The 112,315-nt window shown below is 39.6% G+C and overlaps 11 protein-coding genes across 54 annotated transcripts; 6 read left to right on the forward strand and 5 right to left on the reverse strand.

Moving 5' to 3' along the window:
• The first annotated feature begins 1,325 nt into the window (after window positions 1-1,325).
• On the forward strand, window positions 1,326-8,267 carry LOC131328267 (pentatricopeptide repeat-containing protein At5g65560-like). Of its 4 annotated transcripts, none has more exons than XM_058361235.1 (3): window positions 1,326-4,735; window positions 6,083-6,158; window positions 7,835-8,267. In XM_058361235.1, exon 1 carries the CDS (start codon window positions 1,552-1,554, stop codon window positions 4,312-4,314), a length of 2,763 nt encoding a protein of 920 aa, XP_058217218.1. In that variant the 5' UTR covers window positions 1,326-1,551; the 3' UTR covers window positions 4,315-4,735; window positions 6,083-6,158; window positions 7,835-8,267. The 4 variants fall into 4 exon arrangements, with proteins under 4 accessions (XP_058217218.1, XP_058217217.1, XP_058217216.1 ...); XM_058361234.1 differs by having other exon boundaries at window positions 7,848-8,267; XM_058361233.1 differs by having other exon boundaries at window positions 7,862-8,267.
• Window positions 8,268-13,370: 5,103 nt separating this feature from the next.
• Window positions 13,371-20,947, forward strand: LOC131328269 (heat shock protein 90-6, mitochondrial). The gene is made up of 20 exons (XM_058361236.1): window positions 13,371-13,664; window positions 14,702-14,860; window positions 14,940-15,013; window positions 15,817-15,942; window positions 16,013-16,106; window positions 16,234-16,317; window positions 16,420-16,563; window positions 16,665-16,778; window positions 16,947-17,006; window positions 17,187-17,261; window positions 17,384-17,488; window positions 17,695-17,835; window positions 17,937-18,029; window positions 18,120-18,197; window positions 18,440-18,694; window positions 18,835-18,937; window positions 19,316-19,490; window positions 19,577-19,682; window positions 19,810-19,899; window positions 20,590-20,947. Exons 1-20 carry the CDS (start codon window positions 13,554-13,556, stop codon window positions 20,761-20,763), a joined length of 2,361 nt encoding a protein of 786 aa, XP_058217219.1. The 5' UTR covers window positions 13,371-13,553; the 3' UTR covers window positions 20,764-20,947.
• Window positions 20,948-22,743: 1,796 nt separating this feature from the next.
• Window positions 22,744-33,515, forward strand: LOC131330296 (pentatricopeptide repeat-containing protein At2g16880). 37 transcript variants are annotated; one of them, XR_009201069.1, is made up of 4 exons: window positions 22,744-26,166; window positions 26,362-26,416; window positions 26,504-26,549; window positions 33,100-33,515. XR_009201069.1 is itself a non-coding variant. In XM_058363836.1 (2 exons), the coding sequence occupies exon 1, from the start codon at window positions 22,812-22,814 to the stop codon at window positions 25,152-25,154; it is 2,343 nt and encodes a 780-aa protein (XP_058219819.1). In that variant the 5' UTR covers window positions 22,744-22,811; the 3' UTR covers window positions 25,155-25,186; window positions 25,463-28,738. The 37 variants fall into 37 exon arrangements, 1 of the variants encoding a protein (XP_058219819.1); XR_009201053.1 differs by lacking the exon at window positions 33,100-33,515 and adding an exon at window positions 27,840-28,738; XR_009201054.1 differs by lacking the exon at window positions 33,100-33,515 and adding an exon at window positions 27,840-28,738 and having other exon boundaries at window positions 26,362-26,402.
• A 1,054-nt stretch (window positions 33,516-34,569) lies between these two features.
• LOC131330297 (uncharacterized) lies at window positions 34,570-38,047 on the reverse strand. Of its 2 annotated transcripts, none has more exons than XM_058363838.1 (2): window positions 37,838-38,047; window positions 34,570-37,028 (listed from the first exon to the last, which is right to left on the reverse strand). In XM_058363838.1, exon 2 carries the CDS (start codon window positions 36,919-36,921, stop codon window positions 34,828-34,830), a length of 2,094 nt encoding a protein of 697 aa, XP_058219821.1. In that variant the 5' UTR covers window positions 36,922-37,028; window positions 37,838-38,047; the 3' UTR covers window positions 34,570-34,827. The 2 variants fall into 2 exon arrangements, with proteins under 2 accessions (XP_058219821.1, XP_058219820.1); XM_058363837.1 differs by having other exon boundaries at window positions 37,692-38,047.
• Window positions 38,048-49,011: 10,964 nt separating this feature from the next.
• Window positions 49,012-49,870, reverse strand: LOC131330301 (F-box protein SNE). The gene has a single exon (XM_058363845.1). The coding sequence runs from the start codon at window positions 49,834-49,836 to the stop codon at window positions 49,333-49,335; it is 504 nt and encodes a 167-aa protein (XP_058219828.1). The 5' UTR covers window positions 49,837-49,870; the 3' UTR covers window positions 49,012-49,332.
• Window positions 49,871-52,972: 3,102 nt separating this feature from the next.
• Window positions 52,973-55,334, reverse strand: LOC131330299 (protein FAR1-RELATED SEQUENCE 5-like). Its single transcript, XM_058363840.1, has 3 exons — window positions 54,046-55,334; window positions 53,864-53,940; window positions 52,973-53,790 (listed from the first exon to the last, which is right to left on the reverse strand). The coding sequence occupies exons 1-3, from the start codon at window positions 55,324-55,326 to the stop codon at window positions 53,574-53,576; spliced, it is 1,575 nt and encodes a 524-aa protein (XP_058219823.1). The 5' UTR covers window positions 55,327-55,334; the 3' UTR covers window positions 52,973-53,573.
• A 41-nt stretch (window positions 55,335-55,375) lies between these two features.
• On the reverse strand, window positions 55,376-56,195 carry LOC131328682 (protein FAR1-RELATED SEQUENCE 5-like). Its single transcript, XM_058361597.1, has 2 exons — window positions 55,496-56,195; window positions 55,376-55,410 (listed from the first exon to the last, which is right to left on the reverse strand). Exons 1-2 carry the CDS (start codon window positions 56,193-56,195, stop codon window positions 55,376-55,378), a joined length of 735 nt encoding a protein of 244 aa, XP_058217580.1.
• A 1,666-nt stretch (window positions 56,196-57,861) lies between these two features.
• Window positions 57,862-62,322, forward strand: LOC131330298 (pentatricopeptide repeat-containing protein At4g26680, mitochondrial-like). The gene is made up of 3 exons (XM_058363839.1): window positions 57,862-58,883; window positions 59,043-60,694; window positions 61,259-62,322. The coding sequence occupies exon 2, from the start codon at window positions 59,071-59,073 to the stop codon at window positions 60,658-60,660; it is 1,590 nt and encodes a 529-aa protein (XP_058219822.1). The 5' UTR covers window positions 57,862-58,883; window positions 59,043-59,070; the 3' UTR covers window positions 60,661-60,694; window positions 61,259-62,322.
• LOC131330300 (uncharacterized) lies at window positions 62,256-67,269 on the reverse strand. Of its 4 annotated transcripts, none has more exons than XM_058363841.1 (9): window positions 67,135-67,269; window positions 66,811-66,882; window positions 65,017-65,144; window positions 64,841-64,897; window positions 64,636-64,728; window positions 63,904-63,982; window positions 63,626-63,750; window positions 62,839-62,982; window positions 62,256-62,759 (listed from the first exon to the last, which is right to left on the reverse strand). In XM_058363841.1, exons 3-9 carry the CDS (start codon window positions 65,140-65,142, stop codon window positions 62,520-62,522), a joined length of 864 nt encoding a protein of 287 aa, XP_058219824.1. In that variant the 5' UTR covers window positions 65,143-65,144; window positions 66,811-66,882; window positions 67,135-67,269; the 3' UTR covers window positions 62,256-62,519. The 4 variants fall into 4 exon arrangements, with proteins under 4 accessions (XP_058219824.1, XP_058219826.1, XP_058219827.1 ...); XM_058363843.1 differs by having other exon boundaries at window positions 65,017-65,147; window positions 67,135-67,256; XM_058363844.1 differs by lacking the exon at window positions 66,811-66,882 and having other exon boundaries at window positions 67,135-67,153.
• Window positions 67,270-77,179: 9,910 nt separating this feature from the next.
• LOC131328683 (short-chain dehydrogenase reductase 3a-like) lies at window positions 77,180-78,003 on the forward strand. Its single transcript, XM_058361598.1, has 2 exons — window positions 77,180-77,266; window positions 77,382-78,003. Exons 1-2 carry the CDS (start codon window positions 77,250-77,252, stop codon window positions 78,001-78,003), a joined length of 639 nt encoding a protein of 212 aa, XP_058217581.1. The 5' UTR covers window positions 77,180-77,249.
• A 7,233-nt stretch (window positions 78,004-85,236) lies between these two features.
• LOC131330302 (short-chain dehydrogenase reductase 3b-like) lies at window positions 85,237-99,654 on the forward strand. The gene is made up of 3 exons (XM_058363846.1): window positions 85,237-85,431; window positions 87,106-87,339; window positions 98,850-99,654. The coding sequence occupies exons 1-3, from the start codon at window positions 85,322-85,324 to the stop codon at window positions 99,442-99,444; spliced, it is 939 nt and encodes a 312-aa protein (XP_058219829.1). The 5' UTR covers window positions 85,237-85,321; the 3' UTR covers window positions 99,445-99,654.
• Window positions 99,655-112,315: the final 12,661 nt, after the last annotated feature.

The following is a 112,315-nucleotide window of genomic DNA, read 5'->3' on the forward strand; positions in this document are numbered from 1 at the left end:
GGAGCCAGTCTCAACCCAACCACGGTCCAAGAAGGAGTGAATCAAATTCATCGGAGCACCACAAATTTTTTTTAGATTAATCATCCGTCTCGACGAAAGGAGTCTAAAAAGTAAAAAATTATGACCGAAAGACAAAAAAAAATCACTAAAAATGAAAAAAAGTATCAAATCTTATTTGTCTAAAATGTTGTTTTATTTGCTGATAAAAAAAGTGCTGCGTATTTGACTTTTTTCAATATCGGTTTATATTTTTATACTTTTTCGATTCGTCTCATCAAGATGAATAATTAATTCCAAAAATTACAACGAAAAGCTAAACAAAAGTTACGAAAAGTAGAAAAAAATACCGAAATAATCGTTCGTCTTGATGAGAAGAATCGAAAAAGCTAAACAAAAAGTTTATAGGAACGCAGCCTTAATAAAGGAATCGAGGAGCTGGACTCCTAAATGTTCATTCAGAATGATTTATCGTAGAGAGGTTTGCTACTAACACAACATCTTCACACACACAACATGGTCATGCTCATGTTGTGCATGCTCGACTTAGACAAAGCAAATTGATCTGTTCACGACCAGCTCAAGGCTCGGCTCGTTATGAGCTTGGCTCGCGTTGTTAGTAAACGAGTAGAATTTGAGTTAATTGTATCACGCCTCAGTTCAAAAAGCTCAACTCAGTTGTAGCAACTTTTTAGTTTGTTTACAGAGACCTCGAATCGAGTTCGAACATCTTGATGTTAAAACTTGCCAAGTTCGTGCTCGATTATTTGGGCTTGAGCTCGAACACTTTAAAATTCGGTTCAACTTGCTTACAGTCCGCACTTGTAAGATGGATTTTGAGTGATAACCAATCAGACCCTATTCCACTGAAAAAAAATTTCACTCTTTTTTTTTGGGTTTTGTCCTTACTACAGTTGAATTTTTTTTTTCCGTTTGTTAGTTTAGTTTTGCGATTCATTTTTTTGGTTTTTCGATTTGTCTTGTTAAGACAAATTTGAAATTTTTTAAAAAACTATTTTTATTTGAATATTTTGAAAAATAACCATTTTTTAGCCAAAAAAATTCTATTTTTTTGACTTTTAAAAAAATTAAAAGTGGTTATTTTACAAAATATTTGAATAAAAGTAAAAAAATATTACTTTTTTGATTCGTGTCGAATAAATAAGTTACAAAAAGTTTGAAACTTTTGTTTGGGGTCTCAAGCTTAAAACGCATTTATGGAACTTTTTAACTAATTATTTTCCAGTTTTTTTTGGTACGTTCGAAAATTCAATTATTTTCCAGTTTTAGCCGAAGAAATTTACACAAAAAAGGCGAGTAATAGTAGTAAATAGTAACCCCAGTTCTTGAACGAAAACCTAAGGAGCCCTAGCGTTCAAACCTGACAGCTGGGCCTCTCTCCTTCAACTGAGCTATGGTCCTTCGGCAACCACGTCTATCAATTCCCCAAACCCAGAAGAGCACCGATCTGTAGATGCCAAAAAGGGAAAGAGAAAAGCCCCCTCAATGTTCTTCGCCAACAACAACTACTCATGAGCTCTCTCGTCGCACGAAATGGTAAAACCTTTCAAAACCCATATTCTCATTCACCTCCCTAGGCACCTCCCCCAATTGGGTCCTCTCAAATTTTCATCAAAACCCCAAATTTCTCGAGAATTTGGTGAATCATCCTTTTGCAAACCTATCCCAAGCTTGGTCTCTAAGGTGTGTGAAATCCTGTGTGAGAATCAATGGTATAAAAGCTCTGAACTTAAGCGTTTAAGCCCCAACCTTGGACCCCAACACGTGGCAGAAATTATCAATACTTACAAGGGCAGCAGTGAGTTGGGTTTGCAGTTCTTTTATTGGGTTTCCAAGACATATTTTTATGAACACAACTTGGACTGTTTTAAGTCTATGTTGAATAGGCTCATCCGCGATCGCAACTTTGCGCCTGCGGATCAGGTTAGGATTTTGATGATCAAGGCTTGTAAAAACAGGGAGGAGATTACCCGAGTCATCGAGTATCTGAGTGAAGTCGGTACAAAAGGTTTGGGGTTTAGTTTGTATAGTTGTAACACGTTGTTAATTCAGTTAGGCAAGTTTGAGATGGTTGGTGCTGCTCAAGTTGTGTATAAGCAAATGTTGAGTTGTGGGATTAAACCCAGTTTATTAACTTTCAATACTATGATTAATATATTGTGCAAGAAGGGGGAGGTTCATGAGGCGAAGTTGATTCTAAGTTATATGTTTCAGTATGAACTGAAACCTGACGTGTTTACCTATACATCCTTCATTCTTGGGCACTGTAGAAACCTTAATTTAGATGCAGCGTTTGAGGTTTTCGATAGGATGGTGAAGGAAGGATGTGATCCAAACTCAGTAACGTATTCGACATTGATAAATGGGCTTTGCAAAGAGGGGAGGGTGGATGAGGCGCTGGGGATGCTCGAGGAAATGAAAAAGAAATGCATTGAACCTTCAGTTTATACGTACACCATCCCAATTTCCTCATTATGTGCAAATGGGCGAGTGAAGGAGGCTATTGCACTTCTGGCCAGCATGAGGGAAAGGGGGTGTCGCCCAAATGTGCAGACATACACAGCTCTAATTAGTGGGTTGTCTCAAGTGGGCAAACTTGAGGTGGCAATTGGTTTGTACCACAAGATGTTGAAGGATGGTTTGGTTCCAAACACTGTCACATATAATGCAATGATAAATGAGTTGTGTTCCAGAGGAAGATTTAATGCTGCTCTTGACATTTTCTATTGGATGGAAGGGCATGGTGGTCGCTTGCCAAATACTGAAACCTACAATGAGATGATAAAGGGGTTTTGCATGGTTAAATCAATGGAGAAGGCCATGGGTCTTTTCAACAAGATGCTGAAGATAGGCCCCTCTCTAACAATAGTAACATACAACATACTCATCAATGGGTTCCTCAAACAGCGGAATCTTAACAATGCTTTGAGGTTATTGGATTTGATGAAGGCAAATGGATGTGAACCTGATGAATGGTCTTACACAGAACTTGTTTCAGGGTCTTGCAAAGGAGGCAAGTTCGATTTGGCTACAACTCTTTTCAGCGAAATGGTGGAACGAGGTTTGACTCCAAATAAGTATAGTTATACTGCCTTGATTGACGGTCACTGTAAGGAAGGGAAAGTAGATGTCGCCTTGTCATTACTTGACAGGATGCAGGAAAATGGCTGCAATGCAAATGTTGAAACTTACAATGCTGTGATAAATGGTTTGGCCAAAGAGAATAAATTTGCTCAAGCTGAGAAACTATGTAACGAGATGGCGGAAAAAAATTTGCTCCCAAATATCATTACCTACACCACTTTGATTGATGGGCTCTGTAGGAATGGTGGAACACATCTTGCATTCAAGATTTTCCATGAAATGGAGAAAAAGGATTGTTTTCCAAATTTATACACGTATAGTTCTCTCATTTATGGGTTATGTCTAGAAGGCAAGGCTGATGATGCAGAGAGTTTACTCAAAGAGATGGATAAGAAAGGATTGGTTCCTGATCACGTGACATATACCTCACTGATTGATGGATTTGTGATTCTTGGTAGGCTAGATCATGCATTTTCGCTTCTAGGACGGATGATTGATGTGGGCTGCAAACCTAACTACCGAACTTTCACTGTATTAGTAAAGGGCTTGCAAAAAGAGTGCCATTTGCTTGCAGTCCAACATGAAGCAGCATATAGCTTCAGCTTGGAAGAGAAGGATCTCAGTATTGAAATGGTTTGTAATCTTTTAGTTAGGATGTCAGAATATGGTTGTGAACCTACTGTTGATACCTATACCACCTTAGTCACTGGCTTGTGTCGAGAGAACAGAAATCTTGAGGCAGACCATTTGTTTCGAAGTATGAAAGAGAAAGGCTTGTGTCCTAATGTGGAGATTTGCCACTCTATGTTGGGTGCCTATTGCAAGATTTTACAAGTCGAGCGTGCTCTAGAAACTTTTCATTTGATGATTGTTAAAGGTTTTGAGCCTTGTTTATCAAATTATAGAGCTCTCATTTGTGCTCTCTGTAGAGCAAGGAGGGTGAGAGAAGCCCAAGGTTTGTTTGAAAGCATGCTTGAGAAGAAATGGAGTTCCGATGAGATTGTCTGGACTATCCTGGTAGATGGGTTGCTCAAGGAAGGGGAATTCGACATATGCATGAAGTTTCTTCATGTTATGGAATCTAATAATTGCAATCTTAATCAGCAGACATATGTAATCTTGTCCAGAGAACTTTCAAAAGCGGACAAAGCTATTGATACAGATCAGTTTGCCAATAAATTGAGAGCCATGACCGTAAGTTCATCAAGTTGAAGTTTTCAGACTGGATTAGTGCCTCATGAAATGTTTTATTGTGAGGAAATTAGATGGGTATCTGGTTCTTGGGCCTCAGAAATCTGTTATCCATTTGACTGAGATGCATTTCCTTACCAGCAAAATCCATGTCTGAGCTATAACTACTTTGCCACTCTACATCAAATGAATGAGGAGGAGATTATACTTTTGGTAGTCTATGGTTGCGCAGGATATAGTACGGCATTTTTTGTTTTGCTTTGGGTGGGGGAAGAGGTTGGAAGAGTAATTTTTCTTTCCCGCTTCTTGACTGCTAATCTTTGTCACAGAATCCCTTCCCAAGGGTCACATCAAATAGTCAAAGCCTAACCCTTGAATCAGTCTACAATGACATGACAATAAAACTTGCAGCTGAATAGGAGAAAGAGTTGATCATTATCAGGTAATTTCTGAGCTTATCATTTTTGGTTCCCTTGCATTAGCTTATATTCGTTATTGAAGTTTGGTTATTCATAGATGTGAGAAGCTCAAGGGTTTAATTTTTAGGAGATGAAGCAACTGCATGTTTCTGTTCTCTTTCTGTTGGAAACGGTGGATATGACCAATGTTTGTAGGTTACTTTGTATACATCTCCTTTGCTAGTTATTTTGCCTTGTCTTCTAGTTTATATTGGTAAAAGTGTAAAACTGGCAATAGGCAAAAGGCTAAATGTTGATTAGGATCAATGTATTAAGGTATTAGGAACCGATGGACAGTGCATTGAGGATATGTTTCGTGAACACAGAAGAGGAGAGGAGGATTGAAGAAAGAAGACTTAATGAATTCCAGCTAAAATTTGTAGGAAGTTCTCCTAAATTAAGCTGCATGAGCATCACACAAAACTCCAAAGCTCACACAATTCTCGTAATCAACTTTTGAAGTGTTGGACTAGCAGCCACTAATTAATACAACCATGTAATATGACTCAATTTAGATTTTGACTTGATAATATGATTTTCAGGTCATGCTTTAGATGAAACGTGATTGCCCTTTTCCTTTTCTCATAAATTGGGCATAAGTTGCCGTCTCTCCTGAAAACTTGCCACTTATTTTGTAATTCATGAATTGGTTTGGGATAGATTTTAGGTGACTGCCTTAGAGAATGGTTAGGCATAACTTCACAGATCAGAATCTCAGCAATACTTGGGAAATTATCATATCCATCATATTACTTTAGTTTCCAAAGCACATGGGATCGTGCAATATATAATGCATTTCAAGAATGTGCATTTCATGTACAACAGCTTGATGTGATTATTATTACTGTAGCTTTGAAGAAAAAGAGAGTCGTTTGGGGTTCAAAATGACTGGCATCCCATCACTTACAACACCAATTGCTCTCGATTATAGATGTCAATCAGTTGAGATTATGATGTGCTTATATAGTTTTCCCACTTGGCATCATACCCATGAGAAAAGAGGATAGAAACAAAATTTGGAGTTTATGTGTCTTGCATTAGAACTATCCACTCATATTCTACTTCTTTCCTAACCTGGTATCTTATGAATTGGTGCAATTAAGTTGTCTTGCATGTATATTGACGTTATGGTAACCCAATGAGATCATCTTAGTCATCCAAATTTCTGTACTGCAAGAAGGATAAAGATAAAGGCCTTGCAGATGTGTATTTCACTATTTATTTAGGCAATCTTGTTAATGGTGTCTCATTGATTCACGTGCATGGGCTGTAATTGGTTGCCTAAGTATGTAAAGTAGAAGAAAATTGACAACTTCGGTTATTTTTGGCAGGGTCAAAATGGGGCAGCTTTGATGTTGCCAGCACATAGCTTTCAGCTGTCCTGTATCCACAAGAAGAAGATTTATGGTACACTTTTTTTTTTGCTCGGAGATTTATGGAACACAATTACACATTGTAGAATAGTAAACACCAAGCTTGGATTATTTTACTGGTATATACCTGATCAATTGTTCATTCCTTATTCTTTCTCTCACCTAATAATTATTTTTTCTTTGGTGAGGCTGAGAACAGTTAAATAAACTTACATATGTTACTGTTACCCTCTAAAAATGTAATTTGTGGTTGATCTGTGGACTTGAATTCACGTGGCGGTATAGCAATGTACAAGGCTTGTTAGAATATAGATTCACATTTTTGTTCAGAAATACATCTTGGCTGGAAAGCTTGTAGTTTGTGTTTCATTTCGCAGGGTTTTTGAATGAATAAGTATTGACAGCCCAATCTATATACCAGAATTACTCTTGGACATATGAATTATCTGTGCTTGTTACATTACAGAGAGAAATTGATTGTGATGCTGTATTATACAAGCGTCTGGTAGCCATTCTAGGCCTTTTCTGTAAGTGTTATGGGGCATGGGCACACCGGTGTGGTTCAGTCCGGTTCACACAGTCACTGTATTTTGAAGCGGTTTTAGTTTTCTAACCATTTTTTTGTGAATTTCAAACGCAGACTTGGGTAATATCCTATTCACAAGCCACTGTATTTTGATGCGGTTATAGTTGTCTACCCATTTTCTTGTGAATTTCAAACACGTACTTGGGTAATATCTTGGGAGAATGAATTGTAGTTTGAACTATACAAGGAAGAGAATGCGGAACTGAGATGTTCCAGAGGATCTTGCAAGTCATAAAGACATAAACCAAATGAGCTAGCCATCAAAGAAGAGGAAGAGAGAAAGCAAATTGTGAAGAGTTAGAGCTGTATGAGGATGAAATGTCTCATCTGTTGTGCAAATTAGACAATGCACTCACCAATGAGATAATGTCACGTAAGCACATTGCCTAGATAACTTGTTGTACAACATGGTTTGTTACTAGATTTATTCAAAGAAAATCAGGACATACTGCCCTTAATTCCATCCTAATTCCCAAGAACTATAGTCCAGGTACCAAACATGCCCTAAAAGTGTCCAATAAAATCAGTGGTCAAGCCTAATACATATCGTTCTAAATCTCTCATATATTCTCCCTCTGTATCTAATTTTGCATGTACTGGAATTCCGGTGCATTTTTTTGCCAGTGAAAAACTGTACCGGAAGGTATCGGTGTGCCAGTCCAGACAAAATTTGGTACAAAGTACTTGGACTCCTATATTCCTTCTACTCCTTGTCTTTTCTGCACAGCCTCATCTCTCTTGTCCAAATTCCAGTGAAAGATAACATGTTGATTCCCTTTCAGTATCCACCAAAAGTTGCATCATCATCTTCTTCAAAGCTTAGATGACTTCCAGAAACAAGCCAATGCAGCATCCATCACCTAACCCTGTTATTCCCTTGGAACATAAACTTCCAAATGCTGCTTTCCACAGATATTTTGGACTCTTTTTGCCTCTGTACCAACTCAAAGCCAACCTTTGAAACCATCAAGAAGTTTTCTTGTTGGACATTGTTACTTGGCTGCCGATTCTCCTCACCTGTTACATCATCACGGATCAATTTAAGAGTGCCCAAAAACCGTAACTTAGTACCATAACCTTTACATTCTTCTCCTATACGTACCGACATACATATGTGTATTTAGCAAAACATTGCAGCTCTTATATTACAGATGGGAAGGCAAAGTAGTGATCATGATCAGACCATGGTTGGATCCTCCATAGCTCGGATCCTCCATAGCTCTCCCACAAGAAAGATTCAGGCGACTGGAACGAGTGAGAGAGGGGAGAGAGGAACAGGACCTTTTGAAGCTGTTTGCGGAGACTCATCCCAAGATTATATTTCCTTTGTTCAAACCTAGTGAAGATGAACTCTCCCTCAAACTCAACTCACCCAGCAAGCTTTCTGATTTTGGAGACATCGAGACGGCCCAGACGGGAACGTTGGGGACTTTTCGGCCAACTGATGGGATAATTAGGCGTGGCTCACCAAATGTTGAGAATTGTGAAGTGGGTACTACTCTCCATCTGTAGACTGAGATATTATTCTTTTCGTTATCGGTAGACATCTATTGTTTCTTTGGGTTTTTACATGTTTCTTCTTGTTCTGCTTCCTTTGTACTAAAGGAGACGAATAACACACGACTGTTGTTCCTTGGAGCTGTAATTGTGAGTACAGTTTACTGGAGAGCTAATCTGGATTTATGGCAACAGAAAGAAAAAATTGCCAAAAGCAGAAGGAGAAATTAAGGGTGCGTTTGATAATCTTTTTAGTTTTTTGTGTTTAAGAAACTAGAAGTAGAAAAAGGTTTATGTTTTCATAAAAACAAAAACAAGAAACATGTTTGGTAATATTTGTGTTTCTCAAAAAAAAAAAAAAAACTGGGGAAAACACCTTTTTATGGTTTCCATAGTTTACAAAAATTCTAAAAAAGTTTATGAAAAACAAGAAAGTAGAAATTTGTTACCAAACAAGTTTTCTTCATTAGTTTTCAAAAAAGTAAAAACAAAAATCAAAAATTGAAAACAAAAAGGTTATCAAATGCCCCCAATTTGTGATCCATTTATATTTGGCTGCATGTGCCTGAGTTGGGGCTGTAGGCCAAGCCGGCCAATCACTCAATATATACTCCCAGCTCGGTCCATATAGTTGAATATGAATGGATCGGCAACACCATGTTAACACACCACGTGGTGTAACCATTACTTAAAGTACTTTCTCCAACAAAAGAACTTGACCAAAAAAAAACACTCGACCAGATGACGATGCTCTTATAAGTAGTCTGCAATGTACTTCCAGACAGGAAGTATGTTCTGATAAGTAGCCATTTGTCGAATGGAGTTTGCTCTCTGTCGATCCTCTGTTCTATGCTCAAACAAGATGGATATCAAACGCACGACACACGCACGACGTTTACTTGATTTCCCAAATCGGATATATCCACGAGGGCATATTCACTATATTAATTTAGGAGGATTAAAAATCATTTATACTCACAATCCTTTGTCTCTCACACTAGGTAATTAATTCCAATAACTCTCTGTCGTCTGTTTCTTAAGTGGGTGGCAGTTTGGAAGCTTGACATTAACATAGGTGATTGGTTGCTGGAGTTCAGTATTCGAGAGGAATGTGAAAGGTAAAACTAATGACCAATGTTTTAAAAAGCTTCATTAAAACAAAAAGCAGAAAATAAAAATAAAAAAATTATTTTCTGAGAACCCTACACAATTATGGCTGCGAAATCCCTCCCATTTTCTGAGAACCCCTCTCGTTTTTTTATGAAAAATCTCAAACCCTCTTTCCGTTCCACAAACCTTCTTATAAAATAAGCAGCTTATTTCATATTTTTTAAACTAAAAAATAATGCAAATAAAAAATAATTTTTCGATTTTTTTTTTGCACCGTTCAAAAGATCTCAAAGAGATCCAACAGTGCTAACTACACAGATAATAGTGCACAGATTGTGTACAAATTTTATTGTGGGGCCCACCATGGGTCTCACACAAATGATCCGAGCCGTTCATTAAATGTAAAATATTTTTTCAAGGGTTTCCGTGAAAGATCAGCTCAATATGATACCTATATATGCTCGATCTATTCATCTAACTTTTAATTCAGTTTTTTGGATCATAAAAGGTTAGATGATTGAATCAAGCACCTATAGATATCGGATTGAGATGATCTTTCGCAGAGACCCTTAAAAAAATATTTTATTTTATATTTAATGAATGACTCGAATCATTTGTGTGGGACCCGTGATGGGCCCCACAACAAAATCATTGCACTATTTATCTGTGTAGACAGACTTACTAAAAGAGATCTATCAAAAAAAATTCATATTTGCTAAAAAAATTATTTAAGTAAACACATTATTTTTTAGCTGCCTTCTTAAAAAATAGTACTAGTATTGAGTAGTTATTTTTTACCTCTGTCCCCAGATCCTTTCAAAACTACTCCTATGATAGTCGAATTGGAGCCAAATTGCGTACAATCAGTTCATAGTTACGACTAGCAAATCGGAAAACAATTAGGGCCCATTCCAGAACGTGAATAAGAACTTATTTTTTGTTCAATAATAAGGCCCCGTTTCAGAAACCTTCTTAAAAAATAAGCAGCTTATTTCACATTTTCAAATTCAAAAATAATGTAAATGAAAAAGAAATTTTTAATTTTTTTTGCATCGTATAAAAGATCTCAATGAGATATTTCAAAGAAGATTCATAGTGCATATTTTTATATTTCAATAAATCCCTTATTTTTGAGCTTGAAATTGTCTTCTTAAAAAATAATGATTTTTTTTGAGTTCTGGAACCCACCCTAAGGCTTGTTTCACAAAAATAAGAAGAATATACTTATTTTTTCAGAATTTATATAGGTATCAATGGGTGCTAGGGAGAGAAATCGTATCGATGGCCGCGTCGGGCCGTCTCCGGCCACCAGACGGCTGATCCGAGCAGTCCAAAAATTATATAAAAAAAAACTGAGGGGCCCTTCGTGGGAATCAATGACATCCGAGGTGTGTAGGATGCTTGATCTGAGCACCCCTTTTTCATGTATATGATTTCACACGAAAAAGGAGTGCTTGGATCAAGCACCCTACATACCTCGGATGCCATTGATTCCCGCGAAGGCCCCTTCAGTTTTTTTTTATAGAATTTTTGGACGGCTTGGATTGGGCGTCCAGTGGTCAGAGACGGCCCGGCGCGGCCGTCGGTACGATTTCCCTCCTCGGCGCCCATTACTCATAGCACAACTCCTTATTTTTTAAGAATGTAATTTCAAGCTCAAAAATCACGTACTTACGCAAATAATTTTCTTATCAATATGGATCTTATTTGATAGATCTCATTAAGATCTTTAATATGGTGCCAAAAAAATTGAATTTTTTTTTCATTTACATTATTTTTGAGTTTGAAAAATGTCCAATAAACTTTTTATTTGAATTTTGTGGAATGATCCTTCTTTTCTTTTTTTTGAGAAGTTCCAAAATAAGTATTTATTTTTTAAGAAAATTTTTAGAACGGGGCCTTAGAGCATGTACACAAGACTCTCCAAATGCCTCTTTTAGGTATTTTACCTAATAAATTAACTAAAAACAGGCATGCAGCAGTTAGCTAAAAGGTTAGCAAAAATACATTTCGTTTTGATTGCTCGGTATATACCCCGAGCAACTGTTCACGAGGAAACCCTTTTTATAATATTTTTGCTGACATAAATTTTCTCTCTTCTGATTTCTCTTCTTTTTCACGCCTGGTTCTTTCTTCCCCGACCCTGTTTTCGCCGTGCCGAGGATATCTCGGCCGCAAAGCTTCGTTTAGCCTGCCTTTCGTCTTCTGAGAAATAGGCAACTAATCGAACCTCTTGCTCCTGGCGTAGGCGGAGAACGTGGTGTCGTCGATTTGGCCGATCGGAGCGTCCTTTGACGGCTGCGGGAGAGGCAATAGGTTCAAACCAGACTCGCGCCGTCCGTTTTGGATCCATGATTCGAGCAGCTCGATTTCCTGGTCCTCCGTGAGTCGTTTTTGCTAGCATGATTCTATGGATTTGGGAGACTTGAGATTCAATTCGCAAGGGTTCATGCAAAGGTGGAGGAAGCAACAGTGGCTGTTATATTTTCCACGACCTCTGAAACTTCAATCCACGGCGAAATCAGACTCGAGGTCCGGGTTGGTGTTCCAATTGACGGCCATTGGAGATACCTATCGGCGGCGATCTCCTCCGATGTAAAGATAAAGAATAAAGGAAAAGAGGGGGAAATTGGTATATTTTAATTGATGTTAGATAAAATAGATAGTGTTGGTGTAGTTGTGAAAGAAAAAATTGATAGCTAAACAAAAAAAATGCACTGTTCATGGGCTAGTTTACCTAGCTATTGATATACATGCTCTTAGAACAAGTTTATTAATAATTTAGTAAAATTGCTAGTAAATAGTACATTTTTTTTATTTTACATACTCACATCTCTCTCAACACTACACCAATATTATCTATTTTACCTAACTTCAATTAAAAAATATATTTTTCACTCATTTTTTTTATTATCTTTATTGTTTAAAGAGAAGAGAAAGAGGAGAGAGAAAAAGAAATAAAAAAAAAGAAGAAGTATGAATAGTGCATAGGTAAAAATAAAGAACAACTATTCACAAATGCATTTTAGCTCCTCTTTTAGCTCATTTAGTGTAGACTATTTTTTATGTTTTTCTCAGGTAAAATAGCAAAAAATATATTTTTGCTCATCTAGTGTACTTGCTCTTAGTGGTAGAAAACAACAAAATGAGATTGCCTCGGAACTCCATTTTTTCTATGGAGAGATTTGAAAACTGTTTTTTTTGTGCTGCCTGTTTTTTTACTGGGAAAACCCACCAAACAGTATTCCTCATGGCGTACGTGTTTTAGCTTGGCACCTGTAGTGAGACATGTGCTCTTCTCTCTCTTCAATATTGTCTTCGTCAACCTTCGCCATTGAAGTTAGTAAACTCAAGAATAATAAATTACAGCACATGCCTGCAGAGAGAGAAAGGGAGAGAAGAGGGATTTTAGGGTTTCTGTGATTCAATTGACTTGGAATCAATACACAGATAATATTTGCTATCACAGAATTGCCGGTGTTTTAATCAGTTGCAATTTCGATCTTAGGGTTTTTTGTTCTGAAAACTGGATAGCGTGAGAGCATCTACATTTCTTACACAAATTTAAATTCAAACTCAAATTTAAGTAAAAATCACCCAATTTACAACTCCGTTCCTTATTCAAACCCGTAAAACTCAAATTTCTTCCAAAATTTGGTTTGCACCAAATCTTTACTCAAATTTTGAAAGTTATTTTCACCCTCTAAAATTTACAAAAATGCCACTAATGAAATCTTTACTCAAATTTATGCTTAATTTATGCTTAAATTTTCATTTGTCCATTGAATTGCTTAATACAAAATCAAAGCTTTTACTCAACTTTGAGTAAAATATTGAGCAAGGAACATAGATGCTCTGAGAGAAGTGATACAGAACAAAAGGGTCTGCTGTGCAGGGGTTAATATTGTCATTTGGCCCAAAAAATTCACAATAAATTTAATTGGTGATGTCATCATCGCATTGGAGCTCACAGAAAACAGCCCGCAAAATGGGCGCGTGCACCCCCACTATGCTATGCCTTTTGGGCTGACGGTAAATTTTCCCACCTTTATTTATCCATATCCAGAACCTTCCATAAACCCCAAAATCTGCAACAAAACCTACTAAAACCCTAGTACTCCCACCCTCACTTCATTTCTCCAATCCACTGCTCCAAAGCACAATCATCTCTCTCTCTCTCTCTCTCTCTCTCTCTCTATACCGAAGCGGTTTCTACGTCCTTGGGTACTCGCTATCATGCAGAGACTCTCCAGGCGCTCCGTCTCTGTTATCCTGCGCACCGGTGGCGCACGTTACAGAACCGCCGCTGCTTCAGTTACTTCTCCTGTTAATCTCCCCAACGAATTGGTAGGTTTTATGGGAATTAGGGTTCGGAGTTGATTTACTGTTATTATCATTAGTTTGGTAATGATCCTTTAGAGTGTGATTAATGAAAGATCGTATCTTTAGTTGCGTATGGATGTATTTAACAATCGTGTAGTAACTTGGATTTGAAACGATTTATTGGTTTTAATCGAGTTTCGTTCACAGGTATCTGCTTTTTGCTGATGTATTATTGTCTTATTGTGTTTGGATTGAAGCATCGAGTAATTGAACTGAACCGTAATATATTTCATTTGACTTGCGCCTGCACCCTTTCGGTATGAGTTTATATCCTGATTTCTGATATTGTACTCTGGGCGATATTTAATTGGTCGGATCAATATTAAATGGATATGCAATGTTTTACGGTGAGTAATTCCACCGGTCCAATAGGGAGTGAATCGCCAATATAGCCTTCCCGAGGGATTGCATAGCCCATGATGGCATGAATTGAGGATTGGTTATCCAACAGATGCATATCCCCTCCTCCTGTTGTTGCATTCAAACACTGAATATGCAATCCATATGGATTTTTAGTCCAATTGTTATGGCGAATCAAGCAGGTTCTGAGTCTGTAACATACTTATCCTTTAATTAGTTTGAAAGTCTGTAGTTTGTTAATGCTGTTCCATTTCTAGCTGCCTGGTGTCTGCTTGTAGCTTTGGAAAGGGTGTAACCGGTAGTGTACATTTTATTATATTTGGCACCATTTTGTTATTTTTGTGGGGTTCAGGATGGTATTAGTTAGTTTGGTTGTTTTTTACGAACTGATCTTTGGGATGGTTTGTCTCATTCTTGTTTCAATTGAAATTCGTACTCGTTTTGGTGCTTGATTATGTTCCCTGTTATCCTTGTTCAAGTTAATTTAACAAGAAGACAAATCATTATGCAGTAGGAATGAGGACTTCGCTTGATTAGAATTGGTGATAGTTCTCCTGTCTGATTTTTCTGATTTTGCTCTAATATAAGTGTTGACCTGCATCCTGCTTTTAATATGTTATTTTTACCTGCGAATTGGACAGAGTGATACTAAAGTCGGATGGTACTCTGTGCTCACCGGAAACACCAAAGTTTCTCTTGATTCATTGAACCTGAAAAATGGTATGTTCCTTGGCAACCGATACGAGTCAACTGCTGCAGCATCAGACCCTCCAGCTGAGAAAATTGAATATCAGGCAGAGGTACATTTCTTGGACAAAAGAGCTGATTTGGTTGTTATGATAAACTGCTATTTTTTAAGATATTCGGTTCTTTTGACAGGTTAGTCGTCTCATGGACCTTATTGTTAACAGCTTATATAGCAACAAGGAGGTTTTTCTTCGGGAGCTTATCAGGCATGTTATGCTATACTAGCACATTTTATGCCCATGTCTTTACTTTGTTACAATTGTTTTTGTTTATTGAGTATAGGAGATTAGGAATGCTTCTTTGACTGCATCTGTCTTGATCAACAATATTTGAAACCTGAGAAAAGAGCTGGCTGGCACATATTTGAGCAGTATATTGGGTTTGGAAGGCGATGGGTAGTGTATATGCCGCAAAAGCCTTGGGAAAGAACTGATCTCTTGTAATAGGGGAGGTGTTTATAAGATAAAAAGCAAACCCGTGGTAAATGGGGATAGTAATTTAATGAAAATGTAGAGGGTCTACTTTTTGCGAATTATGAAAATTATTACCTGAGAAAATAAATGTCTGGCCTGTGAGAATATTGATTTTGTCAGTGAATGGATGGTAAGCCATGCAAAAATACTCTCTATAAAGTGTGGTGAGTTGTCTACGATTATTAAAGCAAGCTTGGGTAGGTGAACATCACAATAAAACAAAAGCAAGAGGTTCTTCTTGTTTCAGTTGTAATATTTTAGAGAGAGGGTCTTCGTGTTTTGGTGGACATCTATCGTGCATTCAATTGTTTTGAAATCCCCTAGTTTAGCTGCATTACGTGCCCCGTGATTGCAGTGACGGTCTACAAGTTCCACGAATAACCAATTTGCTGCTGGTATTTGTTTTAAGCTGAGTTACATCAATGCGGATACAGAACTATTAGAAGTTTGTTTAATGCATTTGTTTAAATCGATTAACTCTGGTTCCAATTTTAATTGATGCTAATTAATTGTGATTGTGTACTATAAAACGATAGCAATGCAAGTGATGCTTTGGACAAGCTGCGGTTTCTCAGTGTTACCGAGCCTGAACTGTTGAAGGATGGTGTTGATCTTGATATACGTATCCAGACTGACAAAGATAATGGGATTGTTATACTCACGTAAGCATTTCGATTATAATTGTTAATTTCGTTCTCACTGTGGTATCACGAGTTTATGCACGTTATACAGGGATTCTGGCATTGGAATGAATCGTCAAGAACTTATTGACTGCCTGGGTACTATTGCACAAAGCGGAACTGCAAAGTTCTTGAAGGCATTAAAGGTGCACCTATTTATCCATTTTCTGCTTTTCCCCCATTCCAGACCTCCTTTCTAAGTGACATTTGCGTCTTGCAGTTGAGCCTTGAGTAGAGTTATATCATTTACTTAGCAAAGTTCTGTTATTTCAGGAGAGCAAGGGTTTTGGATCTGACAGCAATTTAATTGGTCAATTTGGTGTGGGATTTTATTCAGCTTTTTTAGTTGCTGACCGGGTATGATGCCTTGTTAAACTGAACAACATTACCATCTCTCTGTTGCCCATGAATGTGGACCTTTTGGTTTTAGCCATGTCTCACATCTTTTGTTATTTGAAGGTCGTTGTCTCAACAAAGAGTCCAAAATCTGAAAAGCAATATGTATGGGAAGGAGAGGCCAATTCTAGTACATACACCATTCGAGAGGAGACTGACCCTCAGAAGCTCATTCCAAGAGGGACCCGCCTCACACTGTATCTAAAGGTCCTTGCATTTTATTACTAAAGATTGGTAGTTTCTTAATCTCTTTTGCCAAATCTCGCAGCTAACCCTGGTTCCCCCCCCCCCTATATTTGTTCAATCAGCGGGATGACAAAGGTTTTGCACATCCAGAAAGAATTGAGAAGCTTGTGAAAAATTATTCCCAGTTTGTTTCATTCCCGATTTACATCTGGCAGGAAAAGGGCTATACTAAAGAGGTAAGAAAGCTGAGTACGTGTCTGTTTTTGCAATTTCTTTTCATATTCTGGGGCTCTGTTATTATCCTTGCTGGTTTGTAGGATACTACATACACAAGTAATTGTGCTTCTGTCCTTAGGGCGATATCTTTCTGCCCTTACCTCTACTAATATTTGGCTGTATAACAGGTTGAGGTTGAGGAGGATCCGGCTGAAGCGAAAAAGGACTCAGAAGATGATAAAACCGAGGTAAACCTCTACTTATGTTTTTTTTTTTTTTTTTTCCGCCAAAAAATTGCTTCCCCTATTCTAATAAGCATATTTTTTATCTTTTGTTTCTCATTTCTTATTTGCACTCTATGTGTATTGACTATTGACTCATGGGTTTATTCGATTATGATCTTTTGACGTGTGATTTTCTAATCATAGAAAAAGAAGAAAACCAAGAAAGTTGTTGAGAAGTACTGGGATTGGGAGCTCACTAATGAGACTCAGCCCATATGGGTGAGCATTCCTACACTGTTTCTTTCTATGCTTAATGCTATTGTTCTCAAGAATAATGTTACTGTACTTAATGGTACTGTCCTCGAGAATAATTGATTTTGTCCCCCTTCTTGTGCATTCAGCTTCGGAACCCTAAGGATGTCACTACAGAGGAATATAATGAGTTCTACAAGAAGACTTTCAATGAATACTTGGAGCCTTTAGCATCTTCACACTTCACAACAGAGGTATTAACATTCTGGTTTGAAAGGAACTGCAATGATAGATTGTTTTGCATCACAATTATGAAGCATCAGATCACTGGCTGGTTGATGTCTGCATCTGACTCAATATATATGAATAACAAGAGGAAGAATACATATCTTTCGCTACCCATCCGTTTTTGTGGTAACTGGTTTGCTTACCTGGGTAAAAAAATTTCTTTTGTTTGTAGGGTGAGGTGGAATTCAGGTCCATACTCTACGTGCCATCCATTGCTCCCATGGGAAAGGATGACATAGCCAACCCCAAGACAAAGAATATTAGGCTCTATGTTAAACGGGTTTTCATTTCAGATGACTTTGACGGAGAGTTGGTAAGAATGATGTGTTGTTGTTTTACATGAGAAGGTTTTATGCGATGAAGCCATGCTAACTAATGGTCTTTGCTTTGCTTTTGGGTGCAAATTTGAATTAGTTCCCACGATATTTAAGCTTCATTAGAGGTGTTGTCGACTCCAATGACCTTCCCCTCAACGTGTCGCGTGAAATTCTTCAAGAAAGTCGTATTGTAAGTGTATCTATTATGCTTTAGTGATGTATAATTTCCATGATTCTAGTAAGCTAAATGCTGCTGAACTCTTGTATGCCGTTCTGACAGGTACGGATTATGAGGAAGCGTTTGGTTCGAAAGGCTTTTGACATGATTCTGGGCATTTCTATGAGTGAGAACAGAGATGTATGCCACTTTATAAAAAAAAAAAATTCTGTTTGCATCTTTTTGTAGTTATGCCGTCTCTTAATACAACTCTGCGCCCTTTCCCTTAGCTTTTTCTGTATGGGCATACAACACAAAAATATATGCCCATACATTTACATTGGAGGGGAGAGGCTGCCCCCCCTCCCTCCCTTCCTTCCATCCTGCCTTTTCTTTTTCCTCCTATTTGGCTTAGTGATCGATTTGCCCTTGCTGTATTCCAGGATTATGAGAAATTCTGGGAGAACTTTGGCAAACACCTGAAACTGGGTTGCATTGAAGATCGTGAGAACCATAAGCGTCTTGCTCCTTTGCTTCGATTTTTCTCTTCACAGAGTGAGGATTACATGATCAGCTTGGATGAATACGTTGAGAACATGAAACCTGACCAGAAGGATATTTATTACATTGCTTCCGACAGCGTGACAAGTGCCAAGAACACGCCTTTCTTGGAGAGACTTCTTGAGAAGGATCTTGAAGTATGTGTTTATGTTTCCGAATAGAATAATATTAATTGAGTAGAAAAAGGAGCTGTGTGTCAATATGGATTCCTAATATAGTCATATGACTCATATGCTTTATCTGCACGTATTGATATCTTTTGTTGTCTTTGTTGCAGGCGCTGTTCTTGGTTGACCCTATTGATGAGGTGGCTGTCCAGAACCTGAAATCATACAAGGAGAAAAATTTTGTTGATATCAGCAAGGAAGACCTTGATCTAGGTGAGTGTACTGAGTCTCTCATTTTTGGAACTTCTAGTCCAGACTATGGCGCTGGATGATATACTTCTAACCCGAGCACACGGAATGGAACCGTTCCCATGAAATAATTTGCATCTTGCTTGTTTTCGACCACATGACTTGATATTACAAGCGTTTGTTACTTTAGAAGTTAGAATGTGCTTAGGTTGTAGTGACTCTAATCTGTGTTTCAAAGGTTTTGTAAATTGTTAGGTGGTGATTCGGTTACTCGAATTTGAGTGACAGAATTCTTGTAATGTGCATTGTGAGATCCATTTACCTAGAGGAAGTGGAAAATTCTTCAATTCACACCAGCATTTTGTTTAGCTTGTTACCTCTTGGCATGTTGAACTTTTTCAGGTGATAAGAACGAGGAGAAGGAAAAGGAGATGAAGCAAGAGTTTGGCCAGACATGTGACTGGATTAAGAACAGGCTAGGTGACAAAGTTGCCAGTGTTCAAATCTCAAATCGTCTGAGCGCGTCACCTTGTGTTCTTGTATCTGGGAGATTTGGTTGGTCTGCCAATATGGAGAGGTGAAGTGGCTTATTTGTGAATTAGTAGTTGATACAATTTTTAACCGTTTATTTGATATTGATGATGGTTGGTGAATCTCTTGCAGGCTGATGAAGGCCCAATCGGTTGGTGATACCTCTGGCATGGACTTCATGAGAGGCAGGAGGGTCTTTGAGATCAATCCTCAACACCCGATTATTAGGACCTTGAATGTATGATTGCTCTGTCCATAATTAAGATCATAAGATTCATAACCATTGACATTCTTTGCATATCCAGCCCCTTCTTACTGCAATCAATATTCTTTTTTCATTTCCTTTGTATTGTTTGTATGCTCAGGCTGCATGCAAGAGTAGCCGGAATGATGAAGAAGCTTTGAGAGCTATTGACCTCTTATATGATACTGCTTTGATTTCCAGTGGTTTCACAGTAAGTAACTTATTCTACACCTTCTACTTTGTATCGCTTTGTGACGTTTTGCTTGCGAACAAAATGATGGGGCCACTGGAGCTATCTCTTACCAAGTTTAAAGCTCCTTATACTTCCAATGATGCATCCGTGCTGCCAAATCCAACGTACTCGTTTCCAAGGGCAATCCCTTTGGAATGACACCCTGCGTGGAATTTTAGTTTAATTCAATTGGCAACACATTCCTTGGCACAGTACCAGGTGGACTGTATGGCTGGTTACAGCTTTTTACTTGATAATGCTTGCTGTGGGTGGCTTGGATTATGAAGCGCTCGCCCTTGTTGGTGTGGATTGTGAGACTACTCTGTGTTTTGAATAATAGGATGCCCACAATTTGTCTGCGAGTTTGAATGAATGGCAGGTGATTGCCAATGTGCTTGCTAATGTTGTTTATCTTGAAAGTAAGTAACTCGCACATCACCACCACACCTGGGCTATAGAAGTGCAGCACACTACCTCCTAGAGGGACTAGCACTTGGATGAGGTTACAGGGACTTGGAAGACTCAAGCCTAGTCTCCTAATTAGAAAATACGACGATGGAAAACTTAACCGCTTTTGCAGAATGAATATGAGATGGACTAGAAACAGATTCCATTAACTTGTTTCAAGAAAATTATGCTTCGTAACAATTGGATACTCTATTCTTGCAGCCTGATAACCCAGCACAACTTGGTGGGAAGATCTACGAGATGATGGGGATGGCTATATCAGACAAGTGGGCAACACCTGCTGCCGAGTATCATCAATCATTTGTGAAACCAAACAACGCGGAGGCAATAGAAGCTGAGGTTGTTGAGCCAGTTGAAGCTGGTGGCCAGAAATGAGAAGAAGATATTTCTTTTTTGTAGTTTCATGCGTCGGTATATAGTAATAGATGAGAGATTCAGAAGAGGTATTGGTTGAGGACTTGAGGGGAAATTGAGCTGAGAAAACTTGGGTATTTGTTGCTATGCCTGATGAATTCAAATGAATTTTAATGGTTGAAATGCATTTGGATCTGTTCTGGAGGTAGTGTGGTCTTTTATGTATGTTGCGTCCTCATTTGATTATGGGTTCTTTTTCCCCAGAAACGCACTTGGATTTGTTCTATGGGACTTTTTATCCTGTCTGATTTCAACTATACTGGTAAGATACATATGGCATCTTTTCATTTCTTCCAAGCACAAAACCTATTAACAGGGCACAGTGATAGAGGAGGAAGGCTAGTAGGGTTTTCACCAAATTTTTTGGGAATTATCTATTTCTTTTAATTGGCAAAAAAAGTATCTTTGTTATCTCTAATACAATCTTTATTTCGACATGACGAGGAATGGTTTCTCCTAAATGAAGGCACCACAATCCCTTTCCATTTTGGTTCTCGAAAATTAGCGTCCCGTTTTCTTTTTAAACTTTATTTTTCAAATAGAAAGTAATTTCAAGTTCAAATATAATGAAAATAAAAAATAATTTTTTAATTTTTTTTGCACCGTTTAAAAGATCTCAATGAGATTTATCAAATAAAATTTATATTCGTAGGAAAATTATTTGCATAAATACGTGATTTTTTAGCTTGAAATTATCTTTATTTTCGAAAACTTCTTTTTTTACAAAACTGGAACGGCACTCAGGCCATGGGACGTTGGAGACTCAATTCTCGAAGATGGAGGTTGCATTTTGTTTGGTTCTCTTCTCAGGAATATTCTTTTAAATTTTTTCTATTGTTTGGTTATTCGTGTTTTTTTGTCTTTAGTGGTTTTTTTAATCAATTTTCTTACTTTTGGGATGTATATAGTGTACGTCTATTCAAAAAGTAAAAAAATTTGTTAAAATGTTAAAAAAATTAACTAAAAACGAAAAAATTATGCAAATCTAAAGAACTTTTATCTCAAAACTGACAACTGATATATCTTTTACACTTTTTGATTTACTTTTTTAAGATAGGTATAATTTTAAATAATTTTATTAAATGAATTTAATGTTTATTTAAGTCTACACCATTACCAACTTGAAAATATTCTCGTGATGGGACAGATATGGATTAGGTTACTTTAAAGCTCTCTTTGTTTGAGCGTAAAATATTTTTTATTAAAATGTTTCATTTTATTTGTAAAATATTTTTTATTAATCGAATGAAAATGATTTATTCTTAAATCTTCTGTAAGTTATTTTTCGAATAAATCCGCTACCTTCTACTTCAATGGACACCGCTTAGATTCCTCGACCATCAGTTTTAACTCACGTTCTAATATTCTCAGATTTCTCCACCGTTTAAGCCCTCCTCTCATTCTACATTATTTTATCGATTTTTAAAAATATTTTTCAAGTGCCAACCAAATACTAAAAAATAAAAGCTTGAACTTTATTTTTTGAAAAAATATTTTACATAAAAACATTTTACATCTAAATAAACGGAACGTAAATTTCAAATTTAGACATTACTAAATAAACGGTGGTGTTTGTTTGGGTGGTGCAACAGTTTCGACAAGAAGAAATCTGGTATTCGGTCGCCGTGGTTCGGTGGTGTTCGATTCTCATCCTGTTCAGGTCGGTGACCATTGTGGTTTTGTCCATGAGACCCGTTAGGTTTTAGTTGTTTTGCCCTCTGATTTCGGCGAATCTTAATTGTTTAGGGTTTGAGCTGTGGATCTCTTCAGATCCTCTGTTACCTAGACCGAGATTGGTTCTTATGTACTGGCGTTATCGCGAGACTTACTTCGACAGTAGGTCCCTGAAATCGACGTTTAGGTTTCTTTAGTTCTTTCCTGTATCTGTTTGCCCAATGACTTGTTATAAATGAATTGACGATTAAAAAAAAAAAAAAAGACGTTACCAAATACAAATTTCAAATTAATATTTTACAGTGGAGTTGGGTAGTAGATAATCGAGAGGAGAAATGGACTCGCCGCCGTCTCCGCCGCCGCACCCAATACCACTCTCCCCAAAACCTCCATTGACGCCGCCGCAGATCGTCCAAACAGTCATCTCCGTGCTCACCTCCGACAAACCCTCCCTCGCCTCACTCTCCCCACTCATCCCCCACCTCACCCCTCCCCTCCTCCACTCCATCCTCTCCTCCGAAACCCTAGCCTCTCGCCCCCTTACCCTCCTTTCCTTCTTCACCTGGGCCCGCTCCCACCTCAACCCCACCCAAACCCTAATCCCTTCCCTCCTCGCCCTCCTCTCCTCTCTCTTCTCCCACAACAAATTCCCCGACGCCAAATCCCTCCTCCTCAACTTCATCTCCTCCGACCGCGGCCACCACCTCCACCGCACCCTCCTCCTCCCCGCCCGCCCCCACCCCTCCAAGGCCCTTCTAGACACCGCCGTCGGAGCTTACTGTCAATTCGGAAACCCTCAACTCGCCGTGCTAATCTTCAAGAAGATGAAGCGGCTCCGGCTCCAGCCAAAGCTCCTCACTTGCATCACACTCCTTAACTCCTTGGTAAAGTACCCTTCATCAAACAGAGTCTTGCTTTGTAAAGATGTTTTTAATGATGCGGTTATGCTCGGGGTTACCCCGAATACAAACATGTTTAACATATTGATAAATGGGTATTGCTTGGAGAATAGGTTTAAGGATGCTTTGGAGTTGTTGAGTAAAATGGGTGAGTATGAATGTTTGCCTGATCGTGTGACTTATAATACGATACTGGATGCGCTTTCTAAGAAGGGTCAGTTAAGTGAGGTTCGGGATTTGTTGGCGGATATGAAAGATAGAGGCTTGTTGCCGAACAGGAACACGTATAATATTTTGGTTTGTGGGTATTGTAGGATGGGATGGTTGAGGGAAGCGGCTCAGGTGATTGAGTTGATGACCCAGAACAATTTGTTGCCAGATGTTTGGACTTATAACATGTTGATCAATGGTTTCTGTCATGACGGGAGGATTGAAGAGGCTCTTAAGCTTCGCGATGAGATGGAGAACTTGAAGTTGTTGCCTGATGTGGTTACCTTTAATACATTGATAAATGGGTGTTACAAGTCAAAAAATAGTTCCAATGCATTCAAGTTGATTGCGGAAATGAAAGAGAAAGGAGTGGAACCTAATGTTGTCACACATAATATTATCATCAAGTCATACTGTAAAGAAGCGAAGATGGATGAAGCGAGTATTTCTGTTAGGAAGATGGTAGAAAGAGGGTTTTCTCCAGATTCCGTTACGTACAATACTTTGATTGATGGGTATTGTAAGATAGGGAATTTTGGGGAAGCCTTCAAAATTATGAATGAAATGGGTGGGAGAGGTTTGAAGATGGATATCGTCACCCTTAATTCTTTTCTTCATACTCTATGTCGAGAGAGGAAGATTGAAGAGGCTTATGAGCTACTTTCTAGTGTGAGTAAGCGAGGTTATATAGTTGATGAAGTAAGCTATGGCACTTTGATTATGGGATACTTCGAGGATGGAAATGTGGATAGAGCCATGAAACTTTGGGACGAGATGAAGGCCAAAGCGATCATACCTAGTGTGGTCACATATAACTCTCTTATCGGAGGCCTCTGCAAATCGGGAAAAATGGAGCAAGCAATAACTAAGCTGAATGAACTTCTAGAGAATGGATTGGTTCCTGATGAAACCACATACAACACAATTATTCGTGGTTACTGCTGGGGGGGATATGTTGAGAAAGCATTCCAGTTTCACAATAAAATGGTTGAAAATTCATTTAAGCCCGGCATCTTTACGTGTAACATTCTTCTTCATGGGCTTTGCAAAGAAGGGATGCTAGAAAAAGCCCTTACGCTCTTCAACACATGGATCTCGAAAGGGAGAGTGCTTGATGCAGTGACTTACAACACGTTGATAACAGCCCAATGCAGAGAAGGGAGACTTGAGGATGCTTTAGGCCTTGTTGTAGAAATGGAAGTGAAGAAACTAGGGCCTGATGGTTATACATATAACGTGATTATTGGTGCGCTTATTGAAGCGGGGAGGAACAAGGAAGCAGAGGAGTTAATGGAAAAAAGGGCTGAGATGGGGAAGTCATCTGACCCCTCCTTACCATTGGATAAGGGCCGAGATATGGTTACTTGTGAAATTCTGGAAAAGTCAGATTCAAGCTCTCTAGCTTATTCAGAACAAATATGTAAGCTGTGTTCGGAAGGGAAATACAGGGGTGCAATGCGTATTTTTGGTGAATTGACACAGAAGGGTGTTGCTATAGACAAATCCACATATATTACTTTGATGAAAGGACTCGTCAAGAGGCGAAAACCGATTACGAAGGCTGTCTAATTATAGCAACTCCATCCTTTGGTAACCTCTTGGTAAGTATCTGGTTGGAAGCTGTAATTTGGGTTGCAGTCTCATCTCCTTTCCTTGCATAAAAGGCTATGCCTAATGTCCAAAATAGTAGCTCATTTTTTATATCTTTTGAGAGAAAATAATCAAAACAGTGAATGTAAAAGTAATATCACTTTTCTAAATGATTGCTCATGGCTGTGTTGGAACTGTAGGCTCTAGCATTGGTCTGTCTTGAATGGTTATGTGTTAGGTTTATGTAGAACCAGCTTGAATTCCTAACTTGTGAATCTGTTCTTTAGATAATGCTCAATACAATGGGATTGGAGTTGGAGTTGAATGCTGAAGCCAAAATCTTCCCCGCTTCAACCTTCCCTCTTATCCGCTGTGCTCTCAGGTCAAGATAGGAGCAGGCCAACTCGGCAGGAACAGTCATGGGCCTGATGCTGCCAAACTTAGCTTTGCGAGCTATGGTGCAACGTGTTTTCGTCAGCCAAGTGCAGGGCATCCAGTTTGATTTCTAGGTCTGTCAGCAGCATGTGTTTTTTACATCTTTAAATTTGACCGATCAGTAGTTAAAGACAAGTTATTCAGGATACAGAAGCTGGATGTACTGAGTCTTTGTTAGATTTGACAAGAGGTTAGGAAGCTCAAAATTGGGACGGTTAAGTTTGGTTCCTGCTTTCTTATCCGCCTTGGAGAGCTGGCAAAATGATTATTTCTGGAATTTAGAGATGGTCCTATTTCTTAAAGTGGAAATTTCTGGTGGTTAGACATAAAGGGAAAGAGACTTTTAGACAAGGTGCGGCATTCTCTCTACGGTTTGAGGTTAAGCACGAAACTATACTATCAGAGTATGGTAAAATTTCCCATCTTTGGTACTTCTTCAATGATTAAAGTAGAGCCTCTAAGCGGCTGGAAGAGTTAGAGAGGAAGTTATATTACCAGTTACGGTTACATTGCATGCTGTTAAAGAATGAAGAAAGGGAAGATTAAATTGACTTGGGTAATCTCTAGTTACGGTTACAAAAATGTGTTTTTTTTTAATGTTTTCTAGGCCAAACAAAACATACATATGATCTAAAAGGAGTATTGTACTTCGTGATCAACTTGTTTCTTTTTCGGCCCTTCAATGTAATTGTGGTGTTCAGAATTCATTTCTGTGACAGACTGGTGACTGAATTTTCTTATTCTGCTGAAGGGCTCAAATAATGTGATGGGATGTTGCTAGTTTTCCTGCGGGTCCGAGTTTTAAGGTCATAATTTTGCTACATAACGTCTTCTCAAAAGGTGATTGTGCCTAGAAATTGTTTTGAAGTGGTTTATGGTGTACCGTATTTCAGCTTGTTGATTGTTCAAGCCAAGTCAATTGGAGTTGTCATCTAAAGGGTACATTATCTGACTCCTTTGTTAGTTAAGTCAATTGCTGCTACTGATCCTTGAGTTGGGTAATTTCTGAGGACATCATATTGCAGTATGCACCTGTTCTTGTCTTACACTTAACACCCCACCCTTTCCTCATATACCTTTAGAACTTGTAACTGTTGTTAGTAGAAAGCCTTCCAACCACACCTTAAAATCATCTCGATTCTATTCGACAAATTTGTGTTCAATTGGAATGGCAGCTTTTAACTGGAGAAAAATTTCACTTCTGATGAAGATTAGAAAGGGGGAAAAATAGACCTGTTGATTAATAAACTCCCCTCTAGACTAATCAAGACACTGGGTTTTATTTAGGTCTTTATGAGTCTCTGCAAGTAAAGGAAGTCTACACCAAGTGCATATATGTGATGACTTCTTAAGGTATATAATCAATGACGAGATGGTGAGAAATAGTCATAAATTAGGGAAAACATGCACCGGAATGAGGTCCACATGATGCTCTATGCATGTGCTCATCTCTTCCTTCAGCTGTCAATACAATAGAATCATGTGAATCTGAAGTCTTTAGAATTTGTCATCACCTTAATTTTTCTTGATCCATGGCCACTTCAAGAGGTGACTGTCTGATTATTTGTATGCCTTGCACTCGTAATCTTCTCTGAATTCCTATGCCCCCATGAGTACTCTTGATAATATGATCAAGTTGCCTATTTTTTTTTTAAAAACTTCTGGGTTATGATTGCTTGAATGACCATCTTTTATACTCGTAAAAAACAGAGATTTTGGTATCAGTCAGCTCCTTACTGTTTCTGAAACGTTCATGCAGTTAAGCAGCATCTAGTGTGAAAAAGCATCAAGATAATTAGGGACCTCGCTGTAGGAATTAGAAAGTCAACCCTCAAGTTGGTGAGTCTTGACCCTTGAGTTTTAGCATTCACATCTTAAAGCAAAGGCTTGTAAGATTGTAGACATATCATGCACACATGCATAGACTCAAGAACGTATCCAGGAACGGGGACAAGTGGTTACTCCTACCTTTTAAGGTGATGTTTTCATCACTTTTGTTTGTGCATTTCTACTTGCATGGTATCGGTCTATGTTGCATGTAAGTGAAAGAATCGTTTTAATTTATATATCAAGGGCATGGGAAACACCAAAATATTCATGTTTTATAAGCATATTTAGTTCATATTATTGGATAACTGATGTTGGCAAGGTTTTTGAGGGGGTTGTATATCATGCCTATGTGTTAATGCAGATTTCATGGTTAATTTGGTTACAAACTATGCTTGTTAGGTGAATGCTCAACTAAATACATTGGACGTGTGTACATACCCTCCTCCAATTGTCAAGTCCGAGTATCTGGAACTTCATTCAAACTGAACTAGAAGAGTCCTCAATGGTGTTGCCTACACTATTGAGCTGAATCTGACTAGCGGTAAATAAAATCACACTCAAGTTAACAAGTTCTGGAGATCTGACTATTTCCCTCATTGTGCTCAGGTGCTCTAGGTCAGGTTATAACTCGGCCCATGCATATGGAGGTATCCTCCAGCTGTGTGAGCCTCTTCAATTCACTGCCTCCTATTTTTTGAATGCCACTTCTCTACCTGGATTTGGCAACATCTGACTGATAAATGTGGTTGTAATGGAACTCTGGGGAGGCTTCTTGGATCATCACACGGGCTGCAGCCTGCAAGTATGTGTAAGCCAAAAAGAATTGAGAGCTGAAACTCAATTTTGCTGCTGCTGACAGCTAGATCTAGGGGAGAGGAACTGCAGAGTATTTCAAAGGAAGGTTTTGACCATGGATAGGGTTGCTAGTAATATTGACAGAGATGTTAGAGCTTGTTTCGTGCCATGGAAGAAGCTGCCTCAAACAGATGTTAGAGCTTGTTTTTTCGCTGCTTTGAAAACGTCGGGTCTGAGTGTTGGTTTTCTTTTGTTTCTGTTATTTTGTTAGACCAGTTACTTCGTGTCATAAATACTTTCACGTGGTTTACTGCTTTTTCAAGTAATGGCCGGAAGGAGCACCCGAAAATGATGGTAGGAAAACAAAGCTGACAGCAGAGTAGAATTAGTTTTATCAGATTACAATTTTACTGTATCCCGGGCCTGTAAGACGGAAACTTAAGCTATCTTCACAAGAAACATCAAAAGGGAATACGTTTTCTGTAGAGAATTTTAGCTGCGCCCTTCAAGTCTTGTTTGGTCCTGGAAGTTTATGAAAGGAAGATGATGCATGCATCGTTCAGATCTGTAGATATCACGGAGTCTCGATCGGGACAGGGCAGAATTGGCTTTCAAAAGCTCAAACTGTAGGCTATTCCTCTAATTGTTGTGTTCTGGACGGTAACTGATTTGTTACTTTCCTCTCACCATATAAAAAATCCGATTGGAATCTCTAACCAAATACAGACTCTCTTATCAAGTATCACAAAACCCTTACTATTTTTAACCAAGAGACAGACAGACGAAACAGAGTTCCTCAAACGTGACCGGATGTTATACAAAAATAGATGATTCTTGCGAAACCCTACGATTTCAACCAGAAAGAATGGCCGAAACATATGAATAACATTCCCGATGTGATTTGACTAATTTTAATCCAATTTGGACTTCGGGAATGCTAATGGTTATGGTTTGATTTAAAAACAAATTTGGTTTTATTCACTTATGTAATTGAATTTTCATAATTGACCCATTTAACTCAAATTTTGTTTGGCTTGATTTTACAGTTAGTTTGATTGACGAGGTTGATTTGGTGTCTATTTCTTGGTTTGATTTTGGTGGGCGTGAAAACCGATAATATTATCGATATCATCAAGTATTTGTATATACATCTACGGGTATAAATAGATGTGTTTTTTTTTTCTTGTAAAAGAGAGAGATGGGTTATGACTTTGGGGTTTGTTTTTTGTTCTGTTTGAAAAAATCTACATGTAGAGAAAATGATTCCGGTGATAATAAAAAGAAAAAAAGGCGCAGAAAATGAGGGAAAAGTTGGTATTTTGGAAAATTGTTTCGTTGACAATTTTGGGTCCAACTCTTACCCAATTTCACAAAAATAAGGAGGTGCAGTGTGAATTTAGAGAATAAAGGGGCATGCACTATGATTCGAGTGAAATCTAGGGGTGCTAGTGAAGTTTACCGACGTCTCCGCTTAAAAAGGCTGAGTTAGCTTTGGATTTGATTCAATGTAGCCAAGCTCATTATTATGAAAGCAAAATTTCATTTCACTTCTTGATGAGATATCGATTCGCGTTTGATTAGATTGAATTTTCTAGGGTTAGCATTCTTGATGATTTATACTATATGAATGATTTCGATCTGTGAAATTAAGCTGATGTAAGTTCATATTTGATTAGTAATGCAGCATGGCCGTGTTAAGAAGACTTCGCAGGTTGAAACTGGATAGACCAAAACTCGCGCTTTAGAAACGCGACTGTACTTTGGCATAACCAGAACTCGCGTCTTAGAAACGCGACTATTCTTTGGCATATGGAACCTTCCCCTTCGACGAGCTTCGAATCAGAAGGATTGGCATTTCCAAACATTTCCCCAACAAAACCCATTGCAAATCGTACAAGCTCCACCACTCGTATAATACCCAATCACTTCAAAGCCCGACGCCTCTCTTCTTGGGCTTCTAATTGAACCAAGCTACTCGAGTTTGAGTTCGTGATCATTTGTTTAAAAAAACTTGTTTAAGATCGGTCACAAACAAACCACAATATTTTTTGAAGCTTGTTAAAGTTTCAAATCAAGTTTGAACAAATTACTGTTCGGCTTGTATAAAAAAAATTTCGTAAACAAACGAGCATATTTTTTAAGCTTGTTATGTTTTCAAAGTTTGAGCTTTATCCCGACAAAACCCTTTTTGTCCTTTTCTTCTAAGGCTTTCTCTTCTCAGATATCTCTGCTTCTGCACCCAAACGTAAATCTCTCTCTGTCTTGTTTGTTTTTCAATTGGGCGTTTCAGGATTTAGCTTTGGTGAATTTCCCATTTGGGTAGTAGTCATTTTGTTGGAATTTCCATAGAGCATTTCGATTTTTCAAGCAATTCAACTCTACACATTCATTTGCTTTTCAAATATTTGTTACCCTTTACATTCAAAATGTAGTTTGTCATTGCAGCAGATGAAATGCCTGCACGCATTGGCTATTAAGGTCTTGGAATTATGGTCATGGCTCAAGATCTCATAAATGCTGGGTATGAAATTAAATTTCTTTACTTGGTTTCAGCTGATATACTGTGTCACTGACTTCAATATTATTTGCAAAGTTCAAAGTTGCTTTCTTTTGCCAATGCCTTATTGTGTGTTTCAGGACTTGCGATTAGTTGTCCGCATTTTAGTTTTATCATGATTGAACTGATAATGGAAAGGTAATGCTTACGAGCGATATGTACATACTGGCTATTGCAAAGTACTTTGGTGTATTTCTGGAGATATATTGATATGTACTACACATTTCCTTTTGTCGAATCCTATTAACCAAGAGAAAGTATTGATTTCCTTGGACTTTTAACCGATACAAGTAACTTATCAGCTAGTATCCAGGACACAACAATAAGAGGAATAGCCTACAGTTTTGAGCTTTTGACTGCAATTCTGCCTTGTCTCGATCGAGAGTCCATGATATCTTTTTCCAACAAATCTGAACGATGTACGTGACATAGTTTGAAAAAGAATCAAGATAATTAGGGACCTCACTGTAGGAATTAGGAAGTTATCCCTCAAGTTGGTGAGTCTTCACCCTTAAAAGCATTCACATTTTCAAGCAAAGGCTTTGGAAGACTGTAGATATATCCTGCACACGTGAATACACTCAAGAATATATCCAGGAGAACTGAAAATATTGAAGCACATGGCTGATGTAAGATTATGGGATGAGAAGCTCTGAATTTTTTTCTTTCGTTTTCTTTTTCGAATTTGCAACTAGATGTACATGTGCCATAGCTCAAGGTTACTGAATGGATTTCCAGGATTAATTTTGTTTCCCTTTATCATTTAGTAATTCTCAGCCTGAACTACGAAGTATTAGCTCAAGTACCTTTTGCACGTTGTTTTCATGTCTTTTGTAAAAATTCCTCACTTTTAAGGACAAGTGGAATTGGTGTCAACTTTCTCCAAAGACATTCCAAGCTTAGGTAGAAGTCCTGTACACGGATAGAAAATGGAGGACGATGAAAAAGAAAGAAGAACGTAAGAAACCAAGTGAGAATTAATCCTGGAAATGATATCCAACTAATAAGCGATGAAACATCAACCCAAGAATCTAAAGTAATGACCTGTGGAGTGTGGACCAGAGAGAGAGAGAGAGAGAGAGAGGAGGCCAGCCAGTTAACCGAGGCCAGCCATGTGAATGGGGACAAGTGGGTACGTTTTATTGGGATGTTTTCATCACTTTTGTTGGTGCATATATTTCTACTTGCATGGTCTCGGCCTCTGTTACATGGACTTGGGTATAGATGTCAGTGCAAGGAATTTTTTAATTTCCATATCAAAGGCAAGGGAAACACGAAAATATTCATGTTTCATTAGCATATTTAGTTCATATTATTGGATAAATGATGTTGACAAGGTTTTTTTGGGGGTCATATTTCATGCCTAACATAGGTGTAAATGCAGAGTTCATGGTTAAATTGTGCTAGGAACTATGCTGCTTAGGTAAATGCTCAACTAAATACATCGGACAGGTGTACCTTCTCTTCTCCGATTGTCGAGTCGGAGTACGTGACTGCAGTACTTCATTCAAACTGAATTAGAAGAGTCCTCAATGGTGTCGCCTACACTATTGAGCCGAATCTGACTTGAATCTGACCAGTGGTGGCTCTTGATGGATGTCTTGAGTGTTTTTGAGTCTCAAGGGTGCACTAAACACATGATTCGACCTTGAAGGTAAGTAGTCCACGAGATGCTACTGAAGTATGGATGACTAGAATCGGACTCCAGTTAACAAGTTCACGAAATCTGACTATTTTCCCCACTGCACCCACTGCGTTAGGTGGGCTAGGTCAGGTTATAACTCGTCCCATGTAAATGGAGGGATCCTCCACCTGAGTGAGCCTCTTCAATTTACTCCCACATGTTTTTTGAATTCCACTTCTCTAGCTGGATTTGGCTTTATCTGACTGATAAATGTGGTTGTAATGGAGCTCCTAGGGGGCTTCCTTGGATCATCACATTGGCTGCAAAGATGTGTAAGCCTAAAAGAGTTGAGAGCAGTCCTGAAACTTGATTATGCTGCTGCTGACTACTATGTCCGGGGGAGATGAACTTCAGAGTATTTCAAAGGAAGGTTTTGACCATGGATAGGGTTGCTAGTAATATTAATAGAGACGTTAGAGCTTGTTTCGTTCCATGGAAGAAGCTGCCTCAAACAGATGAACTTAAAAGGTCTTTTAGTCAAGTTGTTTTGTTTTCTGAGGTCTGATTTTTTTGCTGCTTTGAGAATGTCAGGTCTGAGTGTTGGTTTTCTCTTGTTTCTGTTATTTTGTTAGACCAGTTACTTTGTGTCATAAATACTCTCCCATGGTTTACTGCCTTTTCAGGTAATGTCCAGAAGGAGCACCAGAAAATGATGGTAGGAAAACAAAGCTGACAGCAGAGCAGAACTAGTTTAATCAGATTACAATTTTGCTGTATCACGGGCATCTCGGATGGAAACTTAATAAGCTATCTTCATATTTTTCTTTTTTCCATAGAGAAGGAAAGCTTTTTCTTTTCTTTTCTTTTTTTTCGGATCAAGGTTGATGAGCACACATTTTGATCATCTTCACTTGATCTTATAAATTTCTTTTTGGTGTAATTTTCTCACCGAGCCTTGCTATTCTGACCATGTTTCTACTTTCTTGAATTTTCTTGCTTAGATTTCCGTCCTCTGTGGTTCTAAGCAACATTTTTTGTTCAGACCTCGATTCATGACATGATTTTCAAAAGAATAAGATAAGGAAATGGATTCTCGTTATGTTTTGAATTGGAGTTTCTACATCTGGCATTGGCTCTAGAGCTGCCTCCTATATTCATGGTTGTTATTGACTGTAATTCTGCTAATGCTAAATTTTGATATTGATGCTTGTGGTGCTCTCAGTCTTCTAATTTAATCCATCCTGCTTCGACCACGAAAAGGCTCTATATGTGCATGATGTATGTGAATTTGGCGTTCAAAAAAATCAGACTTTAGCTTCTTTATAATGTGCAAGTGAAGTAGAAGTTAATTTAGAATGATATTTTTTGTTTGTTGGAGGAAGTTTATGAGAGGAAGATGACGAGTAAATCGTTCAGATTGGTTGGGAAAGATATCATGGAGTCGGGGTTGGGATTCGGGACTAGGCAAAATCGGCATTCAATAGCTCAGAACTGTAGGCTATCCCTCTAATTGTTGTCTTCTGGAAACTAACTGAGTTGCTACATTTTCTGGGTTAAAAATCCAAGGAAATCAATACTTTCTCTTGGTTAATCTCTTCTATGGGAGTCGTTAGCCTCTCATTGTCGAGAGCATTTAACTCAAAAGTTTGGCTGCCCTAATCTCCAATATCGCGGAATTGTATTGGGGACTTCAAAAAAGTTTCCCAACTTCAAATTACAAATCTTGTTGGATTTATCAATTGAGGTTGGTTGGTCGTGATTCAAAGCTCACGACAATCGGTTCGCTCATACTGGTATTCAAGAATCAGTACCTCCAACGGTTGAAATTGAAATGAATTGCACTGAAAAGTAATCGACATGAAACTTGATAAAAACTAGTAACAATGTTTACATGAAATGTTCTCTGTGGTACATTGTTCGACCTAGAAACAAAAGCAATACAGTAAAAAGTACGAAAAGTTGCTGACTCCAGGTTCTTGACGTGCAAATAAGATGAAATTGACTCTTCATATCAGAACACGACACTTGACCCGAGTCTATGTAACATCGATACTTTCTTGAATCTGAGTCGTCTATAAGACTACTACATTCATGCAGTCACTCAAATCACTACACTACAAATAGTTGACCTGATGCCTGCCCAGCACAGTAAGTAAAGAAGGAAGCCAAATATCAATTTCAGTAAATAAGCAGTCAATACAGCTGGGAATCCAGGTTCAAGAGGCTGAATAAATATAGAAAGCTCTAAAACAATCCAGGGTCTACGCCGCGGTGATCAGCTTGTGATCCTCCAATCTATAGCTAATTCTATGAGAAATTGACCCTTGACAGTTGACTCTGTGTTTAAATCTGTACATTTCCAATCTTAAAGACTGTCAGAAACAATTCTAAATTCAACTTCCCCCACTACTTCAGTTTTCTGCTTCGCACATCTCGACTTCAGTCTTCACTTCACTTGCAGCCGAAAGAAGCTCATCTGGAGTTGCAGCTGGGTCCAAATCCCAGCACCCTTCAGGCAAGTTGATGCCTTCGCCTTTGAGTAACTTATATGGCACCTGGTGTGAAAATCGCAACATCTCTCTCCTTGGAATCCACCTTATCACATCCTTGTTCTTGTTCCTCTGATAAACCGTCTTGAATTCATCTACTTTAACCAGTGGAGTGACACAGACTCCAAGCTCTTCAGAGTAATCGTCAAGAACTTCCACCATCTCATACTGGTGCCTCACCTCATCTGGGGTTGTTCTGTCCCAATCCCGTGTCCAATTTTGATATACGGCCCAAATGTCCCCACTTTTAGGGTAGATTCTAATGCATCCGCCGCGACCAACCTTCTCCCTGCTCATATGATGAGAGAAGACATTGACTTGTTCAACAACTTCGGAATTAACCGCCCTGAAGTTCCCACACGATTTGGTAAACCCAGAATCCACCCAGTTCACATACCCGAATTCACTATCAGTTTTTGAGTTCAGGTAACTAATATGAATTTTGAAAGGATTGACTGAAATGACCTCGCGAATCAGGCAGTACAATCTTGGCATACCATCTTCTTCATCGTATAGAGCCCATATTTGTTTGGGCTTGAAGCACTCCTCTGACCTATCCTTGTCAAAATCGTGGAAGTCCGAGTCTGGGACTGTTATTGACATTAACCCACTTTTCTTCAGCTCTCTGTTAGATTTCTCTCCAATTTTACCAATTACGTCACATGCCTTCGCATTTTTCTCACTAGCAGCAGCGGCAGCAGCTGCAGCCGCAGCAGCTGCAGCCGCAGCAGCTGCAGCCACCTTCAATTCTTCCAGTTTTTGGCGAATTTCTGTTCTTGCTCTGTCCATCAATAACTTCCTTGCATCAAATGCAGGGGCAGCAGAGCAACGTCTGGTTGGGATATCAGCTGGGCTGGTTACCTTAGAGTTAAGTCTGGTACTTCCATTCCCGTCTACCATTCTCACTTCTGCATTAGCTTTTGAAGCCAATTCTTGATTCTCATAACTAGAAGCACTTCCCATGTCAAGCTTCCTTTTCTTATAGGGTCCTCTCACCTTGCGAACCTTACGGACTGAAGGTTCATCATAGCTGACAACCACGTTGGAACCCACGTCAGCTGCAGCATAATTTATCTGATGCTTCCCGACAGATCTTCCTCCACTACTGTTTCCATTTCCATGATATATACCACTGGCAGATTGAGTATTTCGCTTATGAGGATCAACAACTCCAGCAGAAGCTCCAGGAAACGAGCTCAACTGAAATGACACATTAGAAACATACTCAGACCCATGCCCAGAATGAAATCCCGCATCCCCGTTTGCTGTATAATATACAGGAGTAGTTGGGACATAAGCAACCCCACTGTATGCATGGCTACCATACCCATTATCAGGCATGTACGACCACTGAGAATAAGGGAAAGAGCCATTCATGGGGGCAGTTCCAGTTTCCACGGCAATGAAAATACCACGACAGTTCTTACATGAAAGTCTCTTATTCAAGTATTTCCGCAGATACTCGTACTGAACCTGACAGGAGGTGCACACTGTCCAGAAAGTGTCTAGTCCATGAGAAACTGAAGGTGAATTTGTCTGGACAACCCCAGAGGGTACTTGCCCATTTCTCTTGAAATCATAATTGCTACGTTTATAACTATCAGACAACAGAGTCCATGCATCTGACACGAGCTTGAATGCCCCATCAGCTCCCACAGTTTTGTTCTTATCAGGGTGGAGCAACACAGCCATCTTCTTATACTGCTTTTTCAACTTAGCAGTCCCTGCTGACGGTGCCAACCCAAGAATTGAATAGAAATCAGTTTCTCCATTAACCTTAACCTCAGAAGCAATATACACTTCAAATGTAGCCACCATTTGAGATATACCCTCCAGTTCTGGGAAAAGCATTTGAGCCTTTAAAGCATAATTCCTTGCACCCGTGAAGTCTTTCTCGGCAAATAGCTTCTCAGCATTTATTTTAGCTCTAAGAGCCTCCTCTCTGTTTGGTTCCATGAAGAAATTCGAAACTCCAAAAAATTCAAAGCCCAACTCTCAGAAGGAAATCCATCACAAGCTCAAAGTCTTACTCGTTGAAATTAAGCCGCAATGCATAACCAAACCTGCAAAAATTTTGTTCTGCACATTTTAGTTGGTTGGAATTTCAACTTTCTGACAAGCTTAGTATCATGACAATAAAACAATCAACTGTTTCTCAACAAGATCAAACCAACCACAGACTGGTGAATGCAGAACCTACACTTAATGAAGTCACTCAAACCTATAGAATTCCAATCTTAGGTTCAAATACAGTCAACAATCATAAAAACAGTTCCCAACAGTATTAGTACTACCAATATTCACCTCAGCACTTATCAAAAAAAAAAAAAATTCACCTCAGCAAGACCAAAAAAAAAAAAAAAAAACACAGTTAATTGGCAAATCATCAAAAATGAATCTAAACCTAAAAAGATTCATAATTCACTTCGTACCCATATCAGACATGACAACAATTCAACTAAAAAAACATATACAAAGCACCAAGTGAAACTTTAAAGTTCTTAAATCCAGATCAAAGAGTTAAAAGTTACAACACAAAAAAAATAAAATAAATTCAACAACCCAGTTGACTGAATTCCCCGAACAGTCAAATTTCAACTACCCAGAAGCAATTAGTAAGATCTGAAGCTCAAACGAATGTAGCTCACAATTCAACAGTACAAAACCCTAAAATTCAATAATTTCATCCATTTTCAAGAAAATGAAGAATTCAAACCGAAACTCACAAAGATTTGAGCTTTATGGTGAATAAATCATGAGCAAACATCCAAAAGCTACTCCGATCGTGGAATTAGCTCCAGATCTCGCGAGAATCAACAGAGACAGTGTGGTACGCACATAATAAAGTGAAAGTACAGAGAGACAGAGATACCTCCAGTGTCTTTATATGTATGGAGGTAACAGAGAGTACAAAAAAGGGTTAGGCTATTATGTGGGGATTAGTGAAGTGGTGGTGGGGAGGGGCGGCGTACGGCGGCCGGGAGGGGAAGGTTCCGTCGGAGGGCGATGAGAGAGAGAAGGAGAGAGGGGTTATGGTTAAAAAAAAAAAAAATACTATTGTGATAATGAAATGATTAACCAGTGAAAGTAAGCGCAGTTAATTGGTATTCAATACGGGGGAAGCCAATGGTGCGCCGCTGTGCGTGATGCGCATACGTACCTTTTCTTTTTTCTTTTCTTTTTTTTAATTTTTTGGTTTTTACTTTTTTTTTTCTTCCCCCTAACTTTTATTAATGGTTGTGTTTGGTTGTGGAGAAATGGGGACCTTGTTAAATTATGTCTAAAATTCACGCCATTGTTGTATTCTTTCCCTCCCAAAAATTTAGTTAGTTTTTACATATTGTGTTATACTATTTAAATAAAAAAAATAAATCACATTTGCGTATAATTTTCTAAACGTTTCCGTAACGACATTAATGCACAAAAGTACTTTAAGAGATTTTTATAAGTGAATGTTGATTAAAAATGTCAAAAAAGAAAAAAAAATGAAAATCAGGTGAGAGTAAAGCTTATTAATCCTTGTTTGGCACCAATAACCTTAACATACATAGCCCCGGAAAAAATGAGTCCAAAGACACTCATTTTGTTTTGTTTACCGTGTTGGTAATTTGAATCTGCAACGAATTCTAATCTTTTGGTAATAAATTGCCTACCCTTTTGTGACAATATTAACAAGGGATTTTCGGGCTCGAACTCAAATACATGCATGAGTGGAATATCGCAGCCCATTGCTATATTGCTTACTCTACTAGGACTAATGATGTTCAAGTCCAAGTTTTAACCAAAGTCAGTATATGAAAAGGAAGGCACAAATTGCACATGCCCAGTTATAATCTTTTGATCAACATTGCACAGAAGTCATTGCTTTTGCAAGTACTTGGGAATGTAGCTTATTACTTCCAATTTGTATTTTTTTTTTTTCGATAATACCTCAAGATATCATGAGCTCATTTCAAGATTCGGCGCCAAAATAATTAATTTAGTTAAAAACCAATAAAGAGTATTGTATCGTGAACTCTATGCGAGCGAGCAGTTAAAAAAAAAGACACTTTATAAGAACTGCTTTGCGATAGAGAACAGTCAAATTTGCGAGCTCCAATTTATAAGAGTCTTACAAGAGACCTTTCTTCCACTTGACAAAATCCCCCAATGGGCCGGTTCATATTATTTGTTTCTGTATGCATCAAAATCTAAATGAACGTAGAATCAACTGTAGCCAGTATTTGGCCATTTGTTTCCAAAATACTAGCCACACAACTGAACAAGGAAATTCCTGAAAATTGTCCTTTATCTCTTCGAATTTTGGCTTACGCAAAAATCAGTTTTTCAGGTTGCAATTACTTAAGGAATTTTGGAAATATTACGGTTTTAATCCCTGGACTTTGAGTTCGTGGGCAAGCTAGTGTGATTGATAAAAAAAAAAGAAGTATAATTATGTGAGCATCGAGATTAACATAAAAGAAAGGGCAAAGTCCACATCGACCCTATGTGGTTTGGGTCATGTGCGGATACACTCCTTATAGTTTAAAAGGGAGCACATAACCACCATGTGGTATGTTAAAATATGTAGATGCACCACATTCCATCTATGTTAACTGAAGTGTATCTCACACGTCTCTTAAATCCAACCAAAATTCAATCTGAGCCGTTCATAATATATTAATAAAATAATAGAGCATCTTTGTAAAAAAAATCATGTCGATCAAAAATGAATAAACATGTTCTTGTTGAAATGAAAGGTAAATTTTAATTTGAATATTTATTTCATAATGAATTCTATTCGATCATGAGATTTTCATTTTCCAGTATGGATGTAGTACTCGTCGAACTCTACAATATCAATTGTTCGGATCCGATTTTTGATAGATGGGATAGATTGGTTAGATTCAAGGAAGTAGAAGGATGAAGGAGAAATTTCATGAGGGCATACTGTACTTTTCATCGTTTACGTTAGTGGATTTGTGTTTTTTCTGTTAACATGGGCGGAATGGGGTGCATCTGCATATTTTAACAAATCCCAGGGTGGTTACGTGCTCACTTTTGAACCGTAGGGAATGTATCCGCACATGGCTCAAACACAGGGGGTCAAAATGGACTTTGCCATGAAAGAAATCCCAATAAATCAGTACTGTTTGGTAACAAAAAAACAAAATCCTAAACTGCCAACGTTACAGATTCCCTTTCTAAAAAAATCCTTTAATGGAGGTGACAGAAATAATTCATTTCTCATCTAAATCCATTACTGTCATCTTTTGCATTTACAGCTTAAATTCAAGTCAAACTTCAATTTAACCTGCATGCCCATAGATCACTCTCTAGTCTCTAGCTAGCTACTTCTCATTTCTCAAATTTTATTTTTTTATCCGAAGTGTGTTTCATTAAAAAATCAAACGGCACTTACAGTGATTTCATCTGAACACAATGAAAAGGAAATTACAATCAGCTCATCACAGAAACATAGTACTATATTGGTCAAATCTTTTAACTAAGGGACATCATTTGGCCCGAAGGCCCGCCCGGCCCATCGGGATTTTACCCGGCCTGGCCCATAGTTTGTAATGGGTGGGCTCGGACCTATAAATTTTTACTCGGCCCTCCCATAGGCCCGTCCCGTGAGCCCGCCCGTGGTACCCACCCACGGGCCCGCCCATTAGCCCCAAATCCCACAAAAATCCTTTCTTTTTTCCCTTGCCTCCCTCGCCCAAGGAAATTTAAGCCCGCCCGATGGGCTGCCCGGTTTTTGGCCCGCTAGCCCGTCAATTGGGCTAGTTTGTGGGCCAGGCTTGGGCTTCAATTTATAGTAGGTAGCCCGGCCCGCCCGGCCCGCAAAAAGAAAAAGCCCGATCGGCCCGGCCCGTGGGCGGACTTGGGTAGTGCCTTGGCGGGCTGGGCCAGTGCGGTCCGGCCCGATGATGACCCTTACTTTTAACCACAAAGAAGAAACGTAATACTGTATTATAATTGGGCAATAATTCTCTCATTAAACATGAAGTTGCAATTCTCCCATTAGAGATAATCTAATGGAAGAATTGCAGTTATTCAAGCAACATTTGAGAAGTCATTTTATCCAGATTTCAAATTCAAAGGAAGGCTGGTCTATGGAATTCTGTAGTTAGTTGGGCAATTCATTTTGTAGGGGTAATTCTTTCCAATCTCTCATTTTCAATTTAGTCTTGGCTGCAGTAGTTTATCACATTTGGATGGAGAGAAATTCCCTTATCTTTGGTGGGAGATCTAGATGTGCACCTAAAGTGTTGGATGGTATAAATGAGTACAATAGATCTCGTGTTTATTCTTGGAAAGTGATTCCTAGTTCAGTGGAGAACCAAAGCATGTGTGAGCCTTGGAAACTTCCGCGTAGGGCCTGGTATTCCCAGAGTTTTTGTAGAGTGATGTAGTGTGTAGCTAGGTTGCTTGTACAGTTTGTTTGGAAGGGTATTTTCCCTATTGTTTTGGTGCTATAAAATGATCTATTTCCCAAAAAAAAAAAAAAATAGCAAAATAAAAAGCAAATTAACCTAAATGATAATTCGCCCAACAAAATTTGATTCTGCCTTAAACTCTATTTTGGTTTCGAATTAGCTTGACCTACCTTCTTCTTCTTTTTTTTAATCGAGCTTGACCTTAATTCTTCTACCATAATTTGTTTCTAGTCATAAAGCTTCAAGTACAGCTCAACCCTAAGTGAAGCTAAGAGAGAGAGAGAGAGAGAGAGAGAGAGAGAGAGTAACAATGCTGAATGTATTACTACCTTTTTTGTGTTTTCTCTTGGTTGGGGGTTTAAAATAACAACCAAGGGCCTGTTTGTTCCTGGATATAATTACCAGGGGACTAATAATTAATGAGATGTGGTCGAGATTAGAGATTAATATTGGAAGTGTATTATTGAATTCTGCGCTAGACTTAGGACGGAGCCACGCACATTGGGACGAGTGTGGTCATTTTACGTCATTGATCACTTGCAAAAAAAATTCAAATAATGGTATTAAAAAAATTCAAACTCACAAAAACTATCACATGTGTCATTTCTCTAAATATTGTTTAGGTAATTGATTCTAGGGACATTTTTAGGCTAGCCCCAAAAAGTAAATTTGGACTTAATTTAATTTTGACAAAAATATTTTTTCTTTATTTCAGTCATTTTTTTTTTACTTTTTATGCATTTTTACTATTTTGCCCATTCTTCTTAACTTTTTGTGTACATGTTCATTTTTAGTAAAATTTATATTTTTCGAAACAACTCTTGACCCATATTATTTCGGACAAAAATGTCCTTGGCTATGTGAACTGGTTATGAGAACTGCCAATTCTCATAGCCAGTTAGCATAATATTTCGGACAAAAATATCCCCGTCAGTTCACATAAGCTGAGTTAACATATTATTTTGGACAAAAATACCCTTGAACTATGGCTATGAGAACTAAGGCTATGAGAGTTATATTTTTAGAACCAACACCTGAATCATATTATTTCAGATAAAAATACTCTTGGCTATATGAACTGGCTATGAGAATTGCCAAGTCTCGTAGTCAGTTCTATGAGAACTGCTCAGTTCTCATAGAGAATTGGCTATGAGAACTGACTATATGAACTGTCAATTCTCATAGTCAGTTCTATGAGAACTGCCTGTTTTCATAGTTAGTTCTATGAGAATTGACTATAAGAAGTGACTGTTCTCATAGAGAATTAACTTTCTAAACTAGTTATGAGAACTGGACTATGTGAACTGAAAAATATACAGTTCACATAATCTTATCACACACTAAAATACACAGTTCTCATAAAAAATATACAGTTCTCATAGAAAATACACGGTTCTAATAGACAGTTCTTATGGACAATACACAGTTCTCATAGAAAAATATACAGTTCTCATAAAAAAATACACAGTTCTCATAGACAGTTCTCATGAACAACACATAGTTCTAATAAAAAATACACACGGGAACAAAAATTGAATAAAAATAAAAGATAATCAAAATCAAATATAGTTATAAATGTTATCACCGCCATGTCTTAAAAAAGTAATTAAAGTAAAAAAGTACTCTAGTTCACATAGAAAATAAATTGATTTAGAATTGAATTTTTAACTGCCAAGTCTCATAATCAGTTCTATGAGAATTGCTCAATTCTCATAGAGAACTGGTTATGTGAATTGAGCTATGTGAATTGGCTATGTGAACTGCCAATTTTCATAGTCAATTCTCATAGAGAACTAACTTTGTGAATTGGTTATGGAAACTGGACTATGTGAACTGAAAAATATACAGTTCATATAATCTTACCACACACTAAAATACACAGTTCTCATAGAAAATACACGGTTCTAATAGACAGTTTTCATGGACAATATACAATTCTCATAAAAAAATACACAGTTCTCATAAAAAAAATACACAGTTCTTATAGAAAATACATAATTTTCCTCGACAGTTCTTATGAACAATACACAAATCTCATAGAAAAATATACAATTCTCATAGAAAATACACACACGAACAAAAATTAAACAAAAACAAAAAAGGTAGAGGTCATGTTCGTGTGTGTATTTCCTATGAGAAGTGTGTATTTTTCTCTGAGAACCGTGTATGAGAATTAGCTATGTGAATTGCGTTATGTGAATTGGACTATGTGAACTCAAACTAGTTCACATAGCCAAACTGAAATTAATTATTACAACAAATGCAAGTTCGACGCGGATCAAAAAAAATATGTAAGTTCGACAAAATGCAAATTTCAGGGGCGACAAAAAAAAATGTTCAGAAATTAAATGTTTCCTACTACTCCTCAACAAATGCATTGACACAGCGGTGACCGCTTGTTCATGAATGGAAGAATGAGCGTTCATATCTAGCAAATGAATCAAGTAAGAGACGTTGCCTTCCTTGGAAACCACGGCTGTGGCTTTCTCCTCGTTTTCCAGAAGCTGGAGGAGAGATTCCATATTTCCATGGCTTTCTTTTCAAACTCGACACCGCCGATCTGTAACATGGTTCGGCAACGGAGGGTGGGGCTCGGAGTGGACTGAGAGTGTAATCGAGGTGTAGATGGATTTGAAAAGAATCTGAATCTGGAACCGAATCGAGGTGTGGAGGTTTGGTCTTGCTTCTCTTTGTTTGGATCCTTTGAATCCCAGTCGTCTTATTTAGAGCTTGGATTTCCATTGAGGATCACTGTATTCAATCGCTTTGGCGGCTGTGCTTGTGAATCCTGTTGCGAGTTCAGCCTTGAGATTGGGAGAACCGAGATAATTGTACAGACCAGAGAAATGTGGGATTCTCACCAGAACGATGGAGGTGATCGCCAGTGAGAGCAATTCCATCAAACAGGTGATCGCCAGTGAGAGCAATTCCATCAAACAAGTGCTGGTGTTTTGTTTGGCGGCGTGGTCGCAATTTTGGTAACGCCGGGGATAGGGATGGCAATTGGGGCGGATATGAAAAATTCCGTACCCGATCCCCGAAACCAAACCCCTACACATATTCGCCCCGATACCCGAACGGGGAGAGCAACAAGAAACCATAGCCGAACCATTCGGGGTTCGGGTAATCCCCGAACCAATTGGGTACTCGAACCAAACGACAACTGCTATGGGCAAATCTGAAAATTTTGAACGATTTCAAATTTTTTGGGTGGGTTCTGATCGATTAGAGAAGAGAGAGGAAGTAACAGAGAGAGAGAGAGAGAGAGAGAGAGTATGTTTGGACGTCGCCGGAGTGGCCGATCTCCGGAGCCTTCGATCTGTGTTTGACTGAATATTTTGCTTGAAGACTTTAGAGAAGGTGGGTGGGGGTGTCTCATGTCTGTGAGAGAGAGAGAGAGAGAGAGGGGGACAACAAGCAGCGGTGACTGGTGAGGCCGCGAGGGGGGTTCTCTACAACGCAGAGGCCAGAGGAGAGGATGGGCCAGACGAGAGGATGGGAGGGTTTGAGGTGTGAATGTGTGCTGTCGTAACCCTAATTAATTATAAATAAAAGGTTATCACACTTCAGGCCCTTAAACCTTAAAACATGCAACAATTTGGTCCCTAAATTTATGGACATATGCACTTCGACCATTGGACTCCTATATATATATTGGTTCGGTTCGGTTCGGGGATCGATTCGGGGATCTATTAAACCATACCAGAACCGATACCCGTTCGGTTATCCAAGGCCTCAACCATATCCATACCCATGGGGAATTTTTCGGTTATGGTTCGGAGAAAAACTTCGATTACGGTTCGGGTACCCATCGGTTCGGTTCACTTTGCCATCCCTAGCCGGGGATGAGAGAGAGAGAGAGAGAGGAGAGGTTTATCGTCTTCTTCTGAGAGAGAGAGGAGAAATGGTGAGATGAAGTTCACAATGCGGAATAAAAAGGGCAAAAAAGTCATGAGATAACATATTCAAATCTGTGCAGGTTTGGGAATAATATTCAGGGTTGGGATCAAACCGAGCCTAAAAACCAGGACCGGCCTCTAATTTTCTATTGATTCTATCATCTAATAATTTTGGCTCCACCCCTTACAATTGAACGATAGGATTGATGTCTTTCACAAATAATATTAGATGATTCATATGTTGCACTCTCTCTCTCTCTCTCTCTCTCTCTCTCTCTCTCTCTCTCTCTCTCTCTCTCTCTCTCTCTCTCTCTCTCTCTCTCTCAGGGATGGAAGAGAAGGGGCCGACATTCTTGCCGTTTCGACACCACTCTTGAATGGGACGGACTGAGTTGGCAGGACCAAACCACAGTGGGCTTGCTATAACTCCATTTTGGAGCTTTCGGAGCTAGTCGGAACGTATTAAAGTCCGGTTCATTTCTTTTTTCCCAAATCAACCTTTTGAACTTACCATAAAAGCATATCCATGTAGAGCGGTGCAGAGCGGCCGAATCGATCGCTTATCTCGGCAATCGACGGCTCGAAATTTAACCGAGCAATGAATGGTTCAGATTTATATGCGATCACATTCGATCTGAGCTATCCATGACGAGATTAACGACCAAATCAGCTGCTCTGCTTCCGCTCGATAGAGAGCTGCCAAGTAGCATCCTCGGGTCCCAAGTCCTGCAGTACTGTCGTAGTGAAAGATTGGTAAACATAGATGCTTGGCATGTAAAAAAGTGGTGTATACTTCAAACAAGTCCTCCATCTTAGATTCTTAAGACACATCACCCAAGCAGATTCTTGCGAGTGGTGTAACCATATTAAAGAGGAAGCGTGCCATGTGCTACGTGATTTGCCTCGTGCCCAGGTTTTAAATGGCGTTAGCGGTGCAAAGGCCGACATATCAAATACTCCCTCCGTCCCTTTTTAAATTTCCTGCTTCGTAACTCCAACTTATTAAAAAGACATCATCATTATACTTTTCACATCAACTTTTTCCTCCACTTTCCCTACTTACCCATCATCATTACACTTTTACTCATTAACTTTTCAAAATAAAATCTACTTTTAGGGACAAAATAGACAATACACCAACTTTTACCCCCCTAACTTTACAAAATGGACACTTATTAAGGGACAGCCCAAAATGAAATACTGGACACAAAAAAAAGGACGGAGAGAGTAACACGTAGCGGGAATTGAGTGTAGTTTTCATGTACTTTTTTAAAATTAATTTTGGTGCCCGATTTACTAGAGTGGCTGTATCGTTACGTAGTGGCCTTACAAAGCGGACAAAAAATCAGATACAAAGCAATAAGTAGAAGGAATCAGCCATTACGGATGTGAGTTTTTAGTATTGCCTGTATAACAAGGTGGCATAGTACCGCAGGTTCGAAAAACCGCTAAGTAGCGACGGATATTTAAATCCATGTCGTGCCATTGATATGTGGAATTAATGCTTTGCATTGTTTCCGACTTCCAATGCTCATGTAGATGGTACTTGTGGATAAGCATATATGATCTCTAACCATCCTCTTAGTAATCTAGTTGACGATTGCAGGTTCTTCGTGAAGGATTTAAACTTCGACGATCAAGCACACATATACACACCCCACGCGACGTCAAAAGCTGTGTGGATGCTTTAATTGGTCTTTGACATGCCCATTTCATTGGGGGATCTCGCGCGATCCATATCTTTCGTTACGTACATTGCATTATTTATTTTTAACTTACTTTACGAAGGACTCTAGCTAGCTAGAGGGTAACATAAATAGTCCAGAGATGTTTTTGGTTAGTTATTTTCGAATGTTATTGCACTTTCGTTAATCACAGAGAGAGAGAGAGAGAGAGAGAGAGAGAGAGAGAGAGAGAGAGAGCTATGAAACTTCACTATCACAGCCAGCTATAAGTCGCAAAGTTCCATTTTAGCCTCAGAATCTCCGGTTGACACTACTCTATTTGTCCTGTTTCCACTTCAATAGCGTTGCTTCGATCCTTTCACACACTTATATGGACTATAGGGAATGCACACGTATTTTATAACTAATTATCAATAATCACCTATTCGATCGTCAGAGTAGAACCCTTTCACATTAGAACTTATGCTTTTTGTGATCAAAATGTTAATAATGACGGGTCCTGTCATAAATTAGCATCTCCAACCCATGGCTTCAAATCCTACGTAACACACAAATGATAACTTTTTAGCATCCTCTTTTGATCCAACCCTAAGGTTAAATGGAGCGCAAACTCAACGTGAATTTGACTCCATACCATTGGCTTCAAATTCGTCTCATCATATCCTATCTACTTTTGGCTTTTTTGGATTCAAAAAGTAGATGCTTTATACTTTAATAGGAGTACTAAGAATTCGGCATCATATTAGAGATTGATGAAGGTTTATTTATGTCAAATTTAGAAAAAGGCAAAATGCCAAATAAAGCCTTCAAAAAATTTAGCATCCCCAATTTGAAGCTATATATGGGTTGGAGATCAATTTTCCTAACTACATCAATAAGGTAATGAATAAGATGGTATCCAAACATTTTTTGTGGATAACTCTAGTTAGCTTGCACGCATTTCGATTAATTCTGAAAGACCACTTCCATTGCCACCACTGTGAGGGTTCAATTAAATCTGGTATGAACTAGCCTTGAAGAAGTTGGTAACACAAAAGGGGTCTCAAATTCTAAATTTTAGGGGAGAGCAAACTCCTACATCTCAAATCTTTACCACTGGGCACTGGCAGCTCCACATGGAGCCACGAGTGGTCAATTGAACACCTTTGAAAAAAAATTCTTAGAATTAATGCACGTAATAATTTTGGTTTAGCCATTTTTTGAACACACGATCGTAATAATCTTGAACAAACAGCTCAAAAATAGTTGAACACACAATCCAAAAATAATTCAACACTTAGCCCACAACCCAATTAGGCCCACCAATCCAGGTAATTCATATTTGAACACTTATTACACTAGTTCAAACAAAACTCACAATCATAATGAAAGAAAGGGACAAGAAGAATATATTAGATAAGTATTGTGCTCTGCATTGTCTCTCCATGTTCAGAATCGATAGTTTTAATATAATTTCGTATTCATGACACTACATAACTTTCTTGTTTGATTAGCTTATAGAATTATGGATAACCTTAAAAAAAAATTCAACTATGTTGCAATATTCTGTTAACTTGAACAATATTCTTTGGAATTTTAGTCTATCGTAAAAATTCTCATCATATCATTCTATAAAAGTGTTTATCTTAGAAAAAGTCCGCTCCAACCTATTTATCCCTCCATTCTCAAAACGTTGTCTACTACGCAGTTGGAGAACTTTAAAAATTTGAATTTTTTGTTGACAAATATATATATAGGAGTATATTTTTAAGTTTCTCATTTTGCGTGGTAGATATGTTGTTTTTGTTGAATAGAAATTTTTTTACTGCATTATTTATGCTAATATACGAGGTTTTGTACATATGTTGTTAGTTAATAGATCAATTAGTAGAGTTAAAAGTATTTTCTGAACACCCTACAACATGTTTCTGGAGCCGTCACTGCCACCGGGCCAACCCTTTTTGGCTCGATCGTATCCAACTATGGCGCACGATAAATGAAATGTAAGATGTATTTTTTCATGAACATTATTATGGCAAATGAAAAACAACCAATCTCATAGATTTATATATAATTAAGAAGGAAATGTGAAAAACTCAATAAAAGAAAAAAAGAAACTAATGACAGAATAAATAACAATAAGAAAGACCTGCAACACCTTGTGCAGTTATTTTACCTCATAAATGAATAAAATTAACAGAATTACTTAACCAAATAATAATAATAATAATAATAATAATAATAATAATATGCTGCTACAATTCTAAGTATCGACTGTAGAGTTGGCCACCAGCAGAAGTTATTTTGTACCATCACCAAACTTTGGACGCAAACGGGCCATCCAGAGCCCCACGATCAGTCAAAGTATCAAAAGTCAATCAATCAAACGTTCACAGGCTCACACAGGAACATGAGAGACGATGCGGACGCGCCACCGGCCCTACCACCACCACCGCTGCCGCCCAACCTCTCGTAATAGTCAACGCAAAACAGCGAAATCGAGAGCTCCACCTCGTGCCGCCTCCACACCCTCCTCGCCGCCTCCGCATCACCACCGGCGCCGCTGCCCGACCGGAGCCTCTTCCTCCGCGAGAGCCGGGTCAGCACCGGCCGCAGGCACGCGGTGTAGAGCTTGCGGTACCCGCCCAAGGCCTCCACCACCGGCCTCACGCCGGGGGGCGGCGGCGGAGACACGTGGCGGAAGCAGAGGTTCTCCCAGAGCCAGTTGCTCCGGGCTACGGATAGCCACATGCGGCAGACGCATGCCGCCGCGGCTATCGACCGGCTGTCAAGCCGCTTGAGTATCTCTATGAGGATGTCCATGTTGTCGTTGATGCAGAACTCGGACCTCTTGTTCCCTTTTCTAAGTTCTACTAGTTGCACCATCTTTAATTAGTTTCTTTAGAGAGAGAGAGAGTTGAGAGAGAGAAAGGGGGTAATGGGTATTTGTAGGGAGTGAGGGATGTTGACTTAGAGGGGGAGATAGAGAGGGGGGGGAGGGGGTATCGAGGAGGAGAGAGAATGAGGCCAAAGGAAAAGTTACAAGGTGAAAGGGAGGACTGGAAACGATGCTGAGTATATCAGATGTATTATTAGGGTCATTTATATGGAGTACTTTGTATTGGGTGGAGGGAAATGTTTGTTTTGTTGTTTTTGACGTTTGTTTGAATACTTCAATGACGCCCGTTGGTTGAAGTAAATGTGAACGTTGGAAACCTAGCTATTAGTTCAGCTTTGCATTTGCATGGATGTTAGCTTCTCTCTCTCTCTCTCTCTCTCTCTCTCTCTCTTTTATAATGTGCTTGTGAGCTTGTTTGTATTTGCATGAGGTGGGGGACCTCTTCCGCTTGACCATATAACCTACTGTAGAGGGGTTAAAGCTCACATGTATGTGTGGTGTGGGAAAGAAAGTAATTAATTTACAATGCAGAGGGAGGACAGCATTAAGGTCTAAATACTTACCAAAAATGGCATTAAGGTCTAAATAAGTAAAGTAAATTTGAAGAAATAGGAAACGTCATATCACGGCATCTAATTATATGCCTTTCCAAACATATCCTAAGCATCCTATGTACCTATCCAACCAAATTTTATGGGGTTGGTCGTACGAGAGCATGACAACAAGTAACAAATTTACTCTTTCAAGTTCTAAATTTTTTTAGCCTCAACCGTAGCAAAAAAAAATCCTTGGAATCCTTCTGGAGTTTTGTTCGAGCATTAACTTCAAGACTTTGAGATTAATTGAAAATGCACGTAAACCAGCTCGAACACCCATTTATCCGAACAATAATGCAAAATGGGGACCAACCTAGGCAAAGTGTAGACCTTTTGGATGAGGGTCAGAGAGTAGCCATTTTGGTTGTCTCATGGGTTGGACTTTGGTCTAAGATGGAAAACCCCAAATTCCTATGAGACAAAAAGCACATATTTAAATAGACTTAAAAACAGGGCTTTGAATTGACGTATGATCTTTATGATACCCCACATACCTAGGGGAGAGAGAGAGAGAGAGAGAGAGAGAGAGAGAGAGAGAGAACAGTTGTATGGATGGTTGTTTTGTATTGTGTTGGGGACTTGTTTCTTGGAAATATTTAGAGATAGTCATAGTACATATATGCACTGATTCGGTGAATCCTGTTGGGGGGAAGTTGATAATTGCAAGATTACAAAAAGAACCCCGTAAAATCTGCAAAGAAATCTTTACTCTTTTTATTTTTCTCTCTCTTCAAACTCACTAGCTCCCTCAACCTCTACCATATGTATTTTGTTGTTGTAGAATATGCGCCCCATACTAACAGCTCATTAATACACTTCTAAATCAATGAATCTAAACAATGGATTGAAATTTCAATATGTGCATATATATTAGTTTGATTTTTGGGACACCTTATTAGGTGGATTATTGGTCATAATTAACCAAGATATATATAGTTAACAACAGGTGGATCCCACATCGGAAAATGAATTAAAGGAAAATGAATTGGTATGTAATTAAGGATTCGTGAACATATATTGTATAACCTGAGATTAAATTTTTGAGCCACATGGTTGGGCTATGGATTAGCAGCTCAGCTGGCACGGGTCGTTACACCAACTCTCTAGGTTGGGCTTGGAATATCAGCGTAGAATTACTAAAGAGTTTCTTGAAACGGAATAAAAATATCGATAAAAGATTATCATTCGAGAGTAAATTGATTATCTAAATTTATTGTCCGTTTTTCGACAACTTTATTTGTTCCCAAGTAAATCTCTCAGTAATTCATGATCCACAACACATGAGTGGTACATATGGTGCAACCCCGTTTTGAAAATGCATTAGAACTGGTACATATGGTAGCTAAAACATAGTCGATGCGCACGTAAGCTCACTCATCTGCTTTAATGTTGAGAAACTGCCAATATGGTTAACATAGATTATCCTTTAACCCATGTGACAAGGTGACATTAGACAGCCTGCAATTTCTGGATCCAAAATATTATAGTATAGATTTTCATGATTAGAAGTCAATGACTCGATCGAGATTAGAGGGAACCATTGGAGCTTTCTTTCCACAGCTTCCCCTGAGAGTATTATTATAAGTACTACTAATTTGGAAACAATTATGTGAACAAAAATAAAGAAACAAGCAATAAAAGGGTAAGCAGAAGAAGGCCAAGCAATAAATCTCACAGAGCTAGCCAGCCAGCGTACGTTTTGGACATGATCACAAATCTAACTGCTCTCTTTAGCTCCAAGTGAGCCATTGGGGAATCTGAAGTTTGGAAATTAATTAAAAAGCTTTTGCCCCCAAATGTTTGTATGTATTCTGTATGTTCTTGTTCTTCAAGCGAGAGAATTTGGTTAATTTGGGTATTTCCCTTTTGTATGGGGCACTTTTAGTTTGATTGGAGAGAAGAAATTTCCTAATTACTTACAGAATGTGAATATTTTCACATGAGAGAAACTTATTCACGGAGGGGCCGTGAATAAGTTGTTCATGAAAAACACACGATTTTACTTGTCCGTTTCGGCAATCAACAGTTGAGATATATTTTTAATTTTTGAACGGTAATAATTATCTATTATCGTTAATAGTTTGACTTTAATTTGAATCATCCAAAGCACTTTTAAATGGCCGAGATTGGCCTCTGTAAACTTTATTTATGGAACCTCCGTAAATAAAGATTTTTCCTTTTCACATACATGCACCCAAAATTTACTGCTTCGCGACTTTTATCATTCAAGGGATATGGAGAGACACAAATCTGTCCGGAACCATCCGATGCTCTCATCTGGGAGTCCGGCTCCTCTCCAATCTATAGAGAATTGGAGGATCCTCCAATTCCACCTTATATTGTGACAAGTGGCATCTAATGCATTCAATGGTCAGGATTAAACCATTAACTCCCTTCCCAATTTCAGCTCATCTCGTACTCTACGGACACCCAATTACTCCCTAAATTTCTTAACACCGTCTTCCTCCCGTTAACCCTATTCCCTCCCTCAATTTTCACGAGGCTCTGTTTCCTTCCATCGTCAAAAATAGATTTTCCCACCAAAAAGAGAAACATAGTCGTCTTCCTCACATTAACCCTTAAGGTTTTCATCTCTCCATTACCCATCAACGTGTTCTTTTTAAAACAGAGCATCTCATTTTTGCAAGAAGTTTCTTTCCAACTCTCTTTTGATGTCTGATTTTGTGGAGTTGTAATTCAATTTGTAAGTATTTTTATTTGGATTCATGGATCAGAGAGTGAATGCCTTGGGTGAAATTTATAACTCCTACCAATAGTAGTGCTATGAATTGAATTGACGTTCTTGGATCTGTGCTTGTTTTGCTAGAAAAAAAAAAAAAAAACTCACGAGCTATATAATTTCAGTGAAAGAAACCATGATGAAATTTTTAATAAAACATCAGTGGAAAAAAATCCTCAAGACCTACATAATATCAGTGAAAGAAACCATGCCGAAAGAAACAAAATTACAGATATAATATCATTCAAAGAAATTCTCATGAGGTGATCAGGAGTAAGCCATCACATGAAATTGCTGTAGCTAGAATTCCTCATAAATTCAACTTCTTCAGGATTCATCCATGCTGGTGCCTCATATTTTTCAACATCCTGGTTGTAATTAGTTCCAATTAGCAACACCGAAATAAAGACATGCATTTAATCATAAATGTAGAAGTTTGAGTTAGAAAAGTACCTGAGATAGAATAAAATGGTGGATTAGAAATTTGAGTGGTAGTGACTAGAGAGGAAATACTTCCAATATGCCCATGTCCATGCATTTTTGGAGGTATGGAGTCATTGATAGTTGCATTGGATGGGCAAGAAGTTGACTTGTAACTTGTAACCCTTCAAATTCAGATCAATGGTCATAAGTCATAACTTCATTTGCAGCAGAAAAATCATAACGATACAGAATTACCTTGTATGCATCGACGATAGATTTTGATTGGAGCATCCGACCAGCTTTTGCGTATGGATAGCTGTTATATCATGGCCCTAATTGATGAGCAGCACAAGTTGTAAACCTTTCAAATTTAATCAACAGGTAGATACCAATCTTAAGAAAGATTAAGGACAAAATAACATCCGTTAAAAGTATACCTGAACCACCTCTCTTGCCATTGCAGGACCAAGAAATGACTCCTCATTTGGAACAACTTCTGCTGATCCACCCTTTTTTTTCTTCCCTTGTTTCTCAGTCCAACTTTTTGGTCTTTTGTTTCCCCTGCGAGGAGCCTGTTTTTTCTTAAGTCCTTTTGGCTGAACGGCAACAAAATTTTCCAAAGGAGCTTCATGTGGAGAGTCTTGTCCTTCATTAGTAGACTCATCCATATCTCGTTTGTTCTTTAAGATATCTTCAACATTTTCAAACATCTCATTCATATAGCTAGCTACCAAGGCAGATGCCTCTTCACATTCTGCCGCTCGGGATTCAAGTTTTACCAATTCAGGGCATAACATTCTATATCTATTGGTATCCTTCAATTTATTGTCACCTTCAACCTCACGTCCTTTAAAGTCCTTCATGATTCCAGCCTTCGCATCTCGTGTCCATCTCTTTAGAATATATCTTTCCGGTATGAGCTTAATATCCATCACATCCAAAACCTTTAGAGCATGGCTGCACAATATTCCAACTGCCTCAAATTTACAACAACTGTAGGAAACAATTTGTTCTAAACGGTTGCCTAAGACTTTGTAAGTTTTAGGTTGACCAAGTATCGCAACGGTGTATTCACTTGTTGGCAAACCTTCATTGATACGGTCCTCCATATAAGCTGCTTGGTACACTTCATACTCAGCCTGAAATTTCTCAAATACTTTTGATGTGTACACTTCCCCAGCCTGTGTTAACATCGGTGTGTTCATCTTTTTGCGAGGTAGCTTTTGCCTTAAGTTATACTCAGCTTTCAATTCATTGTACCGCTTGTTGTCGACCTCTCTTTCAAAATGTTTGAAAAATTGAGCTAAGTCGAGGTCTGATTTCAAGTAATGCCTTATGTCAGCATTCAAACTTTCACTTAGCTGTGTAGTTTTACTACCATCACAAAAAGTACTTTTGACATAAGCTTTGGCCCATTTCTCTCTTACTTGAAAAGTAAGTTGTATCCAATTATTACCTTCAAGATCATACTTAGAGACCATGGCATCCCAAGCAGATAGGAATTCATCCTCTTCCAATATATCATTGATGAATGCATGAAGATATTCTGCAAACTCAGAGTCTTCTTCTTTATACAAATATCCAAGATGTTTCATTGCATTCTGCCTCATATGCCACGTGCAAATTTGATGATATGTTTCTGGCATTACCAATGGGATGGCTTTTGCCATAGCGGCATCTTGATCAGTAAAAATGGTCTTCGGCCTTTTACCGGACATGGCAGTAAAAAAAGTGCTAAACAACCATTCAAATGAAGCAGCAGTCTCATCATATAGAAGAGCAGCACCAAATATAATGTCTCTCTGTGATGATTAAATCCAGTAAAAACTGCAAGTGGGCGGTACTCTTTATTCGTTCTATAGGTTGTATCAAAACTTAGAACATCACCGAAATGGCTGTAATCAATAATCATCTTTGCATATGCCCAAAATATGTTGGTGATTTTCTCTTCTACATCTAATTGCACTGCAGAGTAAAAGGAGGGATTTTTCAGTGTTTGCTTCTCAAAATAGTCTAATATAGCTCCAGCTTCCCCGTATTCCAAGTTGGTTTGCCGTTTACTTCGGAGATAATTTTTATGGTCCTGTTGAGTGTAACCGAGATTACCCATTCCACCGGCTTGTTTCCCCATAAACTCATGAGCAGATTTCAACCTAATACCAGAGTCATCAGCAAGATCAACTTCATAAGCCTGGGCTGCAGAAATGTTACGGTGCGACGGCAACATGTGCGCAGTTTCTTCATTTTGAAGGTCATGATTATCTGTTGCATTAAAACTGTAAACCACATACTTTGCCTTTTCTCTATCAAGTCTAATGCTCATGTGCGCGTTACAACCTGTCCTCGTTTCTGCTCGAGGTATTTTAGTTTTATAATCTCTTTGGTCCGGTGCACGAAAACCTTCTTTGCAGCAAACATATTTTCTCGAGGTTACTTCACCAGTTTTTTTGCTCCTATTGCAAAATTCTTTCCGGACACTAAAACCCATAGTGAAAGCATAGTTGTTGTAAAAAGAAAAGGCGTCATCGTCTGAATTGAATTCCAAACCTAGATGTGGTATCCGATCCTCAGAGTCATTGTGCTCCATTGAAGTTTGATTCTACTCCAGGTGTTTGTTCATCCATCATCTAGAGAAAAGATTAGACAATTAGTCATACAAAAATAGAGTGGTCTTGATTATTTACAGTCAATAATATAATGGAAAAACAAAACTTTTTACCTCTTTCTCCCCAACTGACGATCAATCTATTGTAGACGAAGAAATTAGAACAAAGTGATAGTATTAGTATACGATGATTGAAAAACCAGGTAGTGTTTTGGTCTCCATATGTTTCTCTTTTTGGTGGGAAAATCTATTTTTCACGATGGAGGGAAACAGAGGCTCCTGAAATTTGAGGGAGGGAAATAGGGTTACGGGAGGAAGACGGTGTTAAGAAATTTGGAGAGTAATTGGGTGTCCGTAGAGTACGAGATGAGCTGAAATTGGGAAGTGAGTTAATAGGTTAATCCTGATCATTGAATGCATTAAATGCCACTTGTAACAATATAAGGTGGAATTGGAAGATCCTCCAATTCTCTATAGATTGGAGAGGAGCCGAACTCCTCGTCTGGATAGTACTCCCTCCATTTTACATTAAGAGTCTCATACTCTCTCTCTTGCTATTTTTTAAATCAAAAAATCAACTACTTTCGTGTATAATGTTTCAAATTTTTTCACACCGTATTAAAAATCTCGACTTGTATTTTAATTTGGTGGGAAAAAATTCAAAAAATTATATACGAAAGTAATTGATTTTTTGATTTGAAAAATGACACGACTTTTCGTAGTGAACTCTCAATACGAACCAGAGGGAGTATGAAAGATTGGGTACGGAGATGGGCCAATCCCAGTTTCAATGGCCTTAAAATCTTGGGAAAGAGACAGTGAATGATTCCTATTCCGTTTCAGAGTCCGGTGATAACAAAAATGTTGCTCACACAGAACGCAGTTAGGGGCGAGAATTTTGGTCCGGACCTCTTAACATGATTCAGCCCCATTTCCGCTAAAAATTTTACACTATAATTTATTGGCTTTTGTGAAGTTGTTCATACCCAATTAAAACTTGTTATCAAAAGTTAGGTTGTTTCTACTATATAAACTAAAACATCTAACACATTTTCTACAACTTATAGTTCAATGGAAACAAATTTGACGTACGTTTGTAGTCCATAACTTAATACTTAGCGGAAACGCGCCCTCAAATTTAACATAAAGGCTAAGTTTCCCAAAAGTAACACATGCTACATTAATTTTTGGGCAAAATCCAATTCGTTTCTCTAAAAAAAAAAAAGCCTAACATTTGAGAAACAACTTAGCACTTTTACCCAATTCATTTCTCTTTAGTACCTTGGCACTTTTAATTCCCCTTGTAGCACTTTTGGAAAACAACCCCGAAATTGGAGAGGGTTTGGATCTATTATTTTTTTAACACAAACACAAATAGGACACGAACCGACAACAAAAAAATTAAACGGAACTAATCTGGGTTGGACTTTTCCTTAATTCGAGATAAAAACTGATACCTGTTTAATTTTTTTACTTTGTCATTAATTATGTTGAGAAATATATGTCAGTCATTGGTACCTTTATTATTATTGTAGATAAAAAACGCCACAAAAAAAGTAATTGGTTTTTGAGACTTTTGTCTAGCTGTGGTTTTAAGACATTTTGTAATGTCATGATTTGGCTATTGTTGGTTACCTTTGAAATTTATGTGATTGTTATAGGATTGAAAATGTATTCAATGAGCAACGCTACGCTGCCTATGTTTTGGATTCCATGTCGGTTGACGTCATTGATAAAAAAAACATGACAGGCGGGATCTATTTATAAATGCATTAATATGATACTCAAAATATGGTGACAATAGTAGTAGTGTGAAAGATTTTTAGCTAAAGGGTTTAACAGGAAAAGCTTGAACAAGATGATTTTAAGTAGGTCAAGTTAGTGTCAATATATGTAGGATGTTCAAGTTGAAAATGTGTTTTGACGTGAATCCAGATGCTAACCCCTAGATAGAGTGACAAAAATGTATTCGGAACGCTGTGTAAACTGGGTTTCGCTCATCTCCATACCCCATCCTTTCATACTATCCCAAATTGTCATTTTGTGAATCCATTCCATGCTCAGTACCCCATCCTTTCATACCATCCCAAATTGTCATTTTGTGAATCCATCCCATGTTCAGTATAATAGTGATTCGACACGCCTCTAAACCATCATCACAACTCTTTTGTTTTGACCAGCGGGAAGTGTCACTTCCATCGTTGGTCTTATAAAATTTACAACACAAAGAACATATTTGCAAAAAGTTGGCAAGTTGCATTTGATTTTGTTAATGAACTGTTCAAGTGTAAAAAATACTCCTATATTCGCATCGAAATTAAATTCCAAAACCGAGTAATTCTGCATTAACTTATGTATTCTTTCCCTCAACCCAAGCACATACAAGCCCAAAGCTTCCCATCAACCAAACAGGGCTTTAACTAAGGGTAAGACCGTAATTCTATTGAACCACTGTCCCACCCTTCCTCTAGTCTAGCCCCCAAAGCTGCTGCAAATCCTCCCACTCTCCCGCCTATTACCGCCAGCCACGGCGGCGTACCCACCCTTATCGGCAAACCCTATTACATACCAACAATACGCTCCAATGTAGTAATCTATACGTACGTATATATTTTCATATTATCAATTCTGTCACAAAGCTCGTGCCTTTCAAAGAACTATTCAGCCTAGGTCAGTTCTTGCCTCTCTCTCTCTCTCTCTCTCTCTCTCTCTCTCTCTCTCTCTCTCTACATATATAGGTGCATGTATATGGGTGTAGCTATATGTTTGATTAGAGCGAAAGACTTGTAATTTTTGGAATTTGAGATCAGCTTATAACTGACTTGATAGGTCATCAAATAACCCAGTTGATTGCTAAATGTTGAACTCCCACCGATTATGTCGTCCATTTTCAAGTCTGATTGATCAGCAGAAGAAAGACTCCAACTTGGTAAAATTCAAAATTCCAGGGAAATTAGGAGGTAGGAATCTGAATCCAATTCCTTTACCCCATAGAACAATTCTTGACCCCAGAGGCCAAGATCTTGATTATGTGAATGTAGCTCACAGCCACCTTGTCCACTCTGATTGGGCTAAGCTTGATAAATTAGCCCCCAATCTGACACAATTCAGAGTGAAGCACATTCTGTTGAAGATTCAAAAGGACTATGTTCTTTCCCTTGAATTCTTCAACTGGGTGGAAACCCAGAACCCTAATTTGCACACCCTCGATACCCGTTCCATAATCCTTCATATCCTCACCAAGAGCAGTAAATTCAAATCCGCGGAATCCATTTTGAAGAAAATCCTAGACTTGGGTTCGATACATCTTCCCTCTAAGCTTTTTGAGTCCATACTTAACTCGTATAGATTATGTGATTCCTCACCTCATGTGTTTGACTCGCTTTTTAAGACGTATGCACATATGAGGAAGTTGAGGAATGCCACCGACACCTTCTGTCAGATGAAGGACTATGGGTTTCTCCCGACTGTAGAGTCTTGCAACGCGTACTTGAGTGCGTTGATGAATCTGAATCGAGCAGATATTGTGTTGGCATTTTACAAGGAGATGCAGAGGTCTCGGATTTCACCAAATGTTTATACTTTGAATATGTTTGTCAATGCTCTTTGTAAATTGGGGAAACTTGAAAAGGCTGTCGAGGTGTTTGGAGAGATGGAAAATATGGGATGTGCCCCCACGGTTGCGTCTTATAATACATTGATTTCTGGACACTGTAATCAAGGCCTTTTGAGTGCAGCTATGAAGCTCAAAAATTCGATGGAGAAGAATGGGTTAATCCCAAATAACATTACTTTTAACACACTCATCCATGGTTTCTGCAAGGAAGGGAAATTACATGAAGCGAACAAACTTTTTAGTGAAATGTGTGGTATGGGTGTTTCTCCTAATACTGTAACTTACAACACATTGATACAGGGTTATAGTCAAATAGGTAATGTTGAAATGGGTAGAAGTCTTTTTGAGGAGATGTCAAGGAATGCAGTGAAGACTGATATCTTGACTTATAATGCATTGATATTGGGACTATGCAAGGAAGGGAAGACAAAGAAGGCTGCATATCTTGTTAAAGAACTTGATAGCAAGAAGTTAATCCCTAACTCCTCAACTTTTTCTGCCCTCATTAGTGGGCAGTGCACAAGGAAGAACTCGGAGCGAGCTTTTCAATTGTACAAAAGCATGATAAGGTGTGGTTGTCATCCAAATGAAGATACTTTTAAGATGTTGATATCCACCTTTTGCATGAATGAGGATTTTGATGGAGCAGTCCAAGTCGTGCGAGAGATGCTGGAAAGATCAATGTCTCCCGATTCTGCTATTTTATCTGAGCTTTGCCATAGACTTCGACAATGTGGTAGAGAAAAACTTGTAATGGAGTTATGCAAAGATATCGAAGCTAGACGACTTATGCCAGAGGGTTTTGGGGAAAGTAGAGGCATCCTAGCCTGACCAGAAATTGTGGCAAACAAAATGGAGACTACTTGTAAGGGCTCTTTTTATTAATTTTGCTACAGTTTTTATTTTCTTTTCACCCTTTACTTGGTAGAGAAAAGGCCAACGGTTTTGCTTTATGAGATAAACTTCCAAATTGATAAATTCCTTGCCTCGTTTTCTTTCACTTCTCTAGCATATTCAGTGCACTTTATTCTTTACGAGTGTCCACCCACTAGGTGATTCTTTCTATTTTATTATGCAGACAAACTATGATAACCCCATTTCTGGCCCACCAAGCGAAACCTATGGTTCCTACACTCGCGAGGACCTCCTAGAAATAGAATTTCTGTCTCAAGCTCTACAAGTATACCTTCATTTTGCACAAGTCTCCTTTATTTTGTCATGAAGAAGAGGCTCAGTTTAGGAACCATTGCTTTGTTTTGTAATTGAGCGACCCTTGCCACACTTGCTCCGACCAAATCACCCTTGACCGGAGGCCTTTGAAGAGGACAAAGTTCAATTCTTCTGCCTTTTAACTTCCTTAGAAGCATTTGAATGCTCAGTATTACATGGAAGATGATGCTTGATCTTTTCCTTTCCTTTTCTTTTGCAGAGTCCTATTTATGAAGTCATAAATGGGATGTGGAGACTATTTGGCGAGGTTCTAGAACTTCTATAAAGCGTGGAGATTGATTGATGGGGAGGATGCCATGAAAAGTAAAGATGCCAGTGAAAGATTTGCAGTTGAATATTTCTGTTGTTTTCTTGGAAAAGTAAAATCATGTTGGATCGAGCCATGCCTTTCTTTGGAAATTCTTTGAAAGATGGGTGCTGATATAGCAGCAACTATTTTGACAACTTTGGAGGAAGTGATTTTTGCTTCCTGATTGTTGCTGCAAGTTCAAAGCTGAGTCATCAGGAGGCCACCAATTTTTATACCATTGTGAAGCAGGGACTTGATGGAGTCTAATTTCCTCCATTTTTAGCATTTAGTTTAATGGGCTCATGCTGCATCAAAGCAATGGAATAATTTACTTGCTTAGGTCACTCTTGTACTCTCTCAGCTAAAAGGTTCAAAAAAACAGATTTTGCCTCATACAAGAATGGATTGTTCTGTCTCTTTTATCAGAGTCGTCTTTCTTTGTTAGTTTATTTTTTCCCTGAATGGGCTATAAAGTTTGGTTGTATTAGTTGGATTGTTGTCTATTAGCTTAATCTAGTTTTTTTTTTTTTGATAGGCAGCTTAATCTAGTTATTACAAACTCTCACACAATTGATGTTATGTCCTATTGTGATTCTCATTGTACGCATAAACAATGTTTTCCTACCGGTTTACATAAAAACAAAAAGGTCCCTTTCTTCTTTACCTCGCATCTTCAGAGATGACATAACAGGGTGCCTTTGTCTTGAAATTCATTTTCGAAGTTTCTGGATTGTGCGGTTGACAGTGTATTAAATTTAGGGTTCACATTTCTATAGACAAAGTTTGCAAGCCTGTCAAAGCCAAGAACTGTAGCATCACAACCACAAATATGGGTAAAAGAGGTTGTAATGCCCTTTACTGCTTCTGGTGGCAATCCCGAAAAATCTGGGACAATTATACTTCAAAGTTCCCATAAACCCCTCTCAATAGGTACTAGTGCCATTCAAAATGTAGTTAACTCAATAGCTTCCAAGCGAACCAAGTATAAAAAATACGTTGTTCAAATCTAGTTCAACAGGGAAAGTTGCTAATACAAAACAATTGGTTCTATCCAGTTTGCATTCTGCCTATTGAGTAAGAAGACTTCGAGTAAGACTATAGTTGCATACTACACAATCAGGTTTGGACAAACTAATTCACCGACCAGAATGACACTTTTAGCTTAGCAATGTCATGATTCCTCTTCACAAGCTTCGGCAGCAGATATCTCAGAATCCAATTTGTTCATCAGCTGCTCACTTACATGTTTAGCCACAGATATCATGTCAAGAATAATGCTTGGATCCAGGCCTGCACCGCCTCGTTTAGTCAGCCCACATATGCGCCCTTGCCTGTTTATAGAAACAGAGATAGCAGAGCTCATCTGGGATTCCTCTTCTGATGTCGCATCCACAATATAATGTCTTCCCACCTGCAAAATCGACGTGCACTACGTAAAGACGCCATAAATATTTGCCATGACCCATTTGTGAAAGAATAGAAAGTGTTACCTTGGTTAATGTAACTACGACAGGGACCCCAGATGTGTCGAATTGTAAAAATTCCTCATCGCTAACATCAACCTCTGGTTGTCCATCAGAAGAGGCACTGGCAGCAACATGGACTTTAGGGATTCCAGTATTGCTCAAAGCAGCCTTGAGGGTAAAATAGCATTATCTCAAAATCTACTTTTACTGCTCAGGGAAAGAACTAACAAACAAAAAGCACCCAAGGAAGATGGCCTAGCATAGCGCCTTACAACCAATGCAAGTACAGGTGATAAAAGATTATTTCTATAAACATCTTGACAATCCTTCAACACCGATACAAAGAAAATTAAGAAAAGTAACCATTTTGGGATGTGGCACGTGTATTGATCTTTTACTGAAATATGTGCCACAGAGGAAATGGTGCTAGGGATGGGTTGAAATGACCCATCCAGACAATGAGACAAAGCATGTACTCAAGCTTACATGACCTTAAGATATGGCTCTAAATGAGCCATTCAAAGCAAAATCACAAACTTCCTCTCATATATCTGTCAAGCTAATCTCGATCCAAGCTCCAAAAGATTGTTTTTTCACTCCGCTATGGGATGTTTTTTCACTCCGCTATGAGATGCTTGTTATCTTATTAAGCCAAGCACAATAGGAATACCGTGCATAGAATTAACAAAATCCAGCTTAACAAAACAATGAAGCTCAGATCACTAACCAACGCAGGCCTCTTCAACCCAATGTTAAATCCAATAGACAAAATTCGATATAAGGGTGACCGCAGACTGGGTGAGGAAAGTACCTTGATGGCAGCACCCAAGGCATCTAGAAGGTTTCCATCTGAGCTAACCACGAGACCATCAATATAGAGATCCCAACAAACCTTTCCTTCCACAATTGAGAGAGATGAGAGATCAATTCCACCTCCTGCAACATTGTTCATTGAGACCGCTGCTATTAACTTTAGTCAAGCCAACAATGATAATCAATTGTTGACAAATTGCAGTTTTTAATTGCCTAATGTACTAGCATGCCAGAAAGGAGTAACTGCAACTATTCTTGCTTTGTTGATAGCTTTACCTGCTCCACTTTTTCCACCCAAGAGACATCGCTGAAGAGCTGCCGAGAGTTCTGCTGACAACTCATCACCTCCCCTGCCCTGCTCAGAATGAGTCACATAGACTAGTTACTACCACAAAAAAAGTAAAATCAATGTAAAAATTCTAGAGAAGTCTCATATTCGCCTAGAGGACAAATATCTTGATGCTCATATTCGCCTAGAGGGAAACTATAGTGATGCTCATATTCGCCTAGAGGACAAATATCTTGATGCTCATATTCGCCTAGAGGGAAACTATCGTGATGCTCATATTCGCCTAGAGGGAAACTATCGTGATGCTTTTGTTTGCAACAAAGAATCAAAGAAAGGCATAAAGAACGAAGTCTAAGGGCTTAGAACCCTTCTAGTAATATCACCCAACAAACATGCAGCTTGAGAGGGTGATCAGAAATATATGAAATGTGTACTTGTCTACTTGCTTCCTGCCTATGTACTGGTCCAGAATCTAGGAAATTATGCTATCTGACTATAGCAAGCCACATCGACTCGCAAAAGTTAATTGATTTAAGTGTTCCTTGAGATAAAAATGCTCAAACCCACCGGTGCACAAGCTTTCAACTGGACACTTATGGCAAGTGTTTTTAAAGACAATTCCCAGTGCAATTTTAATAACACAGGAACACCAAGCCTACAAATACTGATGAGTCGATGACACCATGAAAACCAGATTGATCTCAATGTTAAAAAGTAACCTCAAACATTGGTGCCGCCGTGGGACTGCAGTCCACAAATATAGAAACCTTGCCTTTGTCAGGTTGAAACGGGCTTGGTTTTCCAAGTTCAGCCTGCATTTTAATGAATTGTTATGCAGTTCACATTATCAGAAAAAAGCAAGGCCGCAGATAAATAGTGAAAGCATAGGAGACATAAGCAACTTATGTAAATAACATGAAATACCTTCACACTAGCAATAACATCTGTCGCACCCATCTTTACTCTTGCCGAACCATTGGCCTGCAGGGAAGCCATAACAAGCTAAAATAGTGCATTGAAAAGGAAAAAAAACTAACTAAAATTCTACTACTTGCCAACCAGGAAAGAATAGGTAGAACTAATGCAAAGGAATGCTTGACCTGTGGTATATTTCCAGTTTCCACGGATATGGGACGGTAAGTTAGTCGTTTACGACCATCGGAACGAAGATCTTGAGCGATTCCACCCTGTATAAAATGCTTTTCTCCAATAGATAGTCCCACCATTCCTGCTAATGCGTGAACGTGTCAGAACCATGCATGGGGTAGATAGGAAGCGTTGACAAAATAAATGGGGCAACACATGTCAGGAAAGAGAAAACAACTATGAGAAAAGACTATGGGGAATGGTGAATAAATGTTGATGACAGCTGAGTACATTACAATGAAACCGGGGAGAACTGAATGGTAAGAAGAAAAAGATGTATTGAAAGCAGAAAACTACGAACACATAATGTAAAACCCCTAGAATATGGCAAACTTTTGGTTAAGTAAGCATGGAACTGCAAGTGCAGCTCATCCTCGGCAGAATAAACTTCTGTAAAATGAGATGCATTATGATGTCTATTTTGGGATAGAAGACAACCAAGTTATTTTATATTCTAAATATAGGATTCCACTTTTGCAGATAATAAGATTAAGGATGTGTTTGGCAAAAGTGGAAGGAAAGAGAAAAGAAGGGAGAAATTATAAGGAAAAATGTTGAGAGAAGAGATCAAGTAAAGAGAAGGGATAATTTTCCTTTCCTCTTCTCAAATAAGGAATCAAACAAGAAGAGGAAATTTCTTCCTTTCCTTTTCTTTCCCTATTAAAGTTCTGGCATGTAACCCAATATCAAGTGAAGTGATTTTTTCTCAAAATAACGTAATAGAAAGAAGGTAAAGCAATAACTCAATGATCATAGACTACAACTTCAAGCTGTAAAAGCCAAACACAACACACTTACACGAAAACTTGGTGATGTCAAATTCACGTAATGACACTGAAGATTTCCGGAACACTAACAAGAACTCAGTAATCCAGTATAAAAACAGCTAATAAAGGCCAAATGCTACCAAAGCTCCTAGTGCGCCTATGACCCTTTGGACACTTTGTACTAGCAGAACCGAATTCCTCTTCATAATGTGATCAGGGCGAAGTGTACGTTTAGTAGTCAGGGACGTACTTACCAATAAATGATTGTCATGCCCCAAAGAAAGGAACAACATATTCAATCATTCTCAAGAGAATGAGGAATAGTTGTATGGTGAAGATAGTTGCTACCCATCAAAATCTTCACCTGAGAGTGGCAAGCCTCCTAAAGCACAAGCCAACTCAGCAAAGCCTTAACCATTGATGTGAAACCTGTACCATTGAGTGAACCCGAAAAAGGGACTAGGTCACAGGTTTAACTCTCGGGTCATCCAGATTTAAAACAGCATAGCTAATTCATACGTATACTTCAAGAAATACCAACATATGGAATATCTGAATATCATAATTAATGTTACGAAATCTACACAAAATCCCTAAAAATTACCAAAAAAGAAAAACACTTGGTTGATTCCCTGCACCACTACAACAGCTCGACGACACCATTACAGCAGCAAAAAACACTGGACCCCAAACATAAATTAACTCCATAGCCTCCAACCGCAGCACAAAAATTGCGTTTTCACTACTATCAACTGGTATATTCCCACCAAAAGAGATCAACAACAACAATTACGGTCGCAAAAGACTTGACCAAATAACAATTTAAGCCCATAGACTCCAAGCTCAGCAAAAAGAATGATTCTTTCAATACTAGCATTTGGTATCTTCAATTGACTAATTACAGCACATCAATTCATGCAGCATAGCAGTATAACAGCAGTAGAAGGAACCCAAAACGATACATGGAAGAGAAAATAGTACCTCAATGACTTTCCAAGTAATAGAGAACTCTGGTGCTGGAATCTACGCTTTTGTAGATTTTTTAATTTAAATCTGGAGTCCAAAAAAGTATCAAAGAGAGCAATTTAGTTTGAACTCAAAGAGGGTAAGGAGGCCATAAGTCTAGAATATTCAATTTGAAACTAACACTGTGTTTTGGAACTAGATAATGGAACGGAAAAGAAAGGAAAATTAGAAAAAAATTCTTCTTGGTTATTGGAGAAAGAGAGAAGAAAACAGCAAAACATGAAGTACCGAAGGTGGGTTTGAATGACGAGAGGAGGAGGAGGAGGAGAGTGGTGGTACCTGGTTCGCCGGCGGGGTGTGGGCGCCGCCGTGTTCTGCCTTCGGAATAGGGTAGGGCCGGCTGGCTGGAGACAGACAGAGACAGAACCCGCAAGAAGGCTGCGGATCCAATGATTTCTTCATTCAAATTGGCCCATCCCAATGTCAAATCTTGGGTTTCCTCTTAACCCAGCTGGAATTGGGCCTCCAGCTCCAGGCCTCAAAAAAGTATTCTCACCGGTTCGTTCGTTTTTGTTCGGTACTGTAGCGATATGATTGCCATTTCATTAACTACTTCCTTCTCCCTAATTTCTTTGAAGAATTGATTTTAACACTTCTTTTTTTTATTTTTTATTTATAACAACACTCTATTTTTTGAATTTTAGAGTTGAAAGTGTATGTATTTTTTTTTGCTAAAAGACCAAAAAGAGAGTGTGAGATATTAAAAAAAGGGAGTGTAGAAATCAATTCCCATTTATTTCTTTTGTCTTTTTCATTTTGGTATTTTTCGTTTGATTTTTCTAATTTTTTTTATTCTTGTTATATATTTTTTGGATTAATGATCTTGACAATAGAAATTTAAAAAGTTAGCAAAACTTGTGACTAGAAGCAAAAAAATTCACCAAAGACAGAAAAATACCAAATTATTGTTTTCTTTTTTGTTTAAGGTGTCGTCTTGTATGATTTTTTTTCAACATTGGTTCACATTTTTATACTTTCATGATTTCTCTCATCGAAGCGAATGATTAATCTCAAAAATTACAACGAGAAGCTAAACGAAAAGTAAAAAATACCAAAAAAATACTTGACAAAAAACCTAGAATACATTACCAAACTTTAAATTGAAGCGGATTTATTTCACCACTTTCAATAGGCAGCTGCTAATGCCACGAGAGATATTTCTAATGCCACGAGCATTATAACATTTTACCATTTTTACCCTTGCAAAAAAAGCAAGACTCCTTCTCTCTCTCTCCAGAGATCCACGCCTCATCTTCTCTCTTCTGGTTATTTTTCAAATTCAACCACAATAGTCCTTCGCATCAACGACCACTCGTCGAAGCCGATTGGAAAGCTTAGGAAACATGACAATTGGAGTTCTTACTTGGGGCTTCTTACTTCTAGGGAGATTTTGATATCATTGCCTGGGTTAGAGGGGAGGCGGCGGGGTTCGGTCTCGTTATGGCAGTCCGTGGTCAGATTTTAGCAACTGTATGAAGCAAGAAGATTGGGTTTTGCTTAGCAATTTGGGGGTTTAGGGACGGCCGAATGGAAGTGGGCAAGGTGAGATGTTTCTAGTTGCCCGTCCAAAATTGGGGGTATAGGGATTGCCGAACGGAAGTGACTGTGATGACGAAGTTTCTTGACACCAGTCAAATTTTGACATTGGTGTTTTGTTATTTGTATTGTATTGAATTATTGATGCTTGGGCCTTGGTTGCACATCTTGATTCATGTGTGGACATGGGTGCAGCGAGGGAGTGAGGTGGTAAATTCCACGGCTTGTTTCGGTTCTTCATTACGATTTCAGTTGTGAAGAAAAGTATTATATTGGCCTGGTGGGATTTGAATTGAACGCGGAGCGTCCTAGCTAGGAAAGGGCGTTAGGGCCATGGATGAGAAAGAGAGAGAGAGAGAGAGAGAGAGAGAGAGAGAGAGCAGGGAGAGAGTCTTTTATTTGAGGGTAAAAAGGGTAACTGGAACAAATGTGTCGTGGCACTAAATAATTGTGTCGTGGCATTAGGGCCCTCCCTTTCAATATGGCAACTGCACAAGAAGAAATACATACAAAAATAATCAGCAACAACGTACTCCTATCTACATTAATAACAAAAATAAGGGTTTCAATGCGAAATGTGATGGCTCCATCCCAAGATATAAGAAACCAAAATTGAGTTCGAAAGGTGGGAAACACAACTCTTTTTTCCCTTGCTACAAAAGTTTATTAACGTGTATTTTGAATTAAATGAGGTAAAAATAAGCACAAAATTTCAAACAAAAATTTTAAAATATGCATTAAATGAACATCAACAAGTTTTAGAATGATTGAGAAAGTTTTGTTAATGATTTTATTTCAAAATATGTCTCCCATATGGTTAAAAATAAAGAGAATCAAGAAAGAATAGCTCAAAATAGACAAACAACTCGTAAAACAACTAATATAAATGCACATATAATGAAATTCAGGCATGAAACAAATTCTATATGTGTATTTTTGAGATATATATGCAAGCGTAAATGTTTATATATTAGCACACTTTCATAATTATACTAATTTATGTAAAAAAAAAATATAAATTATTTTAATTTCGAGTGGGGGCATACATTCGAGTGGAGGCACGTGCCCCTTTAGAAGTATTGGCACAAGTAGAAATACACATCGGTGGAATCACTATGAAACACAAACTTCGGCGACAATCAAGCTTTGATGACAACTCATCGACGTTCCGCAACTCGATCGATGATTGTTGGCGATGTGACAGTGGTTAATTTGCATGCTGTGTCAGAGAAACGGAGGGGAATTTCAAGTTTGTATTGGTTAATTTACATGCTGTGTCAGAGAAACAGAGGGGAATTTCAAGTTTGTGCGGGGGAGCGCACGCGCTATTTTGTTCACCCGCTTAAAGCATGGATGAACATTACTCACTTTGCGTAGAGTCCATCCCAAGTTTTACTTTAACGATCATAAACAATCCACGCAGTATGTTATAAACATATATGTGTGGTGGTGGGCAGTCTAAGTTGGTGGCGTGGTGGCGGAAGGCTTGTTGCAAAAATGCACTGTGTTAGGGATAGGGTTAGGGTTTTGGGTTTTCTTTGGACTAGGCTTCATCGCTTTATTTGGGTTTATTTGCCATTTTTCTAGGGCTTTGTCCCTTATGGGGTGTTAATTTTTTGGGCTTCATTGTTGTATTAATTTGGACTCTTAGGCCTTTGGGTGTTATAAGCTTTGTTTACACTTGGCTGTATTTCAACTTTTGGTTTGAGTCATATTCTCTTTTTTCTTAATAAAATGTTACTATTGCCTATATATATATATATATTTCCGGCTCAAATGGACTTCCTACCAAATCTCCTTTGAAAATATTCACCAATTTGCTTACTCTGAACAAAAAACTGTACCTATTTCGATTTGTGCAAATAGGGGTGTGTCAATCTAGCTAATGGCCGGAGTACAATATAAAGTACTACATGAGTGTTACGTACCTATCAGAAAGATATCTAGCTAGCTAGCTAGGGAATTGAATTGAATTAAGCTGCGCCTGCGATCTATCGTGGTCCCAAACCTCGATCGGGGAACTTAGGCCATGTGAGTGAAGCATCCTAGCTTTCTTTCTTTTCTTTACGTAGGCAAGAAGAAGTAACCGGCCGTATTATGCGGCGTATTAATTAATTAGGCCATTTTCCATGGCCTTGTCAATCTGAAACAACCATTAAGAAAGCAATGGGACGTACAGGATCCATTTCCTCTCCGGATCATCTCGCCGTGATCAATATCAAGTCGAGAATTGTCGACAATGTCACCCGAGTTTGGAGCCCCGGCCATTATAGACACTATTAGTGGAAACAATATAAGTGAGGTGACAAACACTATTATTATTAGTGAAAAAAATATATATTTGATATCTAATGTTTGCCACTAAAGTATAAAATCATTAGTGACATATACAGAAATACGCCACTAACATATTTGGCCAACTTTTTGTAAAATTAACACAATATAATTTTGCTAGCATAGTGATTAAGACTTGGGTGGTGCTCTGCTCCTTGAGGTTGAGGGTTCCAAACTCACCAAGAACCATTTAACACGAATCATGTGGGTGATGTGTTGGTGCCGCGTGGCAATGACTTGGCGGCCACGTGGATGATGATGTGGCGATCACGCGGACGATGATGTGGCGATCACATGGATGATGATGTGGGTGAGTGATGACGTGGTAGCCAAGTGGATGATGATGTGGTGATCCACGTGGATGATGAGGTGACGGTGATGATGTGTTGGACATGTGGACAATGATGTGGCAGCCACGTGTAGGAGTATGAGGCAGTCCAAGCGGGCGGTGATGTGGTGGTCACTAGCTTGGGCGATGATGTGGTGTTGACATAGACTATGACGTGTAGCCACATGTCGCATAAAATATATTTATTCTTCTAAGGAAAGAAAAACTTTTAGTGACAACATTTTTTAGTTTCTGCACCGAAATAATATAGTTTTTTGGTGGCAATTATAGTTGTCACAAGAATAACTTATGACAACTCTATGACAATAATAACTCTATGATTAATTTATGGGGAAATTACATATCAGTGGAGAAAGGGGTAAATAATGCCCAAGTGATGGAGAGGTTTTTTCAAAATTCCATAAATATGGAACGGAGGAAAAATAATTCCCCAAACATGAAACAGAGGAAAAATAATTCCCCATACATGGAGTCCGAATCTGGATCTCCTAAGTTGCCCTTTCCATGAATTTAAGTTGCCCCTTTTATGTACCTAAGTTGCCCCTTCTATGAATCTAAGTTGTTCCTTCTATAAATTTCCTGGGTATTCAATTTCTTGAGTATTTCTTCCATTTCCTTACCATTTCTATTATTTTTTGAGAAATTTGGAATCTGGGTTACTTGTAGTGTAACGACCCTGAATTTTGGTGAATAAAAATTTCGTTAAATATTTGAATTTTATTTAAATTACTTATTTTCTCTTGAGTGTTATATGATTTCTTGTTAATATTCGTCGTAGTTAGATTTTGGTCCTTGGTTAAACTCTCGACTAGAAAAACCTACGTAGTTAGTTTCCAACCGACTACTTGGAGGAACCAAGCAACCGACTTACCTAGTTACTAGATGAACCTTTTGGACCTTTTGAAACTTTTGAACCTTTGCCTTTACCCATTGGTCCATAATAATTAGGGTAATCTTTGTCCATTGGACAATAGGCTTTCCTTTAAAATATTTTGATAAGTACAAAGATATAATATTTTAATGGGTTTATAAACTCATGAGCAAAGTACATTTATTCTTTGTTTATTGGGGATTCTCCCACCCCTCCATTATCCATTGGTTGATAACCACAAGGGTAATTTTTGTCCATTGGATAATAAACTTTTTATTATAAAAGTACATGTAGTCTTTTTCAAAGACTTAGTTTAATATTTAAAGTACTCTTACCTTATTATCATTTGGTTATTAACCGTTAGGGATTTTATTATCCATTGGGTAATAGCCTTATTCTTTCAACCAAGTACATGAATCTATTAAACTAGTCTTTTTCTTAAAACCCATGTGATGAAGTATTTTTATTTTATTATAAAAGTACTTAGTAGCCTTTAAAGCCTAAGATTTTCTTAAGTACCCTTTTATTATTTTATTGGAGTTTTGTACCCAATTGAATTTGTTTAATGGGAGGTGTGATCTACCTAGATTACAAAATACCATAGTTTATTTATTTAAAGGGGCATGTGCCTAATTGGATTTCTCTAATAGGTATTTGATTTTAGAAATCTTGTACTTTGTACCTTTCTTATTCTTTCTTGCATTTGTATATATATATATGTGTGTGTGTGTGTGTACTTGAAAGAGAGAGAGAGAGAGAGAGAGAGAGAGAGAGAGAGAGAGAGAGAATGCCGAGAGAGAGAGAGAGAGAGACCCGAGAGAGAGAGAGAGAGAGAGAGAGAGAGAGAGAGAGAGAGAGGAGGAAGGAGAAAGGAAGGTTGGTTGTACCATATTTGATCTTTCCTTGATCTTTGTTCATCCTTGGAGAATCTTTCTCCTAACCAAACATAACTCTCCATTGTACTTATGATTTGTTTAGTACCCAAATCTTGTACCATTGTCTCCTATCCTTCCAACAAATCTCCCATAGTCCAATCCAAGGACTAAACCTAGCCTTGCAAGCTACCTTATTAGGCCTTAGTCTTTTTATGCCTAATGACAACCTATGATGAACTATTATGACACAATCCTAGCCTTTATTAGCCTTAGACCTTGACTACAAGCTAAACCTAGATTATAATTACCTAGATTCACCTAAAAAAGCCTAAGATCTTAGTTGATTACATAGCCTTACTCCTAAGATTTGGATTGGACAAGCTATGACTTGGTTGAAAGGTTGATTTGATGACTTAATGGAGCAAATCCATGGAGGATTTAGAGAGAGAGAGGGCCGGCCTTGTGAGAGGGGAGAGAGCCAAGAATTTTGCCTATAAATAGCACCCCATGTTTGCCATTCAACTCACACCTTCACCTAGCAACTTCTCTCTCTAGAAAAATCTTGTTCTTTCTTTGTTCTTGTTAGTTCTTTCTTTGTTCTTGAGTTGTTCTTGAGTTCTTCAAGAAACTCAACCTAAGCCGCCACTAGACCGCCACTCGACCACCCTCTCGATCCAAAAGTAGTAGTAGTAATAGTCAAGTAGAAGTTTCGAGAGAAACCTTTCTCTTTCGAAGCTACCGGAGACCACCGTAGGAAGTTACTCCGCCCTACCACCGACGTACTTTCCGTAGCCGACCTACCGCCAAGAAGTAAGGTAGAATACCTCTACTCACTTTCCTAAGTATATGTAGTTCATCCTTACGTACTTATCGTTTGTTTATAAGTATTCGTATTTTGATCTTTAAGATGATTAATGCATATATGAATTGCTTGTATTACTTGTGGTGTGATTAAGCATAAGTGATTTCACTCCAAAGACGTCCGTACATGTGGCGTTGTGCTTTGAATAAAGCATAAGTGATACACTCCAAAGGCGTCCGTACATGTGGCGTTATGCTATAAGTAGTAATTGAGTGTGATGAGTAATATAGAATTGGATGATCTTGCTAGGATGATTCTTGCTTACGTTTGTCCTACCGCGGAGTCTTTACATGTAAACGAGACACGAAAATCGAGAAAGTAGAAACATGACACCTAGAGTGTGGTTAATGGAAGGAAATGTTTTTCGAGGAGAAAATATTTTGAAACAACATAATGACCGATTTTGAGTGGCACTATGTGAGTTGTGTGTGTGCGTGTATAAAAGAAATATTTGAAAAGAGTGAAAAGTTTTGAAATCCGCAATGTGGCCGGACTTGCCCATTGTGTGAGGTGTGTGTGTGTTCCAATGGGAATTCGGGAAAAGCGGAACCATTGTGAGGTTGTGTGTGTTCCAATGGGAATCCGGGAAAAGCGGAACCATTGTGAGGTTGTGTGTGTTCCAATGGAGATCCGGAATAGCGGAACCATTGTGAGGTTGTGTGTGTTCCAATGGGAATCCGGGAAAAGCGAAACCATTGTGAGGTTGTGTGTGTTCCAATGGAGATCCGGAATAGCGGAACCATTGTGAGGTTGTGTGTGTTCCAATGGGAATCCGGGAATAGCGGAACCATTGTGAGGTTGTGTGTGTTCCAATGGAGATCCGGAATAGCGGAACCATTGTGAGGTTGTGTGTGTTCCAATGGGAATCCGGAAATAGCGGAACCATTGTGAGGTTGTGTGCGTTCCCTTGGGAACCCGGACCGGCGGAACCATGGTGAGGTATGGCTTGGTTATCCGCGGAGAGGAGCCAATGCAATTGTGTGCCAATGGGAACCCGGCGCGGCGGAACCATTGTGAGGATACTCGGGAGACCGGCGCGGCGGAACCGAGGTTGGGTGTGTTAAAAACAAATTTTGGTTTGAAAGGAAATGTTTTGGAAACCGCAATGTGGCCGGACGTGGTAGCCCATTGTGTGGAGTGTGTTTTGTGTGTGTTCCAATGGGATCCGGGAAAAACGGAACCATTGTGAGGTTGGGTGTGTAGCTTGGTTATCCACGGTACGGAGCCAATGCAATATTGTGTGAGTTAAACAAATGATTTTTGAAAGATTGTTTTGTAAGTGAAAATGTTGACACGGTCTACGATGAGTCGCGTAGGAGAAAACTCTGAAATCTTGGACACCAACGATAGTTGATTAACGAATGTGGATGTGCCATTGTTAAGCTGCGTATATATGTATCATGTGAAAATCGATGTGTTATTATTTTCTGTTGTTTTAAGTTATGGGTTAGCGGGTATGGGATTACTCTGCTGAGCTTTGTAGCTCACGGTGTTGCCTTTTGGTGACCCTGACATATTATATCGGTGGTGACGCTGGTATAATGTGTCAGACTTTGTAGATGATCAGGGTAAGCAGATCACCGTGGAGGCTTTGGAGCTGAGGAGCTGGCAAGAATGGAGGAGCTGAGGAGCTGTAGTTAGGAACCCTAGAATCCCCCTCCGTTTATGTAAATATTGAACTCTTGAGAGAGTTTTGTTGTAATAACGAGCCAGACTCCATTTGATTTTATGAATAAAATGTCCTTTTAACGTACCTAAAATTCAGGATGTTACAGATTTTATCAATAAATTGTCTTCTTAACGTACCCAAAATTCGGAGCGTTACATGTAGATTTGCATGAAACGGACCAACTGAAATTCTCTATGCATGAAACGGAGGAAAAAAATTCCCAAAACAAGAAGTCGGTTTGTAGTCAAATCTGAGTTTGAACCTAAGTTGCCCCTTCTATGAATTTAAATTGCCCCTTCTATACACCTAAGTTGCCCTTTCTATGAACTTAAGTTGCCCCTTAATTAGCTAGTAGCATAACTTCTTCACATTTTCAAGTAAAACCAAATGAGAAATTTTAAGTGGCAATTCCTAAAATCTAAAAGCAAAAGTATAAAGTGGATGCTAGAAAACATATATCTTATTTTCTCTATCATTTCTCTTTCTAAAAAATTAGCCAAAATACACTAATCTCAAAATACTTTAAAAACTCAAATCTACAAATAACCCAGATCTCAAATTTCTCAGAAAATAATAGAAATGGTAAGGAGATTGAAGAAATACTCAAAAAATTGAATATTTACGAAGTTCATAGAAGGGACAACTTAGGTTCATAGAAGGGACAACTTAGGTCCATATAAGGAGCAACTTAAATTCATAGAAGGGGCAACTTAGGTTCAAACTCAGATTTCACTACAAACCTAGTTCATGTTTTGGGAATTTTTTTTCCTCTGTTTCATGTATGGAGAATTTCAATTGGTCCGTTTCATGCAAATCTGCAAGTAACCCAGATCCCAAATTTCTCAAAAAATAATAGAAATGGTAAGAAAATGGAAGAAATACTCAAGAAATTGAATACCCAGGAAATTCATAGAAGGAGCAACTTAGGTTCATAAAAGCGGCAATTTAAATTCATGGAAAGGGCAACTTAGGAGATCCAGATTCGGACTCCATGTATGGGGAATTATTTTTCCTCCGTTTCATGTATGGAGAATTATTTTTCCTCCGTTCCATATTTATGAAATTTTGAAAAAACCTCTCCATCACTTGGGCATTATTTACCCCTTTCTCCACTGATATGTAATTTCCCCTTAATTTATGTTACTACTATTTACTGTTATCAACATAGTGACAACTCTATGACAATAATTTTCATTGCTACTAAAACCCTTTGGTGACGGCTTTTTATTATTTAATGACAATTTTTTATCGCCGTTGAAAATTACTACTAATGTTCTTGTCGGACAAAGAATGTGGAAAAGAGAAACTTTCTACAAATAATTTATCGCTCCAATCAAGATAAAATGATGCGTCGTCCAGCTTGAATGACATAACTAGATTGACACATACCCCTAACCAATTACATGATGCTCTCCAATCCGAAAGGTGCATTGTTGGCAAGCAGCCAAGACGTATCAAGCACCCCAAACGAAAAAATTATGCCAAAAAAACAAAACCCCTAATTGCAATGCATCCTCAAACCAAAATCTGAATGAAAAATAAGAAGATAAGCACCTACTCAAATTTTTTTTAAAAATTATTGAACGGCTCAAATTTTCCTTGTGAAACCCAGACTCCACAAGACCGTCAGTGCAAAATCCGGACAAATCCAATCGGTGGACGTAGGTTTCTCGAAAAGGAATACACAAATAGTTGGGGCCCATTATCCACGGGCCAGTACTTATAGCCAGAAAGACCTTTTATTGGAATGTGAGCAACCAATCAGGCAATAATGTGCCACAACCACCCACAAGGCCTCCAGCATACCCTATAAATACAGCACGTTCAGCACAAGACTGCTTCATCGTATCCTGCTGCATTGCGCAAGCGATTCCTTGCAGATCAGTCACCCGATCAAAATGTCTAAGCAGAGGAGGTCATCTCTCTCTCTCTCTCTCTCTCTCTCTCTCTCTCTCTCTCTCTCTCTCTCTCTCTCTCTCTCTCTCTCTGTTTTAAGCTTTGTATGCTCGTTTATTAATGTTTGGTTTCAGATTAGAAGGGAAGGTTGCAATAATAACAGGAGCAGCCAGTGGGATTGGGGAGGCAGCTGCAAAACTATTCGTGGAGAATGGAGCGTTCGTGGTGGTGGCTGACATTCAAGAGGAATTGGGTCTCAAAGTGGTGGCTTCCATAGCAGGCCCTGATGTCAACAGAGCTATTTACAAGAACTGCGATGTTACGGTGGAGAAGCAGGTGGAAGAAACCGTGGCTTTCGCTATCGAAAAATACGGCACCCTCGATATCATGTACAGCAATGCTGGGATCCTGGGTCCAATGGACAGCATCCTAGACATGGACATGGAGGAGGGCTTCGACCGAACCATGGCTGTAAATCTAAGAGGACCGGCATTGTGCATAAAGCATGCTGCCCGAGCCATGGTTAAAAGACAAGTAAGGGGATCCATCATTTGCACGGCCAGCACAGCGTCCGTTCTGGGAGGGATGGGTCCCATATCTTACAGCAGTTCGAAGCACGGCCAGCACAGCGTCCGTTCTGATGAATCATCCATTTATGTCAGTGGTCATAATTTAGCCGTTGATGGGGGTTTCACTGTTGTTGATAATTCCATTGCTATGATCGCTTCGCAGATGCTAATGAAGCAAAAGCAGTGATCGGCATGCATATATATATATATATATATATATATATATATATATATATATATATATATATATCCCAGTTGCTTGGATTACATTTTTACCAAGTTTAAGCTCTTGATCTATTACTAGATCATGCAGTTTTATTATCACAAGAAGAAAATAATATATGGGTTATAGACCATTTCTAGTTTCCTTGTGGGTTCTTGGCTTTCCATGTACTTTCAATTAAACTTGTGTGAGAGTTTTATTGATGAAACAGGGTGTACAATTTAATCACTGAAAACACGAATTCTCTTTCCTTTGATCGATTTTGATTCTTTTTGGAATAATTATTGATCTATAATAAATATGGGAAGAAAAAATTCAGTGGGAGAAAATGCTGTCGAATATTTTGAATAGTAATGTTAAGAGATATGTAAAAAAAGAAGAGATTGATGAAGCCATTTTCCCTGAAGCGATACTTAATTTGTTTCACTCCTTTCATTTATACTTTAAGCACGATTTCTATAATAAATACTTCCTTGACTACTAGAGAGGGCTTAGTTCGGACTCAGGGGTGCTGTATATGGAAACTTTATATCAATTTCAAAATCAATTGATAATGAGTGGAGAGGTCCCAGATGTTATTAAGTGATTACTCATTCCACTCCCAAGCAATGTGTGATTCAATTCCTTAACATCCCCCCTCACGTGCAGCCGCGTTTGAGGTCTGTCTCGTGTGGCCACTATTTGGGTTCTATCATCGTGTAGCCTTTGTGCTGGTCTGTCATCATAAGGTGTGGATTGTTAATTTTTAAAATGTGAGGTGGAACGGATCCCGCTCTGATACCATGTAGAAACTTTATATCCATCTCAAAATCAATTGGCAATGAGTGGAGAGGTCCCAGATGTTATTAAGTGATCACCCATTCCACTCCCAAGCAATGTGGAATTCTATTTCCTTAACATCCCCCTCACGTGCACCCGCATTTGATAGGACCCAAGCAATGTGGCTGCACGATGATAGGACCCAAAAGTGGCCACACGTGATAGACCTCAAATGCGGCTGCACGTGAGGGGGATGTTAAGGAAATAGAATCTCACATTGCTTGGGGGGATGTTAATGAAATAGAATCTCACATTGCTTGGGAGTGAAATATGTGATCACTTAATAACATCTGGGACCTCTCCACTCATTGCCAATTGATTTTGAGATGGATATAAAGTTTCTACATGATATCAAAGCGGGGCCCGTTACATCCCACATTTTAAAAATTAACAATCCACACTCCACGATGACAGACCAGCAAAAAGGCTGCACGATGATAGGACCCAAAAGTGGTCACACGTGACAGACCTCAAACGCTGCTACACGTGAGGGGGGATGTTGAGGAAATGAATCCCACATTGCTTGAGAGTGGAATGGGTGATCACTTAATAACATATGGGACCTCTTCACTCATTGCCAATTGGTTTTGAGATGGATATAAAGTTTCTACATGGTATCAAAGCGGGGCCCGTTCCACCCCCACATTTTATAAAATTCACAATCCACACCCCACGATGACAGACCAGCAAAAAGGCTGCACGATGATAGGACCCAAAAGTGGCCACACGTGACAGACCTCAAATGCGACTGCACGTGAGGGGGGATGTTAAGGAAATAGAATCCCACATTGCTTGGGAGTGGAATGGGTGATCACTTAATAACATATGGGACCTCTTCACTCATTGCCAATTGATTTTGAAATGGATATAAAGTTTCTACACTGTAGTGATGGGTAGGATTTGTAAAAGCTCAGATTATATCCAACCGTTCATTGTCGAATCAATGACCCTTGTGCGGAGTGCAATTTTATTCACCCTCCTTAAAAGAGGGTGAACATTATCCTATTTCTTATTGGTTGAAATGGTATGGATATTAGCACAAAGTGATGTCATGTTTACCATACAATACATTTTTTGATAAGCATGACATCACTTTGTGGTGGGATCCGTATCATTTCAACCAATAGAAAGGAATGTAATATTCACTCTCTTAAGTAGAGAGTGAACAAAACTCAACTCTTTTCGTGTGTGCCCTACAGGGTGTCTTGTAGGACCTTGCACCACATAATTTCCCAATCCGACTTAGTTCATCCATGATTTCTCTTTCATCTTTTGTTTCCTTTTAGTTTTGCATTTGGATAGGATTCTTGTAGGAAAAAGGGGAAATTATACTTTGCCCCCTTAAACTATCACCCGGCCACACTTTGCCCCCTCCAACTACTCAATCGAACACTTAACCCCCTTCAACTATTATTTTGCTGCCACCCTAACCCTTCCGTTTGTTGTCTGTTAGGGTTTTGAATGGAAAAATTTTTCAGGCCATTATTTTTGAAACCCAAGGACAAAATTACCCTCTCCTTCTCTTTCTAGCATACACAACCATCTCAAAGATGAAATTTTTCAGACTTTACACAAACTCATCTCTCTCTCTCTCTCTCTCTCTCTCTCTCTCCATTGACCAGTTCATTTTCTTCTTCCCTTAGCGGAATACAATTCCGGTCCATACCAATTTTTTTTTTTTTTATAAAATTCGATTTTTGGTTAAAAAATTAAGTGTTCCAAATTTCAATCCGTTTGAACAGGTGAAATTTTTTTAGTTTTCTGATCATTTTATCCTAAATGGTCATAATTAAATTTTGACTATAGGGCTCTCGTTGATTAGCCCTAAGAGATATTTGATTCTACGGCTTTCTTAGGGTTAATCAATGAGAGCTCTATAGTCAAAATTTAATTATGACCATTTAGGATAAAATGATCAGAAAACTAAAATCTTTTCACCGATTCAAACAGATTGAAATTTGGAATACTTAATTTTTTAACCTCTTTAGACAGTTTATATATTAAAAAATATGGTTAAAAAATTAAGTATTCCAAATCTCAATCCGTTTGAACCGGTGGAAATATTTTAGTTTTCTGATCATTTTATCCTAAATGGTCATAATTAAATTTTGATTCTAGGACTCTCGTTGATTAACCCTAAGAAAGTCATAGAATCAAATATCTCTTAGGGTTAATCAATGAGAGCTCTAAAGTCAAAATTTAACTATAATCATTTAGGATAAAATGATCAGAAAACTAAAATCTTTCCACCGGTGCAAACAGATTGAAATTTGGAACACTTAATTTTTTTTCCTTTTTAGACAGTTTATATATTAAAAAATATGGTTAAAAAATTAAGTATTCCAAATTTCAATCCGTTTGAACCGGTGAAAAGATTTTAGTTTTTTGATCATTTTATCGTAAATGGTCATAATTAAATTTTGACTCTAAGACTCTCGTTGATTAACCCTAAGAAAGTCGTAGAATCAAATATCTCTTAGGGTTAATCAATGAGAGCCCTAGAGTCAAAATTTAATTATGACCATTTAGAATAAAATGATTAGAAAACGAAAATCTTTCCACCGGTTCAAACGGATTAAAATTTGGAACACTTAATTTTTTAACAAAAACTGAATTTTATAAATAAAAAAATTGGTATGGACCGGAATATTAGCTTTTAGGGTTGGGGAAATCGTATTGTGCATTGGGGAAATCTGTAGGAGTATCGTGTATGTATATCTACCTGTATTGTGTAAGGGTATTTATGTAATTTAGCTCAAAACGTTAACAGAGTTAAAGGGGTGGGCTGGGTGGCAGTGAAATCATAGTTAAAGGGGGTTAAGTGTTAGATTGAGTAGTTGGAGGGGGCAAAGTGTGGCCGGGTGATAGTTTAAGGGGGCAAAGTATAATTTCCCCTAGGAAAAATTCTTGTAGAGGACCTGACTCTATTTCTTCTGTTCGCACCAGACCACTTCCTTTTTCTCTGTTGAGGAAACAAAATTTATTAATGTAGACCGAAAAAAAAAAGAAATGGGTGGAGGCCTATATATAGGTTGGAAAGCGACTAGTTAAAGTACAAACGAATGAAATGGGAGATGCTGTCAAGCACACGGAGCGCAGCTGAGCTCTTGGCATGACCGATTTGGATCTAATCCGGATGGACAAAGATTTGAGCCGTTTGTTACTCAAATTAAGATTCAAACCGTAGTTTTTTGTTTTAGAAACAATCGCTCCAATCAAGATAAAATGGTGTGTTGTCCAGCTATAGCCGTATTTTAAAATTTTTTTTTTTTTATGATCGACAAAAGAAAATATTTGCTAGTTCGAAAACACAAAGAACATCGAGATAAAGGGATCGGAAAGGATACAAGTGATAAAGAAGGAAATTTTTTTATTTACGGAGGTTCCGTAGTAAAGTTAACCGAGGTGAATTTCGGCCGTCGAAAAGTGTTTTGAACGATTCAGATTAAGAACAAATTACTAGCAAAAATAGATATTTATTACCGGACAAAGATTAAAAACATATCTCAATTATTGATTACCGAAATAGACGGATGAAATTGCGCATTTTTTGAGATCAACTTATTCACGGCCCCTTCGTAAATAAGTTTCTCTCGATAAAGAAGACGTACGGTATAACCCAACTAGAATGACATAACTAAGTTGACACATACCCCTAACCAATCACATGATGCTCTCCAATCCGAAAGGGGCATGGTTGGCAAGCAGCCAAGACATATCAAACACCCCAAACAAAAAATTACGACAAAGAAAGAAGACGTACGGTTTATCTCAACTAGAATGCCATATATGGACTCGGCTTCTCTGCAGTCCAATTGCAGAGAGTTCATGCATTTGTATCACAGTCGTTCATCTTTGTATTTAACGGTCTAAATTTTAAAAAACTTTTGCGGGAAAAAGCTTTTTTTAATCTCGACCGTTAAAAATAGCATCCGACGGTTGTAAACATTCCAACTGCACCTCTGCAACCAAACGTGGACTGCAGACAAACCTTGTGCACCATATAGCTCTCCAACTAGATTGATAGATACCCCTAACCAATCACATGATGCTCTCCAATTTAGAAATTAGTTCAATTTGATATGTGAAGGTGGTCGATCCAATCTTTTTTTTTCCATTCAAATTACAGGATCTAAATGAAAAAAAATGAAAGATTGGATTGATCACCTACACATATCGAATTGAACTAATTTTTCGCGGACTCACTTGGTGTTTTTTTAAACTTTTGAACGGCTCGAATCATCCGTGCGGGATCCAGAGTGGGCCTCGTGCGCCGGTCGGTTCATGGTCGGTGCAGCCACCATCGCTCCTCATAATTTTACGCATAAATGATAAAGTCGCCCCGCTCTCTAATAGCTTAAAGATAAATAAGCGGTTATTCGGTTAACAATAATAACCTCTGACCAAATTATCTCCCAATATGAACCCCACCAAATTAACCAAGCTGCCGGAGATCTCTCTTGCATCATCGACAGTTTCTCAATGGAAACAAAACCATCACCGAGAAGAAACAACCCGCTAATAACTAATAAGAGCATCCGCAACAGGATTGTTACTACACCCTTTTAAATTATAATAACGAGCAAAACATCATAAATATATAGGGTTGCATCAGACTCAGCTCTTGACTCTTTATTATGAAAAATTTATAACTTTGCTACAGTCACTAGTTTAATTAAACTAGTCACTATTTACTCACTTTCCCTTTTTTAATTCTCTCTCTCTCTCTCTCTCTCTCTCTCTCCCCTCTCTCTCTCTGTCTCTCTCTCTCTCTCTCTCTCTCTCTCTCTCCTCTTTTGGGATGGATATGAATATTTAATGGAGTGAGTTTGAATATTTAATTGGACCTGAGAGTGATAGCAAAGAGTCTGATTTTGGGTAATTATGTAAAAATGACTAGTTAAAGTAAAAAAGTGGATTTTGAGGATTAATTTGATTCAAAATTTGGTAAGGCTGATACGAATACTGTAAGATGGTTAGTGTGTCTACTGAGCATGTACACCAACACTTGGTAAAATACCTACTAAAAAAGGTATGATTTCTATTTTACCTATCCATTTCCCCCTTCCACACACAACAGTCTCTTTATAATTTTCCCTCTATCAATTAAATATTAGAAAATAATACAAACAGTATATATACGTGTGTGTATATATATATATATATATATATATTATACGTTCATATATATTATATACTGTAAGGCTCTGTTTGGAACCTAGGGAAAGGAAACGAAAAGAAAAGAAAATAAAAGGGAAGGGAAATAGGAGGGAAAGTTTAATATTCACTACACTTGAAATTCTTATTTTCTTCCCTATTTCTCTTCAAATCAAACAATGGATTTCCTTTCCTTTCCCTAGGTTCCAAACAGAGCCTAAACCTCCTTCGAGATCGAAGTCGCCGGAACCGGACCCAAGCCTTTCTTCGTTGAATGCTTGATTCCGGGGAACAGTAGAGAGAGAAATCCAGCCTTTCTTCATTTCTTCTTTGGAGAGAAACCCAGATCGCCGGACCCAGCCTTTCTTCGTTTCTTCGCCGGACCCAAATCGATTCCGGCGAATAGTAGAGAGAAAAACCCAGATTGTCGGACCTCCATTAATTAATGCAGTCGATTGATTTCAACAACGCCAAACCCAGCCTTTCTTTGTTGGAGAGAGAGAGGAAAAAAGAATAAAAAATTGGAAACCGAATGAATAGTTCCTTGGTATAGGTAGCGAGGTTTTTTGGCGGATGTGTTTTACATTGGAGTTTACCGAGACTGCTGCAGAGCAGTTGTCCCTTTTCCTAGTCAAAGTAGCTAAAATTGCATGTTTTCCTATCCTGATGTACATTTAGTCTCCGTTTTCACTAGTAAAATTCTTGCACTAGCTACAACTTTCTGACTTTTGTGAAGTAGTACTTGTTTTCACTAAACTAAAATGCATCGAACGCATTTTTCTTCCACTAACCCAAAAACTTTCTACAACTTTTAATTTAGTTGAAATAATTTGACCATAAATAACTACAACAAATAGTTCATAATTTTTAGCTTAGCGGAAGCAACCCTATACACAAATAGTTGGGGGCCCTGGGCTAGAACTTAACTATAGCAGCCAAAGTTTCCGCAAAAGTGGAATTTATGGAGTTTAATGTTTCGAAAGTCAAAAGATATGAGCTACTCAAATCAAGGCAAAAATGTGCCCACAAGGCCAACGGCATACCCTATAAATATGGGGAATTTTTGGGTGACGAGCGGGCACCATGTGGTGCCCGAGCAGCGCATCCGGACCGTTTATTTCGGTTTTAGATGACTCAGATTTCAAGAGAGAAAAAAGGAGATAGAGTGGTGGGGTGAGAGGAAAGAGAGGGTTTCAATTTCGGTTGTCCAACACAATTTTGAATGGCCTGGATGCTCGGATACCATGTGAGCACGGCCACGTAGTACCCACCCGGCACTCAAAAATTTCTCCTATAAATACAGTACATGCAGCACAAGACTGCAACTCTATATAGTTTTATTCATCGTGTCCTGCTGCATTGCACAAGCGATTCCTTGCAGATCAGTCACCCGATCATAATGTCTAAGCCAAGTAGGTTCTCTCTCTCTCTCTCTCTCTCTCTCTCTCTCTCTCTCTCTCTCTCTCTCTACTAATTAATTAGCCACTTACCCCAAAAAAACCCAAGAAAAATCCCACTAACAATTTGGGTTGTCAACGAGCCCAATCAAGCGGAATCATGTTAGACTGAACTCAGCTCGGTAAAATATTAGTGCTCGGGTTCAATTTGAGCTTGAACAATTGATTCGGCTCATTACGACTTTTCGAAGCTTGGACTCGGCTCGCTTCGACTCATTTAACGAACCAAATGAGCTGAATTCAAGCTCAAATTTGGCTCGTTTAAAACTTTGGAGGGTCAGCTCAACCTCGTCAAAGCTCATTAAATTCAAAACAAGACGAACTCAAGCTCAAATTTGATAATTATTATGTTATCCCAACATATCAATATTGCCTAGTACTGAATAAGGCTAATAACTAAAAACCAAAGTCCATAAAAAATATGATCAACATATGATATCTCTATAATAATACGTGCTCAATTATTTGAAACTAGTGGATGATTGTATTTCCAAATGGGTGAATTGCTTATAGAATACTGTTGACAATTTTGGTTACTAGTTACTATTGCTTTGGAAAGAAAAAAAAAAGGATTTTAAGTTAAAGTTGAATAAATCTTATCTTTTGTCAATTGCGTCGCAAGAAAGTTGAATGGATTAGGAATTTTATCATTTAAATTGAATGGCAGATAAGCGTGATTATGAGAGCTTAATTACTGTTTTGTTGCTACAAATGCGAGAGGATTGATGTTTAAGTAATATCTTTCGAACTGATTATCCAGTTTTTTATAATCACATATTCCCAATACATGTAGTGTCATTCTTTAATTAATTAATTTATTTTTTTTACAAAGGGCTTCATTTAAAATGTTAGCATCAAGAATGCAAAAACTCAGAGCCGACCCTGCAATTGGCTTGATTTCTTTGCAACCCTAATAGTAATAATGAGGTAGATCTTTGGTTGGCGTCTTGCCGTCCTTTTTCGGTAGTCTTGGGTGGCTTTTGCCCAGGGCCGGCTCATAAGTTTTAGAGGCCGGAAGCGAACCTCTTGAATGAGACCTCAAGAAATTTCATATGCAAGTATATATTTGCCGTCCATGGTCGTCGATCATTGTCTTCCCTTCCCTTGGATTCCTCAAGCTTGAAGTATGAAGCGTTTGCAGCTTGCTGCGTTTCTTTCTTCTTCTTTTTTTATCGGCCGCACAATATATCTTTCTACCGTCCCTTAATTTTTTTTTTTTAACGCATTAGTGTATCTAATGAGTAATTCCACCACTTGGGGCTATTTTGTGGCTCCTAAATTTCAATTGGACCTATTTTGTGTAAAGAAGGCAAGTGCAATTTTTTTTTGGGCCATATATATATATATAGGGATCCTAAAATTTTGAAAGCCCTCGTTTTTAACTTTTTTGGGGGGCCGGAAGCATAGGCTTCCCCTGCCTTGGCCATAAGCCGGCCTTGCTTTTGCCGGTGTGCCTTTGTTCCGTTTAATCTTTGTAATCGTTTATATAGATTAATAAAAAAAAAATTTCTGAGAAAAAAAATTTAAAAAAAAATAATGAGGCAGATCCTAGTATTAGGCATGCAGATCATGGGAGGCTTCTAGTTGTGGAGTTTTTTTTTTTCTTAATAATTATGTTTACGTTTGGTTTCAGATTAGAAGGGAAGGTTGCAATAATAACAGGAGCAGCCAGTGGGATTGGGGAGGCAGCTGCAAAACTATTCGTGGAGAATGGAGCTTTTGTGGTAGTGGCTGACATTCAAGAGGAATTGGGTCTCAAAGTGGTGGCTTCCATAGCAGGCCCTGATGTCGACAGAGCTATTTACAAGAACTGCGATGTTACGGTGGAGAAGCAGGTGGAAGAAACTGTGGCTTTCGCTATCGAAAAGTACGGTGTGGGGCTCCATGTTAGGTGGTTCGTCCTTTTTGAATGGTGGTTCGAGGTTAGCTCTCGTCTCCTTCTCCCAGTCCTGCAAAACGAAGCACGACTAAGAGACCACACCGGAGGTTCTCCGGGATGGCCCTCCGGTGCAAGAGTCAGTTTTCTTGCAAGGAAGAGTTAAAGATTGGGAGCTAGGGTTTTTCTTTGTGCGTACCTCTTCCAAGAAGGCATAATGGGATATTTATAGGAAACCCTTCGCTTGGTCCCCAAGATTGCACCAACGCTCGACACGCGTCGGCTGATGTCATTGTTGCATCACGTTTAGGGTTTTGCAACCGTTTTCATGATGAGCTGGCACCTTCACGTGCCACCATCATTGTTCTCATAACCGTTCAGATGACGTCACGACCATCATCATAGCCATGGATGCTGTTCTGACGCGGATGAGCTGGACCGTCGGCCAAGCCATGCTCGGCACCGAGCATGTTCTGGGACCTTCGGCGGCTATCGAAACGATCGTATCCTCCTTCCCGAGCAGGTAGAGGGAATGGAGTATAAAAGAAGACGTAATTAGAGGAACCCTCGGCCACGGTAGCCGACCTTCGGCCACGGTTACTAGATCACGTTCGGAATGGAACGAGCCATTCTGCTCGGCCTGCTACAATAGCCCCTCAACCCGTGCCGAAGCTTTTCACTCGGTATGGGTTGATTCAAAACTTGGCCGAGCTTTAGCCTTCGGCAGAAGAATCCGAGCCCCACATTGGGTAACAGCTGTCGAGTATTCGAACGGGTGTGTCAGTTGAAAAGACATCTAGGCAGACGAGGAGACGGCTGGCATGGGTTAGGGCTTCAGTCGCCACGTGTCACATAGAGGTTGGCGAAGGGTTCGGCGGTGAAATGATGGGCGGGAAATTCGAAAAGGCCTGCTTTGTCTATAAATACCGGTGAGGGAGGAGAGAGAAAGTTCTTCTGCACTTTCTCTCTCTAGCGCTTGGACCTTCTCTCTCTTCGTTTCCGTTCCAGAGCTCAGCTTGAATCCAAATCCTCAACTTCAAGCCCCAAATCAACTGAAATCTCCAGGTATGTCATCGATTCTTATCGTTTTACTCTTTCTCTTGCTTTCCATGCTTATTTTCTGGGTTTTTGGGATGACTCTGGGGTTTTTTGTACTTAGTGAATAGTGGATTTCTGGGGAGAACGATGATGTTCATCCCTGAACTCATCCTGTTCTTCCGAGCCCCCATAGGACATCTGGGGCTCAGCCGAACGATTTATTTGTTGGGGTAAATTACCGAACGTTCCCCAACACTCTTATTTTGCCGAACGTAGGGAGTCTTTGTAGGAGTACCGAGCCCAGTATAGATCAGAATATGACTCGTGAGCCGATAAGATGAACCGAACTTCCAAACGGCTTCATTTGCCGACGAATATTTCAATAGCTTAACTCCCCTTTGTTCTTTTCCTAGGTCTGGCTCACGAGGTCATCGACGTGTCTTCAGACTCGGGTTGCTCGGAAACCGAATCCGATCGTCAGTTCCTCAGCGAACTCATCGAGTGGCGTAGGTTGAGGAATAGCCGAGCGGTAGTATCTTCTTCAACAAGGATGTCGGCAACTTCTCCTGTGTCCGACGATTCCAACGCCGAGCGAAATTATGAGTACGCTGCCGACGACTTCCTTACGGAGCCTGAGATAAGCTTCTCTCCAGAAACCCAATCCGAAACCGACCCACAAGTGGGTCAAGAAGCCAAGTCAAGGCTTATGTCAGGAGCCGAGGCTTCGACATCGGTTGTAAGCGATGCCGACCTTTTCGACAAGGGCTTGTTATGTCCCTATGCTCATTATTTCAGCGGCAGCCCTGGAGAGTATGCAGCTTTCCGAACGAAATACAACATTCCCGAGGATGTTCTGATTCATAGAGTCAGAAGCACAGACATAAAAGACCATAGGGATCACCGTCCCGAACATATAACCGTGCCTTTAATGGCCATTTGTGAGGCCGGGCTTCGGTTCCCCATTCACCCCTTCCTTAGGGAAATTCTTTGGAAATTTAGTTTAGCACCCCACCAGCTTGCAATCAACAGTTACCGAATCATTATGTCGGTGATTGCCTTGATCGAGAGTCACAATTTAGACTTTACCCCGACGGACCTCTTTTTCACATATACCATGTCCAGACACGGGAAATCTGGCCGTCGGTATTTGTCGACGCGTCCCAAAAAGCAGCCTCTGATAGACGGTCTCTCGGACACCGACAAATGGGCTGACTTTTACCTTGAAGTGCATGGAAACTTTGAGTTCGGCGACGGACTTCGTCGGTTCGCCGTTCCAAAAGTGGCTGATACAAGAGGTAACTTGACCGAACGTGCTTAAGTTATCTATTACGCTTTATTTTCTCTTCTCTTCTGCTTTGGGTATTTCTTGAATTGCTACGTTTTTTTGCAGAGCTCGGCCCTATTTCCAAGGTACTCAACACCAACTCTCGGGAGAAGGAAAACGAGACGCTGCTTGCCCAGGTTTGTCGACACGCTCCGACCCTTCTTGATTACCGACCCTCCTACAAAGGTGTGCTGAGGAGGAAGGAGAAAGGAAAGGAGGTAGCTCAGAGCAAGAAGAAGACATCCAGTGCTCCCGCTGCCGAGGCTGTTCAAAAGAAGAGAGGAGATTCCTTTTCTGTCGGACTCCGAAAGAAGAGGCAACAAGGAGGGGTGAGATTGCCGAAGATCGGATTTACAGCAGAGGAGTGGCTTACTCCGTTTGATTCTGCCGAACTTCCCCAGCCCGCTTTCGAAGATATGTCAAGAAGGAACATTCCAAGGCCTGCGATTCCAACGAAGACGGCTAATCCTGGCCGAAGCCGAAGCTCTTCCGAGCAGCAAAGCCAGAGGGAGAAGAGACAGAAGACGTCAGAGGACGTTGTTCTGCCGACCATCTCACAACCCGTGCCTCTTGACACTCTTCAAGCCCCTTCAACAAAGGATCAGGGGAATTTGGTTGAACCCCACATTGATCTTACTGATCCAGCCACCGAGGCCGCTGTCCTTCGCCAATTCAGCCCTTCATACACTATGCCTGATGGCAGGGTTCTGCTTCACAATGACTCGGTTAAGGAGGAGCCGAACCTTACTATCACACTTCTGAGAGGGCTGGCTTTGCCGAGGGATTACGATCAAGTTCCAACCGACCTTCTTCCGGGTCTTGGTGAGATGTGTTCTCATCTGGTGCAGGTATCATTTGCATTCTGCTTTGTTTATTGTCAACTAACAGTGGAACCTCTTAGTGAAAGTCTTTTCTTCTGTATTATTGCCAGGCTGGGCAAGCTGCCTTGAAAGCATATGACAAGGCCACCAAAGTTACTGCCGAGCGAGAGCGATACAGGTCTGATCGAGATTCCTACCGAACCAAGTGGAGGATCTCTGATCAGCAATCAAAGGATGCTGAAGCAGAGGTGGAAAAGCTGAAGAAGGAGCTTGCCGACATTAAGGCAGCTGCCGAGGCCAATGTTGCTCGGATGAGGACAGAAGAAAAAGAGAAGCTCAAGGCTGCCGACGCCAAAGGCTATGAGGCCGGAATAAACCGAGCCGCGCTGGAGTACACCCAGATTGCTCACAAGATGGTGAATGACGAGCTCGAGGCTCGGCTTCCTGACTTCTTCAAGCTGGGTTATGTTGCAGGAGCCGAGGCGATGGCTGCTGTAATGGCCATTCAGGCCGATTCTGGCTTTCTAAAGCAACTTCCGGAGCCGACCGTGCCTGATTTGGAGCTTCCGTATACCGAGGATGAGTGCCTACCGTTGCCTCCTGAAGATGACGATGAAGATGAAGAGATGGCTGAAGCGGCTGTGGCAAATTCTCAGGAGAAGGCTGGAGGAGATGAGAGCCATGCCGAGGTTCAAAACAAGGCTGCTCAAGATACCCCAGTTTAGGATTTCCCCTAGGTTTTTATTTTGTTTTCAAAGTATTTTGAACTATGCTTTTGGACTGGATGGTACCGAACATTTGGGATTTTGCCATGCCAGATGTAATAGTTTAAAGGGGGTCGGCATCGAACGTTTTACTAAGCCGAGCCCTCTTGGTAGGAGATTCTGAATTTCAAGTTCAAGTTTGTGTTTTAATGACTTAGAAAAATTTTCAACTTTGTTATTGCACTGAATATTTCTTCATGCCTTAGAAATATTTTCTGATTTTGGCTGCCGAAGGTTAAGCAACCTTGGCTTGCTTTGAAAGTTTTGATAGTTACTCATGATAGCCCCTACTTTGGTTTAAGGCTCGGCTCAAAATGCCAGTCTTATGCCAAGGTAATAGGTAGAGTAATTGTTTGATGTGGCCATTTAGTTCAAGTCAAATTATGAACATAGCCGTACTAAGGATAAACTTTCGAGTTCATCTATTGCTTTCTGTTTGGACTTTAAGTTGTCCGAGTTGTTTATGATTTACTTGAAACAGCCCCAATGCTGGTATAAGGCTCGGCTCAAAATGCCAGCCTTGTACCAAGGCAATATGTTAAGTAAATGTTCTAAGGGTGGTCATCGCCGAACCAATTTGTTTAATCGAGTTGTGGCTGGAAATCGAATTATCCGAGCCATAATCGTGTTTGCAGTAAAGAAATCCGAACGTAGCTGTAGCTGTTTAGAATACCGAGCTTGTACTGATTGAAATTTTGAATCATTGTAATCAAATATGAAGAACACTGATACTCCAGAAGTAGGAGATACTTTTCATTAAAAAGACTGCCAAGACAAGTACAGCACTTTGGTAAGGGAAAAGTAATAGACTTGATAGGTGGTGTGATAGAGTGCGACCGACGAGAGTGTTCAGAGGTAGGCCTTCCTGAGGTTCAGAGCATTCCAAGGATTTTCAATTTCCCTTCCATCTTTGTCTTCTAACTTGTACGAGCCATTGCCGACCTCTTTAATCACCCTGTAGGGTCCTTCCCAATTTGGTTTGAATTTTGTCTTTTGATTGGCTCGGACAACCTTCCTCCAGACCCAGTCATCGGTTCTGAACTTCTTAAGCCTTACTCTTCGATTGTAGCCCCGAGCGACTTCTTGCTGATAGTTGGCTAACTTGAGCTGAGCATCGTCTCGTTTTTCTTCGGCTAAGATTAGCTCGGTTGCCACTGCATCATTGTTAGATTCTAGATCAAAGGTTTCGGTGCGCAGGGTCGGGAACTTCGATTCCAGTGGTATGACAGCCTCCATGCCGAAAGCCATTGCAAAGGGAGTTTGGCCGGTAGAGCGTCTGGGGGTGGAGCGGTAGGCCCAGAGGACCCTAGGAAGTTCTTCGGCCCATTTTCCTCGTTTAGAGTCCAGCCGACGTTTGATGCCAGCGCAAACAGTCTTGTTAGTGGCTTCGGCCTGGCCGTTGCCCTGGGGGTAGGATGGGGTTGAATTGAAGAATCTAATTCCAAATTCAGCACAGAGTCCAGTTAATTCCTTACCGACGAATTGTGAGCCGTTATCCGATACAATAGCATAAGGCACGCCGAACCTTGTGACAATGTTCTTCCAAACGAATCGCCGAACGTCAGTTTCGGTAGTTGTGACTAACGGTTCGGCTTCCACCCATTTGGAGAAGTAATCCGTTGCAGTGATCAAGAACTTGAAGCCCCCAGGGGCAGTTGGAAGTTTGCCTACTATATCCAAGCCCCACTGAGCAAAGGGCCATGGACTAGTGATAGGTTGGAGTGACTGAGCGGGCTGCCTTGGTATGGGGGAGAAAAGTTGGCAAGGCTTGCACCTTCTGACCACTTCTTCACAATCCTTCTTCATTCCTTTCCAAAAGTATCCTTGACTTAGAGCTCTTTGACATAGGGAACGGCCGCCAGAGTGACAACCGCAGCTGCCAGAGTGGAGCTCGGTTAAAATAATCGGGACCTCGGTTGGGTGAACTACCCGAAGGTATGGCCCAGTGAAGCTTTTCCTGTATAGTTGGCCGAGCTCAGAGATCCAGTAGTAGGCTGCTTTGCTGCGTACACGGTGGGCCTCCTTTTTGTCAGAGGGAAGAGTATCATCTTTGAGAAATGAGATGATTTCATCCATCCAACTTGGGCCGAGGGAAATGTTGTATACTTCTTCCGATACTTCAAAGCTCGGCTCAAGGATCTCGCCGAGGCTGATATGTCGGTATTCAGATGCTTTGCTTGCCGAGGCAAGACTAGCAAGAGCATCGGCATGAGCGTTGTTCTCTCTGTTGATCTGTTCGATTCGGAATCCTTTGAACCCTCGGATTAGCTCTAGAGCGGTAGCCTGATACTTAATCATTCTTGGGTCCCGAGCTTCATAATCACCTGTTATTTGATTGACGATCAGCTGAGAGTCGCAGAATACTTGTAGATCTTCAACTTGTAAACTAGCCGCGGCTCGGAGACCAGCAAGCAGAGCTTCATATTCGGCTTCGTTGTTTGTAGCTTGGAAGTTGATTGTGATAGCACTTTCATGAAGGACGCCACAAGGGTTTACAAGAACGACCCCTGCGCCCGAGCCGTTGCTGTTGGATGCCCCGTCCACGTGCAACTTCCAAACGTCTCCGCTAAATAAGTTCCAAACTTTCCGAGCCTCTTGTTGTTCCAGCATCCCGTAATTAGGCTTTACCAGTGTTTCCTCGTCCGGGCTTCCAGGGGTGAATTCAGCAATAAAGTCTGCCAATACTTGTGCCTTGATTGCAGTTCGAGGCTCAAAGTGGATATCAAAATTTGCTAATTCGACCGCCCATTGAGATACTCTGCTAGATAGATCAGCCTTCCTCAAGAGGTTCTTAAGTGGAAACTCCGTGAGAACAATGATGGGGTGCTCTTGAAAATAAGGGAGCAATTTCCGAGCTGCTGTAACCAATGCTAGAAGAAGCTTCTCCAGTGGCAGATATCTAGTTTGTGCCGGGAGCAAGGTTCGGCTAGAAAAGTAGATTGGTTGGTCCTCAAGGCCTTCCCTTCGGACAAGTGCCGAGCTAACAGCGTGTGGAGAGACAGCTAGATAGAGATGAAGAGTTTCGAAGGCTACCGGCTTGACAAGGAGAGGGGCCGAACTGAGATAAGACTTCAGCTCGGCAAGGGCTGCATCACAATCTTCCGTCCACTTGAAACTTCGTCGGCTTTGCTTCTTAAGCGTTTGAAAGAAGACATGGCACTTATCCGACGAGCGGCTGATAAACCTGTTGAGAGCCGCTGCCATCCCAGTGAGCTTCTGAATTTCCCGAGGAGTGGATGGTGGTTTTAATTGCTGAATAGCTAGGATCTGGTTCGGATCTGCCTCGATACCGCGCCGAGTAACCAAGTAGCCGAGGAACTTCCCTGAGCTGACTCCGAAGGCGCATTTGTCGGCGTTAAGCCGTAGCTTGTGCTTCTTCAAGATTGCAAAGACTTCGGCAAGATGAGAGAGGTGATTCTCAGCCTTGAGACTTTTCACCACCATATCGTCGATATAAGCTTCCATGATTTCGCCGATGAGGATTCCGAACAACAAGTATACCATTCTTTGGAATGTGGCACCAGCATTCTTAAGGCCGAACGGCATAACTAGGTAGCAGAAGAGGCCCCTGGGTGTGATGAATGCCGTCTTCTCCATGTCGTCGGGATCCATGGCTATCTGGTGGTAACCTCGGTAAGCATCCAAGAAACTCAGCCGAGCATGACCCGCTGTTGCATCTACCAGTTGATCAATTTTTGGAAGGGGAAGGCAGTCTTTCGGACAAGCATCATTCAAGTTGGTGTAGTCCACGCAAACTCTCCATTTTCCATTCTTCTTTTTCACCACCACAGGGTTTGCGAGCCAAGTGGGGTATTGTACTTCTTTGATGGCGTCCGCCTCGAGGAGTTTGCCGACTTCCTCATTAACTGCGTCGGCATGAATGCTGGCTGACCGCCGAGGCTTTTGAATTACAGGTTTTGCTGATTTTGAAACTTTGAGGGAGTGCTGGATAAGCTTTGGGTCAATGCCTGGCATTTCGTACGGGGTCCATGCAAAAACTTCGATGTTACTTTTTAGGAACTGCAAGGTTTCTTCACTCTCGGCTTGGGATAGACCAGCGCCGAGCATGAAATAACGTGATGCATCTTCGTTAAGAGGGAATTTGGTAAGATCCTCAACTGATTTCTCTTCAGGAAGAGATCCGACGTCTTCAAGAACAGGTTTGTCAGGGACTTCAACCCAATGTACTCTTCTGGTGAATGATGACCTTCCAATGGCCGAGACGTAACACTGTCTGGCTTGTAATTGATCTCCAAATAGGTCTTCTTGTCTACCGTTGGCGCCGATGTACCTGACCACCTGGTGGTAGGTTGAGGCGACGGCTTTTATTGAATGAAGCCAATTTCGGCCGAGGATCGCGTTGTATGGGCTCGGCGCGTCCACAACGACAAACTCTAAATTAGAAGCAACCGAGCCTGTAACAACAGGGAGGGTAATCCGTCCAAGAGGCCAAACGGGAGTGCCACTGAATCCGATCAGAGGAACTTCAGCGGGGAGAAGGCACGATTCAGGAATTTTGAGTTCCTTAAAGAGAGACAGGTACATTACTTCTGCTGAGCTTCCTTGATCAATCAACACCCTTTTGACAGAGTGAGTTGAGATTTGGATTGTGACCACCAGAGCGTCGCTATGGGGTGTTTGGACACGCTGTAAATCTTGCTCGGTGAATGTGATTGACCAAGGATGCTCAAGCATTTTGACCCTTTTTGGAGCACGATTGATGGAAAAAATTTGGGTAACTTTCTCAGCTTTGACAAGCTCTTGCCGAAGCTGCCTTGCTGCCTCCTTTGTTGTTGATCCATGAATAACGTTGATTACTCCGACTGGTCGCGGAATAAGGTTTTGTCCGACAGCGTTCGGCTGTCTCCTCGGCGTCTTTGTCCAATCGATATGATCGTCAAGAAGTCCTTGTGCCGCCAGATTTTCCAAAAGTGTCTTATAGGGAGCGCAAGCTGTGGTGTAATGACCGAGCTCATTATGGTACGAGCATCTCTTCCGATTGTTATTGTTTCCTTCTTCGGTGTTCAATTTGGGAGGGTTCGGCCAGACAAAGAACGGTTCCCTCTCTATCGTACGGAGGAGGAAATAAATTGGCTCTTTGAAAACCGTAGTTTCAGCCACATAGTCATGAGCTTTCGGCCCCTTTTTGTCTGCCACCTTGACTGTGTTGACCTGCTTCTTTGGCTGGACAGCGACCACAGGCTTCGGTGGTGCGATTTGGGGCGTGGGGACATGAAGGCTTTGAGGTATAATTGAGTTTTGTCCTCCTTGGAGTTCTCGCTCGGCGAGGAACTCTTCGTAGGAACAGAACTGCTCTACCGTCCTCATTAGCTCATTCATTCCATGAGGCGCCCTTATTGCCAGCTCATCCAAGATCTTGCTTCCAGTTTCCAAACCATTCTTAAAATTCCTTGCCGCCCAGTATTGATCAACACCGGGTATCTCGTTAAACAGCTGCCAGTAACGTTCGGCATACTTCCGAAGCGTCTCGCCGGGCCTCTTTCTCATCTGGGATAAGGCATCTTCTTCCTTAGCTTGCTTGTTGCTAGTGATGAACCGATAGTTAAAAGCTCTTTCAAGCTCTTTGAAACTATGGATCGATCCAGCCTCCAATTGGTTGAACCAAAGCAAGCCGAGGCGCCCAAGACTTGAGGGGAATGCTTTGCACATGATGGCATCATCGTCGGTGACGCATGAGATGGTGCTTCTGTAGCTGATGAGATGGGTGTATGCCTCGGTCGTGCTGGGATCGAACTTCTGGAATTTTGGAAGATGTAGACCTGGCTTTGGCAAGGTGGCTTGGATCTTTGCCGAGAAGGGTGATTCTGTCAGCTTTTTCAATTGGTACTCGTGGGTTGGCCGAGGGGGAAGACCTTCCCGAGCGTTTCGAGACTTCTTTGATGCTCGGCATTCCTGTTCTCTTTGTTTTCGTTCGTTCTCATCCTGCCGCCTCTCCCTCTTTTCTATTGTGACCTTCCCGTAGTCTTCATCTGGAAGATTTTCGGTATGGTAAACTCTTCGTCGGCTAGGGCGATCGTCTTGCCGAACGACGACACTTACGCTTCTTTCACGGTTTAGCCTCCGAGCGCTGACTGAATTAGTTGCTCGTCCTTCATAGGCCTTTTCCCGAGGGACTTCATTCTGTTCGATCCGATGGCTCTGGGGTCCTTTCCCGTTTCTTCTCGGCGTTCGGCTTCTTCGTCGTTCGAATTTGTATGGGATGAGAGCCTGATCGTTGTCTTGGAATTCCACGGTATCGTAGCTTTGGGAGCCCTGGGAGTATTCGTCTCCAGCCGATGAACTGGAGAAGACAGTATGCGGGCTCCCCTCTCGTCGTCCTTCTCTGCCCGTATGTCCCGCACCATTGCCGAGACGTTTATGAACTGGTGAGAGCTGCTGCCTAAGGCGAGCGCTGTCCCCAGTTCGATGGTCTGTCAATGGTGGGTCCAGGCGGTCGTGGACTGAGATTCTTTTTGGCCGTGCATCAGTACCCAAAGGTGGAGGGGGCGGCAAATTTCCTTTCCGGCGCCGACCCTGAGATCCAGAGTGGGAAACTGTTGGAAGTTCTTTGGCCTTAATCTTTTCGATCTCCATTCGTAGGATGGCTACATCGGCGTTGGTCTGTTCTTGTTGTTGTTCTAGCATTTGTACGTATGCTAGAGCATCTTCACTTAGGCCCACTGGACGCTGGATGGAAGAGCTTACGCCTGGAGGAGTAAATCCAGGAGGGTGAGATGGGGAGGCAGCGTTGATACCGGTTTCAGAGGTGATGTGCAAAGAGGAGCTGAGGGGTTGAAAGAGAGGAGGTGGTGGTGGTGCTCCGCCCATTTTTCTTAGGAGGAGACTGGTGGTGGAGGAGCCGCCGTGGATCTGAAAATCAAGGTTCACGTCGGGTTCACCAAATTGTGGGGCTCCATGTTAGGTGGTTCGTCCTTTTTGAATGGTGGTTCGAGGTTAGCTCTCGTCTCCTTCTCCCAGTCCTGCAAAACGAAGCACGACTAAGAGACCACACCGGAGGTTCTCCGGGATGGCCCTCCGGTGCAAGAGTCAGTTTTCTTGCAAGGAAGAGTTAAAGATTGGGAGCTAGGGTTTTTCTTTGTGCGTACCTCTTCCAAGAAGGCATAATGGGATATTTATAGGAAACCCTTCGCTTGGTCCCCAAGATTGCACCAACGCTCGACACGCGTCGGCTGATGTCATTGTTGCATCACGTTTAGGGTTTTGCAACCGTTTTCATGATGAGCTGGCACCTTCACGTGCCACCATCATTGTTCTCATAACCGTTCAGATGACGTCACGACCATCATCATAGCCATGGATGCTGTTCTGACGCGGATGAGCTGGACCGTCGGCCAAGCCATGCTCGGCACCGAGCATGTTCTGGGACCTTCGGCGGCTATCGAAACGATCGTATCCTCCTTCCCGAGCAGGTAGAGGGAATGGAGTATAAAAGAAGACGTAATTAGAGGAACCCTCGGCCACGGTAGCCGACCTTCGGCCACGGTTACTAGATCACGTTCGGAATGGAACGAGCCATTCTGCTCGGCCTGCTACATACGGCACCCTCGATATCATGTACAGCAATGCCGGGATCATGAGTTCATGGGAGAGCATCCTAGACATGGACATGGAGGAGGGCTTCGACCAAAACGTGGCCGTAAATCTAAGAGGACCGGCATTGTGCATAAAGCATGCTGCTCGAGCCATGGTTAATAGACAAGTAAGGGGATCCATCATTTGCACGGCCAGCTCGGCGTCCATTCTAGGAGGGTTTTGTAACGCCGGTTACACTGCTGCGAAGCATGGTTTGGTGGGTCTGGTTAGAGCCGCTGCAAGTGAGCTTGGGAAGCATGGGATAAGGGTCAATTGTGTTTCTCCTTACTTTGTTCCCTCTCCCCTGGGGATATCGTGGTTGTTAGAGCTGGGCATTGACACCGCGAGCGGAATTGAAGCAGTAGCAAGTGTTGCGGCCAACTTGAAAGGAGTTGAATTGAAAGCAAAGGATATTGCAGAGGCTGCACTCTTCCTCGCTTCTGATGAATCATCCGTTTATGTCAGTGGTCATAATTTAGCTGTTGATGGGGGTCTCACTGTTGTTGATAATTCCAGCACTATGATCGTATCGCAGATGCTAATGAAGGAGAATTAAGCAGCACTGATCGATACATCCTCACTTGCTTGATTTACCTTTTTACCAAGAGAAAATAATACTGGGTTGTACGTTCCCAGTTGCTTGGTTTACATTTTTACCAAGTTTAAGCTAGCTCTTGATCTATTATAAGATCATGCACTTTTATTATTACTAGAAAATAATATTTATCGATATAACAGTGATGTGATTATTGATTGTGAAATTATGCGGAAGCATTCAAACTACTCCTAGAGGGGGGTGAATAGGAGTTTTGGTTAAAAACAATTACCAATTTGAAAGTAAATTCACTTATTAAAAATTAATATAGATGAACGGGTTGATTATCGATTAATCCAAACCTAAACTCAAGTAGGGCAGTAAAATAAAATTGATACGAGAGGCGCACGATTTACGTGAAAAAACTTAGGGTCCTAAATAACCCTAAGCCAAAACCAAGGCCTAACACTATTGATTTATTCTATTAATCAAAAAGAAGTATAGATTGCGAAATAGTAAAAACCTTACCCAAGCCTTTACCTATTCTCGCCAATCTCCGATGCTCCCAAAGCTTCTTCAAGATCCAATAGATGCACCACGGACTTCACGCCCGATCTCTGGATTCAACCGGCTCTGAATCAATCTACAAAAGATTTGGCCACAACAGCAAACGGCACCAAGAATCATAAACAGTAAATGGATGAATGATATGATGTGAACATGACCCTAAAATCAAACCAAATGTTCAAAGAAGAAGAACGAAGAAAAATAACGTGGGTTGCCAGAAAAACTATCAACTTGCCTAAAACAAAAACAAAAACCGTGCAACCCTTTCTTTTTCTTTTTGACCAAAAACTCTCGCCTCTGTCGAGAGAAAACAAAACAAACAGTGGTGCACTCCTTTCTTTCCTTTATGTGCAATCAAAATCTATTAAACTCAAAACTCAAAAGGCGTAGTCCACACCACTATAAAACAAACTTTTAATGATGCAAATATGGAAACCAAAATCTCACCAAATTTCCAGAGAGGCAAACGTGGGATCTTTATTTTTTATACTCCAAAGAAAAATCTCGTAACGATAATTATATATATATATATATATATATATATATATATATAGGAATTTTCAAGTGAGGGATCCCACATTTTGTTAAAATGAGGGACTTTCATTTCCCGATCAAATTTTGAAAATCCGAACCGTTCAATGTATGCAGAAAGTAATTTTAAGGGTCCCCGCCAGAAATTAGCAAAAAAAATGACCGGGAAGGGCGTCATCCGAACAGTTTTTTTTGAACCGTTCAATGAAAACTGCTCGGATGAAGCCCTTCCTGGTCATTTTTCTTGCTGATTTCTCACGGGGACCCTTAAAATCACGTTCTGATCACTTTGAGCAGCTCGGATCATCGAAATTCAATCGGGAAGGGGAGTCCCGCATTTTAATAAAAACGTGCATGAATAAATTTCTAATCTTGGAAATAATATGCTTGATGTGTTGTGTAATGCTTTTACCTTTCACGCAATTGGCTCGATTCCGTAGCAGTCAATTTGGAGTAGATAAGGGGAGGGGCATCGAGCGAGACACTACCCCTAATTATCCTACCCATTACAATCAAATGGAGTCGAAATAACAAAGACACTAATATTGGAGGTTTTGAACAACCCCGGAAAGTGCCAAAATATCTAACAATCTCCCCCTTTGGCATTTTCGGGACAAAACCGATTGCAATAAACCATAACGGAAAAATACAACTGAAAGAAATAAACACTAGCCTAAACTAAGTCTATCCAGTGAAACTTAAGTTGCACTTCCAATACCTGCAAAGATAGCTCAACAAAAACTATGCGCCAAAATATATGTTTCGAAAAATAGAATGGGTCAGCATAATTTAATAATAAACGACAAAACAACATTATATCCAATAGAAGAAAACTAGACCAGCGATTCATCAATAAAATATATCTCCCCATATAAATATCTCCCCAAATGAACGATAGCACTCAAAATTTCTCTACCTTTATGCAAGACTCAACGACACACATCACTCTCGACAATTCCCCAACGCATGACCATATAAACTCTCCCCCTTTTTGTCACGGAAAAACTAAGCAAAAAAATATATATCGGAGTGAGACACATGCAACTTGAAAGCATAAAAAACACACAAACACATACACAAAGGTAACCTTTGGCTAGAAAATTCTTTTTTTTTTTTGCCAAAAATTTAGAAATTTTCTTGATAACCAAGAGAGAACATCAAAGGGAATATTCTTCCTTACTTGGACAAGGAGAGAATAGCCAACAAAGAGGATAGGCTCTAACGAGAAAAGACCTATACTGTACCCTAAACTCTTACAAACAGAATTACAATACCTCATGTAAAACTCACACCACCAACATCAAAAAAAAAAAAAAAACACACTACACCCGAAATGGTCAGAAAGACCCCCAAAGGGGAGAAATACCCGCAAACAGGACATTATGGCAAAAAAACTAGAACAAAAAAAGAAACCCATTGGCGGTGTCAGATCAGACAACCCAACCTTCTCTTCTCCAAATCAACTCCAGATCGGATCCTGTTCTGCAACCTCTTGATTCCGGACTCTGCAACCCGACCCCCTGGTCACCGGAACGTACATCTATAGACGGCTGGATTTGGACGAGGTTCTAGCTATGGACGGCATCGAGCCAGTCAAGGCGATCTCAGAGCTTCGAGATGATGGGGAAGAAGTCGCGCATGAGGTTCTGTTCGATAGCGGCGATGGAGGCGGCCAATCTCCAATGCTCTCAGAGCTTCTTCAAGATCCAATAGATGCACCACTGACTTCACGCCCGATCTCTGGATTCAACCGGCTCCGAATCAATCTCCAAAAGATTCGGCCACAATAGTAAACGATACAAAGAATCACGAACAGTAAATGGATGAATGATATGATGTGAACGTAACCTTAAAATCAAACCAAACGTTCAAAGAAGAAGAAAGAAGAAAAATAACGTGGGCTGCTAGAAAACTATCAACTTGCCTATGACAAAAACAAAAACCGTGCAACCCTTTCTTTTTCTTTTTGACCAAAACCTCTCGCCTCTGCCAGGAGAAAACAAAACAAACAGTGGTGCACTCCTTTCTTTCCTTCATGTGTAATCAAAATCTATTAAACTCAAAACTCAAAAGGTGTCGTCCACACCACTATAAAACAAACTTTTAATGATGCAAATATGCTGTGCATGAATAAAATTTCTAATCTTAGAAATAATATGCATGATATGCTGTGTAATGCGCCAAAATATATGTTTCGAAAAATAGAATGGGTCAGCATAATTTAATAATAAACGACAAAACAACATTATATCCAATAGAAGAAAACTAGACCAGCGATTCATCAATAAAATATATCTCCCCATATAAATATCTCCCCAAATGAACGATAGCACTCAAAATTTCTCTATCTTTATGCAAGACTCAACGACACACATCACTCTCGACAATTCCCCAACGCATGACCATATAAACTCTCTCCCTTTTTGTCACGGAAAAACTAAGCAAAAATATATATGCGAGTGAGACACATGCAACTTGAAAGCATAAAAAACACACAAACACATACACAAAGGTAACCTTTGGCTAGAAAATTCTTTTTTTTTTTGCCAAAAATTTAGAAATTTTCTTGATAACCAAGAGAGAACATCAAAGGGAATATTCTTCCTTACTTGGACAAGGAGAGAATAGCCAACCAAGTGGATAGGCTCTAACGAGAAAAGGCCTATACCGTACCCCAAACTCTTACAAACTAAATTACAATACCTCATGTAAAACTCACACCACCAACATCAAAAAAAATAAAAAAACACACTACACCCGAAATGGTTAGAAAGACCCCCAAAGGGGAGAAACACCCGCAAACAGGACATTATGGCAAAAAAACTAGAACAAAAAAAGAAACCCACTGGCGGTGTCGGATCAGACAACCCAACCTTCTCTTCTCCAAATCAACTCTAGATCGGACCATGTTCTGCAACCTCTTGATTCCGGACTCTGCAACCCGACCCCCTGGTCATCGGAACGTACATCTATAGACGGCTGGATTTGGACAAGGTTCTAGCTACGGACGGCATTGAGCCAGTCAAGGCGATCTCAGAGCTTTGAGATGATGGGGAAGAATTCGCGCATGTGGTTCTGTTCGATAGCGGCGATGGAGGTGGCCAATCTCCAATGCTCTCAGAGCTTCTTCAAGATCCAATAGATGCACCACAGACTTCACGCCCGATCTCCGAATTCAACCGGCTCCGAATCAATCTCCAAAAGATTCGGCCACAATAGTAAACGACACAAAGAATCACGAACAGTAAATGGATGAATGATATGATGTGAACGTAACCTTAAAATCAAACCAAACGTTCAAAGAAGAAGAAAGAAGAAAAATAACGTGGGTTGCCAGAAAAACTATCAACTTGCCTATGACAAAAACAAAAACCGTGCAACCCTTTCTTTTTCTTTTTGACCAAAACCTCTCGCCTCTGCCAGGAGAAAACAAAACAAACAGTGGTGCACTCCTCTCTTTCCTTCATGTGTAATCAAAATCTATTAAACTCAAAACTCAAAAGGTGTCGTCCACACCACTATAAAACAAACTTTTAATGATGCAAATATGGAAACCAAAATCTCACCAAATTTCAAGAGAGGCAAACGTGGGATCTTTATTTTTTATACTCCAAAGAAAAATCTCGTAACGATAATTATATATATATATATATATATATATATATATATATATATATATATGGTAAGCAGATTTTCGGAGAGTTTTATGGGAAAGAAAAACGTGCATGAATAAAATTTCTAATCTTGGAAATAATATGCTTGATGTGTTGTGTAATGCTTTTACCTTTCACGCAATTGGCTCGATTCCGTAGCAGTCAATTTGGAGTAGATAAGGGGAGGGGCATCGAGCGAGACACTACCCCTAATTATCCTACCCATTACAATCAAATGGAGTCGAAATAACAAAGACACTAATATTGGAGGTTTTGAACAACCCCGGAAAGTGCCAAAATATCTAACAATCTCCCCCTTTGGCATTTTCGGGACAAAACCGATTGCACTAAACCATAACGGAAAAATACAACTGAAAGAAATAAACACTAGCCTAAACTAAGTCTATCCAGTGAAACTTAAGTTGCACTTCCAATACCTGCAAAGATAGCTCAACAAAAACTATGCGCCAAAATATATGTTTCGAAAAATAGAATGGATCAGCATAATTTAATAATAAATGACAAAACAACATTATATCCAACAGCAGAAAACTAGACCAGCGATTCATCAATAAAATATATCTCCCCATATAAATATCTCCCCAAATGAACGATAGCACTCAAAAATTCTCTATATTTATGCAAGACTCAACGACTCATATCACTCTCCACTACTCCCCAACGTACTCATGACCATATAAACTCTCCCCCCTTATGTCACGGAAAAACAAAGCAAAAAAGTATATATCCAAGTGAGAAACATGCAACTTGAAAGCATAAAAAACACACAAACACATACACAAAGGTAACCTTTGGCTAGAAAAATCTTTTTTTTTTTGCCAAAAATTTAGAAATTTCATTGATAACCAAGAGAGAACATCAAAGGGAATATTCTTCCTTACTTGGACAAGGAGAGAATAGCCAACCAGACGGATAGGCTCCAACAAGAAAAGACCTATACCGTACCCCAAACTCCTTACAAACTGAATTACATACCTCACGTAAAACTCACACCACCAACATAAAATAAAAAAAAAAAACACTACACCCAAAATGGTTAGAAAAACCCCCGAAGGGGAGAAACACCCGCAAATAGGACATTCTGGCAAAAAACTAGAACGAAAAAAGAAACCCACTGGCTGTGTCGGATCAGACAACCCAACCTTCTCTTCTCCAAATCAACTCCAGATCGGACCCTGTTCTGCAACCTCTTGATTCCGGACTCTGCAACCCGACCCCCTGGTCACCGGAACGTACATCTATAGACGGCTGGATTTGGACGAGGTTCTAGCTACGAACGGCATCGAGCCAGTCAAGGCGATCTCAGAGCTTCGAGATGATGGGGAAGAAGTCGCGCATGAGGTTCTGTTCGATAGCGGCGATGGAGGCGGCCAATCTCCAATGCTCTCAGAGCTTCTTCAAGATCCAATAGATGCACCACTGACTTCACGCCCAATCTTCGGATTCAACCAGCTCCGAATCAATCCCCAAAAGATTCGGCCACAATAGTAAACGATACGAAGAATCACGAACAGTAAATGGATGAATGATATGATGTGAACGGAACCTTAAAATCAAACCAAACGTTCAAAGAAGAAGAAAGAAGAAAAATAACGTGGGCTGCTAGAAAACTATCAACTTGCCTATGACAAAAACAAAAACCGTGCAACCCTTTCTTTTTCTTTTTGACCAAAACCTCTACCAAAACCTCTCGCCTCTGCCAGGAGAAAACAAAACAAACATTGGTTCACTCCTTTCTTTCCTTCATGTGTAATCAAAATCTATTAAACTCAAAACTCAAAAGGTGTCGTCCACACCATTATAAAACAAACTTTTGATGATGCAAATATGCTGTGCATGAATAAAATTTCTAATCTTAGAAATAATATGCATGATATGCTGTGTAATGCTTTTACCTTTCACGCAATTGGCTCGATTCCATAGCAGTCAATTTGGAGTAGATAAGGGGAGGGGCATCGAGCGAGACACTACCCCTAATTATCCTACCCATCACAATCAAATGGAGTCGAAATAACAAAGACACTAATATTGGAGGTTTTGAACAACCCCGGAAAGTGCCAAAATATCTAACAATCTCCCCCTTTGGCATTTTCGGGACAAAACCGATTGCACTAAACCATAACGGAAAAATACAACTGAAAGAAATAAACACTAGCCTAAACTAAGTCTATCCAGTGAAACTTAAGTTGCACTTCCAATACCTGCAAAGATAGCTCAACAAAAACTATGCGCCAAAATATATGTTTCGAAAAATAGAATGGGTCAGCATAATTTAATAATAAACTACAAAACAACATTATATCCAATAGAAGAAAACTAGACCAGCGATTCATCAATAAAATATATCTCCCCATATAAATATCTCCCCAAATGAACGATAGCACTCAAAATTTCTCTATCTTTATGCAAGACTCAACGACACACATCACTCTCGACTATTCCCCAACGCATGACCATATAAACTCTCTCCCTTTTTGTCACGGAAAAACTAAGCAAAAATATATATGCGAGTGAGACACATGCAACTTGAAAGCATAAAAAACACACAAACACATACACAAAGGTAACCTTTGGCTAGAAAATTCTTTTTTTTTTTGCCAAAAATTTAGAAATTTTCTTAATAACCAAGAGAGAACATCAAAGGGAATATTCTTCCTTACTTGGACAAGGAGAGAATAGCCAACCAAGTGGATAGGCTCTAACGAGAAAAGGCCTATACCGTACCCCAAACTCTTACAAACTAAATTACAATACCTCATGTAAAACTCACACCACCAACATCAAAAAAAATAAAAAAACACACTACACCCGAAATGGTTAGAAAGACCCCCAAAGGGGAGAAACACCCGCAAACAGGACATTATGGCAAAAAAACTAGAACAAAAAAAGAAACCCACTGGCGGTGTCGGATCAGACAACCCAACCTTCTCTTCTCCAAATCAACTCTAGATCAGACCCTGTTCTGCAACCTCTTGATTCCGGACTCTGCAACCCGACCCCCTGGTCATCGGAACGTACATCTATAGACGGCTGGATTTGGACAAGGTTCTAGCTACGGACGGCATTGAGCCAGTCAAGGCGATCTCAGAGCTTTGAGATGATGGGGAAGAATTCGCGCATGTGGTTCTGTTCGATAGCGGCGATGGAGGTGGCCAATCTCCAATGCTCTCAGAGCTTCTTCAAGATCCAATAGATGCACCACAGACTTCACGCCCGATCTCCGAATTCAACCGGCTCCGAATCAATCTCCAAAAGATTCGGCCACAATAGTAAACGACACAAAGAATCACGAACAGTAAATGGATGAATGATATGATGTGAACGTAACCTTAAAATCAAACCAAACGTTCAAAGAAGAAGAAAGAAGAAAAATAACGTGGGTTGCCAGAAAAACTATCAACTTGCCTATGACAAAAACAAAAACCGTGCAACCCTTTCTTTTTCTTTTTGACCAAAAACTCTCGCCTCTGCCAGGAGAAAACAAAACAAACAGTGGTGCACTCCTCTCTTTCCTTCATGTGTAATCAAAATCTATTAAACTCAAAACTCAAAAGGTGTCGTCCACACCACTATAAAACAAACTTTTAATGATGCAAATATGGAAACCAAAATCTCACCAAATTTCCAGAGAGGCAAACGTGGGATCTTTATTTTTTATACTCCAAAGAAAAATCTCGTAACGATAATTATATATATATATATATGGTAAGCAGATTTTCGGAGAGTTTTATGGGAAAGAAAAACGTGCATGAATAAAATTTCTAATCTTGGAAATAATATGCTTGATGTGTTGTGTAATGCTTTTACCTTTCACGCAATTGGCTCGATTCCGTAGCAGTCAATTTGGAGTAGATAAGGGGAGGGGCATCGAGCGAGACACTACCCCTAATTATCCTACCCATTACAATCAAATGGAGTCGAAATAACAAAGACACTAATATTGGAGGTTTTGAACAACCCCGGAAAGTGCCAAAATATCTAACAATCTCCCCCTTTGGCATTTTCGGGACAAAACCGATTGCACTAAACCATAACGGAAAAATACAACTGAAAGAAATAAACACTAGCCTAAACTAAGTCTATCCAGTGAAACTTAAGTTGCACTTCCAATACCTGCAAAGATAGCTCAACAAAAACTATGCGCCAAAATATATGTTTCGAAAAATAGAATGGATCAGCATAATTTAATAATAAATGACAAAACAACATTATATCCAACAGCAGAAAACTAGACCAGCGATTCATCAATAAAATATATCTCCCCATATAAATATCTCCCCAAATGAACGATAGCACTCAAAAATTCTCTATATTTATGCAAGACTCAACGACTCATATCACTCTCCACTACTCCCCAACGTACTCATGACCATATAGACTCTCCCCCCTTATGTCACGGAAAAACAAAGCAAAAAAGTATATATCCAAGTGAGACACATGCAACTTGAAAGCATAAAAAACACACAAACACATACACAAAGGTAACCTTTGGCTAGGAAAATCTTTTTTTTTTTGCCAAAAATTTAGAAATTTCCTTGATAACCAAGAGAGAACATCAAAGGGAATATTCTTCCTTACTTAGACAAGGAGAGAATAGCCAACCAGACGGATAGGCTCCAACAAGAAAAGACCTATACCGTACCCCAAACTCCTTACAAACTGAATTACATACCTCACGTAAAACTCACACCACCAACATAAAAAAAAAAAAAAAAAAACACTACACCCAAAATGGTTAGAAAAACCCCCGAAGGGGAGAAACACCCGCAAACAGGACATTATGGAAAAAAACTAGAACGAAAAAAGAAACCCACTGGCTGTGTCGGATCAGACAACCCAACCTTCTCTTCTCCAAATCAACTCCAGATCGGACCCTGTTCTGCAACCTCTTGACTCCGGACTGATCTACAACCGGACCCCCTGGTCGCCGGAACGTACATCTATAGACGGCTGGATTTGGACGGGGTTCTAGCTGTGGACGGCATCGAGCCAGTCAAGGCGATCTCAGAGCTTCGAGATGACGGGGAGAAGTCGCACATGAGGTTTTGTTCAATATCGGCGATGGAGGCGGCCAAAGGGAGGCGAGACAGAGAGGAGGCAGTGAAAAGTCAACGACAGTGAAGGTCGACGAAAATGTAAAAGGAAGGCGGAGGAAACGTTAATGGAGAATGTCCCCTCCCGTCGCCACCATAAGGTGGAAACCCTAGGGGAAAGGAGGGAAGGAGGGAGGCGGCTAAGGCTAGGAAGTTTTGGAGAGCTAGAAAGTCCTTTTACCCAAATCAAAAATTGTACTATCACAAATCTGCTGCTAGAAGTCCTTTATTTTTTTACTACCCAAATAAAGAAATTTGTATCATAAACTATAAAGTCCTCTTTGGACTACCCAAATGAAAACGTGCATCACAAATTCGTGGCTAGAAAACGTGCATCACAAATAACTCGTGGCAAGAAACGTAGTTTTTGATTTCTCATTCCTTACCCAAGTGAAAACGTGCATCACAAATTTGTGGCTAGAAATGTAATTATTGATTTCTCATTTCTTACCAAGTTTACACCTTACCTTTCATACTCCACGGGGAGAAGAGGACTCACTATAAATGGTGAGAGAAACAAAGAACTGGCTATATATGCCTGTAACTCTAAATGAAGTACCAAACACATATTTAGGGACAAATCTCTGGTAGAATCTAAAAAGAGAGACACAAACCCTCAGTGGAACCCTAAGAAATGAACAAAATCCTAATATCTAAACCCTTAAACAAAAGAACCATCACCCTAGGAACTTCCGAGATCCTTATTTATAAAAAAATCACTAAATAAACCTAAACCGATTAGGAATAGGAATCTTAGTCAATTTAGGAATTCTAGTCAATTTTTAACAAATATTAGCCTTTGATCAGAGGTTACTCGATCTTCAAGTTGTGTTGTAAGGGCAAAATATTTATGATTGTCAATGGCATGTGTCAAAACACATTCAACCGTATAATTGCGATTATTTGATTATCGAGTTGTATTTTATTTATTTTTATTTTTAGAGTGTCTATTTAGGAAGTGGAAGGAAATCTATTTATTTGTAATTGAGAGTGACCGTTTTGGATAGAAAGAAGGCCATCTACAGCAAGTCGGATTCGGGGAAAACGGATTGATGGACGGGTCAATTTATTACCAATCGGCTGCTTCAGTTTTTTAACAGAACAGCAAGGTAAGAAAAAATAAAGTGTGGCCCAATCAAGAGGCCTGTTCTTTTCCTCCTAGGTTTTGTTTCAAAGACTTATAAAAAGAAAAGTGGAAGCTGTGATACGGCAAGATATACAGTGGTAATAAAAAGAGAAAAGGTAGTGAGGCGACAGAAAGAAAAACTCGAAGAGCCCAACATATTGAGAGCAGCCCACGTTCTGAAAAGGGAGAAATATCAAAGGGGTTCTTTGCTTTGTATCTTGGAGTATACATGTGATCTATGGATCATTGAGTGTTCAATCTATCTCCAAGAGTTTTATCATCTACAACTACAAGTTTGAGAAAAACGCTAAGGAGGATTTCGAGGCAAGATCAAGTCCTTCGGTAGATTTTCGGGAGGCAAATGGAAGGCTTGTGGATTTAAGGCAGCAGCGGTCAAGCATTCAGAGAGGTGTACGTGGATTCGGCAAGAACGTCTAGGTTTAGGTTTGTGGAGTTCAAACTTATCGTAAGAGTTCTTGTAACCTGGTATTTAGTAATATTTGATTCCTTCCCGTGGTTTTTTTCCATTTTGGGTTTTCTACGTATATCTTGGTGTTCGTTATTTGTTTGCTTTCCGTTTGTGAGATTGATTTTGTTTATCACTTGGTGAATCGTTGATTGAGATTAAAACATAGCAAGTCTTTAAACCTAGAGGAGCTAGGATTTTTCATGTGTAAACTTGTGTATGGGTATACAACTAGGTGATTGGGCTTCTTGTATCCCGGGAACGATGTGCAGACTACTTGTGGTCTATTACACCCGAAGTATTCCGGAAATGACACGAATAGTGATCGTGTCGTTTCCGTATCAAAAATAATTAATAAAACAGAATAATTACTATTATCTAAAAGATAGCGGTAAGTACTCCGAGTATCGTCCTCAGGGATTACGAAGGCTGAATTGCAATTGTTCTAACTAATTTCTAACTTAATTCGGAAAAAGGATTTGATTGTTGGATTTCAAAAATATTAAAAGCTAAATTAAATTAAAACAATTAAGAAATAATGAAAGTTTATGAGAGAAAAGATCTAGGGTTTCAAATCCACTCGACCCGTTGTAACAATTTCTATACGATGATAAAGGTCTATTATTCGAATCAATTTAGATATCGCTAGGGTTCGCTGGCCCTCACGAAATCGCCTAAAGATATTTATGAATTACCAAATAGCATGGAGTATCGCCGCCTAGCACGAACCGTCTTACTAGTACAATCCGTCTCTATGGCACGGATCGTCTAATAGCACGGCGCGTCTTACGGAGTATAACCCATCTTACTCAGCTATCACAAAACAATAAAGAACTGTTGTATGAACGTGCATGAAAATCTAGAAAATCATACATAAGATTTGATAGAGAAAATTAATACCGCAAATAAATTTTCAAGTCATACAACCACGATTCGAATAATAAGATACTAAATCAAAATATAAACATTATTACTCAGAGATCGAGTTTCATCTATACCCTAGAAACGAGTTTAGCCGGACATCGGAGAGGTGAACATCAAAGTTCTTTGTTGCTGTTCACTCATGTAAACCAACGCCAGAGATGGTTTTTGCACCATTCTCGGTTCTCGGCTTCCGTTCTCCGTTTTACTCCTGTAATCCGTGCAAAAAAGTCTCGCTGTCTGTGGTACATGTTGTCTTTTTATATCTCGTCGTAGCCGACCTTTTGGGAGCAGCCCCCATTGCCTTGCAAAAGCCCTTGTGGTAATATCGGTGACTTGGGCCCAGCCTTAGTCAGAATAATAATTAAACATTAGGCCCAACCAATTGTACATTCAACTAGTATAGCTTCGGGGGCCCACCGATACATTTACAACTTGTATTATTCTGCTAAGCCATTCCACTTCCAGTACCACGTACACGGCAGCACACTAGGAGGAAAAATTATAGGACACA

The sequence above is a fragment of the Rhododendron vialii genome, chromosome 6a, assembly GCF_030253575.1.
Source record: "Rhododendron vialii isolate Sample 1 chromosome 6a, ASM3025357v1".
Lineage (NCBI taxonomy): Eukaryota > Viridiplantae > Streptophyta > Magnoliopsida > Ericales > Ericaceae > Rhododendron > Rhododendron vialii.

What these genes read in the sequence shown, in the direction of transcription:
- LOC131328269 (XM_058361236.1), top strand. Translation starts at nt 13,554, where the DNA reads ATGCAGAGACTCTCCAGGCGCTCCGTCTCTGTTATCCTGCGCACCGGT. An exon ending in CTTTTTTAGTTGCTGACCGG is followed by an intron (nt 16,318 to 16,419) that starts GTATGATGCCTT and finishes TGTTATTTGAAG; the next exon opens with GTCGTTGTCTCAACAAAGAG. An exon ending in TTCTTCAAGAAAGTCGTATT is followed by an intron (nt 18,030 to 18,119) that starts GTAAGTGTATCT and finishes CCGTTCTGACAG; the next exon opens with GTACGGATTATGAGGAAGCG.
- LOC131330300 (XM_058363841.1), bottom strand. Translation starts at nt 65,142, where the DNA reads ATGGTGGGACTATCTATTGGAGAAAAGCATTTTATACAGGGTGGAATC. An exon ending in AAACTGGAAATATACCACAG is followed by an intron (nt 64,898 to 65,016) that starts GTCAAGCATTCC and finishes GCTTCCCTGCAG; the next exon opens with GCCAATGGTTCGGCAAGAGT. An exon ending in CGGCGGCACCAATGTTTGAG is followed by an intron (nt 63,983 to 64,635) that starts GTTACTTTTTAA and finishes CATTCTGAGCAG; the next exon opens with GGCAGGGGAGGTGATGAGTT.
- LOC131330301 (XM_058363845.1), bottom strand. Translation starts at nt 49,836, where the DNA reads ATGGTGCAACTAGTAGAACTTAGAAAAGGGAACAAGAGGTCCGAGTTC.
- LOC131330302 (XM_058363846.1), top strand. Translation starts at nt 85,322, where the DNA reads ATGCAGCACAAGACTGCAACTCTATATAGTTTTATTCATCGTGTCCTG. An exon ending in ATAATGTCTAAGCCAAGTAG is followed by an intron (nt 85,432 to 87,105) that starts GTTCTCTCTCTC and finishes GTTTGGTTTCAG; the next exon opens with ATTAGAAGGGAAGGTTGCAA. An exon ending in GTGGCTTTCGCTATCGAAAA is followed by an intron (nt 87,340 to 98,849) that starts GTACGGTGTGGG and finishes TCGGCCTGCTAC; the next exon opens with ATACGGCACCCTCGATATCA.
- LOC131328682 (XM_058361597.1), bottom strand. Translation starts at nt 56,195, where the DNA reads ATGGAGCACAATGACTCTGAGGATCGGATACCACATCTAGGTTTGGAA. An exon ending in TATTGATTACAGCCATTTCG is followed by an intron (nt 55,411 to 55,495) that starts GTGATGTTCTAA and finishes TAATCATCACAG; the next exon opens with AGAGACATTATATTTGGTGC.
- LOC131330296 (XM_058363836.1), top strand. Translation starts at nt 22,812, where the DNA reads ATGGACTCGCCGCCGTCTCCGCCGCCGCACCCAATACCACTCTCCCCA.
- LOC131328267 (XM_058361235.1), top strand. Translation starts at nt 1,552, where the DNA reads ATGGTAAAACCTTTCAAAACCCATATTCTCATTCACCTCCCTAGGCAC.
- LOC131330298 (XM_058363839.1), top strand. Translation starts at nt 59,071, where the DNA reads ATGTTGAACTCCCACCGATTATGTCGTCCATTTTCAAGTCTGATTGAT.
- LOC131330297 (XM_058363838.1), bottom strand. Translation starts at nt 36,921, where the DNA reads ATGGAACCAAACAGAGAGGAGGCTCTTAGAGCTAAAATAAATGCTGAG.
- LOC131330299 (XM_058363840.1), bottom strand. Translation starts at nt 55,326, where the DNA reads ATGTCCGGTAAAAGGCCGAAGACCATTTTTACTGATCAAGATGCCGCT. An exon ending in TGGCAAGAGAGGTGGTTCAG is followed by an intron (nt 53,941 to 54,045) that starts GTATACTTTTAA and finishes CTCATCAATTAG; the next exon opens with GGCCATGATATAACAGCTAT. An exon ending in CTATCGTCGATGCATACAAG is followed by an intron (nt 53,791 to 53,863) that starts GTAATTCTGTAT and finishes CTGAATTTGAAG; the next exon opens with GGTTACAAGTTACAAGTCAA.